This window comes from Sinocyclocheilus grahami, unplaced genomic scaffold, assembly GCF_001515645.1.
Source record: "Sinocyclocheilus grahami isolate Dianchi unplaced genomic scaffold, SAMN03320097.WGS_v1.1 scaffold972.1, whole genome shotgun sequence".
Classification (NCBI taxonomy): domain Eukaryota; kingdom Metazoa; phylum Chordata; class Actinopteri; order Cypriniformes; family Cyprinidae; genus Sinocyclocheilus; species Sinocyclocheilus grahami.
Genome location: NW_015506151.1, coordinates 100,196 through 244,374, shown reverse-complemented (window position 1 = coordinate 244,374; position 144,179 = coordinate 100,196). Strand labels below are relative to the sequence as shown.

The 144,179-nt window shown below is 35.8% G+C and overlaps 8 protein-coding genes and 2 long non-coding RNA genes across 15 annotated transcripts in view; 4 read left to right on the top strand and 6 right to left on the bottom strand.

The window, feature by feature from the left end:
* Positions 1–3,669, bottom strand: part of LOC107564944 (alpha-(1,3)-fucosyltransferase 9-like) — a 10,059-nt gene extending 6,390 nt beyond the window's left edge. For both annotated transcript variants that reach the window (XM_016250119.1, XM_016250120.1), the window contains exon 1: positions 3,292–3,669. The gene's annotated coding sequence lies outside the window, so the exon portion shown is untranslated. The remainder of the gene's footprint in view (positions 1–3,291) is intronic.
* A 718-nt stretch (positions 3,670–4,387) lies between these two features.
* manea (mannosidase, endo-alpha) lies at positions 4,388–8,179 on the bottom strand. The gene is made up of 5 exons (XM_016250118.1): positions 8,077–8,179; positions 6,725–7,343; positions 6,533–6,642; positions 6,375–6,451; positions 4,388–5,497 (listed from the first exon to the last, which is right to left on the bottom strand). The coding sequence occupies exons 2-5, from the start codon at positions 7,224–7,226 to the stop codon at positions 4,861–4,863; spliced, it is 1,326 nt and encodes a 441-aa protein (XP_016105604.1). The 5' UTR covers positions 7,227–7,343; positions 8,077–8,179; the 3' UTR covers positions 4,388–4,860.
* A 2,379-nt stretch (positions 8,180–10,558) lies between these two features.
* On the top strand, positions 10,559–36,675 carry LOC107564942 (transcription regulator protein BACH2-like). 2 transcript variants are annotated; one of them, XM_016250117.1, is made up of 5 exons: positions 10,559–10,747; positions 25,966–26,222; positions 28,921–30,384; positions 34,020–34,226; positions 34,330–36,675. In XM_016250117.1, the coding sequence occupies exons 2-5, from the start codon at positions 25,980–25,982 to the stop codon at positions 34,783–34,785; spliced, it is 2,370 nt and encodes a 789-aa protein (XP_016105603.1). In that variant the 5' UTR covers positions 10,559–10,747; positions 25,966–25,979; the 3' UTR covers positions 34,786–36,675. The 2 variants fall into 2 exon arrangements, with proteins under 2 accessions (XP_016105603.1, XP_016105602.1); XM_016250116.1 differs by lacking the exon at positions 10,559–10,747 and having other exon boundaries at positions 25,889–26,222.
* A 209-nt stretch (positions 36,676–36,884) lies between these two features.
* Positions 36,885–39,480, bottom strand: gja10a (gap junction protein alpha 10 a). Of its 2 annotated transcripts, XM_016250115.1 has the most exons (3): positions 39,304–39,480; positions 37,618–39,036; positions 36,885–37,221 (listed from the first exon to the last, which is right to left on the bottom strand). In XM_016250115.1, exons 2-3 carry the CDS (start codon positions 39,013–39,015, stop codon positions 37,183–37,185), a joined length of 1,437 nt encoding a protein of 478 aa, XP_016105601.1. In that variant the 5' UTR covers positions 39,016–39,036; positions 39,304–39,480; the 3' UTR covers positions 36,885–37,182. The 2 variants fall into 2 exon arrangements, with proteins under 2 accessions (XP_016105601.1, XP_016105600.1); XM_016250114.1 differs by lacking the exon at positions 36,885–37,221 and having other exon boundaries at positions 37,530–39,036.
* A 5,557-nt stretch (positions 39,481–45,037) lies between these two features.
* LOC107564970 (ankyrin repeat domain-containing protein 6-like) lies at positions 45,038–53,287 on the bottom strand (the record flags this gene model as incomplete). The annotated part of the gene is made up of 14 exons (XM_016250159.1): positions 53,260–53,287; positions 53,079–53,203; positions 52,729–52,827; positions 52,411–52,509; positions 51,517–51,615; positions 51,332–51,430; positions 50,866–50,964; positions 50,614–50,691; positions 47,742–47,846; positions 47,407–47,532; positions 46,415–46,576; positions 46,191–46,343; positions 45,396–45,509; positions 45,038–45,301 (listed from the first exon to the last, which is right to left on the bottom strand). Coding segments are annotated over exons 1-14 (1,650 nt in total), but the record flags the coding sequence as incomplete, so codon positions are not given.
* A 2,381-nt stretch (positions 53,288–55,668) lies between these two features.
* LOC107564941 (uncharacterized) lies at positions 55,669–56,490 on the bottom strand. Its single transcript, XR_001606306.1, has 3 exons — positions 56,321–56,490; positions 55,982–56,080; positions 55,669–55,762 (listed from the first exon to the last, which is right to left on the bottom strand). It is a non-coding gene; the product is annotated as an uncharacterized lncRNA (long non-coding RNA).
* A 2,109-nt stretch (positions 56,491–58,599) lies between these two features.
* Positions 58,600–63,228, bottom strand: LOC107564994 (uncharacterized). 2 transcript variants are annotated; one of them, XR_001606311.1, is made up of 4 exons: positions 63,172–63,228; positions 59,252–59,364; positions 58,913–59,011; positions 58,600–58,693 (listed from the first exon to the last, which is right to left on the bottom strand). It is a non-coding gene; the product is annotated as an uncharacterized lncRNA (long non-coding RNA). The 2 variants fall into 2 exon arrangements; XR_001606310.1 differs by lacking the exon at positions 63,172–63,228 and having other exon boundaries at positions 59,252–59,421.
* A 74-nt stretch (positions 63,229–63,302) lies between these two features.
* On the top strand, positions 63,303–75,843 carry LOC107564985 (ras-related GTP-binding protein D). 2 transcript variants are annotated; one of them, XM_016250173.1, is made up of 7 exons: positions 63,303–63,436; positions 67,897–68,192; positions 68,286–68,485; positions 68,575–68,689; positions 70,506–70,648; positions 72,906–73,054; positions 75,272–75,843. In XM_016250173.1, coding segments are annotated over exons 1-7 (1,056 nt in total). In that variant the 5' UTR covers positions 63,303–63,435; the 3' UTR covers positions 75,424–75,843. The 2 variants fall into 2 exon arrangements, with proteins under 2 accessions (XP_016105659.1, XP_016105658.1); XM_016250172.1 differs by lacking the exon at positions 63,303–63,436 and adding an exon at positions 64,451–64,783.
* Positions 75,844–84,275: 8,432 nt separating this feature from the next.
* LOC107564939 (gamma-aminobutyric acid receptor subunit rho-2-like) lies at positions 84,276–100,281 on the top strand. The gene is made up of 8 exons (XM_016250113.1): positions 84,276–84,693; positions 92,148–92,215; positions 95,034–95,257; positions 96,645–96,727; positions 96,824–96,964; positions 97,781–97,933; positions 98,038–98,249; positions 98,466–100,281. Exons 1-8 carry the CDS (start codon positions 84,687–84,689, stop codon positions 98,775–98,777), a joined length of 1,200 nt encoding a protein of 399 aa, XP_016105599.1. The 5' UTR covers positions 84,276–84,686; the 3' UTR covers positions 98,778–100,281.
* Positions 100,282–101,165: 884 nt separating this feature from the next.
* On the top strand, positions 101,166–136,719 carry LOC107564969 (nesprin-3-like). The gene is made up of 16 exons (XM_016250158.1): positions 101,166–101,286; positions 103,730–103,888; positions 105,150–105,322; positions 105,655–105,964; positions 107,791–107,946; positions 116,452–116,489; positions 116,884–117,058; positions 122,790–122,972; positions 125,250–125,393; positions 125,699–125,833; positions 127,470–127,631; positions 129,543–129,715; positions 130,168–130,693; positions 131,638–131,796; positions 134,194–134,367; positions 136,528–136,719. Exons 2-16 carry the CDS (start codon positions 103,745–103,747, stop codon positions 136,717–136,719), a joined length of 2,844 nt encoding a protein of 947 aa, XP_016105644.1. The 5' UTR covers positions 101,166–101,286; positions 103,730–103,744.
* Positions 136,720–144,179: the final 7,460 nt, after the last annotated feature.

Sequence of the window (144,179 nt, the reverse complement as noted above, 5' to 3'; positions counted from 1 at the left end):
TGTTTTATGTCTGATGATCGTGTTAGATTACATGTGGAAGCATCTGTTGTTTCGGTTTCTTCTTCACTTGTGTTTTTTGGAAATTCTGTACAGAAGATGTGTACTAGCGCCCCCTACCGTATAACAATGAAAACACGGATTCTAGGAACACAAGTATAGCTCAAATATATTTAGACTAAGTATAAGTCAAGTATACTTAAATGTAATTTTAAGTATATTTCTGAGCAGTACATAAAGCCCATTTCTGAGAAGTACATAAAAAGTAGACTAAAAGTATACTTTCCTATTTTTAGTTTAAAAGAAGTATACTAATAGCACACTTGAATAAACGTATTTTTCGTAAGGGTAGTTATAGAGGCTAACTATTAGAGGTAAGCTAACTATAGATTTGAGCTCTTATTAATGAAAGTTTGAGCTTTTAATCACATTTTATGTGTAGATGAGCGTTTCTGATAGTTTGTAAATGTTTTGCTGGTACTTTGTCAATAGATAAATGGAAGTAACTATAAGCTAATTAATTTCACCTAAAAGTCTGCACTGTGGGGTCAATCGGTGACGTCACTTACATGAACTAATGGGCTGAAACTATTTCAAACACGTTTTGAGCTTACATTGCAAACAAATTTTGATCAATTGTAATGATTTCAGGAGCGTCAGAAAAAACCCTAAAACAGGGGAAGTTACAAGAAAATTTGTAATGGGGGCTGCTGACAGAGATACAGGAAACAGGTGATCTGAGAAATCTTATTAAATAACTTTATGCATTTTTGACAATATATTTCAACGATATCATCATGCATCTGTAAAACCTAAAAATGTGAATTCTGGTATCTTAAGATTTAAAAAAAAAAATGTTTGGTATGTTTTGTATATTGTTATTTCTCGTTTCTGCATTTCACCTCTGCTGTAGTTTGTTTATTTCTAATAAACCTGACATTGTATAGCCTACTACATATTGTTGGCTCCGTGACAAATTATTCCTATATTCTTCCATGCTGATGGCCATGCTGCAGAGCTGAAGCGGATCTCCTGCCGAAGAACATCTCCGAGGCACTATGAACCATCTGACTAGTAAATAAAACCTCAAACATTCAAAAGTTTATCAAATATTAAAAAAAATATATCAAATAAATATAAAATATTTCCTGTATGTCCTACAAGGCCATCTTGTTTAACTCTGCACTGAGTTACACAACAACCTACAGAGGGGTTCATCATAATTCGAAAAATGACACAGATGATAATAAAAAAAGATCTTTGAAATTAAAATTAATAACGGTAAGACAGAACCAGAGTACTGTGAACGTACCTCACGTCAAACTATAACGGTCTGTATGTGTATTATTTTCTAAACTTTAGTGAAGTGTTTGTTCAAGTACACTTTGTTGCTTGTGGAAACCTCACGCGAGCCTGAAAGGTACTTAAAACTTTAAATCTTATTTGCACTCTTGAAGACTAAATTTCAGTCCGGCAGAATTTTCTGCACACTTCACCACCGAGGCCAAAATGAGCATTGTGAATTTAAGAGCCTCACATTGTTTGTTTGAATTGTATTTCAGGGCAGTTCGTGAAGACAGATAACCTGGACAAAAGTGAGTTCCAGATCCAGCCTCCACACCAGACTTCTCACTCACAAGGATTGCTGTCTAGATATTATGTGTACTCTTCAGACTTAGGTGCATGCAGATATTATTCAGGGACATGAACACTTGAATATTGCAAAAATAGATAAAGTACCTTATTTAAGAATTTTGTGTTAATTGCGGAAACATTTTTACAATATATATTTTTTTGTACCGATGTTTTGTTTTGTTTTCCAAAGCACCTAAATGCCAATTCACACTGCCATACTCCAACAGGGTGAACACACTGCCCAAGCAAAACAAATAAGCATGTTAGGTGTGAGATTCATTCAACTTGGTTTGCTGATTAAACATGATTAAATATTTGTTCAGAATACTGTCGTTGTTGTGACTATTCATCTGGGAGGGGTGTGTATCAAGTGGCTTGGTTATGGTTTTGTTGAGGCTGACATGTGGAACCGATCTGGTCCAGCGTACAGGATCAGAATAGGGCCAGCTATGGTCATACAGGTGGCTGAGATATGGATCTGTCATGGCCCATTTGTGGCCCATATTTTGGCTGCCAGGTTTAGTTCACAGTGTGGATCAGGCTCAGGTGTGGCTCAGTTTTGGGCTTTCTGGTTAAAGATTGGTGTTGATATGGTTTATTTAAGGTTGTGTTTTGGTTCCAATGTTACATATTGATCTGGCCCAATTCAGGGCCAGTTATGGGCAATTAACTTGGCTGAGACTTGGACCAGTTATGACCCATGTGTGGCCCTTGTCTGGAAACCAGACCTGGTCCACACTACCGTAATTCATTGCAACAATTAATTCAAGCAAAAGCTGGTTGTATGGGCCGGAGCTGGGCCAGAGAAAAATTGCTGTGGGATGTTGCAATAGAGACACAAACGGAACTTTCTTTGAAAAAGAAAGGCCTTTTGTTTTAAATGTATTGTGATGTATTTGACACACAGAGTTGCATGCTGGTAGTTGGCTTCTGTATTGATGTCTAATAAATAGAAGATTTATAGAAAAATTGCTATGTGGGATGTTGCAACAGAGAGACACAAATGGAGGCCTTTCTTTGAAAAAGAAAGGCCTTTTGTTTTAAATGTATTGTGATGTATTTGGGACACAGAGTTGCATGCTGGTAGCTGGCTTCTGTATTGACGTCTAATAAATAGAAGATGTGGATGAAGGACGTTAAGATGAAAAGAAGGACCATTAAATATGAAGCAGTTGTGTAGTTTATTTAGTAGGCTTTACGAATTCGTGTCTGTCCCATCAGTGATATGATGGTAATATATTTAATGAACACACATCTAAAATCGTTCCAAAAAACATAAATGAACGTATAATACCGTGCAAGGTGATGTGCTTTCGCCAGTGATGCTGAAGGTCATCTTAAAACACACTGTCACACACATCTGACATATTACTACACGAAATATGGCTATTCCTTAAATATGGCACGCTCCCTCTCTCCAAAATCTCGACTGCTTTGTCTATTTTAAGCAAAACCGCATCGTATCCAAAAAGGACGCATGAAGCATCCCTTGAGAATGATCGTCCCTGCGCTCGTGCCATGTTTAATTATTATAACGCAAAAATCCCCCAAGAGATGAATGAAAAAATTATGGTGCACGCAGTGCGTGATATTTAAAGCCTGAAACAATATATGCAAAGCATACAGGTAATTTTCATATCAGTAAATCGTTTGTCTCACCTGTCCATCAGCAAACATCCTCGAGGCAAAGCCACATCATGCGCTTCCTTTATTTACTTCCCACATACCTCGCATATCGGGATGGTGCTGAAAAATCTCCGATGATGGCAATATTCGGATAGGATGTACCTGGACCCATAGCCTTCGCGTCAGTGCTTCACTGCATGTTGCAATGTGTCTGCAGTGATGAGACTCAAATCAGAGCGTGCAAGTCAATGTACATGTACGATCCTATGGGTCAGAAACGGAGAACGCGAGCAGACGCGTCGCTGGAAAGGACGCCATGTAACGCGGTGTGATGTGATGTATAATAATGTCCCCCTCCCCACATGCGCTCGGACACCTTTCAAGTGTCCGCGCTGTTCATATGCAGGGATGCAATTATATATTTAGAGAGAGTGTGTGTGTGTGTGTGTGTGTGTGTGTGTATGTGTGTGTGCGTGGGCGTGCGTGTGTGTGCAGATAATAGCCTACATGCAAACGCAAGAATGCAAAGAAATGCATGGAAGGGGAAATGAAATTTGTAACAGTGCGTTACACTGGATTATGTATGTACTCGTGGATTATCCCTTTGTTTATCACTGCTGTTTGCATTCAGTGGTTTACAGCCTATGATAGTCAGATGTGTATTATTTATAAATAAATGCATGTTATGTATGGAAATAAAAAACGTGGTTCAAATATTAATTTCATTTAATAATTTGTTTTAAAATCGGTTTAATATAATAATTCACACATTCATAAATGAGTAAATAAGCAATTACACGATCAATAATGTGAGCAAGTGGTGACCACATGGCAATAAGTCTATTTAAAGCGTCCGGTCAAAATATCTCTGAATGCAATTGGATGAGTTTAATGAGTCAGGTTTTCATATAAAGGAGTAAAAAGGCATGTAAATAAAGCAAATGTATACAATACAAAAACAACAACATAAACCGTGGCCAAATTTTGTATTCCTCATTGCTGTTTGAATCCATTGCAATCCACAGAAAAAATGTTAAACATATTGATAAAATATATGGATATGTTGAATGAAAATGCACAACACAATGTTTTTAATTTAAATAATGTATTGTTCATTGAATAACTCCCATTCATATAAGAAATAATCAATTTAATTAATTTTGATGCCAGGGAAACCATGCACTGCCAATTATGTTGGTCACACTTTATATTAGTGGTTTTATTACTATGCACATACATTAAAATTTAAAGCATGTGACAGTGTGTTATTGTGTTGTTCTGAGAAAGTTTATGAATGTCATATGTGAATCTTGAAAGACTTTTCATCGAACTGTAGTTTAAAATGCATATTTCCAAATAAATGTAATCTATTTAAATCTGTGTTTTATTTACAGTTTAAAGGCAGAATATCTCTGATTGCGATTTAGCATTAATATTTGACAAGCTTAATCAGTCAAGTTGTCATATACAGTGGTAAAAGGCATGCAAGTAAAACAAACAGCACACAACTCAAACAGAACAAAATAAAACAAACCATGGCCCTTGTAAGCACTACTTAAGGCAGTATTGCTTTTTCAGGATTAACAATAAATTTACTTTTCTTTACTCCAGCCATTTCTTCTGCTCCTCACTGAACTTTCTAGCCCATTTTTGCGTTATCTCTAAATAAACTGTAGGTTTATAAGGAAGGTAGTCAAGATACACAGTTTTACCCCATGTCTTTGGGATGGCTTTTTCGATTTGCGTTCCTTCATGCCATTCATTGAATGAAGTTATAGAGATGATCTGTGGCCTTGCCTCAACAGCCGCATTAAATGAGGTCTCATAGTACTTGCCATTAATGCGGTTCCTTGTATTCTGGGAGTTCCAGGGTCTAATGCTAGTGTCGATATAACCTGGCCCTACACTTGGAATGAAGACCAAGTCATTATAGTCACAGAAGGTTTTGATGGATCTCCAGTTGTGATATGATGAGCCATAAGTAAAGCCATTGGTCGCAAAATACGTGTAGAGTCCATCAAATCCAGCAGTCGGTATGTCCTTCTTATGCTTTTCTTCCACAAGAAGAGCAATGAAGATGCCATCATACAGTGTGTTCCTGATTGTCGATATACCATTTGGCTTTAGCAGTTGTGCCCAAACATCTGGAGTTTGTAAGTAGGAGTCATATATATAATACAGTGGAAGAAATTTGCCAGTGCTTGTTTTGTATCTATAAAAAGCAGGATGGTTTCCATACCTGTAAAATGCAATATACAATAAGTGTTATTAATCACCTCTGTGGACTGATTTTCTTCATTTATTATTTAGATTAATTTGAGAACAGTTGGAGTGAATGGGTGCAGTCAAAATGAGAGTTCAAAAACATCATATGAATCCACAAGTAATCCACATGACTCCAGTCCACCAATTAATGTCCTGTGAAGCGGAAAGCTGTGTGTCTGTAATAAAAAATTACACACACACAGACAAGCAATTGTGGTTAAAAAATACATACATTTTTATTTTTTAAGAAAATTATTGTTTTGCTAGATAAGACCCTTATTCCTCGGCTGGGATCATGTAGCCCTTTGAAGTTGCATTGAAGCTGCAATTTGGACCTGTCCATGGAGAAAAATCCTGCAATGTTTTCCTCAAAAACTTTAATTTCTTTGCGACTGAAGAAAGAAAGACATGAAGATCTTGGATGACATGGGGGTGAGTAAATTATCAGGAAATTTTTATTTTGGAAGTGAACTAATCCTTTAAAGGATTTGTTTCTCACAAACACACGCTTTTCACTTCACAAGATGTTAACTGATGAACTGGAGTCATGTGGATTATTGTGATGTTTTTATCAGCTGTTTGAAATGAAATGCTAGATCTGTTCTTATGAAGAAACAAATGCATCTACATCATGGATGGCCTGGGGTAAGTACATTTTCAGTACATTTTAATTTTTGGGTGAACTATTCCTTTAATATTAACCTAGATTTATAAATGTTGTAGAAGTATTGTCATTGTTAGCTGACACACAATACTTTTAACTAATGTTAAGAAAATGAAAGTGTTATTTATTTTGTATGTTTTGTAAGTATGAATAGACAATAGAGTTGAATGAAAAGCATCAAACATACCGCTCCACAATGTATTTAATATTTTCACGCATATTTGCATCATCTCGTCCTTTGTATGGTTCAATATGAAAAACTACCTGTCAGGGACAATAAAAAAAATGCATTAGACACAAAAGCAAAGACTATGAATTTCAAACCTCCATGTGTATCTACACCACCTTCAATTGATATTTGTCAGCTGCATCCAGAACCAAAGGCAGCAAATTATCAATTTCTTCACCATTGTCGTCATTCATACTATGTGGATACCACGAAACTGCTAGAACACCTAAAACAAGCAAAACATATTCAGTAGATGGAGCAAATACAGTAAAGAAAAATAATATCCACGTTTCAAAGAGGATTCTCACCAACATCAGCTGTTCGCAGCTGTCGCATGTGTTCCTCTAAAACCGATGGATCTCTGGAGCTGTATGGACCTAGTGCAGGGTAGAAATTGGCCCCAATGTCATCAGGAGGCTGGTGTCGTCCTGTCGGATAACCTGAGGCCACCTTGGGGTCCCAGTGTGGTAAGAGTGGATGATCCCAGTGAACATATTTTCCATCAAACTGCGGGTCCCCATACCACACATAGTAGAAAGCGTGTACATTGTAATTTGGCTCAGGAAAATCTTGCATTTTATTCTCCGTTCTATCAGCTTTCTCTGCTGGTATCATCTGTGCAGGTTTAGCAGACGCAACAATGTTGTTATCTTGTTCCATTTGTCTTGGAGGTGGAATAAGTCTTAATGCAAACTGACTGCCAAAATGATTATCCTCAGGGCTCAGAGACTTTAAGATGACTGTTATAATAAACACAGCCAAGGCTAAAGCGATAAGTGCACAACATGATTTCCGCCTAAACCGTGCCATTACCCTGGAGGTTGGTTAAAGTCCATTCCACCGAAGATGTTCAGTCAATGGTGGAACAAATATGTTAATTGAAACCCTCAAGGTTCATTCTTCATCTTCAAGCTTCTACTAGAATAGCTGTAAAATAAATAAATAACTCACTCAATAAATAGAATTTATATACGTGTATATATTATATATATTTTCATGAATTGCTATTATTTGTTTATATAAATAAATAAAAAATATACACGTTTAAATAAAACTCACAGTCTGTGAAAAGACAGTAGATCATATAAAGGCAGCTTGTACATTTCGTTGCACAACTTACTTTTACTATATGAATCATTAACCTTTAGCCTAAGCTGCATTTTATACTAAGTGCATGTGCAGTAAGATAGAAGGGCAATTTTAATTGTTTTTCTATCAATTTGTAGGTCAATCCTACATCGATTTTAGCCAAAAGCATATTTGTGAAATTCACTTTATTCATTTAAATAGGCAGTATTAGTATGTTGAAAATGCATGGACATTATACTGCTTTTTTTCTCTATTTAAATATTCAACATAGCACTTAAATAAATTACAAGTGCATGGACGTTAAATTGTTACCTATTAAATGGAACGTATTAAAATAATCAAGGCGTGTTCCATTAAAAAAAATCTATAAAATTGTTGTTACAAATAATTAATATTTTTAGAGCTAAAACGGCAACCAGTGAACACAGTTATCACAAAATCTCATAGAAAAGAGGCACATGGTACAGCTATTTAACACGGTATACATGTTATGACATGTATAACTGAGACTGAAATTAAACAATAACATGATTTTATAATTATTGCATTTTACAAATATGCAGCGTCATACCTCTGTTGACAGACATCAAGTGACACATCTTTTTTATGAATACTGAATATATCTGACACTTTAAACTAACGCGGAAATACCAGTGACCAGTATTTGCTTCTGTCTTGTTTATTCGGCAATCGTAGATATGAGCGAGCTTTACTGCATTCTACTGGAAGGGAGGTGAATTTATGAATTCTACTATGGAGAAGGCTGAACTCATGAATAATAATTAGGTAGCGTTTACGTTACTTGGCGAAGGGCCAATGACGATGCCTGATTAATATTCATGAGCCAAGCATTCTTCATAGTAGCGTTCGTAAGCTGTGAAAACTAACTCTCTGTGACAGCTGTCAGACGGTTGTTGATAGTAAGCCATAGCCTCATTCACTCATTGTCTGGTACAGTTTGCATCAGCTAAGTTCACATTTGATTTCACGTTTTCCTTGAGAGCAAGATAAATATGTGCGATATAAGTTCAATTGCAGCTTACATGTATTGTCACATACAGAATAATATGTTACAAAAAATGCCTACAGCAACATATCGTTGTAGTTTTAGTCCTACACACAAGATTTTTCGTGTTTCTTATTTTTATTCATTAAAATTAGCTTTCAATAGTCGCGTTTTCATGCACAGCCATGAGGGGGCACTGTTTGCATTAAAATGAATGGGTTGGGAGGGAAGAGTCTGGAAGACTACAAGGCTACATTAGGCACATAATAGTGATGTGTTTGTGCAGTTTTCTGAATGCATCTTGAACATCGATATGTTCATAATAAGCATATACATCCCATTCTTGTGAATTTCCACCAGACGGCATCAATAAAAGTAAAAAATATAAATTTGGCTAATAAGTAAAAGTAAAAAGAGGAAGTTCTGGGTCTGCACACCTCAAAATAAAAGCAACAATAAGTTTTAGACAATTCCACTTTTAAATCTAGCTTATTGGATGTAGATTTAGACTACATATATACACTCCATTGTCAACACTGAGCTGCTGAATTCAGAAATGACAATCAATCCCTGCTGTTTGAAATGACTTCAGTGACTCAAACAAAGCTTGAAAGCAATCATTTCCAAAGTGCACCATGCACACACACTATGACAGGTCCCACTGATGCTTTATGAGGACGAATGCAGAGCTGAGGCATTTTTCGCAATTTAAGGTCTCCATTTTCTCTGATAAATAAGACTTTGATGTCAGTGCCACTCTGTGCCTTTGAGAATCTGTCACAGTTATTTTTGAACCTAACAGTGAAATTATGGCTCATTTGAATCAGAATCAAAGGAGAAGCAAGAGCCGTCTGCGACAACCTGATAATTCATATAATTGCTTGCCAGCTCCTTTGGGGTACAGTGAGATTAAGTGCTGTTATGCTTACTCTGGCCTTGCTCTAATCTAAATATACATACAACCACTATAAAATTGGATCTGTTTTTTCCTGATTTATCCCGTTTTAATGTGTTCGAATAATCTGAAATGTGGTTGCAATCCAATTTTCACAATTTTTGTTACCATACAGGCTACTGTTATTATTGAACTTAAAAAAAGGGGGAATAAAAGTAAATAAAATAAAAAAGTAATTCATGGTTTTGGAAGTTAAAAATAATAATAATAATAATAATAATAAAGGTTATTAGATAAAACCGATTAGATATTACTTATTGTCCCAGAATGAGTGCATGTGGTCCAACACATAATATTAGTTTATTTAGGTTTTAAAACATGAATAACTTACAATATACTGTAGGTTACTGCTACAGTTTTACTTTCTTGCACAAGGTTTTAATCAAATGAATGCAATAAAATTATTTAAATTAAATTTAAATAGAATTAAATAATTAAAAATTAGAATTAATTTAATAAACAACACAATTAAAATGATTAATAACTTGAATAACTTGCAATAGGTTACTGCCACAGTTTTGCTTTCTTGCAAAAGGCGGAAAAGGGATTAAAATGAATTGACTGATTGATTGATTAATTTATAATTAATTTATAAGGGAAAAAAGTAAATTAAACTTAGTGAATAATTTAATAAACAATAAACTACAAACCATTATTTACATGAAAACCTTGCAATAGGTTGCTGGAGGCTATCTTTCTTGCAAAAGGTGGAAAAGTGATTTAAATGAATGATAATTTTCAATTAATTTTCAATTAATTTATTAAGTTAATATTTAAAAAATAGCCAAAAGAAGTTGAAATTATAGTAATAAAGAAATTATTTTTTAATGTGTTCTAGAGGGTTTAAGTCAATGATGCATGAGGTGTCAAAACCCCATTGGCACGTTATTCTCCGATCCGCTTATACACTTCAAAGAATGATTAATTTACAGGTGTGAAGATGTTAGTTCGCTAGATTCACAAATTTGTGAAAACGCTGAATGGCTCGTGCTATTTTTTCCCCTCTTTTACTATGGGCCATCGCCATGACGTCATCGCCCCAATGTCAACAATGTAGCAGTTTAGAGGAGGCGCGTGCTGGAAATGCCACAATCAGCAAAGAGCAAGAGCAAAAGCACGCGGTCTCGAGTGTAACTCAACGCAGACGGAGATTGAACACACCGTTCCTACGGCTTTATTCAAGAAAAGAATAACCGTCCAGCTGTTGGCGAAACGCGAAGAAAGAGACCATGTGAAAGCGTCTCGCAGAATATCTTCGTGCGGGAACGAGTGAAAGTTTAGGTGAGTGACCAAGCCGCCTGTGGTGCCGTTACGGTTTATGTGTGTTTTGTTGTGAGCGTCTTGTTGTTAAGAGTAAGTTGTTTGTGGTCCATGTATGCCTTGCGCAGAAGAGGCAATGTCTCGGCACAGACAGAAAGCTTACGTCAACGGTTTTGTATGTACAGTCAGTCAGAGGAGCTGCACTGACGTTTTTAGGTCTGCAGGTTCGTGCTGCATATAGTCACTGGTACTAGTCTGTTGATGCCAGGTACAATTATGGGCTGGACCGGATGAACTCTGGCTGAGACAATGGGAAGCAGTGATTCAGCAAGACAATATTTCATGCCTTTGTGTGTGTTCATCCCTCTCAAACATCTATCTATCTATCTATCTATCTATCTATCTATCTATCTTCTAGTTAGTACAGTACAGCCATGCAAAGGCAAAATGAAAAAAGAAAAGTTCATCCCAGGGTTATTATACCGGTAGATGTTAAAAACAAACACAAAAACTCTTTACTTGAAATAAAATTAACATTAACCAAAGTAAAATATAAAAATAAAAATTTATAATATATGCATATGCATATATATATATATGTATGTATATGTATATATACAGTGGTGTGAAAAAGTGTTGGCCCCCTTCCTGATTTCTTATTTTTTTTTCATGTTTGTCACACTTTAATGTTTCAGATCATCAAACTAATTTAAATATTACACAAAGATAATGCAAGTAAATACAAAATGCAGTTTTTAAATGATGATTTAATTTATTAAGGGAAAAAAGCTGTCCAAACCTACGTGGCCGTACGTGAAAAATGAATTGCCCCCTCCTGTTAAATCATGAAAGAACTGTGATTAACCACATTATTTTAGAAAGCTGAGTTAAATTTCACTAGACACACCCAGGCCTGATTACTGCCAGACCTGTTGAATCAAGAAATCACTTAAATAGAACCTGTCTGACAAAGTAAAGCATGCTTAAAGAGCAACACATCATGCCGCGATCTAAAGAAATTCAAGAACAGATGAGAATCAAAACAGTTGACATAAATCAGTCTGGAGAGGATTATAAAGCCATTTCTAAGGGTTTGGGACTCCAGCGAACCATGGTCAGAGCCATTATCCACAAATTGAGAAAACTTGGAACAATGGTGAACCTTCCCAGGAGTTGCCGGCCTACCAAAATTACTCCAAGAGCACAAAGACAACTCATCCAAGAGGTCCTAAAAGAACCCAGAACAACGTCTAAAGAACTGCAGGCCTCAATTAAGTTGCATTATCTTTGTGTAATATAAAAATTTGTTTGAGGATCTGAATCTTTTAAGTGTGACAGATATGCAAAAAATAAAAAAAAAACAGGAAGGGGGCCAACACTTTTTCACACCACTGTATGTATGTATATATATATATATATATATGTATATATGGGTGTGTGTGTGTGTGTATAAACCTAAACTTGTTTTATTTCAGTTAATTACCAAGGACATGCTTCTCATTTTCATGTAGTTTAGCTTGGTGTACTAACATATCTAAACTTAAACTATATAGAATAATAACTTGTATAAAAGTTATGTGCGTGATGACTTTGGGGGAAGTAAAGCTGGTAATGGTCAACAGATAACCAAGCCTTTGGTACAATGAAAACATAAATCAAGAAACAATAGACTTGATTGTTTCTTATATTTGGAATTTGTTTCAAAGTAGGGATGTTGAAACATACTTTTTTTTTTTTTAAAGTAGAGGAATTGCAGCAATATGTTGTAATGAAAGAAGAAGTGGGAGAGGGCATTGGTTGGTGGCATTGTGAATCTTTACTGTCAGCCTGCCAATTTTAACTTGTGTTTGTTGCTTTCTTATTACTATATTTTGAATTGCACCTGTTTAAAAACACTTATGCTTTAGAATATCTTATGAAATATCATCTTTATCCTATCTAGTCCATTACTGTTTATGAAACCAGTTGCATACCACAGACCCAGATTTGATGCGTTTTGGTTAAGCAGGAAGGGTAAAGATATGGTTAATGGGTGGATGAGTTGTTTGTGGTTTACATCCCGTGAGATGAGATGTTCACAGGTCTTTGTGGTGCAGCATATAGAGTAGCTAATTTCCTGTCCTCATCGTAGAAATTCTTATCTGATTCTGGAACTTTTCAGATTGATTATGGATAGAAAATCCACCTTTACCTTTCATCTTAAATTAGCTCTTTCTTTGTCACTTTTGAATGTCTTATCTGCATCTTTATTTAGAGCTGTGACCTTAGTGTGGTAATATCATGAAGACATCTTGGTCTTAATGTGATAATGAGGTTTAACTGCACTGCATTACCAATTACTGATGTTCAGTGCTCTCAGGATCTTTATAACAGTAAAAGATTTGGCTTAGGACTTGGATCTGTTTTATTGTTCATCCTGATTTTATACTCCAAAAAGTGTTTAGATGGATGTAACGATTCACTCCACTCATGATTCGATTCGAATCACGATTTTGATTTCATGATTCGATTCCCAATTTTTTTTTAACAAAATGAGATTTAAGACAAATTATAAATTAAATGTGTCCTTTTGTTCTTGCTTGGACAAAATGCTGCACGTTTCTTTGTGAAATTGAAATATAACACTATAGTAATATAGCACTTGCATATTATTGCTCTTTTGTTGGTTTTGATTGCTTCTATTGTCCTCATTTTATAAGTCGTTTTGGATAAAAGTGTCTGCTAAATGACTACATTTAAATATAATGTAAATAACAAAACTAAATAGAAATTTTAAAACATGCCCCAAATCAAATAAATAACACAAATAAAAGAAATCTCTTCATATAAACAAAATAAGGCTTTGTCTGTGCTCTTTCCATATAAAATTAGAGGCAACCACTGCATTTTAATCATGATCCAAACAAAGATGCTGCATACATGCAACATGAGCAGTTTTTAATCTAAATTAGATTGTATAATTTCGAAATTTGAAGCAAAAACAGAATGGCTTGACTTCAGATTTGTGAAACTATACATCCAAAAATAACTGCATGAAACAGAAACAGCAGATGAGCTGAATGAGATGCAGATGCACTCTCTGCCAGCAGGTGGCGCTTAAAGCATTTCCTTGGTTTCGGCTGTAAACAAAGCAGCGCTGCACTTATGAACTTTAAAATTCATATGCATTATACAGAGGCAAGATAAAAAAAATACCATCTAAACTTTTCTAAAGACAGTAAGTTCCCTTCAGACATACATTCATATAAACTCCTACCTCTAAATGAATCGCGATTTGTTTAGCATCTCAACCGATTTGAATCGTCACATATTTGAATCGATTTTCAACCGGCTTGCGGTTAATCGTTACATCCCTCTATGGCCAGTGACTAATCAATGGTTCGTCTTTATTATTGACTGTGCAGAAACATCTCCTTAGTCGTGTAACAGTAGTTTTTTGTTCAGATGAAAGCACCTGTTTTGTCAGCAGTTATGGGTTTGTCGCTTATCGCGGGTTTAGAAACAGATGTTATTTGTCTTCTGCTTGTGTTTGCAACACAACAGATGTTTCTTCATTGGCTGAAAACTGCTTCTGTGATGAATTAGTTTGATAAAGCAAACTGAATTCCAGTTCTGTGTCATGAAGTGCTTGAGTCACCATATATGTGACCTTAATAGGGTTCAGCAGTAGAAGCTGAAATATTTGTCAGTGTACGGTAGGGGCTTCTCTGTGCACAGATCATCATCAGCATATTTTTTTAGTGTACAGGATGTGGTTGCTAGATTTGGTCACTGCCCCAATTCAAAAACACCCGCTTTCAATGCAAGTCTTTGAGAAGTTTGATTCCAATCACTTTGAAAATAAATTGTGACCCTTTCCTCAATCATGATTTGAGGTGTAATTCATGTCTGTAGCACAAAGTTCACATTAATGCAATAAGTAATCCTAAGTATGAGCATTAATAACAGTGTTGCTTGCTACAAACACTAATAAACCCAAAGACTGCACTGGTGTATGTGCATGTCAATTGTATTCAATCTCTGCAACATCAAATCACTGACTGATATGTTCAGAGTTTTGTTTTTGCTCATTTAGTATCAGTTCGGCTGACTGTGGGTATGATTTTTCACCACAATATTGCTAAGTCATTTTTTTGCCCCCTCTGTACCCAAACATATTATGATTAAAGCTAATAATGAAGTATCAGGTTATGATATAATGCATCTAAAGCCCACAGATGGGCCAAAGGGTGAGAGAAACAGAGCTGGAATGCACTTGGCCACAGCGGTCATTTATTAACTATGTGGACTTGATGAACCCACTGAGCACTGGTTCACTTCCTGTTGGACAGCTAGAGTAGAGTTAGTCAGGGACCTTTGTGGTGAAGGACATTTTTTATTTAAATTACACAGGACAGACTGATAAAGGAAATGTTGTTGTATCCTGAACCATTAAAATGTCACCTGCTCACGTACATAGGCCTACATACATGTATACATATACACACACATCTTGTTCTTTAAAAAAAAAAATATTTATTGCTTAATTAGTTATGTAGAAACAAGTGTCAAACAAATAAAGAAAAAAAAATATTTATTCAATAATTGTGGTTGGTTTTGGGGGGTCTCGGGGTGGGGGTAAGGCATTTTTTTCTGTAGAAAAAAAATTATATTATTTGCTACATTTGTTTTTAAAAATAAAAATAAATTACAAAAAAAAAAAATTTGGATATTTAAATGATATAAAATACAGTGTTGTTAATCTCCAGTATATAAATATATTTTTTACAATGTTTAATACTGAGTGATGTAGTGGAGTGGAGTTTATAAATATTCATATATATTCATTAATGTATTAATATAGTACCAGAGTAACATTTTAGTAGTGCGGGATGAAGTTGCTAGAGTAACATTTCTTTACAAAACATTTTTGCATATTTGGCAAAAAGGAATCCCAAGACGGTTTTATATGTTACCATGCATTTTATTAAATTATGCATATCTCAGCCATTGCAGCTTCAGTCTGCAGATCCAAATGTATAGCCTCAAGATGCATTCACGCTGAAGTAGCTCGCACGAATCTCCAACTACACCCCCATCTCGTCTCAATTATTCCTTTGAATATAAGTGTCACGATGCTTACCGCTGCGGTTTTTGTATTTTACCAGAATCTTCTGCTTTGACGGACAGATGAAAGAGGAGTTGTGACTCTTATCCTCTGTTTGAAGTAGGTCATCAGCTGACTTAGGTAAAAGTAACACAGCTGAATATGAATGCAGGAAACCAGCTGCGTAGTAAGCAGTAAATCTGTAGGAGTTTCAGTATGACATGTGGATTACATTTAACCCTGATAAACTCTTTGGTCACGCTCTCTATAACATGTGCGGTTCATGCCATTATTTATTTTCATAGTAGTTCAGTTAAGGTACACGATTCAGTAGTGTGAATGTAGTCACAGCTAAAGGACATTTTTTTAAGGAGTAGTTCACCCAAAAATGAAAATGTTGAAAATTTACTCACCCTCAGGTAGGGCTGTACAATTAATCGCATGCGATTGCCATGCGCATCTCGTCAGTAAAGCCGGTCCCGTGGTTGGTAGTAAATCGTCATCACCTGCTTTCAGATGGAGCGGCATTTAATACACAGAGCCGTAGTTCACTGACAAGCTAGGCGATATCGTGTTCATAATCGAATGCGATTCATCTGCGATTATGAACGTGATATTGCCTAATTGTCAGTGAACTACGGCTCTGTGTAGTGAATGCCGCTCAATCTGAAAGCAGGTGATGGAGATGTAAATTAGTTTGTTTCTTCATCAGAACAGATTCTGATGAGTAGCATTACATCACTTGCTCACCAGTGGATCCTCTGCATTGAATGGGTGCCGTCAAATCAGAATGAGCTTAAAAAAAAAAAAAAAGAGTAATCTACACGACTCCAGTCCATCAGTTAATGTCTTGTAAAGTAAAATGCTGTGTGTTTGTTAGAAACAAATCCATCAAGATGTTTTATATTTGAAACATTGTTTCTGGTCCATAATCTATCATCTATAACTCTTCCTCTAGTGAAAAAAGTCCATTACTTGTTGTCCACTCACATCAAAATCCAGTGACATATCTGTTTAGATCTGTCTTTGGCTGTTTTTGCTTGTAAGCGCGGTGCTTGATCTGTGCAGATTTCTCTCTTGATTCAGACAAGACAACTTTTTCCACTAGTGAAAGCAATATTATGGATGGAGAGACCTGTGTTTTTGATTATTACATATTTGTTTAATACAAAAAGCTTTTCTCTTCACAAGATGTTAATTGATGGACTGGAGTTGTGTGGATTGTTGTGATGTTTTTATCAGCTGTTTGGACTCTCATTCTGATGGCACCCATTCACTGCAGAGGATTCATTGGTGTGCAAATGATGTAATGCAAAATTTCTCCAATTCTGTTCTGATGAAGGAACAAATCCATGCGTCTACATTTTGGATAGCCTGAAGGTGAGTAAATTTATAGCAAATTTAAATTTTTAGGTGAGCTATTCATAATCATCAACCAGGGCTGGAATTATCCATTTCATAATGTGTAATGTGTAATGTGATCATGAATATCCTAGATTTCACTGAATTTTGTTACCACTTTTGTTGCTGTCAGTATTAATGTCAGTGGTTCAGCTGAAATAAGAGAGGTGTAGACGTCATCCTAGAAAATGGAGTGACAGGAAAGAAAGGTCATTCCCAGTGGATTGAAATACCTGTGCTTATTTTAGGAAAGATCTATTGAAATGACAACAGTGAACTTCAGCTCAACTTCAGGGCGGTGATTCTAAATGTCATTGTAATATTGTTTTCCGTAGTTTAAGGAGCATAATTGAGTCCTGAAAAGCAAGACTGTGTCAGGAATTGTAATTGTAATGGGGAATTTCTCATAAATCAAGGCCTTAATTAACCAGTTTTGCCTAATTAGCCGTCAAAGCAAAAAAGGAAATGCATCAGGAGTCAATAGATTTTTTAGGACACTAACATGGTTATGGTATTATACTTGTGAACATTTCTACCTTGTCAAATGTCATTCATTAGTACAGAAAGAGAACTTACCACAAAAATAAATGTTTCATAGATGTTCTTTAGCATTGACATGCCTTCGTTCATGTCTAGGTTGTCTTACATGGATAAAAAGTAGTAAACTGTCTTCAAATGTGTGTTTATGTTCTTCATCAAATTTGTAGTATGATGAAATTTTAATAAGCGCACAAAACTTTCAGCATTTGCTTTTTTTTGCATTCCTTCTTTCTGATGTTTTGCAATCGGTTTATGAGATCACAGCAGATAGCAGAATGAAATCTTCAAAGCTTTTCAGTGTTTCCAAGTTGATTGTTAATCATATCTTCCAAGCTATTTGAGCCCATGGTTCTTGTGTGATATTCATTTGAAATTCAAGATATTTTACTGTATAGGGAGAAAATCAGGTGCAACCTGCTGCCTGAACCGTCAGTCACCCTCAGATGGTTACTGCCTCCCATGCTGGCCTCAATTACCATCTGTTTAGAAAGGATGTCCAGACCTTGGTCATGCTGACATCTCATCTACACTGTACGTGAGAGACATGACATGACAAAACTTGCATACTCCAGTTTTAATCAAGAAAGCTGTATAGACCACAACAGTGTGAAGCCAAACTGCAAAGCGCACACAGTGTAGGCAGCTTTGTTGATTATATCAGGACTGTTCTAGTTTTTTTGTGTTGTCAGGCATTACTAATAGTGTAGATAAGCTACAAAAGGCAATGAGAAAAAAGTTCAGCTTTTTAATCTCCTCACTTCAGAAGCTGATCTGTGCTGATGGCAAAATAAAAGTAGGCAATATTTCAATGTATTAATGTCTTTTTGTGTATTTTGCTAGTTTCTTAAGGGCCGATTCATTAGAATATTTTTGCAATGTCTCACGATTTGTGATTATGGGAGCATAAGACAAGATATTTAAATAGTGTCTTCAATTTAAACTTCTATAGCAAAACAAGTTAATTTAATTACTTTAAATCTCCTTCAGTAAATTGCTTCAGCATTCATTTTTTATCAGTTGTCTTGTCCAAAAAAAAAAACAATCAAAAGTTTAGGGTCATTAAGATGAAATTTTTTTTTTTTAAACTGCAAAGCGCACACAGTGTAGGCAGCTTTGTTGATTATATCAGGACTGTTCTAGTTTTTTTGTGTTGTCAGGCATTACTAATAGTGTAGATAAGCTACAAAAGGCAATGAGAAAAAAGTTCAGCTTTTTAATCTCCTCACTTCAGAAGCTGATCTGTGCTGATGGCAAAATAAAAGTAGGCAATATTTCAATGTATTAATGTCTTTTTGTGTATTTTGCTAGTTTCTTAAGGGCCGATTCATTAGAATATTTTTGCAATGTCTCACGATTTGTGATTATGGGAGCATAAGACAAGATATTTAAATAGTGTCTTCAATTTAAACTTCTATAGCAAAACAAGTTAATTTAATTACATTAAATCTCCTTCAGTAAATTGCTTCAGCATTCATTTTTTATCAGTTGTCTTGTCCAAAAAAAAAAACAATCAAAAGTTTAGGGTCATTAAGATGAAATTTTTTTTTTTTAAAGAAATTATTACTTTTATTCGTATAAGTATTAATACTTTTTTAAATCATTGAATGGATCAAAAGACAAAATGATGGTATATACATTTATAATGTTACAAAACATTTCTGTGTCAAATAAATGCTGTTCTTTTCTATTAATCAAAGAAAAAAATTATCTTGAGCAACAAATCAGCATAAAATGATTTCTGAAGGATCATGTGACACTGAAGACTGGAGTAATGGCGTTAGAGGAATAAATTACGTTTTAAAATAAAATGTTCAAATAGAAAACCGTTATTTTGTTTATTGTAATAATAAAATTTTATTATATTTCATAATATTTCTGCTTTTACTGTTGATCAAATAAATGCAGCCTTGGTGAGCAAGAAAACACTGTCACAACCATTTAATCTAATAGTTAATCTAATGTACCCCTTATTTGTGGCAAATTAATGCACACAGTCTCTTGTGACTTTAGTCTAAATTATCCATGATCTATGTTTTTAATGACTCGCTCTTGACCATCTGCTGATTGTATTATTTAATGCTTGTACTGAAGTATGTTTATCCAGCTCATTGCGAGCTTCTTTGTATTATTATAGCCTGCTTGCTGTGTTTTTTTTCACGGTTGCCTCTGCCCATATTAAAGACCGTTATGAGTCACTTCTCACTTCAGTCTGGGAAACCATGATTCATTCAAGCTCTGTTTCAGCAACCAATGCCCAAAATACTCTGGCATGGAGTCACCCCCTATCTTTACATTGCAAAGCCAGCTTAGGAATGCCCTGATTGACTTGAGTAGTGGTATTTCAGCTGTTTAGCTAACATCTGATTTCCTTTGAATAAGCAACAGTAATTTATAGAACTAAATAAACTGGCACAAGTGCATTTACTCCTGAAGGACATTGGCATTCTGTTTCCATATTGCATAGGGAACTGAAGCAGGCTAGATGTGAATGCATTGTGGGACATTTCCCACGGAGTGCCAAAAATAACTTGCATTTTTCAAAGAAATACATTCTTTCAAACACCATTTGTTCAAATCCTTTATACTGGCATGTGAATATGACAGTGACCCTCTGAAAGGGAGACAGCTAAACTTATTTTGAGCACAATAGTTCATTGTTGAAACTAATGATGTCATAGTTGAATTTCCTGCTGGAAAATCCCCCCAAGATGAGTTCTTATCTGAGGTGTGTTGTGTCATTCTGTTTAGCTGTGTGTGGTTTTCTCTCCTGACCTGCAGGCTTAAAGCATCAGGCAGCAGGCATCACTGGATCACAGCTCCAGCAGCCTGCCACGTCCCGCAACACAAAGTGTGAGCTCATGGAATCTGTAGATAGCGGTTAGCTTATATATTTTACGAGGATATGCGCAATGATTCATCAAATGTTCTCACAACCAGAGAGCAACAGACAGGCATAGAGTTCATGTATAGGTCAATGACAGTTACAGTGGTGTGGTGTCGTGGTTAACAAATCGGGCTGGTAACTGAAAAGTGGCAGGTACTCTGAAAACTTGTTCTATGTTATTATATACTTAATTATAATACATTTTATATCTACGTTATTATATAATATTAATAGAGAGAGAGAGAGAGCGTGCAAGAGAGAGTGTAACAATTAAAATCTCTGAATTTATATCTAATGTAGCGTTAGTTCTGGCAGGTCACTTTAGTCAAGCTCGCATCAGCTGACTCTCAGCTGATCCCCATCACAAATCGGGCTGGTAACTGAAAAGTGGCAGGTACTCTGAAAACTTGTTCTATGTTATAATATACTTAATTATAATACATTTTATATCTACGTTATTATATAATATTAATAGAGAGAGAGAGAGCGTGCAAGAGAGAGTGTAACAATTAAAATCTCTGAATTTATATCTAATGTAGTGTTAGTTCTGGCAGGTCACTTTAGTCAAGCTCGCATCAGCTGACTTTCAGCTGATCCCCATCAACCTATGGGAATACGACACCCATCCAAGCATTCATATATAAGGTCCCGCAGTAGTATCAGCAGTTTTCGCATTGCTCAATAGCTAATTACCCTCCTCCATCCCCAACTCCTCCTCTGTCAGTCAGAATTCAGCCTTCTGATTCTCCTTTAAATCTGACTAATTCTAAAATGTGTGCATAACATTATTGAGCTTTAACGCTGCTCTCCCTGTTCTCATCCATGCTAGGCTGCATGGATGCGCAGGGAGTTCTTGCCCAGAACAGAACCATACCATCAATCCAAACTGTATGCTAATTGTCAATCATCTTTGACGATAGTGGTCCTGAGAGAACCTTTTATTGGAGACATTTGTGCATGCATATATTCATTTATACATACATATATTTGTATATATTCTGAAATTTGAATGTTCATTCTACACAAACACTCTTATGGAGAACTAAACAAGCAGAAATTAATGCATAAATAAATAAATATAACATTTAATGCATAAGTAAATAAATGAATAAATATACAAAATATAAAATAAATTAAAGAATAAATTTAAAATTAATACAGAAAATAATTAATAAAGGCAAATATAATAAAAAATCAGTTAAGGACTAAATAAAAAAATAATAATTTAATTAGTGATGAAAAATGAAAATGAAAAATGAATTGTATTTGTTTTATCAAGTCATATATTTCTGCATTTATTTTCTATTCTTTCTTTCTTTCTTGCATGGATGCGCAGGGAGTTCTTGCCCAGAACAGAACCATACCATCAATCCAAACTGTATGCTAATTGTCAATCATCTTTGACGATAGTGGTCCTGAGAGAACCTTTTATTGGAGACATTTGTGCATGCATATATTCATTTATACATACATATATTTGTATATATTCTGAAATTTGAATGTTCATTCTACACAAACACTCTTATGGAGAACTAAACAAGCAGAAATTAATGCATAAATAAATAAATATAACATTTAATGCATAAGTAAATAAATGAATAAATATACAAAATATAAAATAAATTAAAGAATAAATTTAAAATTAATACAGAAAATAATTAATAAAGGCAAATATAATAAAAAATCAGTTAAGGACTAAATAAAAAAAATAATAATTTAATTAGTGATGAAAAATGAAAATGAAAAATGAATTGTATTTGTTTTATCAAGTCATATATTTCTGCATTTATTTTCTATTCTTTCTTTCTTTCTTTCTTTCTTTCTTTGTTCATTGGTTAAGTTGTATAGTAAGTTGCTTTGGATAAAAGTTTCTAAAAAAAAAACTAAAAACATTTTATCATATTATTTTAGTTATTGTCTAATAGTTTCTCCTTTTTAGCATGTTAAACCATCTCACTTCAGCTTCTTTTAAAATACAGCATACTGTGATTCTCAGAAAGCTCTTCAGTGGTTGGAACTGAAAGAAGAGCTGCTGTAATCAGGTCAGTATGAAATTAGGCCAGGCTTCTCTTGGTGGTCATAACGGCCATATTACCCCCTGAAGTAGGAGGCCTTGAATTATATGCACTTTTTAATTAATGTCTTGGTGATTGTGTGGAAAATGGGGTCACCACATTTGTGCTGTGTAATCAGTTATTTAATGTTTGTCCATGTGGGATCTAATGGACTTATTTTCTTAATTTTTTTACTTAATTTTTGTTGAGTTTAAATGGAAACACTAAAGCAAAAATCACTATTACAACTGCTCTCTGAACAAACCTTAAAGGGATACTTCACTCAAAAATTCTGTCATCATTTACTCACCCTCAACTAAGTCTTTCCTGTATGAGTTTTTTGCTTCTGTTGAACATTAAAAAAGAATGCAAGTAACCAAACTGTTTCTGGTCCCCACTGACTTCCATAGCATTTTTTCCATACGATCGAAATTCGTCGGGACCAGCAACTCCAACATTCTTCAAAATATCTGCTTTAATGTTCAACAGAAGAAAGAAATTCATACAGGTTTGAAACAACTTGAGGGTGAGTAGCCTAAATGATAACAGGATTTTCATTTTTGGGTGAATGATCCCTTTTAGCATGTTACATTTGTGTTTTGTGCTACTCGCATTTTCTTCAGAAAATGTAAAATTGTGCCCAAAAAATTGTGCTAAAATCAAGCCTAATTATCCAGAATTATACATTTTATATATATATATATATATATATGCAGTTTATCTGATTACAGTTTGTTCCTAGAGTGTGTACATGCTCATTATTACAGTGTCTTTTCCATCAAAGGAATTATTACTCCTGCATATAAAGCCATATTACTGTTGGCAGTGGATCTAGGTCGGGGAATTAGGGGCTTCATAAATTAGGGAGACTGCAGGGTTGGTCAACATTGTGGGCATTTTAACAAATGCTTTCTAATTATATTTCCATTCAGTCCTGGAGGAGCAGAAGCAGAATAGGCTAGTTCTGTAGCATGTTTGTTTCCACAGCGACCGGTTAAGCCTAGTTTTTCACTTGAATTAGTTTTTAGTGGATCACTTTTCTCAAGAGTAATTTGTCTTTTGAAACCCTTTTCATTGTACTGCTTGTGCAACACTCACAATACACAATACTTCGAGCACCATTGTAACGATGCTCATCTGCATTATGGTCATGGTTGTCTGACATAGTCATGCATCAGTGTTGATGATGAAACATGCTGTAATTCCCTCTGTTTATTTGCATGGTACTTTTCCTTTTCAGAGCGACATCTCTGAATGAATTGACATACTGGAGATATCTCATTAGTGTGGGTAGAGCAAGCATGTGACAGCTGCTATCAGACATTTCTCTGTTAGTGTGAGGGGCTCTGAATGTGCTTTATTAGGAGATGTGTTAATGATTCACAAGCTGATACTAAGATAACCAAAGCCAAGATGCTGAAATGCCGTTTGTTAGAGTGAGCAATTGCTATTCAACCGCTAATCTTCACTAGACTGGTTCAAAATAATTGGAATATCCCCCTTACTAGTTCCTCCTTTCAGTTTTTCACTGCCTCTAGGAATGAACATAATAAAGTGTGATAATAGAGTAGAAACGACATGTTTTGTTGTAGAAGTATATGTGAGGGATAATGCACAATCTACCAATCATTACTGCAAAATAAATCTGGATCAGGTTTTCTGTCATCCTCAAGAAATGTATTATGAAGTAATGACTGACAGACTATAAATAGTACCACTTATCAAATAAATATGGTTATTTGTGTTATTGTATTATCTTACTTGTTGATTTCTGCTTAGAAAAATATTCTTGTTTATTATATGGATTACAAATGTATTAATATAGTTTGCTAACATATTTAGCTAAAATCAAAGGGTTTATGCTCACCATATAATCTTCACTAATATAAAAAATTATATTCAGTGTGTGTGTGTATATATACACACACACTGCAGTTTTTATATTGTCTTATTTGTAGATTAATTTCTGCTTATAAAAATAGAAAACAATCAATGTCCTAATATCACAATATTAATCTAGATAATTGTATTATCTAGATGCATTAAATTGATCAAAAATGACGGTTAAGGCGTTTAAGTTATTTAATTTGTGCACTTCAAAATATCCCATAAATCAAATTCCCTGTGTGATATTTGGATCTGATTATTTGGGAGACCACAGAAGATGTTTGACTTCACGTTGGTGTGTACGAAACTTATTTTTATCGTCTTGAAAATGGGAACAGCAGGAATAGTGCAACAGAGGCTACCACTATTGCAACCTAGTCTTGCAAAATAGGCTCATATTCTATTGCCATTATTATGGTCATGCAGAGCCATCGTTAGACTCCCTTGAGATCTCAACCCCATACTATTAAACACTCACATTTTTTATGGCTGGCAACACATTTTTGGCTTTCTATATGTAGCAACTGCCCTGAATGTGAGCTTCAGTGGGCTTGTTTGACATATTCTTTATTTTTGAGACCATTACCCTTGACATGCTAAAACATTTGCTGTTTTTGTGCAACTACAGCCTCTTTGAAATTCCACTAGTGTAATTTTGGAAATTCAAATATCAAAGTCCTAATTATTAGTCCACTTTTGAAGCTGACGATATTTGGATCTGATTATTTGGGAGACCACAGAAGATGTTTGACTTCACGTTGGTGTGTACGAAACTTATTTTTATCGTCTTGAAAATGGGAACAGCAGGAATAGTGCAACAGAGGCTACCACTATTGCAACCTAGTCTTGCAAAATAGGCTCATATTCTATTGCCATTATTATGGTCATGCAGAGCCATCGTTAGACTCCCTTGAGATCTCAACCCCATACTATTAAACACTCACATTTTTTATGGCTGGCAACACATTTTTGGCTTTCTATATGTAGCAACTGCCCTGAATGTGAGCTTCAGTGGGCTTGTTTGACATATTCTTTATTTTTGAGACCATTACCCTTGACATGCTAAAACATTTGCTGTTTTTGTGCAACTACAGTGTCAGCTTCAAAAGTGGACTAATAATTAGGACTTTGATATTTGAATTTCCAAAATTACACTAGTGGAATTTCAAAGACATGCTGCTAATTGGCCATCAGCTCAAATTGAGACATCTATGCGATTGCATCAGCAATTGTGCAGTTGTCCATTATTGGTTTCGAAGAACTGCCATTGAGATGGATAACATGTATGTTTTTTTTCTAGCTTTCACATGTGCAAAAAATTTTATAAATATTTTTTTTGAAACTTTAATAATGTGGAGCAGTCATGTCATGTTACTTTTATCCACAGGCTCTGAGCAAGGAATGTCTACAGAGGAGAAACCTGAAGCTCCCATGTATGTCTATGAGTCGACAGTGCATTGTGCCAACATCCTCCTGTGCCTGAATGAACAGCGGGAGCACGACGTCCTGTGTGATGTGACCGTGCTGGTGGAGGGGAGGGAGATCCGTGCCCACAGGGCAGTGCTGGCAGCTTGTAGCCAGTATTTCTCCCTACTGCTCAGGGGCCAGACGGAACATGAGCCGGTCATCAACCTGCCACAGAAGGTGAGTGTCCTCATTTGGCAGAGGTACCGATTCAGCATACATTAACAGCCTGCAAGGATACACCTGAATGACCTGCACTGAAAACCTCACAAAAAGCCCAACTGGTTATAAGGTTAACTATGAAATCCTTGCATTTTTGAAGATTACTGCATATAAACATCTTTATTTTCAGTTCTTTGTTCATTCATTTTATTTGTCAGTTTCAGGACTACTTTTTTTTTTTTTTTTTTGATAAAGGCAATTAATCAGATGATTTGTTGCAGAGATAACTATGCCTGCCTTGAAAATTTAAATGTAATTTCAACAGACAACGCATTTTATGTTTTGGAGTATTTATGATTGCATTTAGAGTGGATGTTGTGTAAATTTACACAAAAAATATTGTGTAAATTTAAAAATGTCCAAATGTCTGAAATAGCCTTGGAAATGAATAACATTTGGTATTATAAATTATTATAAATAAAATTTCTGTAGTGAATATACACTACCATTCAAAAGTTGGGTGTTAATACTTTTATTCAGCAAGGAAACAATGACTTGTTCAAAAAAGACATTTGTAAAGAAAATTGTAATGTTTCAAAAGATTTCTGCTTTAAATGCTATTCTTTTGATCTTTCTATTCATCAAAGAATCCGGTATATTTTCACTAAAATATTAAGCAGCACTGCATTGATAATAAAAATGTTTCTTAAGCACCAAATCAGCATATTAGAATGATTTCTGAAGGATCATGTGACACTGAAGACTTTAGTAATGGCTGCTGAAAATTCAGCTTTGTCATTACAGGAATAAGTTACATTTTAAAATAAATTCAAATATTATATAGTTTATTTTGTAATTGATATTGCTATATATATATATATATATATATATATAGCTGTTTTACTGTATCAATTAATTTTCCTTTTAGGAATATTGTGTTCTAACAACAAGAAATGTGTTCCTTTGTGTACTGATAGATAGAGCAGTCCGACAGGAATGTGTCAGTGAAGAAAACATGTTCATTGTCTGCAGCTTTGAGTTGGCATAATTGCTTATGTTCTTTACCAGGAGTGTTAGCAGAGTTCCCTCTCAGAACTTCATTGTGCTTGAGGAAGTATGATTTATTCATGGCTGATCCTCTGTGTTGTAATACTTTAGTGCTTTGCGATCTCAAAGCTCAAACTTATTTACAATATCCCAGATATGTTAGAAGGCCCCCATTTGCCTCTGCTTATATATTAATTATCGTTCATCTTCAAAACACTTAATGTCAAATTGTATTCTGTAATGTCCGGGAAGTTGGCTTCATATCTCATTCTCTCCTCAGAGCCATGCTGAGCTGCTTCCCTCTTGCTTTATAGTGTGGAGTCTTTGCTTTCTGCTTTGTGTGTGTGTGTGTGTGTGTGCACATGTGTCCCTGCCTGCTGCCCTCATTAGGATTGCATTAGGATTGCTGGTTATAACATTAAAGGAGTCTCATATGGTGCTTGGCTTCCATAAAGACATGCTTCTGCAGGCAGCAGCTGCTGATGCCAGCTGAAAATAGATCCACAGAATGCTCAGCACCAACCCCCCCCCCCCCCCCCCCCCCCCATGATTTTCTATTTATTAGCAGCTCTGGGAGGACTGACTGAATGTCTGGGGGAGCTGTATTTTCAGCAGAATGACGTTCTATTTTAAAGATGATGTTCTTGATGTGGTTGCGCTGCCCCGAGCATTCATGGATACCTGTGAGAGCGATAGAGTGATTGAAAGTGATGAGAGGGGTGGTTTATTTTTGTTCCTAACACTATGCAGTTCACTTAATTTTATTTCTTGACATAAAGCCTTGTAAGACCTTGATAGGCAGCTCAGATACTTTTTGTAGCATAGACACAGTTATGATTTTTAAATGTGATTTGAGGATGATCTGATTATTCTCAGTCATTTGTGGTCACAGTTTCCACAAAAATATTAAGCAGCATAAATGTTCTCAACATTAAAAATTATGAGAAATGCTTCTTGAGCACCAAATCATAATATTAGAATGATTTCTGAAGGATCATGTGATACTGAAGACTGGAGTAAAATTGGCTGAAAATTAAGCTTTGCCATCACTGGAATGAATTGCATTTTAAAATATATTAAATTAGAAAACAATTATTTTAAATGGTGAGCATAAAAGACTTCTTTCAAAAACTATTTAACTTCTTACTAACCCCAAACGTTTGAACGGTTGTGTGTGTCTATATATCAGTCGATATAGATTTAATTTCTGTATGCTCCCTTCTCCCCTTTTTACATTTGTGACCTTTGTCATCATCTAACACTCACTTAATCTTTAAAAATGTGAATAATTTAATAACACTGTTAAATGTCATCATTAGCAAATATCTAACTGTACATTAATGTTATAATAACTACGTTCATTTGTTTCAATTATTTTATTTTTATTTTTTGTTATTTTTTTATGCATTTAGACAAAGTAGTATCAAATTTTAATGTCTAGCATTAATTAGAAATATCAGTGCATCACTATTACTTAAATCTTAAAGGTACAGTAGTAAACAGCCTTTTGGAATTATCATAAAGGAGGTTGAAAATGAATGGAAACCTTTAGTAACAATATAAGTGGTATTTGGGGAAACAAATAAAACATCACAAAAGTGTGACTTTAATTTGATTAAAATACCACTGGTGACCCTGAAATGTCAGATTGATTTGTTTTCTTTTTTAGATCACGGGGAAAGGCTTTGCCCCACTGTTGCAGTTTGCTTACACAGCCAAGCTGCTACTCAACAGGGACAACATCCAGGATGTTATATGTTGTGCAGAATTCCTGGGAATGCACAACCTCGAAGACTCCTGCTTCTGCTTCCTACAGGCCCAGATGAAAAGTGAGGCTGCTGGCATGCACACCAGCCAGAATCCCCCTTCACCTCAGACCCTGGTTCAGAAGCATCACGATAATGGGTCAGAGGATGCAAATGTGCAGTTGAGTGATTCCAAACCACCACTGTTCAGATCAAGCCTGCACCCTGAAAATGAGCAATTAAAAGTCACCAACAACCTGCATCAATCAGACCAACCTCCAGCTTTTGACATCCCTCATTATCCCAAATATAGAAAGTACCATCAGGTTCTTGCTAAGCACAATGCAACCAACTCCTCACACAGCAGTACCTTAAGCTTACACGGCTCCCTGCAGGATACTGTCACCAGCAGCGATGCCCAGGGCCTTAATTTTTCGCAGGTTAAAGCAGAACCAGCAAGTGGGGAAGACTGTGTGCCACTGGACTTGTCAGAGTTGGAGCAGGACGGTCTGGTCCAGGATAAAGGGAATGAGATGGAGATGGAAATGGAGTTTGAAGGAAGACAACTTAATTCAACACCCATTGAATTGCCTGTGAGCAAACGTTCACCAGTGTGCCTGCGCTCCCTTGATAAAAAGGAAGTCACGTCTTCGGATCATTGTCTTAGCGCTGATCTGCAGTTCACCAGCAGAACCTCTCCCCTTCAAGAACGACAAGTTGCTCCAAATGACTTCCAAAAAGACTATCAGGCCTTCGTTGGGGGACTTGGAGTGACATCCTCAAAGAAGGATGAGAAATTAACTGATGGCGTGTCCCTCAAGTCACTTTCCTTTGAGATGATCTGTTCCCAAGAATCTGAACAGGAGAGCGACAGAAGAAGTGTCATCTTCTCCTCTCGAGCCCCCTACCATCTGGCGGCACCCGCACACTCTTATCCGGGTGAGAGCTGTTTGGGGCAGGAGACCCCAGATGACTTATGGGCAGGTTCTAGCCAGTCATTCCCCTGCTCCAAAGCACTGTCCCCAAATTCTGTCTCTCAAGAGCACGCATGCCGCCAGCCAAAGAGCAGCTGTCCGGTGCCTATTAAAATGTGTCCCCGTTCGTCTCGTGCCGAGAGCCACATCAGAACCTCTAGCTCTTGCTCTTCCTACTCCTACGCTGAGGATGGCAGTGGAGGATCTCCTTCCAGCCTGCCCCAGTTTGAGCTCTCTACCTCTCCTTGTTCCACCATGGCTCGATGCCTGGCCCTTGAACACCAGGAGCATAGCATGTCGGGGCCACCAAAGATTAAGTGCGAGAAGTCCTACGACACTAATTCCAGTGACGAATCTGGATCTTTTTCTGATGGAGATAGCGAATCCTTTCCCACCAAAGAGCACAGTCAAGAGGTTGGTATATGTTTGGAAATAATATTAGTTTTGGTCTGTATTTGGAAATAATTGTTGCACTAATATTTAGGAATATTTGGAATACATATTGCACAGTCTGTGTTCCAAATAAATAACAAAGTGGAAATTAAAACTTAAAGTGTAAAGCTGAAATCGAGATATGGCTTAGTGCGATTATCAAATCACGAAGGCTGTGATTTAATCACATAATATAAGAGCTGCATGTTCCAATAGGTAGCATGGCACTGTGTTCATTTACACGTGAGAAGTTCATAATCCAGTGTTTTGTACAGCAGCTTAATTTGGTCGCTTAAATGTGCATTTGGCAACCTACCATCCGCCAACCACCTTCCCAAACTTGTAATGAGAAGAACTTAACAAAGCAGTTGCTTTTAGGGCTTTTAGCTTTTATAGGGCTCCCTGTGTTTTTCCCACCAAAAATCAAATCTCGATGTTTTGAACATTTGAAAATTAAGAAATTGAGACAGCAAAAAATATTATTAGTAATGTTATTTTACAGTTGTAATGTAAAAAAAAATTCTTATATTTTTCTTTAATAATACTGATTTTTTTTATTTCCAGTGCAATATTGCAAAAGTAATTTTTCTTATTTTGTTGAATATTTATTATTGTTATATTGGTTTATTTATTTATCAATTTCTTTATTTATTTTTGCCAAATTGTGCATCCCTACAGACAAGTACAACAAACCTGGAACTTAAAAAAAAAATCAGACTTTATATCGTGATCACAATTTTTATTCATTTTTAGTTAAAAGTTAATTTTTATTTCGCCTAAATAGTGCAGACCTATTGCAGTGGTTAGCACACATGCTGTTCAAATCAAGTTCTTGATCCTATTAAAATGCAAAATCCCCATAAATAATTATGCAATTTCTTTATTTATTTTTGCCAAATTGTGCATCCCTACAGACAAGTACAACAAACCTGGAACTTAAAAAAAAAAATCAGACTTTATATCGTGATCACAATTTTTATTCATTTTTAGTTAAAAGTTAATTTTTATTTCGCCTAAATAGTGCAGACCTATTGCAGTGGTTAGCACACATGCTGTTCAAATCAAGTTCTTGATCCTATTAAAATGCAAAATCCCCATAAATAATTATGAAAAAATATAATAATTACAAAACATTCCCACATTCGATTCCTTAGCTTCTGAGATTGAGAATCAGGCTGCAGCAACTTGGCAAACGCTGGTGGGTTGCCATGGCAATAAGCTCTGAGCCGTTCTTGTTCCTAAGGTCCCAATGACATAATTGTTCCTTCTCCTGACAACACTGACACATTGCCAGTTCAAGAATCTGTGTATGATAATTTGCTGTCTCGTTTAGTCGTTTGATTTTTGATGACTCAGTTGTTGTCAGTATTCAAGTGACTACAAAGATGAAGCTTTTTTGTTTTGTGGGATTCTTCGAGTTTTGCATAAAAACCCAGATATTTCACTTTTTTCGCTATTTTGCATTATGAAACTGATAGCTTCTAGAATATGATTGAATGAGCTTCCTTCTAAACTACTGTAAAATAGGTGATATACGCACACCTATGACCAAACTTCAGTTCTGTGTTGATGTGTCAAGTTGCTGCATTGCCTGGTAAACATAAACATTACATGTAGGCTAATTCACTGCAAACATGACTTTTTAATTGTTTTTTAGTTAGTCTTTATTTGTTTTCCAAATATATATATATATATATATATATATATATATAACAAGATAAACTGACTTGAAGCAACAAGCATAAGATGATAAGACATGTTTTCATAGATTGTATCTTGAATATAAATATATTCTCTCTTGCTGCAGTGGCATATTTTTAAACTTGTTTGTACTTTAAAAATGAAAAAAATCTGCAAGTAGGTTAAAATGTACTCTTATTAAAGATACATTCTCTGAAAATAAGTCTTAATATCTTATGGAGTTTTGCTTCTTAAACTGATAGCTCACCCAAAAATGAAAATTGTCACTCTCGATTTGTTCCAAGCCTGTATGAATTTCTTTCTTCCAAACAGTTTCTAGTCCCCATTGTAGAACACGAAAGAAGATATTCTGAAGAATGTGGTACACAAAACAGTTTCTGATCCTCATTGACTTCCATAGTATGGGATGTTCCATAGTAAAACAAAATATAAAATACTGTAGTATTTTTAGGGAACTTCCCATACTATTGAAACTCATACAGGTTTGGAACGACATGAGGGTGAGTAAATATTGACAGAATTTTTGGGTGAACTATCCCTTTAAGTACATTTATCTAGTTTCAGGTGTTTTTAGATATTGATTTAGATAACTGGAAAACTAGGCAAACTGTTTATGATGATTGTCAGTAATAATAAATGTTAACTAGTTAATAAACATGTGATGACAAAAAATGGCATTTAGATGGTACTTCTAAGTAAACAATAGTATATCTCCAAAGCACCATGGTAATACCATGCTATTTTTTTATTAGTCACAAATGAAAGAAAAAAATAGGTTAAGATAAAATGCAAAATTTGAGCCCTATATAGTGTAGAAATCTCTGCAGAAACAATCTTTCTATAGCCGTCTTTATTGTGCCCTTCACTCTGCCTGAATTTAAAGCTCCCAGCTGCAGGTCCCCAGACAGAAGTGGGGCAGCGGCCCCCAGGCTCCCATCTGATGATGGGCCGCTTCACCTCACTGGCTAACAGATGAGCCCTACTTCACTGTATGAGTGCCTTCTCCCAGAAACGACCTGACTTCAGAGAGAAGGAGAGGAGAAAACGTGCCTGTGCTGCTGGAAGCCTAATCTGTCATTCTAGCCTTATTACAGAGCTCTCTGTAGTAGAGCGGTTAAATATAGACCTCCATTTTACACAGACTGAGCAGTGGCACAAGGTCACAGCAGAGAGAGGGAGTATTCGTCATGGTGATCACTATGACCAACTCGCTCGGCAAAGTTTTAAGTCAGGTTTCATCTTTGTCATTGCATAGAAATGAGAATTCAGTCGTTCTATGTGCACAATTTGTAATTGAACCATAATGTGTAGCTTATCACAAGCACATATTACCAACCCACCAAAATCCTTCAGCACATGTTAAAGAACAGAATGTAGACCTTGTCTGAAAGGAAATTTATATATGAATTAAACATTGCATTTCATGGAATAAATACAGTAAAAAAATAAAAATACAGTAAAAGCAGTAATTTTATGAAACATAACTATTTTAAATAACTTATCTATTTTAATATCTTTTAAGATATTATTTAATCCATTCCTGTGATGGCAAAGCTGAATTTTCAGCAGCCGTTACTCTAGTCTTCTATGTCACATGATCCTTCAGAAATTATTATTATTATTATCAATGTTGAAAACAGTTTAACTGCTTAATATTTTATCTGGATTCTTTGTTGAATATAAAGTTCAAAAGAACAGCATTTATTTGGAATGCAAATAAATAAAACATTTCATACAAGTTAGACGGCAGTGTCATCTAGTGGTAAAGCACCATATTTTCTATGAAGGAAGTGTCAAATTTGCCAAATATATATATAACATTTATTTTGTAATTTTTTTATTTTATGTTTTGCCAGTATACGATGTTGCACACTGTAATAAATACATCTTAACTATAATGTGCTGTACACTTGCAGGTGAAACTGCCTTTCTCAATAGACCATATCACAGAGCTTCCACGCAATGACTTTCAGCTGATGATTAAGATGCATACGCTGACCTCAGATCAGCTAGACTTCATCCACAGCATGAGACGCCGCAATAAAAACCGCATCGCAGCTCAGCGCTGCAGGAAAAGAAAGCTGGACTGCATCCAGAACCTGGAGCGCGAGATTCACAAACTGGTAGGCTGTGACCAACAACCTTAGAGTGTTTGCTTGCACTCTCCACAAGAATCTAGATTTTTCTATACCACCTTCATTATTGCATCTGTTTCTCCTCCGTTAGGTCTGCGAGAGACAGAAGCTCCTAACTGAACGCAGCCAGTTGAAGACCTGCATGGGGGAGCTGTGGGAAAACTTCTCCTTTTTGTCTCAGGAGGTCTGCAGGGAAGAACAATGGAGTCCAGGACAGTCTCGGTCTTTGTATAATCTACACCCAGACCCAGTTTCATCCAGTCCAACCGGTACAGACCTTAGAATCTCTCCCAATCCCACCAGTATAGACGTCACTCTCACCTCACACAACAGCGTGGTGTTGTCCCCAGGCTTAACTGGCTGCCAGGCCGTAGCCGAACCAGCACATTCACACCTAAGAGTGGACAGAGAGACTGTGTCGCCCCAAGACACTGTCACCTCTGAGAGGTCAGAACCTTCCCACGTGGGCAGCTCAAGTGTGACGACTGATTTCTGCCAGGAAATGACAGAGAAGTGTACGACAGAAGAGCTGCCTGAGAGAAACTGAGTCCGGTAAACTGCATTTTTATCTGTTATCATGAGAATTTGTTTTGTGTTCAAATGTTACTTTTTTTTGCCAGTGTTAAGTTTAGTTTGTCGCTACTTTAGGGGACTGTTCTGTTGTTATGTTCATGGTGCATCACCTGATGTGTTTTTGTTCGTGTGTGCATATGGATTTGTTCTCATACTTGCTGTATAGGATGCTAAAATCATTTAGTTTTGAACGATACCTTCTTTTTTTATATTCATTTTATGCTATCTGGTTCTCAGATTTATCTCAGGAATTTCTGATTTTTTTGGGCAACTTTAAATCAAGCAGCATATGCAAATGTGATATTGAGTGTTTGAAAGTGTTTTGTATCTATTGTGCATTAAAGCATTCCTAACAAAATTGAATAATGGAGAAAACTAAACAGCTGCTCACCTGAATTTGCTAAAAGCCGAGCAATCTCTTTCTAAACTAGCAAAATGGAGAGCTCTTCTACTAAATAAATGATGAAGCAATGACGATTAGCTGCCTGCATGTTCACTCAAACATTTTGTGATGAAGCATCATTTGATATGGAAGCAATTTTCTACAGATTTTTTTTTCTTCTTCAGTTTTCTAGACTGTTAAAAAGATTGATCAGGGATGTCTGTTGTATAAAACTCTCCAAGCAAACTTTAGAAAATATAGTTATTCTGACTTTGTTCATTTTGGCAGCTCACACTTAGATCTCTCAGATCTGATTTGATTCCTTCAGGGCCTTATGCACATGATAATTTTACTGGAGTCAGAAATCAAAGCAAATCAATATTATTTCCCCCTCTTATGTTTGTTTGTTTTTTGTGGGGGGGGGGGGTTGCTTGGACAAACTGTAGTGTTTGTACACTTGTCCACAGTCCACTTTCAGTGTTTAATTATTTCCATGGTCCTAATATTTTCACTTTTACAAGTTCTCAATTCCCTCCTTCAATTCGGTGTAATTTTCACTAGTCTTATAACACTTTTACATGTTTGATTTAATATCGAGGTGAAACTTCAAGCCTTAAGGTAATAAGAGTTGGAAAAGCTTAATACTGCATTTCTATTTTTGTTTCTAATGTTGTTGCTATAAGCTACCATGTGTAAGAGCCACTCACATCTGCATCATCACAATACTAAAGTTCAATGGTGAGATGGGGTATTTGTTTTGATGTTTTAATTAATTTAGTCTGTTTACTTTAAATTATTGTGAACTGCATGATTTTAATAAGATGTAAGGCATGATTAAGCTTCATGTTTAATATTTGGTTTACCAAAACTTTTGGGAATCTGGTTGAACATGTTAGCTTGTATTGAGCAAAATCAATTAAAAAAGCTTTGGCTTTAAAAAAAAAATCTCATAGAGTTGTCTTGGTTAATTTGTGCACCATAAAAGATAATTCTCAAAGAATTTGCTGTCAGGACTTCAAATATGTCCTCAATGTTTATAAATTCTTCAGAATTCTGCATATTCTGAATTTTTATTCTCATGAGTATGGATTTTGATAAATCAGTTTATCATGCTTTTGTTATATAATGCACCACAGTTGTGATATGAATATTGTGATAAGGGCAAATATGAATATTGGTTATTAGTTTACATGCAGTAGGGAGAGTTTTGACATTCATAGAGCTACCTGTAAAATCAATATACCTCTCGTCTCAGACAAGGTCTGTTACAGAACTTGTTTACAACCTTTTTAAAAGATGTTTTACAATCGTTTCTTTTATGTAGATTTTGTATGTATTGTACATATTCTGTTTATAGGTATTTGTGGGATTCTTTGAAAATGATTGTTTTGATTTCTTTTGTCAATCAAATCTCGAAAAGTTGTGACCTCAATGTTCATAATCTGTATTTGTTACGTTCTTGAATGTTTCCACATTGAATTTGTCTACTAGGGTATTAAATAAATTGCCAAGCATGTTTTATGCAGATTGAGTGTGTTTTGCATCATTTGCTCTGAGGAGTTAAAAATTTGCACGATCTGTGTTCACCCTGAATTCAAACACAAACACTTTTGGAAATGAGAAACCTTTTATTTTCTTCTGAATTTGACGTTAGAGTCCATCAGCTTGCATCACAATTTATGGATGTAAGCTAAATTATTTAAAAATGTTCTTATTTGCCAGCTGTCGGAAGGTCTGAAGCTTTTAAAAATATGCACAGATGTCTTTTGGCTTCCATAATTAGACATGGAAAAATGTATACCATGCTTTACTGGTAAATTAAGGTGCTTACAATAAAAAATGAACAGTGCAAAACAGCACAACTTATACCACGTTGAAGCTGTGTTAAACCAGTGCTTTCCAAGCAGAGCCTTTGTCGCTGATATCTCCATTCATTTCTGCTCATGAACGGCCTGTTACATTCCTGTTGTCCCTCTGTCCTTCTTAATTTCACTTTTTCATGATGGAAGAGATATCCAAGAATACACTCTGTAAAAAAAAAAAGACATTTTTCATATCAATAAACCAATTAGGCACACATTTGAGAAATAACATTCATCAGTATTTTAGTATTTTATTTATTTTAAGTCATTTGAATACTATTATAATATTAATATATATAATATAAAACATTAATATAAACACACATACAGTATATACATACATTTGATTATTTTTCATTATTATTTATGCATTATTGGGGGTTTTGCAATTAATATTTATTATAATTATGTATACTGTATATGTAACTGGCGGAATCTGATCTAGAAATACATTTATTTTTCTGTTCCAAAATAAAGTCCCAAAAGTAATTTTGGACAAGGAAGCTTTTAAATTCCTCTATATGACCAGCTTAGTAGCTGTGTGTTGTTTGTGTCTACTTGCCATAGACATCCGTCTTCCTCCCCCTGGTGGTGGGTTCATTGGCAGGTCGTTGAGGGAGCCCAGCTCGGACTCTGAACTCCTTGTGGAGGGACAGGACGGACTGCCAGAAATGCTGTCTGAGGGCATACGGACCATAAAACTGGCTTTCCTGTTGGGTGGACAGAAGTCGCTCTCGGAGGACTCCACAGCATCGTCCCCCAGGTCTTGCACACGGCTGGGCCTGTGCAGAGTGTTGTGAAGGCAGGCTGGTATTTCCGTATGACCCTCAGGACCCAGACGACCCAAGTTAAAAGGCCTAACATCCCTCTCTGAGCCGTTACTGCTCTCTAGATGCTGGTTGCGGTTTTCCCTGTTCTCTAGTATCTCCATGGACCCTTGGGAGTGCAGTTCATGGATCATTCCCTGGCTAGGCTGCCGCATTTGCCGGGGCTGCTGGGTTATGCAGGACACTGGGAGGGTGGCTGCGGTGAAACTGTTGTGCTGCAGCATGTCGTTGCTCGAGCCAACGCAAGCGCTTGTTAGGAACAGTGGAGGGTCCATTTGCCCCTGTTGGATAAAAGTTTTCAACTGTGGGTTTTTGTGGGGGGATATATTCGTCATTACACACAGTTGCTGAATGGTCGAGTGCTTGGGTTTGCAAAGACTGTTGTCCTCCACAAGCTGGAGTCCGCTTAGAGTCTGTTTAATTTTTTTCACCCCCAAGTGGGATATTTCCAAGAGGTTCAGGAACAGCGAAACCCCTGCGATGACAATCATGAAAACCATGAAGATGGTCTTCTCCGTCGGCCTGGAGACGTAACAGTCCACGCTGTTCGGGCAAGGCACCCTCTCACACTTGTACAAAGGATCCAGTCCAATCCCATATAAGATATACTGCCCCACAATGAATGCCACTTCTACCACTGATCTGGTAAGGATATGAATTATATATGTGCGCAGCAAGGAGCCCCTCAGAGGAGCCTTCCTAATTTTCCTTTGCTCTTCTAGCTTCCTCAGTTCCTTCTCCAACTTCTTGTGCCCCTCCAAGAGGGCTTCCATCTCTTCCAGCTCGGCTCTCAGCTGGATTTTCCTCTTGTGCCGTTCTTTCTCCAAAGCCCTCAGCCGGTACAGAGCATGTCCCATGTACACCAGTGAAGGTGAGGAAACGATAATGATTTGCAGTACCCAAAAGCGAATTAGCGATATTGGAAACGCCTGGTCGTAGCAGACGTTCTTGCATCCCGGCTGGTCTGTGTTGCAGATGAACTCACTCTGTTCGTCCACCCAAACGTCCTCAGCCGCCACGCCGAGAACCAGCATCCGGAATATGAACAGGATGGTCAGCCATATTTTACCCACGATTGTGGAGTGAATATGGACCTCCTCTAAAATGCTCCCCAACAAGTTCCAGTCCCCCATCTTCACCGCCACATGTCCGTGCTTAGTTTAAGACAAAAAAATAGGAGTTTAGGCTACTGTTCAAGTTGTTGTTTTTTCGCATTTATGCATTGGCCATCATGCATAAGGCTTTTTGCATGTATTCGACAAACAAAAAAGCATAAATTCCAAGTCTAGAAAGTCATGCACATGGAGCAACAAACTGCTTGTATGTAATTTTGCCCAAATTATAGTCCGTAAACACGAACAAAATGATATAACTAAGTCAATCAAAGCTTTTTCCACAAAACAAAACTAAAATGAACTTACGTTTCAGTGGGATTTGCGGTCTTGTTTCCTTGGTGTATAAACAAGCATGTTTTCCCAAACAAGGAAAATCATTCCTTCATTTTACAGCCATGGAGTTTGCACATTAAAACGCAGCAAGTCTCTCCGCATAATGTCGGCTACAGTGAATGCTCCCCACAGTTGTTGCATGCAGCGAGTTCACAGGATGTAGAAATTGATCAGAAACTGACAGGACAATGCCCCATGGCAGATCTTATCAAGCAATTGCAGAAAACAGCACCCACACACACATAAAAAGTTGCCCGTGATGCCAACCAACCAAATGTCCCTCATGCAGTCAATACAATATATTCTGCCACACAAAATGTCATGATATTGCTCTCCAGCAAGCCATTTGCAAACCCAACTACCATGTTGGCTCGAACAAGAAAATGGGTTTCAAACTTTTGTGAGCATGTATATCCATCCTATTTAACCATTAATCTTTTGAGTAATCTATAATGTCAGTCAATTAAAGACCAGTTTCATAGCTCATAACCGCATTGTGCACATCTGTTAGATTTCAAAAAGGTGATCTTTTTATCTAAGCCTGCACCTAGAACGAAACAACGCATGTCAATTTGATCAACTCTATTTCACCGTTTTCCTTTGTGTTCCCTTTGAGTTTTTGCCGAAGCTGTCCATGTTGTTTACGTTTGTGAGCACTCAATGTCAAATGAAAGACCTTGCAGTCGATTGCATCAGCCCCCCCTCCCTCCCCCTCCTAAACTCAATTCATCAATACTGCAGTGATTTGTTTAGCAAGTTCTTTTTACTAGTTTTATGTGGCACAATTCTCATTAAAAGCATATTTGCACAGTATTGTGCATTTACGCTATAAATCCAATAGCAATTGATTTAAAAAACATGGTTTTATATTGAAATGATGGGGGGAACAAGGCAAGCCGTGATCCACCAATCAGCACATGCATGTGATTTTGTTATCCTGATTTGTCCCTACCCGAACCTTTCAGGCACTGCACAACTGGATCATCTCGCCGATCATACATGCTTCATAAAATGACCAGCCATCCCTCAGGGCATTTAATTAGCTTTCCATCACATGCTGACAGAGTCAATGGGAGATTGATTTGATTTTCCCTTGCAGAAGCTTGAACTGCAAATGCCAGAAGTCACATCAGGGACGTTGCATTATATAATGAGTTCATACGGTACCAAACAAAAGGCAGAAATCCATCTATTGGTCTTTATTCTGCAGTGGTTTGTTGTCTAATTGCCTTGATCAGGGCCAATATGTGCACTGAATTTTTGAGGAACAGGTTGTTGGGTTTTGCAACTAGGGGAAATTGTACTTACAGTGCAAAAGTGCAAGAACAGGCATAGGCTATGTGCTGAAACCTACTACATGGTCATTATCCCAAAATAAACAATGACTTTATATTATCCCACTTATTATGTGGCTGCTCACCAAGTAAATAAATTTACATTAAATATTGATTTGAATTTAACTTACATGAGAAAAAAGAGGAGTCATAGTTATACAAGAGACATAAAGCTATCACAGCGAGAAAGACCTGGTTGCCAGGCACAATGCTCTGATATGAGCTATGTTCACACTTGTCAGTGTTTTACTTACAAATATGAGTATCGAAATTTCCTGTTCACACAGTGGCGGAGTAGCTGTCTCGCACTGTTACCCCTTTTCCACCAGCATGTTCAGAGCTAGTGCTATTGCTGGTTTGGAGTTGGTTTGACTGGCGAGCCTTATAAGAACTGGTTTGCCTTTCCACAGTCTAGAGAGCCACCACAGAGCCAGGTCTTACATCTCATCTTTTGTCGAAATGTGGATTTCGATGTGGCCGGCCATTGCTGCTTCGACCGAGGTCCGTTTTTGGTCACTGTACTCTTTCTTCAGTTTTTTTTAAGTTTGTTGCTAATCTGTTCGATGTTCCTGTCGAACCCCGCTGCAGCCATCTTACAATGCTCTGATATGAGCTATGTTCACACTTGTCAGTGTTTTACTTACAAATATGAGTATCGAAATTTCCTGTTCACACAGTGGCGGAGTAGCTGTCTCGCACTGTTACCCCTTTTCCACCAGCATGTTCAGAGCTAGTGCTATTGCTGGTTTGGAGTTGGTTTGACTGGCGAGCCTTATAAGAACTGGTTTGCCTTTCCACAGTCTAGAGAGCCACCACAGAGCCAGGTCTTACATCTCATCTTTTGTCGAAATGTGGATTTCGATGTGGCGGCCATTGCTGCTTCGACCGAGGTCCGTTTTTGGTCACTGTACTCTTTCTTCAGTTTTTTTTAAGTTTGTTGCTAATCTGTTCGATGTTCCTGTCGAACCCCGCTGCAGCCATCTCGCGCTGAATTTGCAGCAACATCGGTTTCGTCCGTGAAGCTCCCTCTAATTTACCCTGGACTTTTGCAGAGGACCAGAGTGCAAGAAAGCAGCTTGTTTCCTCCTCGGACCACTGTTGTTTTTGCTTAATCCTGTCCAACATATTTAGCTGCTATTTCAAAAATGGCGGTCAAAAGTTTTGGTTCGTCTTGTTGGTCACAATAACCCTGCCCCCGGCTCCTGATGCAAGCGGTTCTTACTTCTAGACCAGCTTTATTTTGGTGCTACTTACAAGCCACTTTTCCTGGTTCAGAGCTGGTGCTTTGGGTATCGAAAGACAAAGAACCGATTTGAAACTTGGCTCTGGCTCTGAACCAGCACTCAGACTGCCTTGGTGGAAAAGGTGTATGTGTGAAGAGACAGCTAAGAAGTTGTCCAGAATGGTTCTGTTCACACAGCACCAAAAATACATTTGTGAGTAGGCTACTTAAAATGTATGAGTGTTTTTTGAGAGTGCTTAAACTCGCACTAGACTGAAGTGATAATGTTCTCTGATAATCTATGCTCGCTGTTCGCTGTTTGAATAACCGTGGGAATGAAAGTGTTAGTAACTTAAAATGTTTTCATTAAGTTGTGATCACGTTAAATACAAATTCAGTCCTATTAAAAAATATTTTATGACATCCCCTCCTGGTACTGGTAAAAGACAGGTTTATGATGTGCATATTTAATAGATTGCAGGCTACTCTTTAGGCTACCCTTCCACCTATGGAGTCAATCATTTCGTTTTTTTATGTCAATATGTTTTTATATTTTTCTTTGTTCATTTTTTTTCTTATAGCCAATTTAAATACTATTTAAAAATCACTGCAAAAATCTAAATATTTAAATTTATAATAATGTATAACACAAAAAACTGTAGCCATAGCCACTGCAACAGCCTTTTGTTTTTGTTGTAGTGTTTGTTAGAAAACACTCTCTGTCTTTCTGTTGAGTCCAGACATGTCTTACCCCTCCTTTCTCCCTCTCTCTCAGTCTTATATATACAACGCATTCTTTCTGAATCCCTCCTTCTATATCCATCTCTCTCTCTTGATATTATGTTTTAAATATGTCTTACTTATATGCGAAGTATGCATGCTTAAATGTATACATTAGCTTCTCTTGGTTTTTCTGTCCCCAATAAAGACATGAATGTTATGACTACAAGGGTAAAGGAGTTCGTGATGAAACCATGAAGACAGTTCAGCATTCTTCGCAAAAGTCTATTCCTAATATGTCCATGTTTTTCTGTACATGTGGCTATTTTATATAAACACATGTTCTTGGCCAAAGATCCTACGTGTATGTTATTCATATCCTCATTGGTTAAGAGGATGAAACTCCCCTCGACATATGCCTATATAATATCTGTATTTCTATGAATAAATTGAAGTATTGAGGATACATTTGACTGTGTGTTTTCTTACTTCCCGGCCATTTATTTACACTTTGGGAGACTGAGAAAACTTCAAGGTGGCAAAGAGAATTTACAAAGGGACCAAATTGTTATTCTTTATTAACAGTGTTCTAGAAACATTTTGTTGTTTGTGGCAGGAGTTGGGTGGAGGCAGTGGGATGGACGTCCACCATGCTGATAGATTATTTCACTCTGATCCATTTCAATCAATACAGACTCGTGCAGCCCTGATCTGACTGTTTGGAGATAATGAGATTCCAGCACGCCTGCGGATATTTACTGAGAAGCAGTTTAGGGTGTGAACGGGGTAAAGAACAGAGCGTGAATAGCATTTCCTTGAAAACATCTAAAAAATTATGTTAGACTTTGACGATCATATTTTTGAGTTTAATTATTTTAGCCTTTTACTTGAGTTTCAAAGTATTAGATAGTTTTCAACCTTGTGGTGAAAATGATCATGAATCATTTAGTGGGAAAGATATGAAAGAACAGAAATGCTGTGCTGCAGAGATCATAAGTGTTAAACAACATTTGACTCATCAAACTTTTAATAGCTTTCACATGTATGGCATGGATTCTCATCTATCATCAATCAAAACAAAACATATTGCATTCTTACATGCATTTCAAACAGTTCTCTTTATACTCTACTAAACTACTATAGATGCAATTTAATTAAAACATTTTGTATGTACAGGTACAGAGACTGAGGAATCAAACAATATAGCTACATTTTACAATAACAAGTACTATGTAACTTAATGTAATTCTATCTAGGATTATAAAAAGTTTACTATTAATCTTGACTGACTGAAAAACATTTCTATACAACATAGTCACGTGTTGCCTAATTCATAATATTTCAGTCCTCACGAGTAATAACTCAGTATTGTTGGAGTGAAGATAATTGAATCACATTTAAAATAATATTTTATACAAATATAAAAATGGTCAATTCTGTCAATTTTTACTCACCGTGATGCCATCCCAAACTGTATAATATGATTTTCTTTTCTTTTTTTAAGTTTAGACTCTTATATACTCATCCAAGCTGCATTAATTTGCTCATGTATTATGATTTAAAATATTTTCTATTTTAATATATTTTAAAAATTACATTGATTCCGTTGATGTCAGCTGAAATGTATTATTTGTATTTTATTTTTATTATTATTTTGTTACATTAACTTTCACTGTACTACAGAAAACAAAGTATTCACTTTATATATTTCACATGGATGGAACAACATTTAAATTTCTTTGAATCTCTATTCAGCAAGTTCCTCTTCCTGTCTTTCCAATTCAAATTCCAATAGAACTTCCTGTGGGGTGTGGCCAATTCAATTCACATTCCAGCTCAGTGAAAGGAAGGCACTTCTTTGATTCTGAATCTTTCTCAACCCTGTTTGAAAGACAAGATGGCGAGTAAATGATAACAGTTTTAATTTCTGGATGACTTGACATTGAGCAAAGAAGTACTGTACTCAGTTGGCTAATAGAGCACTGTTGTACTATTAGCATAACCACAACCTACATATAATAATTCCTGCCAGTGTCAAAATGAAACTTTGATTTGGAGTCTTATACATTTTTAAATAGTTTTGCATCACTGTGTTTTACTACAGTACAATAAAATTACTGTAAGTTTACTCAGTGTTTACAAAGCTCCAATCTCATTTGTATTGCCACATGTATATAACAAAGTATTGAGATGAAATTTTGTTATTGACCAAATACTTGTTTTCCACCATAATTTGCAAATAAATTCTTTAAAAATCCTACAATGTGATTTTCTGGATTTTTTTTCTCATTTTGTCTCTCATAGTTGAGGTATACCTATGATGAAAATTACAGGCCTCTCTCATCTTTTTAAGTGGGAGAACTTGCACAATTGGTGGCTGACTAAATACTTTTTTTCCCCACTGTATATATATATATATATAAAATTGTGCATCCCCACATTCAAGACTTTTCACATCATTGTTTGGACCTGCTCCTGGGCTGGGTAACACATTGACATAGGTGGCCAGGGAGCTGGAGCTCTCCTCAGAGATAAGTGACAGCAGTGGGAGACCCTCAGGGTCTAAGTCCACCAGAGAGTGATCCACTGATGGAGAGCGCAGAAGTTTGTAGTATTGTGTCTCTGCAGGCATTCGCACGTCAAGATCCTGAATCTTAGACATGCACCAGCTTTTCACAGCATTGGTAGCAGCTACCTGCATGAAAGATAAAAACAGAGCAACATAAGTTTGATCAATCATGTCTAGGCTGATGCAACTGCAGTGCATCTCTTCTCTTAAGGTATGGTACCTGTTTTCTATCATCCGCCAAGCGTTCCAGGGTGGCTCTCTGATTGATTCGATAATGACACTCCATTGTCTCAGCTGACACATGCTCCTGCATGAGTTTCTCAAGAACTTTAATCTGAACATAAAGAGATATTTGTCTCTAATACCCACTTTTTCAGTGATTTGGAATCGTTTTTCCAACAATGTTCATATTGGATTACCAAGAAATCTACAATAAAGAGCCATGCATCAAAACCAACCATGATCAAGTCTTTCTCTTTCTAAGTTAACTTATATTCATAAGTTATTTATACTTATATTCATAAGTTATTTATACTTATATTCATAAGTTATTTATACTTATTTTCATACATTTTTGAAAGACATTTTTCATTCAAATTCAAAGAATGCCAAATTGAAAAAAATGTATATCTCATATTTTATTTATATTACACATTGGTAGTAAAGACATTATGTTTTATATTTCAAATAAACTACTTATGAATTAAACGTTTCAAATAATTTATGGTTGCTGAAAATTCAGCTTTGCCATCACAGGAATAAATTATATTTTAAAATATATTAAAATAGAATACAGTTATTTTAAATTGTGATAACATTTTACAGTATTACTATTTTTACTGTATTTTTGATCAAATAAATGCAGCTTTTGTAAGCATAAGAGACATTTTATAAAAATATTTGTAAAAATACACCAAACTTTAAAAAGTAATGTATATGTTTCATCTCCAAATATAGAGGGTTATTAAGGAAATTGTAAATAAAAAAAGTTACAATATCACAGCAAACAACAAACCTGATGCTTGTTTTTTTGCTCTATTCTGCCCAGCCTGCAGTTCATCTCCTCTTGGACTGTGTGAATTTCTGACCTCATCTCCATCTTTGCGGCTTTCAGCTTATTCTCCAGCATTTTAATGAGGGGCTTACAATGACAGTCATTCGCAGGAGCCTGTTTGCAGACACTGGTTAAGAGGTTTAAAACAAACAAATGCATTGCATTAACTCTAATGTAGAGTTTACCTGCTTTATCTGTCCATCTTTATCCCTGTAAAGTGTATAAAGCTGATAGGCTTTTCCAGGAGTTTCCTCTTCCTCCTGAGAGCTGGTGCTGCTGTGTTTTACTCTCTGGGATGGAGATCCTCTCTCATGTAGCTGATACTCTCTCCGGAACACATGGTCCAACTTTTTTAATAGCAAAAACATATTTAGAATTACTAGATTTTTATTAGGAAATAAAAATTGTCAGGTAAAATGAATCCCCTGAAAATGTGATAACATCTAAATGAACTTGTTTTATTTAAGACAAAAAACAATTATGAATCTACCTGATTATATTCGGTTATACCAATAAAAGCAATTCAGATTATTAAAAAAAGTTTTTTTTCTATTTATAATGGATATAGTTTAATACATGTAATGATCGCTAAATTGTTTTGATAGTAAAATTAAGATTCATTAAGATTTTTTATTACAATTTTTTAAATATTAAAATAATAACTTCAATCAAATAGCTCATGAGTCATGTTTGTTTGTTTTTTTTGTTATTAAGCCACCTAATAAGCAGAATAATGCACAGTCAGCATTTTATTATTGCAAAATAAACCCTCTAGGATAATTTCAAAAATTGTCACCTAAAAATGTGATAACATCTAAATAAATTTGTTTTAATGAAAAAATTATATGAGTCTACCTGATTATATTGGGTTAAAAATTGATCAAAGAAATGTTTCTTAACTATTTACTGTGGATATAAGTCAATATATTGCACTCTGAAATTGATGTAACAATCGGTAAATTGTTTTAATATCAATGTTATTAAGATTAATTTGATTAATATTAAAATAATAAATAAATCAATAGTTCATGTTTATTTGTTTATTAAGTCATCTAATAAGCAGAATAATGTACAGTTAGCATGTCATTATTGCAAAATAAACCATCTAAAATCATCTAAAAGTATAAATTATTATAATAAATGTTAATTAATATTGATATAAATGTAATATCGCTACCTTTATTCTTGGGCTCCGGATCTTTCTCCTTGTGCCGGGGCTCAAAGTTGCTGTGTTCTGTTCAGGTTGTATCCTGTGATGTACTTGATCACAGTTGTTAGTGTCTTCTGCCACTTCAGTGCAGTCCTGCACAATGATGGGAGTGCTTAGCATGAGAGAGATATTTAGGCAAAAACAATCACATGACCTCTGATCTTTTTTAGGGTTATGGAAGCTTAGTAGTCATGTGACATTTTCTTCTCACTGGCCCCTAGACCCCAATCATATTACAAACGATGAATCTGCAACAGTGCAGATGTCGTTCTAGATGGGTGAATCTTATCTGAATTTTCCACCTTCTGTCGGGAGGAAGGAACTCTGGGGAGGGACTGAGTTCTCCTATGGGCCCCCAAGACATCTCTTCTTTTTCTCACTGTCTTTCCACGAGCAAACCTCTGCAACTGAGCAGGGACATACAACTTGAGTTAGAGAAGCTACTGATAAAATAAAGATTGAAGTTTGGATGGTTAGGATATTTCATTTAGCTCCTGCTGGTAGATACTGTAACTATACCTGTCACGAATCCGGTCCATGAACTTCCGTCTGCTAGCCATCAGAGGTCACCCTTTCCATTTTCATTGACTCTCGCACTACACACGGTTGCATATCATCCCGGACTACATATCCCATCATTCATTGCACTGATTGCACACAGCTGTTTCACTGATTGCACACAGCACTGATTGCACACAGCTTTTTCATATTACTCACTCCCTATTTAACACTCACTCTTATCCCTTCCCCGGGCCGAGTATTGTTTAGCACTTATCAGTTGATAGTTACACTACAGAGCCTTCGTTAGCCTAGCCTAGCCTAGCCTAGCCTAGCCTAGTCTTGCCTAGCCTAGTCTTGCCTAGTCTTGCCTTGCCTTGCCTTGCCTTGCCTTGCCTTGCCTTGCCTTGCCTTGCCTTGCCTTGCCTTGCCTTGCCTTGCCTGTTTTCTCGGTTTCTGATCTTCGCCTGTTTTCCTGGATTTACCCCTTTAGTCTTGCCCCTTTTGACTCTGTTCACCGTTCGTTGACCTTCGCTAGCCCTAGGATTATTCTTGTGTCTTGCCCGCCATATTCCTGTTTGCCCTTGTTCGACCCTGCCTGTGTTTCTGACCTCTCTGCTTAATAAAGCCTGCACATGGATCCGCATGTCTCGCGTCTTGTCAGCCCCATTACAATACCAGGGTACATGAAAATAACTTAAAAGAAAACCAAAAAAAAAAGAAAAAATCTTACTTGAAATAAAAAACTGAAATAAAATCAAATCTAAAAAACCTCAAACTTATTTTATTTGAGCTAGACTCCAAAGCAACATTTCTCATTTTTATTTATTTTCATTTTCATTTTAAAACTGAAATAAAAAGAAACAAATCTATACAGACATTAAATAATAATGACTAATAAAAATGTCAAGAACACAATACAGTTTTATTAATAACTGCGCTTATTAATAATAGTTAAAACTAACTAAAATTAAAATGTAAACAAAAAAAACAAACAAAAAAAAGAACCACCATCTGAGAGCACGTGTCTTTTTCCATTGACGGCCATTCAAAAGTAAACATGTATTTTGGCAAAATAAAAATATTCACAAGAAAAATATTTCCCGCTGATATTTTAGAAGTTTGTTCTGGTCCTTGAAACCAGTTATGTTCCGTTCGCACAGAACAACATATTTTTTCATATTATGTAGACGAAATACTTCCAAGGCACTCACATGGTAAGATAAAAAGCCTTTAATAAACTGGGCTTAAATCATTACAGCTAGGCTGTTTTGCCAAAATGCGTAGCTCTACTTTTAACTAGTTGTAATGATTTAAGCCCAGTTCATTAAAGCCTTTTTATCTTACCACGTGAGTGCCTTGGAAGTTTATTCAGTCTGCATAATTTGATGTGCCAATGAGCACCAGTTGCTATATAAAGACCCCCGTGTAGCACTCTCTGCTTCTGGTTCTTGTAAGAACATATTTTTTCATTTGGAAACGTTCGACTGTTTAGCTCACGTCTTGCATCTTCTGCAGTGCCTCGCACACGATACTGTGTTCTTATAAAGCAGCGCTCAGGCTAAAAGAAGATCACCTTTTTAAAAATATCTCTCCAGAGCTTACATTTTGTTCATTACACTGAGCTTTGCTTTTTTTAATGCAAAAACCATGTTCTGTGTGAATGGCCCCTACAGAGAATTTTCATTGACTCTGTGCTCAAGTTACGTTGTTGTACTAGTAGGTGATGACACATGACTGTGTTTATGAGTGAGTCATTTGAATAATTTGTCAACCAATTAATTCCAAAACACTGAATCATTTAGAAATGGATCAAGGGACTGCCTTTATGAGCCATTAAAGCATTAAAACCGATTCGCTGAGTCATTCATCAAACCGGTTCGTTCAGTAGAGCTGATTGAGTCAGAAGTGAGTCAAGTAATCATGTAATGCTTTGCTATAAAGAGCATGTCTAACAGGACAATGAACTGGTTCTAAATTGAAAATCTTTGAATGTAATAACATTACTTACCTGATTGGATCTTGCTAGAAGAATAGCCAAATCTCGGTTGTTGTTGTCCCGGGCTTTATCAAGAGCAGTGTGGCCTGTCTGTTGATAGATTTAGCATGTTTGCCATTGCCATAACATATTTTTTCATTTGGAAACGTTCGACTGTTTAGCTCACGTCTTGCATCTTCTGCAGTGCCTCGCACACGATACTGTGTTCTTATAAAGCAGCGCTCAGGCTAAAAGAAGATCACCTTTTTAAAAATATCTCTCCAGAGCTTACATTTTGTTCATTACACTGAGCTTTGCTTTTTTTAATGCAAAAACCATGTTCTGTGTGAATGGCCCCTACAGAGAATTTTCATTGACTCTGTGCTCAAGTTACGTTGTTGTACTAGTAGGTGATGACACGTGACTGTGTTTATGAGTGAGTCATTTGAATAATTTGTCAACCAATTAATTCCAAAACACTGAATCATTTAGAAATGGATCAAGGGACTGCCTTTATGAGCCATTAAAGCATTAAAACCGATTCGTTGAGTCATTCATCAAACCGGTTCGTTCAGTAGAGCTGATTGAGTCAGAAGTGAGTCAAGTAATCATGTAATGCTTTGCTATAAAGAGCATGTCTAACAGGACAATGAACTGGTTCTAAATTGAAAATCTTTGAATGTATTAACATTACTCACCTGATTGGATCTTGCTAGAAGAATAGCCAAATCTCGGTTGTTGTTGTCCCGGGCTTTATCAAGAGCAGTGTGGCCTGTCTGTTGATAGATTTAGCAAATTGTCATTTAGCAGATGCTGTCATCCAAAGCAATTTACAGCTCAATTTGAGCGGCCCTGTTATAACCCCATCCCCACCCCCATTATAACGTACTTTCATAATAACAACACAATCATAAAGAGATTGAAGCATTTCATGAGATTACATGACTTACGTTGTTTCTGATGTTTGCGTCAGCTCCAGCTTCCAGTAACAGATTGACAGTTTTCTTGTGATTTAGGGCAGCAGCGACATGGAGCGCAGTGTCTCCTACCTGTAAAATATGTTGATTTTCCCCAAGACTATGACCAAAAAAGCTGCAGTTGTACATGCAATTAACAGGAGAAGATGCTGTAATGTAAACTACAATCTAGTGGTTAAAAGCAGACCATTTAATTGTTTGTTCATTTGCCTCTGAATTTTTCATTGTGTGCCAGTTTCTTATGGTTTGTTGAAGTATAAAATAATACACTATCAAGCCATAAATTATTTTATAGTTTTGTTTTCATTTGACAGTTTATAGCATAATTGCCTATTAACTTAGTCTTAGACTAAATCATTTAGAAACTAGGACACAGCAGTGACACAAAAAATAAACCACATTGGTGCTGGATTCAAAACAATCAGAATGAGGATCTGACCTGGTTTTTCTCAGTCACAGAGCAGAAAGAACCCAAGAGGATCTTAATCATGGCCAAGTGATTGTAGCGTGCAGCAATGTGTAAACAAGTGTCACCTGCCTGGAAGGAAAGAAATTGTTCTTTTTCAGTATTTAATATATAATCATTTAAAATAGATTGTAATGATTTTAGAAGAGTGCACTTGCATTGTTTTTGCTGTCAGGCATCACTCCACCTTGTAATAAAACTCGAGCGGTATGGGAATGTCCATTCTGACATGCTAGATGCAGAGGTGTGTTTCCTGCCTTTAAAAATAAAATATGAATACAATTTAAATAATAGAATAGAAACTGATTGCATAATAATCATTCATCAAAATTCACCACAAGAGATTTTCTAAATGTAACAGAACATCTCCCGTTTTCAAAATGGTGTGATTTAGCAGGTTTTAATCCATATCTGTTAGCTGTTTTGACTACAGTAAACTGACATAATTTTAGCAGATATATGCATTAAAAAAAAGAAAGAAAAAGAAAATGCATTAAAAAGATGCAGACTTACAGTGAACAAATAAATAAATAAAAAATCAAATAAAAATGTACGTACCCATGTCCACTTTCCAGAATTTTTCTTTTTTTCTTTTTACTTCGTTTTGGAAAATGAACATGGACGTATAAATTTTTTTTTCTTTGTACACAGAAATATTCTGTAGAATGAGATTTTCCCTCCCATATACTATCAGCTGACTATCAAATAGCAGTTCATGCTGTAACCAAACAAACCATAACCTAAAAGCTAATCGCTGTCCTTTGCTAGGAAGCCCTTTTTTTCTATGCATGTACACAGTGTTTATATATATACAGTATATATATATAGTGATACAGAAGTTCCTTTTGTTGTCTAAATGAAAAAAATAATAATAACATTAAAATTGTATGGCATTTGGGCTTCCTGTTTCAAAATGAAATGCATAAATATAGGAAGGAAATTTTTGCTTTTCAAAATATTTGTTGGGGTCTCTAAAGAAACGAAAGAAAATTGACATTTTTTAAATAGATAATCTGGTTTAATCCTAAAGTAAATGGAAAATATTGACTTACTTTGTTCTTCACTTGGACATTGCCTCCAGCTTTGACCAGTAGCTTTACACATGAACTGAAGCCATGCCATGATACCTCATGCAAAGCAGTGTTTCCTTCCTGATGAAAGAAAATCAGATTCTATAGCATTGATTTTAACACAAACAAACAAATAAACAAACAAAATTCCCATGTACGATAGTCAGGATTTTTTCATCTGACATGTTTATTTACAGCTAACAAGATCCTTGAATCTTGATTCGTTTAAATTACAACAGTTCTGTTATTAATATTCATGATGAAACAAAAAGATGATATATTGATTGCAAATGAACAGACCTTGTCTTGTAGATCAAGTGCACAGCCTCCATGGATGAGGGCAGAGATTGCATCACGGTTTCCCACAACAGCTGCCCGGTGCAGGGCTGTCTGATGACCCTGGAAAAAACAAAAACACATCCAGTTTGATTTAACATTTAGCACTGTTGTGTGGCCATATAGTCTATCTAAGCGCAAAGGCCACCAGAGGTCATACATCAGCCACATTAAAACTCTCTAGAAGATCGCAAATTGTGGCCTTGGCAAAAATCACAAAAATATTGGCTTAAGCCTTCTTATCATTCTCTCAAGGGAATAATGGTCAACACAGACACAAAAAAGGAAGTAAAAGAGATAGACCATGAGTTTACATCTTCCAGGCCACCTTTGTAGCTGCCGTCTGCCCCCTGTGGAGTGAGTGCTGCCTCCGTATGACTGTTATGTGAGACCAGGGGAACTGGATAGCAGCCGTCCTGTGGAAAACAAGACACGCATGCTCACATAAAAGAAATCACACGCAGATGCGCCACAATCCCGCACACAGGGACTTACAGACCGAGAGCGTATGACCAGCTGGCATTACTGACATTAAAAGAGTCGCATGGGTAATCCCTCGCACAGGAATGAGATTCATTGTTGTCTTTTCTTTAGGTCTATGGGCAAGAGAGAATATTTCTGGATAAGAATGAAACTCATCAGATCTCTGTGATTTAAGCTCTTGTTCTGATTTCAGGGCTGTCTCTGTAAATTTTGTGTGTAGCAATATGCTTCTCTTTTATAAAGCCAAATGAATGGTTAAATTAGGACAAAACAAGTGGTAGAATTGAAAAAATAAACAAGCTTTATTATGTTTATTTCCATTATTCCACTAAATGTGCTTTTACTTTCTGAAATTTAGTGCATCAACACAGGACAATAATGTGTATGGTAATGTAAAATATGTATAATAAATAATTGCAAATCTAGCATTCATTTACAATTAAAAAATTAATTGAGACTACAGGATGGTAATAGATTTTAGCTCCATTGAATTGTGTTTAGCTCCATTGAATTGTATTGAACACCGCAGTCCAAATGAAAATCTTTGACAAACCAATCATCAAAAGGCTGATTCTGATATGACTAGATTTGTATAAATATAAGTTCACATAAATATTATAGTAATATTTTTATAAATATCTGAGAGTGATGATGACTTGATATTTCTTATGTTTATTCAATATATTTTAATCTGCATAAGGTTATGGTCTGAGTTTTTATTTTAAATATTTGATCAAATAAACATTAAATAAGATGAAATAAATATGTGTTGTTATTGTAAAATCAAAAAAGGTACTAATTTACTCAAATTAAAACTATTTGAAAAATGTTGTTAACTGAAAAGCTGAAATAAAATAAAATAATAAAAATGAATACATACAGTATGTGAAAAATTTGAACTGAAATAAAAACTAATTGAAGCTAAATAAAAAACTAAATGACAAAAGCAAATAACAAAATTACTAAAACGAAAACGAAATAAAATTGAAAACTGAAAATATAAAAACTAAAAGCTAATTCAAAATATGAATAAACTTTATAATTGTGTATAATAACACTTTCTCTAAGTAATGTCAAAATGAAAATGGTTTTTGTACCACGTCTCAAGAATCAGCGTTTTGTTGAACTGGCTTGAGTATTTCTCAGAGAAGAGCACGTGATGATCTCATTCTCTCACTGAAGAGTGATTTTGATTGCATACAGCAACATTGAAGCATTAGAGAGATTGCTGAAAACAGCGTAAAAATATGCATTAAACAATGGACACATTAAAAGCCTGGACCAAATGTGCTAAAGAGCCAGATTGAAGAGTTGCAGAGTTTGATCTCATGGGTTTAGCAAGATATCCCAGATGAGAGTCCTAAAAGCTATACAGTTGGGTCATGGTAGGACAGATGGAGAAGAGCTCTGGTGTCTCTTTTACTAGTTAAATAGAAAAAATAATAATAATGTTGCTTGCTGCTCAACAGTTGGTGCTTATAACCTCTTTTAGTCTAGCTCATGAAATATTAATATTTTGCTGCACTCAAGCAACCTCTGTACTTTTGTAGTTTTTGTTCTACATCCAACACTGTAAATAAAAATCTGTGACATTTACGGTAAAATACCGGCAGCTGTGGTTGCCAGAACTTCACCGTAAAAAAAATATGGTAGCAACATTTTAGGTTTTACAAACTTGACTTAAAAACCAACACATTGAAGTACTAATATCTGTTTTGAACCATTGTAATGCACCGATAACCACCAAAAGCTGGTGGTGATGAGAAAGTCACATGATGAACCAAAGCTCATCATAAACAGCTTTTCTACGAGCTAAGGAGGGCAATACTTATATATAGAAGGTGCACAATGTCATTCACACTAACACTAAACCCCATCATGGTGGCACACATGATACTCAAATATAGAAACGTTATTTCAACAAAAAAACATCAACCAGAATTTTTCTTTTTTTCTTTTTACTTCGTTTTGGAAAATGAACATGGACGTATAAATTTTTTTTTCTTTGTACACAGAAATATTCTGTAGAATGAGATTTTCCCTCCCATATACTATCAGCTGACTATCAAATAGCAGTTCATGCTGTAACCAAACAAACCATAACCTAAAAGCTAATCGCTGTCCTTTGCTAGGAAGCCCTTTTTTTCTATGCATGTACACAGTGTTTATATATATACAGTATATATATATAGTGATACAGAAGTTCCTTTTGTTGTCTAAATGAAAAAAATAATAATAACATTAAAATTGTATGGCATTTGGGCTTCCTGTTTCAAAATGAAATGCATAAATATAGGAAGGAAATTTTTGCTTTTCAAAATATTTGTTGGGGTCTCTAAAGAAACGAAAGAAAATTGACATTTTTTAAATAGATAATCTGGTTTAATCCTAAAGTAAATGGAAAATATTGACTTACTTTGTTCTTCACTTGGACATTGCCTCCAGCTTTGACCAGTAGCTTTACACATGAACTGAAGCCATGCCATGATACCTCATGCAAAGCAGTGTTTCCTTCCTGATGAAAGAAAATCAGATTCTATAGCATTGATTTTAACACAAACAAACAAATAAACAAACAAAATTCCCATGTACGATAGTCAGGATTTTTTCATCTGACATGTTTATTTACAGCTAACAAGATCCTTGAATCTTGATTCGTTTAAATTACAACAGTTCTGTTATTAATATTCATGATGAAACAAAAAGATGATATATTGATTGCAAATGAACAGACCTTGTCTTGTAGATCAAGTGCACAGCCTCCATGGATGAGGGCAGAGATTGCATCACGGTTTCCCACAACAGCTGCCCGGTGCAGGGCTGTCTGATGACCCTGGAAAAAACAAAAACACATCCAGTTTGATTTAACATTTAGCACTGTTGTGTGGCCATATAGTCTATCTAAGCGCAAAGGCCACCAGAGGTCATACATCAGCCACATTAAAACTCTCTAGAAGATCGCAAATTGTGGCCTTGGCAAAAATCACAAAAATATTGGCTTAAGCCTTCTTATCATTCTCTCAAGGGAATAATGGTCAACACAGACACAAAAAAGGAAGTAAAAGAGATAGACCATGAGTTTACATCTTCCAGGCCACCTTTGTAGCTGCCGTCTGCCCCCTGTGGAGTGAGTGCTGCCTCCGTATGACTGTTATGTGAGACCAGGGGAACTGGATAGCAGCCGTCCTGTGGAAAACAAGACACGCATGCTCACATAAAAGAAATCACACGCAGATGCGCCACAATCCCGCACACAGGGACTTACAGACCGAGAGCGTATGACCAGCTGGCATTACTGACATTAAAAGAGTCGCATGGGTAATCCCTCGCACAGGAATGAGATTCATTGTTGTCTTTTCTTTAGGTCTATGGGCAAGAGAGAATATTTCTGGATAAGAATGAAACTCATCAGATCTCTGTGATTTAAGCTCTTGTTCTGATTTCAGGGCTGTCTCTGTAAATTTTGTGTGTAGCAATATGCTTCTCTTTTATAAAGCCAAATGAATGGTTAAATTAGGACAAAACAAGTGGTAGAATTGAAAAAATAAACAAGCTTTATTATGTTTATTTCCATTATTCCACTAAATGTGCTTTTACTTTCTGAAATTTAGTGCATCAACACAGGACAATAATGTGTATGGTAATGTAAAATATGTATAATAAATAATTGCAAATCTAGCATTCATTTACAATTAAAAAATTAATTGAGACTACAGGATGGTAATAGATTTTAGCTCCATTGAATTGTGTTTAGCTCCATTGAATTGTATTGAACACCGCAGTCCAAATGAAAATCTTTGACAAACCAATCATCAAAAGGCTGATTCTGATATGACTAGATTTGTATAAATATAAGTTAACATAAATATTATAGTAATATTTTTATAAATATCTGAGAGTGATGATGACTTGATATTTCTTATGTTTATTCAATATATTTTAATCTGCATAAGGTTATGGTCTGAGTTTTTATTTTAAATATTTGATCAAATAAACATTAAATAAGATGAAATAAATATGTGTTGTTATTGTAAAATCAAAAAAGGTACTAATTTACTCAAATTAAAACTATTTGAAAAATGTTGTTAACTGAAAAGCTGAAATAAAATAAAATAATAAAAATGAATACATACAGTATGTGAAAAATTTGAACTGAAATAAAAACTAATTGAAGCTAAATAAAAAACTAAATGACAAAAGCAAATAACAAAATTACTAAAACGAAAACGAAATAAAATTGAAAACTGAAAATATAAAAACTAAAAGCTAATTCAAAATATGAATAAACTTTATAATTGTGTATAATAACACTTTCTCTAAGTAATGTCAAAATGAAAATGGTTTTTGTACCACGTCTCAAGAATCAGCGTTTTGTTGAACTGGCTTGAGTATTTCTCAGAGAAGAGCACGTGATGATCTCATTCTCTCACTGAAGAGTGATTTTGATTGCATACAGCAACATTGAAGCATTAGAGAGATTGCTGAAAACAGCGTAAAAATATGCATTAAACAATGGACACATTAAAAGCCTGGACCAAATGTGCTAAAGAGCCAGATTGAAGAGTTGCAGAGTTTGATCTCATGGGTTTAGCAAGATATCCCAGATGAGAGTCCTAAAAGCTATACAGTTGGGTCATGGTAGGACAGATGGAGAAGAGCTCTGGTGTCTCTTTTACTAGTTAAATAGAAAAAATAATAATAATGTTGCTTGCTGCTCAACAGTTGGTGCTTATAACCTCTTTTAGTCTAGCTCATGAAATATTAATATTTTGCTGCACTCAAGCAACCTCTGTACTTTTGTAGTTTTTGTTCTACATCCAACACTGTAAATAAAAATCTGTGACATTTACGGTAAAATACCGGCAGCTGTGGTTGCCAGAACTTCACCGTAAAAAAAATATGGTAGCAACATTTTAGGTTTTACAAACTTGACTTAAAAACCAACACATTGAAGTACTAATATCTGTTTTGAACCATTGTAATGCACCGATAACCACCAAAAGCTGGTGGTGATGAGAAAGTCACATGATGAACCAAAGCTCATCATAAACAGCTTTTCTACGAGCTAAGGAGGGCAATACTTATATATAGAAGGTGCACAATGTCATTCACACTAACACTAAACCCCATCATGGTGGCACACATGATACTCAAATATAGAAACGTTATTTCAACAAAAAAACATCAACTATGAAGTGTCATGCAGGGAATTCTGGGAGTGTCAATTTACGTTTTTTCCCTGTAAATTATACAATGATTTTTTATTTTTCACTTCCAAAAACCGTATTTTTAAACAGTATTTTACTGTAAAATTATGTTAAATGTAATTACGTACATATTGACTTACTTTGTTCTTCACTTGGACATTGCCTCCAGCTTTGACCAGTAGCTTTACACATGAACTGAAGCCATGCCATGATACCTCATGCAAAGCAGTGTTTCCTTCCTGATGAAAGAAAATCAGATTCTATAGCATTGATTTTAACACAAACAAACAAATAAACAAACAAAATTCCCATGTACGATAGTCAGGATTTTTTCATCTGACATGTTTATTTACAGCTAACAAGATCCTTGAATCTTGATTCGTTTAAATTACAACAGTTCTGTTATTAATATTCATGATGAAACAAAAAGATGATATATTGATTGCAAATGAACAGACCTTGTCTTGTAGATCAAGTGCACAGCCTCCATGGATGAGGGCAGAGATTGCATCACGGTTTCCCACAACAGCTGCCCGGTGCAGGGCTGTCTGATGACCCTGGAAAAAACAAAAACACATCCAGTTTGATTTAACATTTAGCACTGTTGTGTGGCCATATAGTCTATCTAAGCGCAAAGGCCACCAGAGGTCATACATCAGCCACATTAAAACTCTCTAGAAGATCGCAAATTGTGGCCTTGGCAAAAATCACAAAAATATTGGCTTAAGCCTTCTTATCATTCTCTCAAGGGAATAATGGTCAACACAGACACAAAAAAGGAAGTAAAAGAGATAGACCATGAGTTTACATCTTCCAGGCCACCTTTGTAGCTGCCGTCTGCCCCCTGTGGAGTGAGTGCTGCCTCCGTATGACTGTTATGTGAGACCAGGGGAACTGGATAGCAGCCGTCCTGTGGAAAACAAGACACGCATGCTCACATAAAAGAAATCACACGCAGATGCGCCACAATCCCGCACACAGGGACTTACAGACCGAGAGCGTATGACCAGCTGGCATTACTGACATTAAAAGAGTCGCATGGGTAATCCCTCGCACAGGAATGAGATTCATTGTTGTCTTTTCTTTAGGTCTATGGGCAAGAGAGAATATTTCTGGATAAGAATGAAACTCATCAGATCTCTGTGATTTAAGCTCTTGTTCTGATTTCAGGGCTGTCTCTGTAAATTTTGTGTGTAGCAATATGCTTCTCTTTTATAAAGCCAAATGAATGGTTAAATTAGGACAAAACAAGTGGTAGAATTGAAAAAATAAACAAGCTTTATTATGTTTATTTCCATTATTCCACTAAATGTGCTTTTACTTTCTGAAATTTAGTGCATCAACACAGGACAATAATGTGTATGGTAATGTAAAATATGTATAATAAATAATTGCAAATCTAGCATTCATTTACAATTAAAAAATTAATTGAGACTACAGGATGGTAATAGATTTTAGCTCCATTGAATTGTGTTTAGCTCCATTGAATTGTATTGAACACCGCAGTCCAAATGAAAATCTTTGACAAACCAATCATCAAAAGGCTGATTCTGATATGACTAGATTTGTATAAATATAAGTTAACATAAATATTATAGTAATATTTTTATAAATATCTGAGAGTGATGATGACTTGATATTTCTTATGTTTATTCAATATATTTTAATCTGCATAAGGTTATGGTCTGAGTTTTTATTTTAAATATTTGATCAAATAAACATTAAATAAGATGAAATAAATATGTGTTGTTATTGTAAAATCAAAAAAGGTACTAATTTACTCAAATTAAAACTATTTGAAAAATGTTGTTAACTGAAAAGCTGAAATAAAATAAAATAATAAAAATGAATACATACAGTATGTGAAAAATTTGAACTGAAATAAAAACTAATTGAAGCTAAATAAAAAACTAAATGACAAAAGCAAATAACAAAATTACTAAAACGAAAACGAAATAAAATTGAAAACTGAAAATATAAAAACTAAAAGCTAATTCAAAATATGAATAAACTTTATAATTGTGTATAATAACACTTTCTCTAAGTAATGTCAAAATGAAAATGGTTTTTGTACCACGTCTCAAGAATCAGCGTTTTGTTGAACTGGCTTGAGTATTTCTCAGAGAAGAGCACGTGATGATCTCATTCTCTCACTGAAGAGTGATTTTGATTGCATACAGCAACATTGAAGCATTAGAGAGATTGCTGAAAACAGCGTAAAAATATGCATTAAACAATGGACACATTAAAAGCCTGGACCAAATGTGCTAAAGAGCCAGATTGAAGAGTTGCAGAGTTTGATCTCATGGGTTTAGCAAGATATCCCAGATGAGAGTCCTAAAAGCTATACAGTTGGGTCATGGTAGGACAGATGGAGAAGAGCTCTGGTGTCTCTTTTACTAGTTAAATAGAAAAAATAATAATAATGTTGCTTGCTGCTCAACAGTTGGTGCTTATAACCTCTTTTAGTCTAGCTCATGAAATATTAATATTTTGCTGCACTCAAGCAACCTCTGTACTTTTGTAGTTTTTGTTCTACATCCAACACTGTAAATAAAAATCTGTGACATTTACGGTAAAATACCGGCAGCTGTGGTTGCCAGAACTTCACCGTAAAAAAAATATGGTAGCAACATTTTAGGTTTTACAAACTTGACTTAAAAACCAACACATTGAAGTACTAATATCTGTTTTGAACCATTGTAATGCACCGATAACCACCAAAAGCTGGTGGTGATGAGAAAGTCACATGATGAACCAAAGCTCATCATAAACAGCTTTTCTACGAGCTAAGGAGGGCAATACTTATATATAGAAGGTGCACAATGTCATTCACACTAACACTAAACCCCATCATGGTGGCACACATGATACTCAAATATAGAAACGTTATTTCAACAAAAAAACATCAACTATGAAGTGTCATGCAGGGAATTCTGGGAGTGTCAATTTACGTTTTTTCCCTGTAAATTATACAATGATTTTTTATTTTTCACTTCCAAAAACCGTATTTTTAAACAGTATTTTACTGTAAAATTATGTTAAATGTAATTACCGTACATTTATTCACCGAATATATTATGGAAACTTACTGTTAACCAATTAACAGGTTTTTACTATAGCATTTTTACAGTCTTTTACTGTTAAAATCACAATCATTTTTTACAGTTTCACTTCCAAAAACCGTATTTTTAAACAGTATTTTACTGTAAAATTATGTTAAATGTAATTACCGTACATTTATTCACCGAATATATTATGGAAACTTACTGTTAACCAATTAACAGGTTTTTACTATAGCATTTTTACAGTCTTTTACTGTTAAAATCACAATCATTTTTTACAGTGCACAATCATACTGACAGAAGTCTCTGCTTGATCATATACTGAACAGAACTGCCAACATTTTGTGCACATTCATTTTCATTAGAGTTTTTCACTTACAGTACATTCACTGCAGAGTATCCATTGGTGAGCAAGTGATGTAACGCTAAATTTCTCTAAATCTGTTCCTCTAAGCAAAATAAAGCAGGTGTTTGAGGGAAGCATGATATTGCATTCACATGTTGAAAAGAACACAAAACTTGGAGGTAAATAAATTGCAAATACAAATCTTATACGATAAAACAAACCGATTAAGTCTGGATGAAAAGGAGACAGAGATGTCAATGTCTTCAACCTCTCACAGATCCTAGAATAAAGCAATCAACTCTCAACATGGCACTTCTGCATGTTCTTCTACTATCAATCTATCTCCTTTGAAGTCATCATGAAGTATGTAAAAGCAACATCTGGGAGTTTAAAGTGGGTGGAAATGTTGCATGCAATCACAAGAATACAGCATTTCTGGGTGAGTGTGTTTTGCTCATGCAGTTTGTTATCAAGGCCGTATTAATCATTAATCAATTACTCCGTCCACAGGGAAATTAAGGTTCATTTTAAGATAACACGAAAATGAAAAGTGTTTGAAGGCCAGATGGGTGGATCCATGTTAGGTATCATAAAATAATTAACAAGAAGTTAGTCTCTGCTCATCTAAGGAACACAACCAGGGAAATCCAGACACTATAATACCAATGATAAAAATAATAATAATAAATATTCAACTTAACATTTCGTGTCATTTTAATACTGTACTATTCTGATTATTATTTTAATTCCACTTCCATTTGAAATATTTAATATTAATATTTGCAAATCATGTATTGTTTCAGCATATATTGTAGTCCTTTTACAGTATATAGTCTATTTTATATGAAAATTAGAATCAGTACAGATGTAAATCTCCTGTTATTGCAGTCTTTCTGCTTATAGCTCGAGCCTCATGGATCATTTCTAAGCTGATCTTTATTTTATATGATCAGCTGACCTCAAAGCTTAAACTGAAGCAGCGTCTGCTAAGAACAAAACCAAATCTAGCACATTCAAAGCAGGCTGTTGAAATCATTCAATACCTGGCAACAACAGTGTATTGTCTAAATTAAATATCTCGGTGTTTAGTAAATTATTTCTATATGTTCCATGTATAATATACTGTACCAGTGCAATATAGTTTATGATATAGTGTATGTTTATGTGGTTTACTTAATGTGTACATATATCGTGGGCATTACAAAAATGTTTGGAAAAAATTCATGTAATATAATAATTTTTACATTTTTAATTTTCAACTAATAAGGTAATCAAAGATGATCATAATAATAAAATTCATAAATACCTTTTTAGAGTTTCTGTTGGGTCCGATGGGTTTCACAGCATCAGTGGCTGGAATGAGAGAGTAAAAGGGCAGAGTTCACAGTGCACACACTAAACATCTGTACTACACAACCTAACCACACTCAACACCTGCTGTCCCAGAGGAAAGAGCTGGCTTTGTGTCTGTACGGAAGCAGAGGTATCGCAGTAGGTCAAATCCTGTGAGACCACAGTATGATGGCTATCAAGAGAAGATGGACTGGAGTTCAAACTGGAGTCACTGTATAGTATGTTACGATGTTATATACCTTTATACCTGTTCTTTATTGTATCTAGCCTAACTGTACTGTAAGTGATTTTCAAACTTAAAACCTACAAGCTGTCTGACAAGAGGAACTTAAGCATTTGTCAAAATATTAGCTGTAAAAAAAGAGGCAATTAATCCTTTGAAGTTCAACAGACTAGTTATGACCCTGAGGAATCAGAAGAGTGTGCAGCTCTCTAAAGCATTTGTCTTTATTTCCATATTAGGTAACGGATCGAATGTTCCCTTATTTGGTTGTAAGGCCTATTGGAACATCAGGACAAAGTGTACAATAATAAAGTTTGAGACTGTAGGTTTGCACCCAACAGAACGAGAGCTAAACTATAGAGAATTAATCTTAATATCAAAAAATATACCATTTTTGCAGCGGTGAACATTAAGAGAAAATGACACTTGTCTCTCATAAACGTGCTTTAATACTCTTTATAAATAGTTATTGAGTGATACATCACAGCACTTACAGCGCCATCTGTCCTTGGCTATGAAATCAACATTTGAAATAAATAAAATATTTAGTTTAGCGTCATATAAGGTCATAGAACATTTATAAAAATAATTAAATAACAATTAAATAAATTTGTATATAGTAATAATAAAAGCAAAATGTTATGATTATTGTTGTCAATTATTAATATTGAATTATTAATATTTTGAGTGTTGGATATCTATTCTATTTGCATTACAGTATTATTATGGTGTTAGTAAAATATTGTGTTACTATTATAGCCTACTTATTCTTTTACTTATTATAAATTATTTACATTTCACATAGGCTATAAGAATATATATATATATAATAGAACAAGAAGTTATTATAAGCTCACTAAATAAATAAATACATTATAAATTCTCTAAGTGTGTCGCTTATGTGAAGAAAAGACTACATCTCCCGAGATCCACAGCCATCGTTGGAGTCCATGCATATTCTGTTTGTTTGGGGAAGGGGAAGGGAGGCGTCTTCTCTCACAAAGTTCTTCTGCAGTGCAGCTCTTCATTCTGTGATGATAGTGATGAATAGTCACAGTGTGCTGTGATTCCTCACGCAGGAGGGCTGCTGTGTGTGTGTCAGAGAGCTAGAGAGCGAGGGGGAGGGGGAGGTGAAAGTTCACCATGGCTTGGCCATATCAGGTGACAATGTGCAAAAGTTTGGCTGCCTCTTCAGATGAAATTTCTCAAACTCGGAGAATGACAAGCGAACGGAAATATAATGAAGTGGACGGAGAAAACGAAGCGCTGTCGTTCGATTGTTATGACGACGATGATGATTTCGACACATTCCCTGACGGAGACTGCGGCTCTGATGAAGGAGGTTAGATGGTAGTGTTCATTTATCACCCATAAATAAGGGCTCGTGTATATTTTACGTGTTTCTGAACGAGCGCTAAATATAAAGCCATTACAAAACAATTAACGTACCATGGTAACAGTGGTTCCCTCTTACAAAGTTCATTTGTTACTACAACACAACTGTGGTAACTTAATAGCCAGCAAAGTCATAAATAAAGAAATATTCCATCAAATTATATAAGTTTCCACTGTGTGAGATCCGATATAAATTTATGGTTTTGAAAGTATCGCCAATAATTTAAGTAACTTAAGTTTTTTGGTGGAAACTGGTTGGTAAATATTTATGAGGGATTTATTAATAAACTATTGTAATTAGATGTCCGCCAATGTCATTAATAAATAAATGGAAGTAAATATTCGATTCTATAAGCTTTATAAACCATTGAGAACCCATAAAAAAATGTGTTTTGGTTTTATAAGTAACGCTAAGGTGTTTGTGGAAAATATGGTCGCCATGATATTAATCATGGTACATTAAAACTTTGCTAACTTGGCATTAGCCACCAATATCATAAAATATAGCTACTTGAAAACGATTACGGTTTTTAAAGTACCAACAAAGCATAGTAACTATGGTACTTTGGAAATTGGTAGTTGGAAATAACAAGGGATTTATTAATAAGGGTGCACACATTTGGTTTATTTAAAAAAAAACGTCTAAATGATATATGTCTGTATGGATTTGTGGCTTTTAAATATATATATATATATTTTTTTTAATCAATTTGGCTATTTGACTTTCATAATACCTTTAAGCTTCACCTTATGGCAAGATTTCCTAGAAAGCAGGTAGATTTATAGGTTTATAAGGCATTGCTTACAGCTCATTGTTTCTACACAACTTTAGATGCACACTGTTTTCGTCAGCTGAAGATTTTCTTGACTCGATCTTACATTTGTTTACCAACTCAACAAACACTACGTGGTGCACGGTTGGGCACTTCGATAAACACTGCAGGATTCCTGAGGCTGTATTTTGAGACTAGAAGTGTCCCTCAGTTTCACCAAATGCAGTTGACATTCCTCAGCTGAGAGCTAGCAAGGTCACAGTCATCAAATCAGCTGCAGCATGTGATATGAAGGAGTGGAATGCCAGTGTAGGCTTTGCCCACAACTCCACACTCATGCTCTCCAGCAGTCATTCTGGTAATATGATTCAAACTGATGGGATGAGTATGCCATTTCTCTTTTCACTTTGCTACACGTCTAATTGGGAGTGTATGAACATATATATATATATATATATATATATATATATATATACAGTGGCGCCACATCCAACAATTTAAGCATACAACCCAGTATGATTTATCACAGTATAAGAAAGGGAAAAATATTTTATATATATATAATAAATATAATAAATGTTTGTAAAATGGCACAGTTTTTTAAATATCTGAAAGTACACTCTTAACATCAGTCAGTCAAGCATTATAATATGATAATCAATATTATTTAATGATAGAACTTTAGTAATTAGAATTAAAACTTGCTAACCATATTTATGTATTTATTATGTCTATGGACATATAGGACGGTCTATGAGACCGGAAGCCAGACCCATCGAATTTACAAATGGCCACAGCCATTTTTACGAGAAGAAATAGGTGAATATCAGTCGCCTTAGCCTGACTGTATATACACGGATCCAGTCAGAATTATTAAACATTTAAAACAATAATTTTAAACAATTATTAAACAAAAAAGACATCAAATTACCACTTTAACCAGTAGATGGCATCAGAGGAGCACTTATTGGCTTATTAGTCATTTCATTTCCACTTTTTTTGCTTTATATTTTGAGATGATAAAATCACTATTATAAAATATCAAATCATCAAGAAATCTAATTTTGTCAGAGTTTTGCTTTTTTTTGTGTATGAGGAAATAAAAGCCACAAAGTGCCTTGAATCACACATAAAGCAAGCAAAAAAACGTGTAGCGACTCAGCTCACAACAGGAAATATGAATAAAATTCATAGATACTAAACACGGTATATGTAAGGTTATATGAATGAGTGGTTTATCGTAAGCATGAATAAAATAGTCTATAATACAACAGATTAATACAAAACAGCAATAATATACACAATGGCCTGAAGAATATGTGTGTTCATTCAAAGAAAGGTTTTCCTATGAATTAATTAGAGCACAGTCCATTTCTATTCTGCCTTTGTGCCTCTTGCTTCTGGGAAATGCAGCTGAGAGTCTCTGCTCGCATTCCACAAGGTTGTAAATGTATCGGGTGTCATAAAACCAGTGATATCATGATTAGTTGTCATGGGGACCAGGGGGCCTGGTGTTTGCAGAAATCCTGGCATCCAGTTTATTGAGTGAGGGGACTGTGACGATTTGTTAATCTAATGAATAATTGATTTGTTAAATCAAATAAAAATTAGTGTGTCAGATTGGTCGAGACGCTACAAACGCTTCTTTTATAATCCTTTTATTGAAGAATAATGGTACATTTAATAAGAGTAGAATACATCAATTTTCCATTAAAAAAAACAGATTTTGCACTTTACTTTGTTAATAAAAGTAAATGCTGTATGCTTCCCAACTCAAGCTCAGTGCTTTACTGTCAAATGTGTATTACCGAGAAATAAATGTTTTATTATATATAATGTTATTAGTTAGTAACCACACTTATTATTGCAAAACGATATTAATTTTATGATTAAATTATCTTTATTTTTACTACCCCCACACCCCCAGCGCTACCAAATCTGCTTCTGTAGAACTTAGTGGCGCTGGTGCCACTGCTCTCAGATGTTAGTCTGGAGCCTGACTATGTATAAAAATGGTCATGTATTCTATTGATAAATAGAATGTTCTAAAAAAAAAACTGCTTTTATTTAGTTATAATGTTTGGTCTTTACTGTCACTTTTGGTCAATTTAAAGTAATTTCTGCCTTGCTGTGTAAAAGTATTAAAATAAATGTCACTAGCAGGTCATGGGCTTGGTTTAGTTTGGTTTGAATCCTGGGTTTGGTTTACCATTAACCAAATGTGGCTTATGCATTTACGATGATTTATGATTCACAAGCAGTGTTTCTGTGTTTGGCTGTTGTACAGTGCTGGGCTTCAGTGATCCATTCAGCAGTGAGGTGAAACCTCGGATCCTGCTCATGGGCCTGAGGCGAAGTGGCAAGTCTTCCATTCAGAAAGTAGTATTCCACAAGATGTCACCCAACGAGACTCTCTTTCTGGAGAGCACTAATAAGATTTGTCGAGAGGATGTTTCCAACAGTTCCTTTGTCAGCTTCCAAATCTGGGACTTTCCTGGTCAGATTGATTTCTTCGACCCCACATTCGACTATGAGATGATATTTCGTGGCACAGGGGCTCTCATCTTTGTCATAGACTCTCAGGTGAAATATCTATCTATCTATCTATCTATCTATCTGTCTGTCTGTCTGTCTGTCTGTTTTCTAAAAATACACTACAAATGTGTTACTGTGCAGGACGATTACGTGGAGGCATTGAGTAGACTTCACCTCACCGTGACAAGAGCCTACAAGGTCAATCCTGACATCAACTTCGAGGTCTTCATCCACAAGGTGGACGGCCTTTCAGATGACCACAAGATTGAGAAACAGAGGGACATACACAAACGAGCCAGTGATGATCTAGCCGATGCTGGTTTAGAAAGAATACACTTAAGGTTGGTATCATAACAGCTCAGATATTATGTAGCATTGTTTAAATCATCAGATGTTGGATTTGTGATGTAAAATGTATTATTTCTTTCAGCTTCTACTTGACAAGCATCTATGATCATTCGATCTTTGAGGCCTTCAGTAAAGTTGTGCAAAAACTCATCCCTCAACTTCCCACCCTTGAGAATCTGCTCAACATTTTCATATCTGTGAGTAGATCTTTTAGTTCACCGTGTGGCCCATGCACCTCTTTATATCTTAGTTTCTCTTATTTTCAGCATGGATAACCAAAGTGAATCTCTGATCAGTGCTTAGTGTTGAATAAATTATGTTCTTGCTCAATGACTGATCATTTAGAACTTAGCAATTTCTAGTAATTCATACATTTTTGAGCTGAGGTAGTGAAACTTATGATTAATTAAGACGTCAATGGTAGCAATCAATGATGCATGGAAAGTTATCTTCAGAATTAAAAGAGTGGTACCCTAATCATGAATACAAGGACATGTTAAAAGGAACGTTATATTTGATGTTTTTTGCTATTTATTTTCGTGTAAACACGCATAACCAGAAAGCATGATTTTCTGTCTGTTAAGACTTATATCTGGTCACATTCAGCCATTAGCATTGGTACATTAGCACTGGCCTGAGATGTGCCGCTTGCAGTGAGGTGTAATGGAAATAATACTCCTACAAACATGATGATCACAAAACCCATTATTATTTATTATGATATCTCTCAGACATAATATCATTTTGTGGTGCTCATGTTTTATTTTAATGTTGTTCAGAAAAGCAATTACATTTAGCAGAATCATAAATACTCCAGCAGTTTTTTAAAGTAGCCAGCTGGTGACAGCAGAGGGTAAATGATAAAAATACTGCTACATTAGTACAATAACTGAGCAGTTTATAGATTTGATGTTCTGAAGAGTGAAATCTCTTAACCATCTGCCATTCAATGCATTGTGATTTTAATCTGTTTTTATGCATTGTCTGATTTCATAGATTGATTCAGATTGACCCTTGATCTGTATCCCTTTACTGTAACTATATTTAGATAAATTTTTAAAAGAATAAAAGAAACACTTTTATTCAGTAAGGACACATAAAATTAATCAAAAGTGACGGTAAATACATTTATAATGCTACAAAATATTTCTATTTCAAATAAATGCTGTTCTTTTGAGCTTTCTATTCATCAACGAATCCTTTTCAGTTTTCACTGTTCTCACTGTTTTCAACATTAAGAATAATAAGAAATGATTCTTCAGCACCAAATCAGGATATTCAAATGATTTCTGAAGGATCATGTGACACTGAAGACTGGAGTAATGATTTTACCCCAAACATTTGAATGGTAGTGTATATTATTACAAAATTTCATTTTTAAATAAATGCTGTTCTCTTGTATTTTTTTATTCATCAAAGAATCCTGTAAAAAGTATTAATTGATAAATTGATAATGAATCAGCATATTAGAATGATTTCTAAAGGATCATGTGACACTGAAGACTGGAGTAATGATTCAGCTTTGCCATCACAGGAAAAAAATATATTTTTATATATATACAGTATATATATATATATATATATATATATATATATTAAAATAGAAACAGTTATTTCAAGTAGTAATACTATTTTACAATATTGCTGTCTTACTGTATTTTTTATCAAATAAATGTAAATCAGTTAATGTAAAATTAATGTAAATGTAAAATATAAATTAAAAGAAAGTACAAATATAATTGCAATATAAAAACATTTTTTACTTTTATGTTTAAAAAAAAAAACTGTCAAAAAAGTCACATGGGTAGAGTCACATAACTTGGGAAGAGGCTTTCAACAGCTTTTATAGAATTAAATGCCCTTTCTAACTACAGTACTTGCAATGCAGTTGATTACTTGGTTGCATAATTCATTTCCACTTTAAAGTGTTCTTAGATATGATGTCCTGTTCCGCTGCATTTCTTCTTAAGAATAACAGCTGACCCCTAACCCCGTCCTGTGCTCTCATTGCAGAATTCAGGGATTGAAAAGGCTTTTCTCTTTGATGTGGTCAGTAAGATTTACATAGCAACCGATAGCTGCCCGGTGGACATGCAGACCTATGAATTGTGTTGTGACATGATAGATGTGGTTATCGACATCTCGTGCATCTATGGGTGAGTGACACCGGATCCCTCCACAGTCACATTACGCTATGAGACACGTTCTTATTCTATAGACATGAAGCAGCACGGCAATTCTTGCATCTTCCCCCACTATAATTATTTTGTGCCATACATCTAAAAATACACAATAAAATACTCCACATGTAACAACCTTGTTTCCCTATAGCCGTTGTTGGCTGGAATTGAATCTTTTGTGAATTAGTTGCATATAACTTGGGGATATGTAAACACTGGCTGTAAACATTGGAAGGGCAGAGCGTGGCACCTCCAGCACCATTGACCCAGTTTGTCCTGGAATTTGACAGGACACAGCGGTCTGGGTAGGTACAGGAACACAGGCCTGACCCGGGGCCCCACATATGTCGGTTCGCAGTGGCCTGCAAGAGCAGATGGGCCACCTCATCACTATCTGATGAATAGGAGAGCAGGCAGGACAGTTAACCCTGCCAATTGTAGCCGTATTAGTCTGTAACTGAGAGGCATGGAGTTTAAAGGAATAGTTCACCCAAAAATGAAAAAGTTTCTTATTATTTACTCACCCACAGGTCATTCAAGATGTTTATCTTTCAGCCAAAAAGAAATTAAGGTTTTGGAGTGAATGCCACACTCCAACAGTGCCCAGCATAGACCATTTTTGATAACAGCTTTTATTTAGGCAGCAAGTAATCCACATGACAAATAAGGCTCTTCTCTAGTGAAACGATCAGTCATTTTCAGGAATAATTAAAAATGACATACTTTTTAACTACAAATGGCCTGGACTTGGCTCAGCTTGCTTTAAGAGGAACGTGCAAAGACTACATGTCAATCGTCCTTCACACTGCAAAACAGTTCAAAACAACTATGTCGGATGATGATGATGATGATGTTTTTCACTCAACCCTACCTCTTTGATACTGAGTACATGGATGAAGAACTTAGATAGAGTAGGCTGACTTGGCTATGATACTATAATACACACACGCATGGACCATTTTTAACAACAAACTAACACAATCATACAGCAGCAACCATTCAACTTTTGGACAGTGCTTGTTCTCCACACCTGTACTGGCCGGTTCTTGCCAACTAAGAGGATGGCAACTAAACAAGAGGTTGTGAACTAAAACGTCTCATGAACGTGCTTCGCAGAGCTGGACCAAGGTGAACATTTATTTTTTGCTATGGAAGGCCTTTATGTGTCAGCTGGGATTGTGTGAATTACTTTGAAGTTGCCTGAATATGGATTTTGGACCATCAACAATGGTCTCCAACTTGACATGTAGCCTTTGTGCATTCCACTTAAACTGAGCTAGACCAAGACGAGCAGTTGTAGTTAAAAAGTATGTAATTTTTCTTCTTTTTTTTTTTAAATGACTGATCATTTCACTAGAGAAGACCCTTAACTGTCATGTGGATTATTTAAACGGCCTAAATATGGATTTTGGACAGTCAAAATTGGTCTACGTAAAGCTCGTTCACTTGGATTCGATGGGAGAAAAAATCCTGGAATGTTTTTCTACAAAATCTGAAGAAAGAAAGTCATATACATCTTGAATGACTTGGGGGTAAATAATCAGAAAATTTTCATTTTGGGGTGAACTATTCCTTTAAGGCACGAGCTGTTCATGTCAATTCGGCATGACAGCTTGTGCATTAATTTGTAGTATATGGCTTTTATATAGATTTGGCGAGCTGCTGTGGAATAAATTTCCGCAAGCCTTGTTTGTAACTCATTGAAATTAATAAGTCACTTATTTGTTCCCTATTCATCATATTGACTTTGATTCGTGTTCTCAGTTTCAGGAAGCTCCAAATTACATTCTTTATTATGTCGACTCAATTTGTTCATCATCTTTTCCATACTTTCTTTTTTTGTGTGAAAATATTTGTATATTTGTAACATCCATGTATAATAGCATAAATTTGTTTGGTTATAAAAGGGGGATTATGACAGGGCATCTGTTCATTTTGATATGAATCAACATCTGTTCCACAATGCACAGTTTTTCAGCTGAATCTAGTCTGTTCTTTAACTGAATTGGGAAAGTGTCTTCCTGATGGAGCAGTAATTTACGTTGCTCTTCATCCTCATAGGAAGCTGCCCATCAGGGACACGTTCATTATGTGCATTTATCATACAAATTGAAGGACAAGTGCAAAAAAATAGCATGAGATGTCTCTGGAACTGCTCAGAACAGGGAAGACATGATGAGAGAGTTGTGTGTTTGGTTGTGATTTGTTTTTATTGTAGTTATTTTTTATATAGGTTGACTGGAGATGAGGTGGGAACTCCTTATGATAAAGAATCCATGGCCATAATCCACTTGAACAACACTACGGTCATGTACTTAAAAGAGGTCACCAAATTCCTTGCCCTGGTGTGTTTCCTCAGAGAAGAGAGTTTCGAGAGGATAGGTGAGCTTTCTGGACATCAGGCAAATGAGTTTGGTGTAATATTATTGTTTAAATCTGCTTTTTTCCAGGGCTAGTTGTCATATGGAGAAGTAGTCTCAAGGGCTATTTAGAGTCTCAGTAACATTTGAGTCAATTATTAAAGTCCAATTATAAAAATAGCTGTTTTCTCTCGCAGCACTTTTGTATGTTGGTTTCCATCATCTAGTTTTAAAATGATTTTGTTTAATATTTTATATACTACTGTTCAAAAGTTTGGGGCTGAAAAGTTTTTTTTTTATTATTATTATTAAAATTTTATTAAGCAAGGATGCATTAAATTAATCAAAACTGGCAGTAAAGACATTGTTACAAAAATTACAATTTCAAATAAATTCTCTTCTTTTGAACTTTCTATTCATCAAAAAATCCTGAAAAAAATGTATCACTGTTGCTGTTTTCAACATTAAATAAATATTTCTCGAGCATTAAATCAGCATATTAGAATGATTTCTGAAGGTCACGTGACACTGAAGACTGGAGTAATGATGCTGAAAATTCAGCTTTGTCATTCCAGTAATAAAATGCATTTTAAAATATAATAAAATTACAACTATTTTACAATACCAGTAATATTGTTTCTTTATTTTTGATCAAATAAATGAAGCTTTGGTAAACATAAGAGACTTCAAAAACCTGAAGAAGCTTATTGACCCCAAACTTTTAAACAGTAGTGTATATATGCACATGTGTTTAATGGAGTTAAAAAAATCACTTGGCAATTGCTTTTTGTAGCCAACACTTTAAGGTTTGTTCCTATACAGAAATTGACAAAAAAAAATGAAATATAAATATTTACAAGTGTAAAAAAATGTGTGACAACTATAAGATTTGCGATGCTTTTTACTGCTCTGCCAGTATTCACTCTTTAAGTGTGATAATGTGTACTGGTGACAATTTCATAAGATAAAAGAAAGTTAAAAGAAAAAAAAACAGCATGCAGCAAAATGTTTGTTAACTATTAACAATTCCCCTAGTAATCCTCATGCAGCAGCACATATGGATTCAATAGGGACTACAATAAAGACCTAAATATCAGCTTTTGCCTACAAGCTGTTTTTAGCAATTACAGCTACACTACATTTGTCTTAAATAAGTCAGAAAAGAACCTGCTGGTGTAAAGCGGCACTCACATGAGAGAATGGGATAATTAGTGGAATCCTTGAGAGGCTAATGAAGATTGAAATATTCATGCTAGGAATTACTAAGGGGGTTAGGGAGAGTATCATGAGCAATCATGTTAGTCAGTAGGGAAAACAAGGCATTTTACAAAGGTGTAGATTTGCACTGGCTTCTTGGATGACATAACTTACATGTTCTGCATCATAAAGTAATATATATACAGAGTTCTGGCATGAAACTCTAGATGGTGCAGTCCGATAGGTCTAACTCAATCTGACCTAATGACATCATCACATGGCACAGCTGATTGGTTCTCTCCTGTATCAGTAGCCAATGAGCTCGCTGCTCAACATTCAAATATATGATTAGTGCTTGCAGTAGCAGTTGCAGCTTGCTTCAGAAACCCTCCACCTTCCCCAGCTCCACCTGTATAGATCTGCTATGAGGTGATTCATGTCCGCTATATGGGGGTTATTTCATGTATGTTATATTTGCAGCAGCAGTATTTCTTACATGCTCACAGCAGCATGTTGTGGATGTATTGGCAGTAGCTAGTCTCGGTACTTGCTCTGCCGCAGCAGCATCAGCAGCAGCGTAGCAGATCTATTCCGCCAAGACCAAATACATGAACATTGTCATGTACATTACCATCCCAATCCCTCCGAGAGTTGTCATGACAGAAATATATATGTTATTCTTTTTCACACTATATTTAACTGAACTCATTAATACTTTAACTCAATTATTAAAAAGGTAAATTGCTATGGAAGCTGGTTCTTTTTTTCTGTTCAAAATTAATATTTAATAATATGTGGGTTCATAAAGCTTAGTTGGCACCCGTCAAGTGGAACTGTCTGTTTTACACTAGCTTTCAAAGTATTATCTTTTTGTAGGTGTTACTAAATGTTTTCTGTTGATTTTCTTCTTTCTCCGGATGACATCTCTTGTTATGTGTGTCACAATCTTAATTCAAAGTGCATTTATGCAGTGATCCAATTTGGGAATGGGTCAAAGGACTTTCCTACTGCAGGCTAATTACACTTGTCTTTGTTCACGCAGGACTTATCGATTACAATTTCCACTGTTTCAAGAAAGCCATAGAGGAGGTGTTTGACATGCGATTGAAAGTGCAGAGGAGTCGGAAGCTTCTGAGCCAGAGGAGGTGGAGCAGGCAGACCGTGCCAAACGGGACTCAGGTGCATCCTCATTGAAGAGCACTGAAAGCCCTCCATATTGTTACAGTGACTCAAGTGTGAAGACTTCACACAGACTTCGCTTGTGCTTTGAATCTCCTTCAGGGCCACTTACTGCTTATCAGCAATCCAAAATGGCAATATAGATTCCGTTGTGCATTAAATATCTTGCACGGTTAACTTAGCTGTTCATGCAAAGTTTGTAAAGTAAGCAACTTTTGTGTTGTTGTTTTCAATATTTTTTACTCAAAATCAGCTGTGCTACAGATTCTCACAAAATACATGGTAAAAGTCATTTACAAGTCACAATTGCAAGATCATACAGTACTTTTGTCACATTTGTACAGTAGGGCACAAACATCTCATTTTACTTCAAAATGCATTGTAAAACAAGAAAGTTTTTTTTTTAATTAATATTTAAAATGTTTAAAAATGAATGCCCCCTTTTAGTCCATATTTATTTATTTTATTACCCCTGCTGATGATTGTTTTACTTTGTTATTTGTGACCCTGGACCACAAAACCAGTCTTAAGTCGCTGGGCTATATTTGTAGCAATAACATTGTATGGGTCAAAATTATTGATTTTTCTTTTATGCCAAAAATCATTAAGATATTAAGTAAAGATCATGTTCCATGAAAATATTTTGTAAATTTCCTACTGTAAATATATTAAAACGTAATTTTTTATTATTAATATGCATGGTTAAGAACTTCATTTGGACAACTTTAAAGGCAGTTTTCTCAATATTTAGATTTTTTTGCACCCTCAGACAATACATAAATGGAAAGCTTATTTATTCAGCTTATTTATTCAGCTTTTTTGCACCCTCAGACAATACATAAATGGAAAGCTTATTTATTCAGCTTTCATATGATATATAAATCTCAATTTAGAAAAATTGACCTTTAACAATTAAGTTTTGTGGTCCAGGGTCACATTTATGGTTAAATAGCTATTCAGTTTCTCATATTTTTTATTTTATTTACTTAAAATTGTGATTTAAGTTTGTCAGCAGCTTTTTCAGGGCCATTTACTGTTCTTCACCAATCTAAATAGACAATACAGACTGCTGTGTACATTAAATATATTGCACAACTAACTTAGCTGTCCATATTTTAAATGTTTGCAAAGAATGCAACTTTATTTTTTTCAATAATATTTTTTTACCTTAAAAAAATCTGTGCTAAAAGTCACAAGTGCAAGATCATACTTTTGTCACATGTTTACGGCACGAACAACTCAGTTATCTTCTATATACTTTGTAAAACCAATTTTTTAAAATAATTTTTAATTGCTTAAAATTTAAAATGAATTTCCCCTTTGAATTCATTATTATTTTTTTTATTGCCTCTGCAGATGATTTTTGATCTTATGAATTTTTGTGTCTGTTTATTTCCTTAAAAATTTAATTTAAGCAGGTCAGCAACTTTAAATTAACAAACAAGCATATGATTGGTTGTTTTGCATATACCAATGGTTCTCAATCAAGGAGCTGGGACCCATTAGAGGGCCTCAGCAAACTTCCAAGGGGGGCACAGGATGACTTAAAAATAATTCAAATGAATTATTATTATAATACAAATAATATTAATATTATTTGTAATTAAACAACTAATGCTATTTCTTTATTTCCCCCATCAATAACTATTGGTACAGTAGTTTCTGTTTGCAAAAAAAGATTAAAAACAAGCATCTTTGTCATAATTATAGCAAAAATACAGGAGAAAATATTGTATATGAAAATGTGTTGGACAATGAAAGGCCTTCGAGTCAAAAAGGTTGAGAACCACTGGCAGGTACACTTGCCATATTGTATACATTTTAAGCATTAAAAAATGTATGCTTTTTGCAGCATATTTATTTATTTATTTTTATTTTTTTAAATGCTTTTGTTTTTAAAAAAAATAAATAAAAAAAGGCTCTTTCTTTGTCACTCACAACTACAGGAAAATAATATTTTTATTTCGCTACCACGTATCTAAATTTATGTTAGACCCATTTCTTAATTCAAAATGTCTTGTTACTAAAATGATTCTTATTTTCACATTTAACCAAATGCAAGAAGTGTTGATTGACTCTGAGACTTTTCCCTTTCCAGGCCATCCGGACTTAGCTTTTGCTTGCAAGGCACAATTAACTTCTTTGGTGTCACAGGAAGTACAAGGTCCCGCCTCCGCCCCGGCGCTAATATCATGTAACTGATTTCAGTGGTTGGTGTGTGTTGTCAGGGTTAATGCGTGTGCAGTGGAAGTGTCTCGCTGCGGGGTTAGAGAACCAGCGCTAATCCCAGGGGATACCTTTGCTTCGGCAATGAAGGCTGATGGGTAAATCTCATGAGGTCAGAGCCGCTTACGCAAGAGCTGCTCCGCTCTGGATGGACACTAAATCATCTGTAGTGAAACTACAATGTGTTATGTAAGACAATTTCATGTTTAGTATTATAATCTCTATCAGAGGGCCAAATGCTATTTACTCGGCGAGAGTAGGGACGCATCTGTGACAGGGCTTTTCCTTTTGCGCTTATGTATTGTTAAGGCACATGGGTGAAGTGAAGAACTTGAACTTGAAACTCTCTTAGTGTGAATATATTAGAATCTAAGAAGGACTCTTTCCTAGCAGCATTTTAAACAGTGTTGCTGTTGCCATGTCAAACCAAATGTAATTTAAATCTATCAGCCGTAGTTCTCAGTCACAACTAGTCAGCAGCTATAGTGAATGTACCAATCAGAGGCTGTCATAGAGGATTAGATTGCTTCAAGACTTAAACTGTCGCTCCACATTAAGAAAAGGCTTTATGGGCTCTTCACAAGGTCTTCATTGATTGGGTGAAAAGAGAGCAGTTTTCATGTAACTCATGCTGTCAGACATGAAGCACACATCAAACACATGTCAAGTTATCCAGATACTTCCACTCTTGTGTGCTACACGTACACACTGTTGATGGATTTTCAATGTATATGTAAGCTTCTTAGTTTAGTTTGCGTATTGCTTGTTATTGTGCAACATTATGATTGAAGCACAAATAATTGATCTTTTGTTCCTTTGGTAAAATGTTACAATAAGCTTTAATTTGTTAAAGGAATAGTTCACCCAAAAACTAAAATATGCTGAAAATGTATCCACCCTCAGGCCATCCAAGATGTAGATGAGTTTTGTTTATCAGAACAGATTTCTCTCTCAGAACAGGATCTTCTGCAGTGAATGGGTGCCGTCAGAATGAGAGTCCAAGCAGCTGATAAAAACATCACAATAATCCACAAATAAACCACACGACTCCTGTCCATCAATTAATGTCTTGTGAAGTGAAAAGCTACTTGTTCATAATAAACAAATCCATCATTAGATGTTTTTTTTTTTTACTTTAAACGGTCACTTCCGGCTTCTGGAATCCTCTATCCATAATTTTGTGTTCATCAGTGAAAAAGTAATCTCGTCTGAATCAGAAGAGAAATATGCACAGATCAAGCACTGTTTATAAGTGAAAATATGTCAGTGGATTTTAATGTGAGAGTACAACAGGTGATGGACTTCTTCACCGGAGGAAGCATTGAAATTGGATTATGAACTATGAATTTGAAGTATGAATTGCGTATTCGTATTTTAGCCAGAAGCGACAATTAAAATGTAAAAACATCGAAATGATGAATTTATTACAAACATGCAACTTTTCGCTTCACAAGACAATAATTGATCGACGGGAGTTGTGTGGATCATTGCGATGTTTTTATCAACTGTTCACTCCATTGGTGAGCAAGTAATGTAATGCTAAATTTCTCCAAATCTGTTCTGATGAAGAAACAAACTCATCTACATCTTGGAAGGCCCGAGGGTGAGTACATTTTCAGCAATTTTTTTATTGATCTATTCTTTTAATGGACTGTGAACTAACATGAACAAACAATGAACAATTCTTTTTTTTTATTAACATTAATAAAGGGTATAAATACTGTAAAAATATATTGTTCATAACTAATGCATTAACTAATGTTAACAAATTAGACCTTATTGTAAAGTGTTACCATTTTTAAAAAGGGAATCATGAGGTTTTATTGTAATGAACAATAATATGTCATTAAAACACTTCAAATGTACACTGTCTATATCTAGATACATAATTGTAATTAAAAAGATAGTAAACCCAATCATTTTTCTAAAAACCACTTGTCTTGCACAATTAACTAACTAGATCTAAGTGTTGATTTTCAGTTTCAGATTTGAAGTGAAAGTCAGCAAGAGCAGATACAGCTCAAGAGATGATTTGAAGTCTCTTCAGTTTCAACCTCTCTTAAAAGTAATCTTTGTTGTTGCATAACTATTGGCCCTGATCAACAGCCCCAGATTCTGTGATGAGTGAGGACAACCCAGCTTCCAGCCTGCGTTTCTCTGACCTCGCTATTTCCCCAACGAAATGAAAAGTTGGAGGAAAAACAGCAGATCTGACTTGTGAATTTACCTCCCGCTGACACATGAATATGCAGCCCGAATATTATTAACAATTCAGAAGTGCCTCGTTAAAGATAACTTATAATTTAGGCTCTCAGCATCCAGCAAATCTAAGAACCATTTCAATTTTTCAGGAACCGAGGCAAACATTCAATTTAATGATAAATTAACAATACAACAATTTAATCTTATTTTTTGTGACCTATTTTCACGTTTCAAATGCCACAATTTGTTTGCAACCCCGCAAAAGCGAAATGAAGGTCGTGTCTGTGTCTACAGTGTCTGTGTTAAAGGCTCACATAAAAAGCATATGTCCAGCTTTTTGCACATAAAAAGTTTAGGGCCAACAGGGCTACCAAATGTGTCCTTGGCTCTCCGAGTTGCAGCAGCAGCCTTACTAAAACAGTATGCAGAGTTTTACACTTTGGATTATTTCAGATGTTTTATTAATACTGGGAATTTCAAATTTGAATATGTTTGAATACACTATTCACTGTGAAAATATCTACATTACATTTATTGATGCAACTTAATGCTTATAATTAAAATATGCTTGCTGGTTTCATTACACTCCTGTGAATTTAATAAGTTTTAATATGAAAAAAAACTGCAAAATGATCAAGTCAGCTCAAGTCAATATTTCATGTCACTTATTTATTTAGTGTATCTCAAGTATGAGAAATCATAACAAAATGACTATTAGAATCATTTACACAGCTCTCCGGAATACTTGTTTCTGACTGGCAATAATTGTGGCATTCAAATATTCAGATAGTTTTCCTAGGCAAGTGATTTTCTGCATAGCTCTTTCATCACCATACGGTCTTTTTTCACATAATAAAATAATTTCAACTCAGATCAATATATCATGTCACTTTTTTAATTTATATGCTAAGTAGCCATTTAATAAATGGCATAATGCCTGGCTGTACATTATCTCTATGTTATGATTTAAAGAGTAACACTTGTAATTTCATTACTGAACATATATTTTGTTCGTTTTATTATCTCTAGTAAAACGTATGTCTCAGTATGACATTGTTTACGTGAGTCTTGCAGTTCGCCAAAAAATCAACGGATCAGTGCTGAACAAAATACAGTGAAAAAGACACAACGTGGTTGCCACTCTACATTTTATTATCTAAATCTGTAAAAGAGATGCATGCAACATTAGGCCACAGTTTGAGGTTTCCAGCAGTTTGAACGGCGAGAATGATTTCAGCACCCGTCATCTAGGGAGGAGATGAGAACATTTTACGCAAAAGAGCCCTACAGTGCTTTGCTCCGCACTTCAAAAAAATCTTGCCTGTCTGCATGAGCAGTAACCTTGGAGAGCCTCCTACGTGCCATCAGTCCATCTTTACAAAAAAGGTCCAAGGATAGCTTTGTATATTTCCAATTTAATTTCTCCATTTTGATTTGCAAACACTGCAACACAAAAGCCCTGGCTGTGCAGGGGACAGATTTATCCCTTTAATATGAGAGGCCTGACAAACTTTTATGTAACAGATCCTTTAGTGACACACTGGCATTGCTCCAGCTCAGTGGCAGGCATCAAGTGGATTCGGAGCTGGGGCGTGGCAGCACAGAATTGCTGTGAAATCCCAGATAAGCTGAGTTTCAGTGGCAGTAGAGCCGGAGCGGAGTGAGTGAGAGGACAAATGCATGAAAAAAAAAGAGTCTTACCATCTGCTGCTGTGACAGTGACACGAAGGCAGACCTTAAGGCAAGCCCCTGGATGGAGATCGCCCCCCAAATAAGCCAGGGGTTTGTGAAATCTTCATTAGATTGAAAAGATTTCAGTTGCATTAGATAACAAAATAGTCTTCAATTTTATATGCCGTCTTCGCAAGGACTTTTAAGCAACTGGTGTCATTTTTAGGAAACGTATGACATCAGTTTCCATCACAAGAACTTTTTGTGAAATATGCTATGTTTCAATGCCATTTGGTTTGATATTTGATGTAGATAACACTTTACAATGAGATTCCATTTGTTATTAACATGAACTAACCAAGAAAAATACTTCTTAAGCATTAATTAAAGCAACAGTTCACCCCAAAAAAAGAAAATTTGCTGAAAATGTACTCACCCGGCCTCAGGCCATTCAAAATGTACAGCAGATGAGTTTGTTTCTTCATCAAAACAGATTTGGAGAAATTTAGCATTACATCACTTGCACATCAATGGATCCTTTGCAGCGAATGGGTACCGTCAGAATGAGAGTCCAAACAGCTGATAAAAACCTCACAATAATCCACAAATAAACCACACGACTCCTGTCCATCAATTATGTCTTGTGAAGTGAAAAGCTGCATCTAATGTAAGTACTGTATAGCAAATGCATTGCTCATTACTCAATGCATTAACATTAAGTAATAAGACCTTATTGCAGTGTTACTGATATCTGTAGTTGCACCAGATATTCATTGGTGTATTGACATTATGCATGTTTTATCATTTATCATTCCTAAACTGCATCATTACCATTCAAAGAGAAACATTTGGAATTGCGGTCATTACTCCGAGGACGCAGTTTGTCTTGTTGCGGATGCAAAAAGCATGCTAATTAACAAAAGAAAATCCAGCAGTATTACTGCAGGGTGCCAGTCATGGCAAACTGCCTTCTGTCTGATGTTCTCTCAACAGGAAATAAATTACAAATGGAAAGAAACGCTGACTACCATTGTTTGATTCTTTTTCATTCTCTGGGTTGTTCCTGTCAGAGCTTATTATATCATTAAATAAATAGTTCATTATGATCTTTGTATGACTGGAAGGAGCACAATTCATAGAATGGTTTATATAATGTTTATGATATTCAAAAACCATTTTTAAGCATTTGAAACCAAGGAACTGAATAGCATATCAGTAGATTTTCAGTGGAAGTTGTGCCGTCATTCTGCACGCTATAAAAAAACTTTTCATCATTTTGTTGCATCCATTTAACTTGGCACAGTAATTTCTACCCAATAGAGCAGTTATGTTGTATTCCTAAAATCCGGAACAGACTAAGCGTTTTCAAGCCAAGGGTTCCCTTGGGACTGTTTTAGGTATTTTTAGAATGGTGGTTTTGGATTTGTGAGTAAAAAAGTATGTGGTCTGTGGTTAACTTTACTTGATAAAAAATTTTTTTTAAGTAAGTTGCTAACGAGGTTGTTAAATAAGGGCTACATCTACCAAAGGGAATTGTAAATCCCTATCCACCTTATTTGTCAACGCGGAAATAAGATATTTTCAGTGAATGTCAGACTTCCGATTCAGCCGCTATACAAATCAAGCGTAGCGTTAGTTCTGGCAGGTCACGTTAGTCAAGCTTGCATCCGCTGACTTTCAGCTGATCCCCATCAACCTATGGGAATACGACACCTATCTAAGCATTCATATATAAGGTCCCGCAGTAGTATCAGCAGTTTTTGCATTGCTCAATAGCTAATTACCCTCCTCCATCCCCAACTCCTCCTCTGTCAGTCAGAATTCAGCCTTCTGATTCTCCTTTGAATCAGACTCATTTTAAAATGTGTACATAACATTATTGAACTTTAACAATATCTGCAATGCATTTATGTTGGTTCTGTTCTCGCTGCTCTCCCTGCTCTCATCCATGCTAGGCTGCATGGATGCGCAGGGAGTTCTTGCCCAGAACGGAACCATACCGCCAATCCAAACTGTATGCTAATTGTCAATCATCTTTGACGATAGTGGTCCTGACAGAAGTAACGTTACATAAATGGAATAATAACAGTGCAATTAACGATAAAAAAACTATTTGCGCTACAAACAAGTGTGTTTAGAATTAGGAAAATAAATGTAAATAATATGATAGGAAATACCAGTTTGCAATATCAAGTAGCATAATAATAATAAGCTAAAAAAAACTGGAACGGACGACACCGGAAGCCTCGCATATTCATGTTACAAATGTCCGCGCCCGAAATTAAGCCTACGATTTTAAATTCATACTTGAGGTAAACTTCGTGTAATTTGTGTGTAACCACACATTTGATTTTAATCATACATTAAAACCTGCTATATTAAGAATCTTTTGAGCCGTTTTGGGTCTACAAATGACTTTATGACTCAATGGTAGAAAGTAGCGTTACAGAATCGCTGCAGGTTAGAATTTACTTCTTAGTTTCAATTCGGTTGATTGTCTTGCAGTGTAGTAAAGGCTAGTAAATGCCACGGTTATGTAATACACAGTATTGTAAACAAAAATAAACGGAAGTGAATCAAACTTGTCATTTTACAACTGCAATGCATTGATCCCACGAGAATTATGTGGAATTGCGTCGATCACGAGGAAGTTTGGGCTTTTAGCGGATGCATTTCACTCGTGCATTAGATTTGAAAGCATGCATAGTTTGCGATGCAGAGCTTTTTGAGGTCATATGTGTCTTTCTAATCCGTCTTTTCCTCCAGCCATATACAGACAGCTGTGGGAAAGGCGTGTATGCCCACCGCTGATGCCATGTGGTCAAAGCAGCTGTGCAGCTGATAACCAATGACAGGCAGAAGACGCCGCGCGGAGCTGCGGCATGCGTCGCGTCGCGCCGCGCTGATATTTAAACCATCCACACATCGCGCATGCCAGAGATGCGAGCTGCAGCGATTTCTGCGCCGAGAGCGGAAAGATGCTGCCTTTCCCGAGTCACCGAGTTCATGGATTAAGCTGGATTTCTGGACACACCTGTAGATTTCTCACCTGCTCTGCATAATGCCTTATCTGAGACAGTTCCTGATTTCAGTGCTCTTCCTGGGCTCGTTTGGGGAATGCTGGAATAAACACACCACGAGAGAGAGGAGGTGGACAGGAGCTGTGGAAACTCAGAAGCATGGGACGTAAGTGGCATTTCAGTCTTTGACAACTGAACTTGGATTGATATTTCCCTTGCACATTGCTGGGTTCACAAATGATGATGATGATGATGAATATAGCAATAATCACAATGAAGATGACTGAAGATGCCTGTCAACAAGTACACACAACGGTTTTGTTTCTATCTATTTGACTAGTCACGATTTTCTTTATTTTTTTAGTTTCAACTGGATTTTCTTCATCAGTGAACTTATTACTAAATGTTAAGACAGAGTTTTACTTAAGGCGGCAATTCAGCTTAAGGTTTAGTGGGTTTTACAGTCAGCTAATACCGATATTTGCAGAACAGAGTGGCTGTCTGACCGATATTATACAATTTAATTATAACAGCTAAGATTTATAAAATTATAGAAATTAACCATAAATGCATGTGTCTGGTTGTCAGTTTTTGCTTTACTTGTGGTCTTTTCATCTGAAAATCTAGGAATGCCTCAATTAAGTTTGAATTTTAATTAAACTTAATTTAAAAATACTATATGTTATATACAGCCTATGCATCTAATTCTATGCATACATTGCATTTTAGGGTTACATTGAAAATTATAATTAAAAACAGAAAATGTATGACACTTCTGTTAATCGATCAAGTGGCCAGTTATCAGCCGATTCTGGTAATCTCCATATGGTCAAATCTCATGTGCACGGTAAAAAATTATTTTTCAAAGTTGTAAATAAAACAAAGATTATTGGAGTACGTTTTATAAGACAATACTATTTCATTCTTTTTACTTCAAAATTTCATGTTTAATGCAACTGCATTTCTTAGTAATTATTTGTGAAATTTACTAGCAATTTCTGAGTGAAAATTGTTTAAACTAAAGTTTCAGTGTATCGGATCTATATGGGTTTATTACTAATTACAAGCATTTTTTGATAATGTGTCTAATTTATGTGTTACGAGATGACAGTGCTGCACGTAAGAACTGAGGTGATGGTGTGAACTCATTCATCGATGTCTTTCACAGATAATTTTTCCACCACCTTTATTAGCCTGATTTCTGTATGACAGCAGAGTGCCATAAATAAGGCCAGGGGCAAGTGCGCAATTAACATGACCCAGACAGATGATACCGCCACTGAACCGAATACATATCGCTGTTTTACTCGAACTGGTGCTTCTTACTCAGACAAACAGCTACGTGTCACATGCACATTTCACCCATCTGCCAAGGACAGTATGTTGGCACAGAGCTGTCCTGACAAACAGCTCACATGGGTACAGCTTCATGGGTCTACAAAATTAAAACAAACAAAAATCTGCAGAATTAACATTAACATGTTAATTATCATGTTGTTAGAGTGCAAATTTACACGAGAAAATCCAGCAGTATCGCTGCAGGCAGGGTGCCAGTCATGGCAAGCTGCCTTCTGTCTCATATTCGCAACTGGAAATAAATTACAAATGGCAAGAAGCTGAGAGGAACGAGGCAGTCGACTTCTCACTGTCAGTGATTGTTATATCGTCACATAAAGAGTTAATTATGTGCATTGTTTGACTGGAACAATCACAGTTCATGAATCCAGTGTTCAGGACTCATGAATGTCTGTCAATAACATCTCCTGTAATTTGTAACAGATCCAGCTGCTGCAGTTAGTTCATCAAATAAAAATTAGTGTGTCAGATTGGTCGAGACGCTACAGATATTTTCAGTGGATTTCAGTGATAGACATAATCATTTTGTCATAGTCATACAAAAACACGTCCAGATTCAAAAATGGCATGTCAACAGCAAAGTTTTTGTGTGTGTATAAACATAACCTGCCATTACCACATAAATAATAATGTAAGATTATTAAGGACTAATGACTTCTTATGGCTTCAGAAGACTCTTATGGTGCTTTTTATTTTTAGTGGGTTTATTTTCTTGCCTTTTTTGGAGTTTGACAGTCATGGTCACTATGAACTGTCACTGCAATGGTGTAAAGATTCAAAAACTCTTCCTTTTGTGATCCATGGACAAAAATAACAGCATAACTGTTTGCAATGACAGGAAGGTGAGTAAATCATGTCAGAATTTTCTTCTTTTTTTTGTATGATCTATTCCTTTAAAGGGGTCATATGTTGTTGCAAAAAAGAACATTATTTTGTGTATTTGGTGTAATGAAATGTGTTATGCGGGGAAGCCCCGGCTTAGCGTGAGCTGAGGCCGGGCTAGAGTGAGCAGAGGCGGCGGGATTGAGAACGGCGCGGCTGGCGGATTCGACGAAGGAGGCTTGCGGCAACCACATGTTGACGACCCCGGGCTGGACTCCGCTTCGTGCACGGTGAAAGCTGATCCGGCGATCCACAGCTCAAAGTTGTTGTATTTCCTCAGCGACCAGCACGGATCAGCTCCAGGCATGACGAAGCAGATATCGTCCTCTTTTGGAAGGCCAAGCAAAGTAGTTTCGCTATCACAACGAAACACACAGCGCCTTCACGACATGGCGGCAACAACAATACTACAGCGAGAATAAAAGTTACGCCTTCTTTCTTTGCGTGAACATTTGGGCGGCGTTATGCAAATCTTCCCACATAGTGACGTAGATATGTGGGGGCGTGTTAGAACGAGCCGTTTTAGGTAGGTGTGGCTGACTCTTAACTTTTATAAAGAATATCTCTTTGGATTTGAGACTTTAGTCTTTGCAACTTTACAGATCTTCTTTATGCACCAAGAGCTTATAACACTCCAAAGAGAAAGGAAAAATTTAAATAGCATCATATGACCCCTTTAATGCCTTCTATTCCTTCTCTACCATGGCTATGGTATTAAAGGATGATATAAGGGGGAGCTCAAGGCTTCTCTTTAAACATATGACACTTAAAAGTTTGCTTAGTAAAGGCTAAGAACTAATGAAAGTTCTCCTGCCAGTCCATACAGTCCCCCTGTTCTTTTTTTAATGATGTGTTCCTATATAGGGCAAAGAAAAAGAAACACTCCCGTGTTTGATGCTGTTCCTCCTATGAATAGAGTATCTAAAACGAGTCACTCGTTTGGATGCTCTGACTCGGCGTACGTTTGGGAATTGCTCTTTGTTCAGCAGGGGGTCAGAGCAAAGGGAGTGAAAACAGCCCAAACATATTCACCCCCTCTGACGCATACACAGATCTGTCAGCTCTGTCAGTGAAGCATTGTTGCATCTGCTTGATGGTGAAAACCTGACTGCTAGTTCAAAACATGATGTAATGAGTTCACAACTGTCAACCAATGTCATAGATTCATAGTATTGTAGATTTTCACCAAGGGGTTAAAGGGCATTTTAATTTGCTTTTCTTTCAAAACACTAGATAGATAGATAGATAGATAGATAGATAGATAGATAGATAGATAGATAGATAGATAGATAGATAGATAGATAGATAGATAGATAACGGTAACATACTTTGGTTAAAATTCCTCAATGGTCATGTAAAACAGCACCCTTTTTACCTTGTCAAAAACAACCCTGTTCACAGCGACTTGTTTCGGTGCATGTCTCTTTAAATGATAATGAGCTACTGCTGTGGGTGTTGACACAAGACACATGAATTTGCTGCCTTGGACTCAGTATATAGCTCAGAGGTGGTCAAATAGCTAGCTATCTACGTAGAAACCGGCTGCAAATTAAAAATGCTTGATGGATGACATGGTTTCACACTCAGACAGCGCATAACAAACTGACTGCTTGCTTTCTCTCTTTTTTTAGCTTTTCTGAGCTGGCAGATATGCGAGAAACCTAACTAAATGCAAAAAATAAATAAAATAATATTTTATTTAAATATTTTAAATAAAAATATATTGCTGTATCAAAGGTATTTCTATGATCTTGTTGAACCATTACTTTTCACAGAAATTGTTACTGTCAATATTTAGTTTTTTAATTAAAAAAAAAATTATTTTAAAATGTAGAATTATGCAATGAGCTATTATAATATGTACTTTATTATAATAATAATAATTGGCTTTATCGTAATTGCGTCTTTTTTCAGTAAATGTCAAATAAGTCAAAGGATACTGAGCTTAAAAATTGACAGTGCATTTGTGAAATATGCATATACTGACATTGTTGCTCAAAAATATGTATGATACCAGATGAACCAGACTGTATTAAAACCAAAATAATAGAGAAGCTCTTCTTAAAATAAAGAGGTTGCGAATTGCCCAGTGACAACAGGCCAATTCAGAACAAGGGGTTATTTTGCATGTAGATGTTACTCAAAAATATCTTGCTCTATTCCAAATATTTACATGGTTTTGTTGAACCATTTTTTTTCACAGCTCTGTCAATATGCTGCAATGATAATTATATATAAAATTATGAATTTTGGACCAGGAAAATGACATTGGCTTTCATCCCTGTTGTGTCCTATCATATTAAACAATGCTTTTTAGCATGCTTTTCATCGACCTATTGCATAGGATACTGCAATTGGTCAATGAAAAGCATGCTAAAAAGTGATTAGTAAATGGTAGCTCAGGTATAATGTGCCGTGTGTACTGCATAAATGAGATTTACTTCAGAAGCAAAAGAGAATTGCTAATGCATGACTGCAGTCTGGTTTAAACCCAGAGACGGCTAACTGATGGTGCATAAAGCTTATGTCTAATCCTCCACAAGGGGAGTATCAGTTGACGTACGCAGAACATATAGCACTCACTGCGTGTTTATGGGTCATTACAGGGCTGTATGTGTTTCTTGATGTGAAGGATTACATATATTAAAGATTGGTATCATGTTGTAGATGACACACATGCCTGTTTACTTCTGTCTGCAGATTTGCATATGCGGAATGCAGCTTTCAATACTAATGTTCGGGCCAGCTGGGCCAACAGCGTCTGAAAATCAGATAGGAAATTAAAAGAAAGATCAACAGATATCAAGTAGCATCTCTGTACCAGGATGCCACATGTCTCAAAGCCAGCGGCCTTTTTCGTGTTATTCGTACAGCCAAAATTGGCTGAATTCTGACTGGCATTCCGCGAAAGGATCACTTAGTTATACGAGCTGCATTTCGAAACTGAGGACGATTGTAATCACATTACATTTTGTTGGCACTCTCTCTCTCTTTTCTCCCTTTTTTCTATTTGTCCGTTGAAGACTTAAGCGTTCCCCTTTGATGGGTTGGTCCATCTGGAGGATCACTCGATCTGCTATGGACTGAGGCACTATGGTGCTGGAGGCGAGATTAATCTGGCAGTGGTTTGTACTGACCGATCATGTGGATTAGCACATGCAACAATCCCAGCCTGCCCTGCCCCACAGACAGCTGGTTTAAAGACCGCCCACTAGCCAAACATCAACCAGCGATTACCAGCTCAATGTCATAGCCTCGGGAACTTTGATAGAAAAGCACTATTAATAAAATCAACACTGGAAAGGGGTGATTTATTCATTTTTTTAAAAGGAGTAGTTCACTTTAAAAATAAACATGTTGTTGCACTATGACTATGACTTTCTTCTGTGAATACAGATGGAGATATTTTTATGATTTTTTTTGAAGGATTAAAAGTCATATGGGTTTGGAACAACATGAGTGTGTAAATAATAACAAAAACATTATTAATTTATTCATTTTTTTAATCAACTGTACATTTAAAGAACATTTTGTTATAATCATTGTTCCAACCCTTTTTTCTGTGGAACATGAAATGATATATTTCTCTGAATTTTTAGAGGATAAAAAGTCGTATGGGTTCGAAACAACGTGAGGATGTGAAAATAAAAACGATAAAAAAGAAAATTATTTGTTTATTTATTATGAACATTTTGTCCTCATTATTTATGTTGTTTCAAACCTTTAAGACTTTCATCTATGGAACACAAAAAGAGATATTTTTATGAATTTTAAGAGGATAAATTTGTGTAAATAATAAGAGAAAATTCTTAATTTTGTATTTATTTATTTTTTGATGAACTATCTCTTTAATGAACGTTTGTTGTAATCATTATGTCCTTCTAAACCACTATGACTTACTTTCTTCTGTGGAACATAAAAAGAAAATACTTTTAACAGTTTTTAGATAAAAAAATCATATTGGTTTGAAACGACATGAGAGAGTATAAATAATAATTTTTTATTTGTTTTTTGTATTTTAAGAAAATGAATTTTAAGAGAATAAAAAGTCATATTGGTTTGGAACAACATGAGAGTGTGTAAATAATAAGAGAATTTTCATTCATTCATTCAACTATGCCTTTACGAATATTTTGTCATAATCATTACATTGTTCCTAACCTTTATTACTTTCTTTCTTCTGTGGAACCCAAAAGGAGATATTTTTATTGAAAATTTTATTAAAATTATAATAATTAAAAAATTATTATATTATTTATTTAACAATATTTATTTATTGATTGATGAACTATCCCTTTAATGATATCCAGTTGATACAGAGATCTTTGCATTTGTTTTTAATGGGAAAAGCACAAATATCCAAGTGGTAACTACAACTGAGAAATAGGACAGCTGAACTCAAGGTCATTCTAATGGTTTCAGACTCAAACTGACAGCAGGGGGTTGATTAGTTTGGACAAATTGATTTTACCTAGGAGCTGTGTCCTTATTTAGACTTATTTGTGTGATATGAAAAGCCTTGATGGTACATGACAGGGAAATTGACAGGATGGTCCAGTGAGTGTTGCATGGCAATAGTTTACTTATGAGGATTTGGATTACATAAGCGAATTCGTAAAAGTCATCTCTGGTTATTTATCAATAGGACTCAAATGCGTTTTCTGCAGCATATAAAGTAATGCTTGTGCTTTTCCTGAAGGGCTTTTATGAGTGATACATTAAGTGATATGTAATGGCAAGTTTCAGTCAGTGTCGGTATCATTTTGAGCATCAAAGATTAATCTACCATTTTCAGTAATCTCTTCGGATTACTAGGACTAGGAGTGACGATGGGACACACTGGAAATCTCGTTTTGAATCTGTCTGGTGTTCCTACATCATCCCCGTCCATATGTACAGGCCTGCCTCCTGCCCATTTACCTAAATGTCTTACCTTCTGAGTGACAGATAGCCCTATTACACTAATCCTGGCAAAGAGCAAGGGTTTAGATTTGCTACAAAAGACCTTACAAGCGCAGCTCCATGTAGGATATCAAAGCTGCAGTTCCGGTTGAAGGCCCTTCCTTTGAGAGCTAGCATTCCTTACAATCCGTCAGATGTCAAAGCAGCTGCTAAGCCTTTTGTGAACCGATCTGGTGGAAAGCAAACAGATCCAGATCTGGCCGTGAGGACGTATTTAATGATGCTCACAGAAGTCTTAGCGAACACCCTGCTAATTGCGACTGGTATGAAGCTGCCAGAATCCAGTAAACAATGAGTAATATGAAAAATTAATGCATGGCATATGCAGAAGAGGTCATATAGCAGTGGGATGGAGAAGATGGTGTAATTCAATTGACAAACACAGTTGTATATGTTGTAGACATGTTTTGTCTTTTGCAGGTCCTGCTATTCCAGTGGGAGTTGATGTACAAGTGGAAAGCTTGGACAGTATTTCAGAAGTTGACATGGTAGGTAATCCCAAACAGTTGCTTTTCACATAACATCCTCAGCTATTTGATTCTAAATTATTGAACATATGAGCACACATTAAACAGTTAAATATGAAATTAACAAAACAAGAAATTATATTTTGCATGACTTGAATTTTTTGCTTACATTTAAATATTAAAAAAATATATTTTTTTATGCTATTTAAATAAAATAAAAACAAAGCCAGTAAAACAGTACCATGATGTAAAATGTTTTGCAATTGAAATAACTTTTTTAAATTCATTTATCTATTCGTTCATTCATTTATTAATAATAATTAGAATTTTGGGATTAGTAGTCATGAAAATCTACTATGCAAAAATAAAAAAGTCCTAAAAATAGGTTTCATTTTCTATGCAAAGTTGAATTTAAATATAGTAAAATAATACAGAAAAATATATATATATATATATAATTTCTTTCTTTCAATTTTGATGAAGAATTACCTGTACATGATCTTCACAAGTTTTGTAAGAATCAATTTCATAAAGGCCCGTTCACACCAAGGACGATAACTATAAAGATAACGATAAAGATATAGTTCTAAAAATCGTTCTCAATATTAAAGAATAGCAGAGTCCACACCACAACTATAACGATAAAGTCAAAGAGAAACTATATCGTTGGAATCACTTTCAAAGCGATTTTTTCCTAGCTGATGAACGATAAAAAATTGATAGCCAATCAGAATCCTTCCTACTGTAACGAGCTCGAGAATTTAAAGCGACAGACGAGCGTGCGCTTAGAATAAACAGACGATATCATTCGCTGCACGCTAATATCTCTATCTTTATAGTTATCGTTCTTGGTGTGAACAGGGCTTAATTCTCTTGCTTTTTGCCCATTTATTACTGGCTGTTTTGCAGTTACTAAATCCCACAAGGGTATTCCTAAAAAGAGCTGCTGCATCTCTGATGGTAGAAACTTTGATCATGCATCTTCTTTTTACTTCTGTTTTAACAGAATATGACACCCATTCTGGCATTCCATTCTCATGTTTTGGATTTCCCTCTTGGTAGAAGCCTTTGTGCGATGCAACAAAGAAACTGTGTGGTTCTTTTATTGACCATATATAATTACTGGCCACATGAGATTTTATGGTAATATAACCAAAAGAAAGAATAGAGAAAGGATGATCTGCTTGAGCGGTTTAGAGAGGCATTTGGAGGATCAAGAGTTACATCAGCGTTCTATTTAAACAAACTGCAAAGAAAAGACTTAAGGAATCGTTGTAAGGAAAAGATGTGAAGTTGGTTTTGTACTTGCTGCAGCGAAAAACAGTTGTCACTCCCAGAACTTTACAGTGTGTACATTGCCTGTATTTATAAAGTAAATAAGTGAATCTCACAAAACCTTTGAAGAACATGGTCTTATTTCACCCCAAAATAAAAAGAAAGAAACCACATTTTGCTTAGAAAATAAAGCCAGCATAATGTTTTTATCACTGGGCATTACATTTATGACAATCATATCCCCTTCTCTCAATTCTCATTACTGTAAAGCAAAGAAAATCCCAATCCTATCACTATGATGAAAAAAACTATGTTATGTATTATTCATATCATCATTTACTCACCCTCATGTTGTTGCGAACATAAAGACTTCCTTCCTTGGATCACAAAAGAAGAATTTCTGAAGAATGTGGTTACTCTTTTGATTGCAATGACAAAGAATATAGCTTTCAAGCTTCAAAAGGAAAAAGTGGTTCCTATGACTTGTGCGCTATGTTCTTCTGCCTTCAGAGGCCTGAACTCTGAAGATTTGGGATATTCCACACAAGTCGTATGAACCACTTTTATGGTACTTCAAAAAGGACACAGAAGCTCTAGTCTCATTTTTGTGACATAAACAGTCTCCAAATGTCTGCTTTTGTGTCCCAAGGAAAAAGAAAGTCATACAGGTTTGGAATAACTTGAGGGTGAGCATGAACAAAACATGAGCAAACAACATGAGTAAATGATGACAGAATTTTTATTTTTGGTAGAACTATTCCTTTTTTCTTTCACATCACATACATGAGAATCAAATATTCTTTACCTCACAGTAAGAGGCTTGTTTATTTGGCATGAGAATAATGTCCCAATACTAAAAATCCTAATGGTCCTTTATTTTATTAATGCCAAATATTATTTCTTTTTTTCTTCTTCTGATTTTGGGGTTAAATGTGACAGGTTTTCATGAGATTAACCCGAATATACACTACTGTTCTCAAGTTTGGGGTCAGTAAGATTTTTGAAAAGAAGTTTTTTTCACCAAGGCTGCAATTATTTGATAGAAATACAGTAAAAAAAAATTACATTTTAAATGCCTGTTTTCTATTTGAACTTATTTTCAGATGTAATTAATTTCTGTGATGGTAAAGCTGAATTTTCAGCAGCCAGTACTTCAGTCTTCAGTGTCACGTGATCCTTCAGAAATCTTTCTAATGTGCTGATTTGGAGCTCAGGAAACATTTCTTATTATTATCACTGTTGAAAACGGTAGTGCTTTTTAATATTTTTGTGGAAACTGTGATAGAGTTTTTTCAGGATTCTTTGAAGAAAAGGATGTTTAAAAGAACATAATTTATTTGAAATAGAAATGTTTGTAACATTATAAATTACTGTCACATTTGATCAATTGAATGCATCCTTGCTGAATAAAAGTATTACTTTCTTTAAAAAAAAAAAACATACCCAAACTTTTGAACAGTTCAGAAAACAAGAATGGTAGAGCCTCCTTTAAAAATCAGTGAGCTTTAACTAAATATTGTAAAAACCCTTCTTGAAAATATTTTTTTCTCCTCCATCTGTGTAGGATTTTACTATAACATTATACCTGAGACACTACTGGAAGGATGAGCGCTTGTCTTTCGCCAGCACCACAAATAAAAGCATGACTTTCGACGGGCGCTTGGTGAAGAAGATCTGGGTTCCTGATGTCTTCTTCGTCCACTCTAAAAGATCTTTTATTCATGACACCACCACAGAAAATATCATGCTGAGAGTGTTCCCTGATGGTCACGTTCTTTACAGCCTGAGGTAAAAAAGCAGATTATCTACACCGGCCTTTCTGACTTTTAAGTGAGCCATTATAATTCCAATTAAATGTAAGTTATGTATATATGTACAGAGTTTAAATGTATTTATGTAAATGTATTTATAATTATAATTCCTGTTTAGTTTGTACAATGTAAGAAAAAGTTAATATTTTTTCAGTTGTTCAGCAGTTACTACATTTCACCTCCAAGCAACTCAACTACTGAATGTGGTTTCGTTTAAATGGGGTTCGAAAACAAAAGCACATCGCTTAAGCATTTGCATATTGCTGCGGTGTTAAAATTAGAATGACGCTTCTGGCCTGTGATGTTTTTGCTGTGTCTTTTGTGCTGCAAGTTAAAAATTAGGCCAAGCTACCTGCGTGCAGGCTATAATCGAGGGCTAGTGCGGCGTTCAAAGTCAAATTTCATACACTGTTCTGGCTCCAGGGAAACTGTCATTATTGATGGGACTAGCCCAGATTATTTCCATTGTACGACAAATGATGGACAGCACTACAGAGAACAGAGGAGAAAAATACAGCGAGAAAAATGAAACGGCCTTAGTGTCGGTTCAGTAAATGGCGCTAGTATGCCTTCTTGACTAGCATTACTAAGCACATTTACATTACATTTACATTTTTATTCTTAGCAGGAGCTTTCTTACCAAAGCTACTGTCATTCCAAGCCCATATGACTTTCTCTTTTCTGTGGAACTCCAAAGGAGATGCTTAGCAGAATGTCCAAGCTGCTCTTTTACATCCATTGTGACAATCTTCCCCCCAAAAAAGTTAGCTTTAACTCAAAGAAAATTATGACAGAAGTATATTACTATTGTGTGCTAAAATGTACTTTTCAAAGTAATAATATTATTTTTAATGAATATTGGACAACCAATATATTTTTTCATCCATGTTTTAATTTATGCAGTTCTGTTGTGCTGCATCTTATTTGATAAAAAATGCAATGTTTTGTTGTACATGTTATGTTTTCATTTGATTACATTTTAAAATATTGATTACATTGTTAGTTAGTTTCATTAGACACCATTTTTGATGATACGTTTGTATTAAATCATAAAACACAGAATCCAGAGAAAATAAAATGTGATATCGATATTTATTTCTGATAAATATCGATATCATATGATATGGAAAAGTATTGTGATAATATTTTTGGCCATATTGCCCAGCCCCACAAGTCATACAGGTTTGGACATGAAGGTGAGTAAATAGAAGAAATTCATTTGAAACCGCATATGCAAATTCCATGGATTTTGGGTTCGAAAAGTGAATAAAGCAGGCGCCTGTGAGGAATATGATGAAATATAAAGATCTAAGACGGTGGGTTTTTGTATTTTAATCCGTGTTATACATGGTTCTTGTGCCCAGGGTCACGGTTACAGCAGCCTGCAACATGGACTTCAGCCGTTTCCCGCTGGATTCACAGACCTGCACTTTGGAGTTGGAGAGCTGTGAGTGAATCATTAATTTGTGTTATTTTTAGTGTGACACATGCTCAATCCACTCTGCCAAGTTAGTTTTTCCTGAAATGGATCCTTTTTTTCTAGACGCCTACACGGATGAGGATCTGATGCTGTACTGGAAAAGTGGAGATGAGTCTTTGAGTATAGATGACAAAATCTCTCTCTCTCAGTTCCTCATTCAGAAGTTTCACACTACCTCTCGGCTGGCTTTCTACAGCAGCACAGGTATTGGGGGATTATTTGTCAAGTTGATTTATTTCAAGTAGTGTGGCCCCAAGACGGATTTGGACACTTAAGTCACACTTAAATTTGTATGAATGTTATTGCATTAAATATCAAAGCAAGTGGCATCTGCAAGCATATGATGCTTTCCTCAGAACTAACTTGGCTTCTCTGAGCTGGTTTTGCAGTGACATTTAACCAACTGGTGCCACTGGTTCATCAGATTGTGTTTAACAACCACAATGTGTTCTAATTTTGGACAATGTGTAAATATTTGAATAATTTACAGTCTAACAAATATATTTTTGTGAAATATTTAGCTTGAAAAGTGTGCTTGTGCTGTCTTGCTTTAAAATATACTACCGTTCAAAAGTTTAGGGTGAGTACGATTTTTGATAGATATTAATAAATTAAAGATATTTATAATGTCACAAAAGATTTCTAGTTCACAATAATTAATCAAAGAATTCTAAAAAGAAGTATGCAGAGTAGCACAACTGTTTTTAACATTGATGATAGTAATAAGAAATGTTTCTTGAGAACCAAATCAGCATATTAAAATGATTTCTGAAGGATTATGAGACACTGGAGACTGGAGTAATGGTAATTAAAACAGAAAACAGTTATTATAAATTGTAATTTGGTCAAATAAACGCAGCCTTGAGAGACTTCTTTCAAAAACATTTTAAAAAATCTTATCAACCCCAAACTTTTGAATGGTAGTGTAAATGTCATTTGTTTACATTTTTAAGTGTGGCTAAATTGTTCACTAGGTTTATATTTGACTCCATCTGCATTTTTATCTCTTTCTCACTTTAGGATGGTACAACCGCCTGTATATAAACTTTACGCTTCACCGCCACATCTTCTTCTTCCTGCTGCAGACTTATTTCCCAGCCACACTTATGGTTATGTTGTCATGGGTGTCGTTCTGGATTGATCGCAGGGCTGTTCCAGCCAGAGTTTCATTAGGTAAGATTATCACAAATTTTCATTTTTGCCTCAGGTGTCATTGTTACTTCCTATGTCAAGTCACGCACCTGCAGATCTTAACAGGATGTGCTGATTTTATCAAGGTATCACCACGGTGCTGACCATGTCCACCATCATCACTGGGGTGAACGCCTCCATGCCCAGAGTCTCCTACATCAAAGCTGTGGACATTTACCTGTGGGTCAGTTTTGTGTTTGTGTTCCTGTCCGTCTTGGAGTATGCAGCAGTCAACTATCTGACCACGGTCCAGGAGAGGAGAGAGCGTAAGCTCAGAGATCGAGCAGTTAGAGAGCAGGTAAAAAAAATAGAAGTGGTTAAATAAACAATACACACCAAAATAATTTTTTTTTCCAATTATGCAGTTTTCTCTCATCACTCTATTAAGGGTTGAGTAATGTTGATAAGATAGTCAGCCATCAGCTAAATAACGCCAGCTGATAATTTGCCCTTGCTAATGATCTCTTCTCTTTGTACTCTGTTCTCCCTGGGTGCCAAACTCAACCTGTTCCAGTCATTGCCCTGCACCTGCGGTATGTCCCACACCAGGACCATGATGTTAGATGGGACCTACAGCGAGGCTGACACCAACAGCTTGGCTGGCTACACAGAAGCTCCCATGGTTCCTGAGGATGTGGTGCCAGAGAAACAGGAGCACATGGTGGTTCACCTGTCAATGAGCAGCGAGTCCACCATCACCAAGAAAAAGGGCATCCGCGCCTTACGCATTATGCAGAACACGCATGCCATTGATAAGTACTCCCGCATGATCTTCCCGGGAGCCTATATAATTTTTAATATTATTTACTGGTCGGTGTATTGCTGATCGTTCTCCAGCTACATCCATCTTTTACTCTTTTTTTGGACTTATGGCGGTTTTATACAACCATCCTTGACTTTTTGATGCACATCAAACATTGGCTCATGTGAGACCAGATTGCAGTTACCTTTGTCCCTTTTCATGCGCAAAAAGACTGAGAGAAAGAGGGTTGTCTGTGCCAGTTGAGTGCTTCTTATAGGCCTTTTCAGGTTTATGACAAATTAACTGTAAAACACTTATCAGACTTTGTACGGGCTTATGTGTTTTCTCTTCATGTTTGCGTCATTGGACTATTAAGTATGTAAAGAGCAAGAAAGTCTGGTGTTAGCTTCTCTTTTAAAAGTGTACTAATACATTTTTTCCACTGTTTTATAGCTAAAAAAATTATTAGTTTTAACAAATATGTTTTACACTCACATGAGATCCAGTCATATCATTTGCCTATAAAATACAGATGTAAATGCATAATGTGGGTTTCACCCTCATAGGGTCCGCTATGTTGAGATCACAGGATTAGCTGTGTTGTGCAATTTAACAATAAGTTTAGATATTTATTTATTTATATAGCATATATTTATACAGTTTTGCAGTGCTCAAGGTGCTCTTCAAAATTAAACAAAACGGACATAAAACAAACCAAATACAATATAAATATTAAAGACACAACTTAACAAAGTTCCTAAAGTTAACATACAAAAATAATCTATGAAAAAGAACAGAAATAAGAAATTAAACAGCTCTGATGTAAAGTGGCAGTGGTTAATAAAATGTAATGCATTCACAAATTATTTAGTGCACCTTTAAGTCTGTCTGCTTATCTGCACAATGTCCAGTTTTATTTCATTTAGGCAAGACAGTTTGTTTACTCATACTCATTACTCACTCATGTTAATATATTGTAATTACCAGTAACAAGAAAGAATATTCCTTCAGTTAGAGGTTTATTTGGATGTGTGTGTGTGTGTGTGTGTGTGTGTTTGAGAGTGTATTTGAAAGTGTATTTGATACCATTATATCTCTTATGCAAAATAAATCTGTATGTCTTTACTGTGGCTCATCTTCATGCATGTTAGTTTTATTGATTACACAATATTATATCAGTTATACTACAACCTGAATTTGCCATTATACCTTATAAGATTTGAGTAAAAAGCTTGTTCATGTGGGCAGTCAGTGCAGGCAAAAGTTTAGTTTGTGATTCAATGGTCTTGAATACAATTTGAAGCTGCTTTGCGTGCAACATCAAACACTGAAGGCGATGGTTCATTTTGGTGGGATGATTTTAGTGCACATGCAGGCATCACATGCAAAATGTTCAAATACCTCTTACTGTAAATGAAAAAACTGTGAGCTCTATGATGTGCTTGAAGTTCATGTTTACACCGTATTTGAAAGATCATCATGGAAACAGTACCACTTCATAAGATGTTTCTGTAATTGTTGAAATGTTAAGAATGTAATGTTGACCAGAATAAGGTGCACTAATTAAACATTTGTAAAATATATTATGTATATAGACCTACGCATATTTTGTATTTTTAAAATGCAGTGCAGATGCATACAGGTGAAGGTTATTGTTGTTTCATTACATTATCACTGTTGAAGTGACCTGTCCTAGATTATAGCTTAATAGATTATATTAAAATATTAAAGTGAAGAAAATAAGGAATACACCTTTTAAAAATCATTACTGTGTCCTGAGTCCTTACAGAAGGCAGAATTTAATTTTAAAATATATAGTATCTCTTTTAGGTTTCACAGCTGAGTCCCTACTTTTTGTCAACACGATGGAATATTTATGAAAGCATTTAAAAATCAGGCAATAATACAGTTAGCCTTCATCTTGAATGTCATTTTTTATGAGTTCAACCAGAGCCGTTGAGAGAGATCTCTTCTGCTGCGTCTCTACAGCGCTGAAAACAAAGAAGCTACTTCATTATTCGTGTGATATTTATATTATGTTTTTTTAATGAACACTAAGATTTTCTGTTTGATTGTGGTGAGTTCAGTAGATTCAATAGATTCAGTGAGGTGATGCTAGATATGCATATTTATGTTGTATCTGAGTGATGCTGGGAAAAACATACATTAGGTGTGTTAAACTCTTAACGTTACTTTTAAACGGCTAATCAAAAATTCCTCAATTTTTGCGATTTTACCTCCCGAGGGAGGTTTATCGGTGAGAGATATTTATGAGTTCATTTATTAATTATTTTTTTATTACATTTATTTTTTTTAATTTCTAACTATTTCATAACACAATTTAAAAAAAAAAAGTATTCGCCCGCCCTAACGGTCAGTAAAGCCCGCTCTATTTTTGAATTATTCTGGCGCGCGCGGTCACGTGCTCTCATCGGTGACTCGGCGGATGCGTTGCTTCTGCCTGATCTCGACCAGCCCAAGCAACTGACAGGCCTGCATTGACTTCCTGACGGATCACTGTAACTTTGTAGCCCGAGGAGCAACTTAAGGTCATTTATTATCATAAATACTCACATCAGATGCACATATATCCGTAAGTACGACCACTTTATCGATTGTTTAAGGTCTGTGTACACCGTCATTTCTGTGTAACGTTAGCTGCATTGCTGGGCTGTTACTTTTTGAACACAAAGTTTAACGTTACAGCTTATAAAGTGTAACACGGTGGGATTTCATGTACTTAACTGTGTCTACATGCTTCATTCGAGGCAGTAATCCTCCATATTTTGTTGTTTCGCTAAATATGTTTCTTTAAGGTTGCATTTATATGATATACAGAGTCAGGCAGAGAATATATGTATGCAAATCAGCGTATAATCGTGTAAAGGAGGACGTGGGGTTGTTTTGGTTGGGACTTGTCGTGATTGTGTTTCTAACAGTGTTAAACTGGACAGATAAGAGATGTAAGTAGATGTAATATAACATTTAATTTAAGCCATAACGTTATATTTTCCTTTGGACCTGGATGTTCAGTGTAAGTTACTTCCCTTTATTTAATCACTATATGGTGTGTGTGTGTGTGTATATATATATATATATATATATATATATATATATATATATATAATATATATATATACACCATATACGGTTACTGCATAACCGTCAAGGCCAAACCAATGGCAGTAGGGGATTACAGTGTTCTCCAGATGTATTGTTTGTGTATTTTCATATGAAAAGGGTTATGGGAATGTCAGTGAAGGGAATGCTGTTGGAGATATGACTCATGCAGGAAAGTGGCTTGTAATCCTTTTTAGGGCGCCCTCTCTGTAAAGAATAAAAAAGGACATATTTGGCTCTGCTTTTCATTCAATCTCTTGTTTTGAAAGAACATATGTAGCCATAAGGAATTGTGTTTCATGCCTCTTAGAAAGTTATGCAGCATTGCCATTGCCAGTGTGCAGGGTTTGGTGGGAACATTGTGCTGTAAGGTGGAGTGGTTTGGTGGTTACTAATATTGGCTGGTAACCAAAAGGTGTTTGGTTCAAACCAGCTGCCAGGGGTGATTCATGAACTGTCACAGTTTGTGAGCACAGCAAGCCTGCCAAATTCACGTAATTACTACAGTTTGTTGTTACTACTATAAAAGCGTCTTAATATGGGATCTCCTTCCAACAGGGTAAGATACTGTCTAGGGATGCACCGGAAAAAAAATTCTTGGCCAAAACCTAAAAGGCTTAGATTCATTGTGTAAGACTTTTTCCATTCATTCCAACTTAATAATTTGAATGATACTGAATTTAAAAAACACAAGGCAATAAAATAACCACACTTTTATTGAAAGTAACACAATGTAGTTGGACAGAAAATATATTAATATTAAATAGCAATATATTATTTTCATTCAGTTTTATGCAACTGAATAAGATATAACTCTTTTTTTCTCTCTCTCTCTTTTGACTAATTATCCAATTAATGCATAGTCCTACAAAGCTATGATTATCAGAGCATGTGAGCAGAGCATAGTGGGGAGCAGATCAGTGAACGAGAGGGTAGCGTCATTTTACCAGCGTTGCCCACCATGTTACAGCACAGTAGCTCTATTGCAAACAGTAAACGTCCTGTCGGCATGTTATCTGAGCGGACTTTGCTTAACAGTATATTTAAAATAACTATTTTTATATAAATGAAAGTGTCATTTATTCCTGTGATGGTAAAGCTGAATTTTCAGCAGCCAGTCTTCAGTTATCAATTAATCCTTCAGAAATCAATATGCTCATTTAGTGCGCTAGTGCTTTTTAAATGATCATCTATGTTGAAAACAGTTGTGCTGCTTAATATTTTTATGAAAACCGTGGTAATTTTTTCCATGAATATTTGATAGGAAGTTAAAAAAAAACATAATTCATTTGAAACAGAAAACTTTTGTAAGATTATAAATGTCTTTGCTGTCAATTTAAAACAATTTAATAAAAGTAAATCTTACCAACCCCAAACCTTTGAATGGTAGTATATATAAATAGGAGAAATCATAATGCTAGTCATCACTTTTTTGTTGGGTTCATCACAGTGCTCAAAATAGCAGCTGTAGGAATGGAAAGTCCCACCTTTTAGTTAAAAGAGGCAATCCCCGGTTTGTTTACTCCAGAACATACATGTGCATTAGCTGGCCAACCTGGCTGAAAATTACTTATGTTTGGCAGATTTAGAGCTAAAGAAACACAATTTATTATACCATTGTTATTCAAGCTATATTCCAGATTTGAAATGTTATTGATGCTTTGCTAATGCTATGTTTTCACCATTGAAGTAGACAGAGCTGCACTTGCATGACTGTAAATAGTTGCCCAAGGGTGATACCAGTGAACAGACTTGCCTTAAAGGTACTTTGGATTTGCCAGTTGAGCTCCAGAGACACTTTGGATAAAAGAATCTGCTTTAAGTGTATAAGAGGAATGTGTGGTAAAGGCTTGTCTTTTCTAAATTCACAGCTGTTTTGGAATTTAGCAAATGTGGTCCCTATGTTTTTGCATTAGGTCAGCCTTAACCTAATGACCCAGCAAGAGCAGCATGAGTTCAGGGAAAGTTTGGCGGAAGCCCTGTCCTGGATGCAGGCCGTCCAGGAGAAACTTAAACAAAACGACAACACCCAAGGACCCAGATCAGCGCTGGAGGTCAGGCTCCGAGAGACAGAGGTGAGACCTTCCCTGACCTTTGACCTATTGAGGGCATAGTGGCACTGAAATAGAACCATCTTAGTTTCTCAAATGTATCTCATATTTACTAAAAAAAATCATAAGAGTTTCATAAGAGACACTGTAAAAAAATTCTGTAGTTTTTACAAAATAATTTTGGCAGCTGTGGTTGCCAGAATAATTTTGTAAAAAAAAATATATATAGAAAAACTGTAAACACATTTACAGAACAAACTGTAAATTCTACTGTATAAAACTAATTTACAAACAAGAAAATTGGAATGTAAACCAGTAAAATCAACAAATCACACTGCCACTAAAATCTGTTTTGTACCTTTAACATATACTGACAAGTGACAACCACCATAATAATTCAGGTGGTAAAAGAGAAAGCCACATAAAGAATCAAATTTCATCACAAGTAGCTTTTTCACAAGCTGAGGTATACTAATATACAGAAGGTGCACAGAGTCATTCATGCAAATACAAAACACCATCATGGTAACACACGACTCCTAAATAATGCAATAAACATTCATTAAACAACAGAAAATGTAACAAAACCCTAATGTACTGATAACTAAAACTATTAAGAAATGTGATTATTTAAACAAAATACTTTCAAATGTGGAATGTCACGCAGGGAATTCTGGGAATATCAGTTTACGGTTAAGACTGTAAATTATACATTGATTTGTTCTTTTTTACTTCTAAAAACTGTACAATTTTAAAATAGCATTTTACAGTTTTTCTTTGTATATAGTACTGGAACTTACTGTTATTAACAGGGTTTTTTTCTGTAGCATTTTTACAATATTTTACAGTTAAATATACACTTGTTTTTTTTACAGTGGATATCTCATCAATTTAAAGTAGGGCTGTGCAAAAAATCTATGCGATTTTCATGCTCATCTCGTCAGTAAAGCCGGTTCTGTGATTAGTAGTAAATCTCCAGCAAGTGCTTTCAGGTGGAGTGGCATTTACTACACAGAGCTGTAGTTCACTGACAAGCCACGCAAAATCGTAGGCGATTCATTGCCGATTATGAACGCGATTTTGTGTAGCTTATCAGTGATCTACGGCTCTATGTAGTAAATGGCGCTCCATCTGAAAGCACGTGCTGGAGATTTACTACTAATCACAGAACCGGCTTTACTGACGAGATGCGCATGAAAATCGCATTCGATTATTTGCACAGCCTTAATTTAAAGTCTAATTAATTTAAATTTTCCATTAAGCAAGATTTTTCTATGTTGTAAAGAAAATTCATAGCTCAGAGCCCGAAGGCCATGTGAAGATGGACAGGGTGTTGGTGGCTTCTGAAGCTCTGCTTCGAAATGGAGATGAAGAGATGAAGAATCAGACTCTTTCGAAACTCAAAGATATAAAAGCACTCTGGGAGGAGACGTTAACCTACATCATTCATTGTCACAGGTACAGGATTTGTCCATACATATAAGGGTGTATTACTATATTAAAAGCATTTGCGTATATTGACATTTGCGTTATCACTGTAGCGCTATATTACTACAACCATTGCGGGGAATTGACAATAATTTTGGATAGTTTACCTTTATCTGTCTGTCTGTCTATCTATGAAAATCTTTGCCTAGGACAGTTATATTTTATTTATATTAATTGATTAAGCCATCATTATACAAAAATATTTGACCAATCAGAATCAGACCGAACCATGGAAATGCTTTGAATTCTTATATCTGAATATGTATTTATTTATTTGATTATTTTTCGTGCCCCTCTGACAGTCGTATCGAGTGGGTGTGGCTGCACTGGAGTGAATACTTGAAGGCCCATGAGGAGTTTGGGATGTGGATAGAGAAGATGCACAGGGCTCTGGAGCCCCTGCTTGAGATGCAGCTGGGTCTCAAAGAGAAGCTGTGGCAGGTGGATCATCTGCGGGTCCTTCACAGTGATATTCAATCCCAGGCTCAGTTTCTGAAGAGGCTCCTGGATGAGGCTACAGCCCTGTTCAACCGCACTGAAGATCCTAGTGTAGATGAGAAGGCTCAGCAGGGTCTTAAAGATGCTTACAACCACATTCAAGAACAAGCACAGGTAAAACTTGAGTTTTCTTTTCTTATCATTGACAACCACACAGCGAGAATAAATGTGTGTGTTTAGTCATTTCAGAATGCTTTAGTTTTGAGGGTATTAAGGTAATGCCTTTGTTCTACACTAAAATGCTGAATTTAAAGAATTTGAAAACCTTTCAAGCTGTATTGTATTGTTAATGTTTTATAAGGTTGTTCAGCATGTTAAATAAGTCAAAACAGTCTTTTGATCTTCTATCTTCAAATTTTTTTGCACTTACTCATGAAAGTCATTCAAAAAAATCTAGTCTCAATAAGTTACCGTTGTTCTTCAGTTCTCCGCTGCTGTCACTGACAGGTTGTAGCTTGTGTTACTCTTTCATAGTTATTATGAAAGAATGAACTATTAGGGGCCTCTAGATATTAGTGAAAATTGCACTACCTTTCAAAAGTTTTGGGTAAGCAAAATTTTTCTATTGTTTTTTGAATGTCTCTTATGCATTTATTTGATCAAAAATACAGTAAAAACAGTTATATAGTGAAAGATTATTGCCATTTAAAATAACCGTTTGCTATTTTAATACTAAACGGCATTTATTTGAAATAGAAAAGTTGTAACATTGTTTTACTGTCACTTTTGTCCAATTTAATGCATCCTTGCTGAATGGTAGTGTATAATTAGTTATTTAACCTATATTACTATTCTTAATGCATAATTAATTTATTGCTGTTATCTGCAGAATTAATTAAAGGGGTCATATGATGCTTTTTTAAAGAGCATTATTTTGTGTATTTGGTGTAACAGAATATGTTGAAATGCTTTAATGTTCAAAAAACACATTATTTTTCAAATACTGTACATTATTGTAGGTCCTCTATGCCCCGCCTCTCTCAAACGCTTTGTTTTCTACAAAGTCCCTCCTTCCGACAAGCGCAGTCTGCTCTGATTGGCCAGGTGACCCAGTGCATTGTGATTGGTCGAACACCGCAAGCACTCGTCGGAAATGTAACGCCCCTTACCATAATCGCGAGCTTCATCTTTCAAAATAAATGTAAAGACAGAGTCCGAAAGGGGAACAGAGTCACGTGACAGACACAGTAATGAAGCTGGTATGTGTTTGCAGTACACAAGCCACGGTTAAGACAGCTGACTCCACTGTGATGTGACCCCGTCTCTCTCTCTCTTCTCTGTCTCTTTCTCTCTCACACACACACACACACACACACACACACACGCTCACACACACACTCACACACATGATGCGCAAAACTCGGCATTTGAACAGTCAATAGCAAATACTTAAACTAATAACAAAACAGTAGCTGATTCAGAAGCGCCAGATTGTCATAGCAAAGTCAGAATTACCTCCTCTCCTAGGTTCACGAAACGGTCGTTCATAAAATGCATTGCTGTTCTGTTGTAAGTAATCTTAAAGATTCCTAAATGCATCTACTTTCGGAAGGCCAAATAAAGTGCTTTTGCTTTCGTCTAGAAACACACAGCGTTTCCCTGACTTGGCGGCTTCAACACTAACAACACTTTGCGTGCACATTTGGGCGGCATTATGCTAATATTTCCACATAGTGAGGTAGATATGTGGGGGCGTGTTAGAACGAGCCGTTTTAGGGGGATGTGGCAGAGTCTTAACTTTGATAAAGAATATCTCTTTGATTTTAAGACTTTAGTCTTTGCAACTTCAAGGATCTTATCTATTCACAATCAGCTTGTAACACTCCAAAGAGAAAGGAAAACTTGAAATCGCATCATATGACCCCTTTAAGATAATCTAATTGAAAATAGTACTATGTCAGAGATATGACCTTTTTTTTTTTTTATATAAATGCATGCAGGAAAGATTAACATTGGCACAAAAAATAGCAGAGGAGCACCAGCAGTACCAAAGTTGCATTGATAAGTTTCAAAGCTGGCTGATGTCTAAAACAGAAGATGTCAGCCGTTTCAGCGACATGGAGGATACGACACAAAATAGGCTGAAAGCCCTGCAGGTACAATTACCTACTTATTTGGGGGAGGGAAGGTCAGAATGGTTAACTGGGAACATTTTTGGAAGTCAAACTGTGGAGAAGTCATTCCAGCAAGTTTAGCACTTGCTAATTTGCGGCCTCATTTTCACTTCACTAGTATATTAAAGGGTTCATAAGAAAAATCTGATTACTATGTCTAGTATTACGTAAACGTGATGTAACTGGCAGAACCTCAGTTAATTAAAACATGTATTGCAACTTCAGATGTCTAAAATGTTTTGTGATGTCATGATTGTTAGTAAATATTAATAATGATGAGTAAACACCAATTCGGTGTTAAGTACCTGGCAAGGTAATAAAGTAGGATAAATACCTTATATTAATACTTATATATTAACATAATACTATATATATATATATATATATTGTACTGCAATATACTCCAGTTTGTTAATAAAACCGCACACCCTCTACAATGCGAGTAAATCACTCGCATATGCGACAAAATTTCCATGCTAGGCGACAAAGTAATGTCTATCGTTAGCCATTGGCTAATAAATTGTTCGATTTCATTCACCAGTTTTTGAAGTAGAGGCTACTTATAAGTTTAACACTTGCCTTCACTCATTTTGAGCACTGCACTCTTGAGAGTTTCACTCTCTATCTTTAAAGCTCAATATTTAAATTCTTCTCAATGGATGCGCAGTGTGTTTGACGCATCATAAACTCTAGTGTGAAGGCACCCGACTAGCTGTAGCTTAGCTGAGAGCGCTCAGTGTTTCTCTCATACATGCAAAGAGAGGGACAGCAAAACAGTCTTACCACATAGAATTGATGCGCTACAGGTGAATTATATTCTTTGTTGTATTTTCTGTCAAAACAGAACAGTTCATTTGGAATGGACTACTTGCACAACTACTTTCACGTTCTACTTAGTGCAGCTCGGGAGTTTCCGGTCAGCGTTTAGCACACTTACATACAGACAGTTTCTCATGAGAAAGCAGATTATTACTAAGTTTTAGGACTGGTAATTTTTTTAAAACAATTAATATATTCTCTGCGTTAACATGAATTATCTTCAACCTGCTGAAATGTTCCTATAAATATAGTTCCCTTCCAAATGTGCATTTTGAATAATAAATACATTTCCCCACTAACCTGCCTAGTCCAGCGCTTGTCTTCTCATTAACAATATTTTTCTCTTACTGATCATATTTCATACCTGTTGAATTTACAGTATTAAATGAATTTGACTGATAAACACACTTACGAAACCATGGTTTTACTATAGTAAAAGTGTAGTAACTATGGTAAAAAGTAAGTTTTTTTTTTTTTTTTTGTAGATTACCATTTGTATAACCACAATTTTACTACAAATACCATGGTTAAACTATGGTTAGTGTGGTAAAACCCTGGTTAATTTGTGGTTACTATAGTTTAATTACAATTGCAAATTTTATTTGTAGTAAAACAATGACAAATTTTCATAAGCGCAGTATTGCTTTTGTGCGTTGGTGTTCTTATTCCAATGGCTGAATGAATGTGCGGTAACATTTAATTAATTTTAAACAGTAACGCATTGACAGTGCGACTACTTTGACTATTCATATTTTGGCATTACATATAGTGAAATGATTGTGAATTAAAAATGACACAGAATAGTGACTAACATATTTCAAACAGATAAATAAAGGTTCGTTCTGATTGTATTCATCCGATCTCACACACACTGCAGCGTAGCTATTAGTAGGGCTGGGCGATATGGGCAAAAATTAATATCTCTGTATTTTTTTAGCCGATTTGCGATATACGGTATATATCTCTGTATTTTCGATTAGTATTTTTTTATTTTTAAAAAATCTGTATTTTATTTATATATATATATATTTCACTTACCGTGCAATGTTGTCCAACAAAACAATACATATTAAAGGCTATGAAAACAAGTAAAGTGAATGCAACCATGTAAGCCTTTATATTATGTGCAAAAAAGGGTTAAAATCACATTTCATTCTAACATTGTTACATTGCAATCTAAAAACTAAAATAAGGCTTTTAAAGCGGAAGTTAAATTCACTAAACTAAAAATGAAAATAAATGAGAACAAAAACACAGAGTTGTGTTAGGCTATTTTGACATTTATAGTCAGTGCTATCATAAAAATAGACTTACTTGTAGGTTTAAAAATCTACATGTAACATTTATTGTCCAACTACAAATATTTCAGCAAAATGTATATTTTAGTCAGAATTATTCTGCCCTTATTTAATTGAGCTCTGTCTGTTTGGCACGCATGTGTGCGGCGGCACTTGTTCACTGAAGTCTGTGAAGTTTAGCAGAGAATCCCAAAGCAGAAGGCTCATGCACTTCTGTTCTGACAAAAAAATATATATATATATTTCTATGGCTTTCTAACATTTACAGATGGAGAATATACCTGTGAAATGTAAGTTATGCATTCAGGAAGACAGCACATCTCAAAAACATTAAACAGCGCGAGTAGCCTATGTCTCTGTCAGCGGCACACACAGCCTTTCTGTCAGAGCATATGACAGGCCGAGCCGCTCAAACTAATATGCGAAACAAAGTTATAAACTATGTCTTACCAGTTTTTAAAGGCCTCCCTCCGAAACACCAGGGGGCCCCCTTGCTCTCAAAGATTATTTAATTTTAGTTTCGTTTTTGAATTTGGCCAGTGGTTATGAAAACCACTTATGTCATTTCTTTTAATGCGTGCGCTGTCGCCCTTTCTACGTAAAAATCAGTCAAATCATGTAACGGGAATGTCATACAGTGTCTTACTCGAGACAAAAAAAAAACAAGTTGAAAGCGAACCGAGCCGCAGAAGGGACAACAATTCTAAGGCGTTTCATTCATTCATAACTCGTCATTCCCCCCCCCCCCCCCCCTCTATATATATAATATATATATATATATATACTGTATATATATATAATTTACTAGCCAATGGTGATTCCATTGCCATGGTGTATGTAGAGGGTTGAATGGTCTCACCAGAATTAATAAAACTATGATCTGACAACTCCACTCTGAGATGTTCACATCCTTGGACTCATTTTTGTTTCCATAGCAATGCTTAACACGCTAAAAAGGTTCCATGACTTTGTTGTTGACAGGAAGGTACTGTATCACTTTTTTTTCATCTATTAATTAATCTATTATTCCATATTAAAGAAGAATAAAATCAGCTGTAATAAAATTTGTCAAGCTATCCTCTCTGATTGTCTCTATCCTATGCATTTTTTTTTACCACAGTCGTGTTTAACTTGAACACTGGGGGATTAAGAAATTTATTTTTCTGTAAAACTGCTTTGAAACAATGTGTAATTTGAAAATTGCTATACCGATAAACTTGACGTGACTTTCACTGTTGATTATGTGGCCATTTTGCATGTATTTTTATATGACAATGGTCAGAGTTTGACAAAGACGTGAACAGTTGCAATTGATAGCGCCGCATATGGCTGCCTCGGTGTGGAGCTCTTCCATTTTTTTGCTGTTTTTGTTTGTTTGTTTGTTCTGTGTTTGGTCATTCTTTTACTATCAGTTTTACCAGACACGAAGTACTGGACATAAGGCAACACACACCAGACCAAATTTTTCTGGTTTTTGATTATTCAGACACTTTGTTGGATGTTCTACTCTGAGGGGCAGTGGTCCTATTCAAATGCGCACTCAGACGGAATCGAGGGAAGCATGTCGGCGTGCTGGTTAAGCTCCGTGAACGCGACTTCTGAACAGCGCTTCCTAGTATCCATCTAGCGAATCTCCAATCCCTTCCTAACAAAACGGATGAACTACTACTCCTCAAACAAGGACTTTTCAAAATCTACTGCATTGTGCTTCACTGAAACCTGGCTAAGTGAAGCTATTCCAGATAAAACATTACATCTGCCGGGCTTCCAGCTGTTCAGCAACGGTACTCAGACTCTTTTAATCATTCTTGGGGATTTTAATAATGCAAATCTCTCCTGTGAACTGCCAAATCACAGATCTAGTTCATCTTATACCGACCTACAAGCAGAAACTGAAATCAGCTAAACCTGTAATAAGGACTGTAAAAAGATGGACTAATGATCTAACTAACGTCATACATCAATTTCTGTGAGGACATTCTTATCATTCAATAATGATAAACCATGGTTTACTGGGAAACTTTGTCACGCCAAAGAGGATGCTTTCAGCCAACGACCCGGCAACAGTCTGAACAGGCCTGAGGAACATCACCAAGTACAAGACACCACCCTTTAGTCTGTGGAGAATCAAGAACTGGCTGACGATCTGAATGTCTTTTACTGCCAATTGCGAAAAGCCCAGTCTCACACCCCACACCCGCTCTGATCTGCACTTCACACATCCACCTACCCCCCCTGCAACCCATCTCCCTCCCTCTCCTACCATTCAACCTGCGCTTAAGGTATGTGTAGAGGATGTGAACCGGGTCTTCAGAAAACAGAAGACTAGAAAAGCTTCAGGCCCAGACGGTGTTTTACCTGCCTGTCTAAAAGTCTGTGCTGACCAACTGGCCCCCATTTTCACACAGATCTTCAACAGATCTCTGGAGCAGTGTGAAGTTCCCTGCTGCTTTAAATGCCCCACTATCATTCCGGTCCCCCAAAAAAACAAAATCACTGGACTTAATGATTACAGACCTGTTGCTCTCACGTCTGTGGTCATGAAGTTTGAGAGACTGGTCTTGGCCTACCTGAAGAACATCACTGGACACTTGCTGGATCCTCTTCAGTTTGCGTACAGAGCAAACAGGTCTGGGACATGTCAACATGGGACTGCATTACATCCTGCAACACCTCGACAGACCTGGGAATTATGCAAGGATCTTATTTGTTCAGCCTTCAATACGATCATGCCTGATCCTCTCTCAGCTAAAACTGACCCAGCTCTCCATGCCCACCTCCATCTGTCAGTGGATCACCAGCTTCCTGACAGACAGGCAGCAACTAAAAGACGTGAACAGTTGCAATTGATAGCGCCGCATATGGCTGCCTCGGTGTGGAGCTCTTCCATTTTTTTGCTGTTTTTGTTTGTTTGTTTGTTTGTTCTGTGTTTGGTCATTCTTTTACTATCAGTTTTACCAGACACGAAGTACTGGACATAAGGCAACACACACCAGACCAAATTTTTCTGGTTTTTGATTATTCAGACACTTTGTTGGATGTTCTACTCTGAGGGGCAGTGGTCCTATTCAAATGCGCACTCAGACGGAATCGAGGGAAGCATGTCGGCGTGCTGGTTAAGCTCCGTGAACGCGACTTCTGAACAGCGCTTCCTAGTATCCATCTAGCGAATCTCCAATCCCTTCCTAACAAAACGGATGAACTACTACTCCTCAAACAAGGACTTTTCAAAATCTACTGCATTGTGCTTCACTGAAACCTGGCTAAGTGAAGCTATTCCAGATAAAACATTACATCTGCCGGGCTTCCAGCTGTTCAGCAACGGTACTCAGACTCTTTTAATCATTCTTGGGGATTTTAATAATGCAAATCTCTCCTGTGAACTGCCAAATCACAGATCTAGTTCATCTTATACCGACCTACAAGCAGAAACTGAAATCAGCTAAACCTGTAATAAGGACTGTAAAAAGATGGACTAATGATCTAACTAACGTCATACATCAATTTCTGTGAGGACATTCTTATCATTCAATAATGATAAACCATGGTTTACTGGGAAACTTTGTCACACCAAAGAGGATGCTTTCAGCCAACGACCCGGCAACAGTCTGAACAGGCCTGAGGAACATCACCAAGTACAAGACACCACCCTTTAGTCTGTGGAGAATCAAGAACTGGCTGACGATCTGAATGTCTTTTACTGCCAATTGCGAAAAGCCCAGTCTCACACCCCACACCCGCTCTGATCTGCACTTCACACATCCACCTACCCCCCCTGCAACCCATCTCCCTCCCTCTCCTACCATTCAACCTGCGCTTAAGGTATGTGTAGAGGATGTGAACCGGGTCTTCAGAAAACAGAAGACTAGAAAAGCTTCAGGCCCAGACGGTGTTTTACCTGCCTGTCTAAAAGTCTGTGCTGACCAACTGGCCCCCATTTTCACACAGATCTTCAACAGATCTCTGGAGCAGTGTGAAGTTCCCTGCTGCTTTAAATGCCCCACTATCATTCCGGTCCCCCAAAAAAACAAAATCACTGGACTTAATGATTACAGACCTGTTGCTCTCACGTCTGTGGTCATGAAGTTTGAGAGACTGGTCTTGGCCTACCTGAAGAACATCACTGGACACTTGCTGGATCCTCTTCAGTTTGCGTACAGAGCAAACAGGTCTGGGACATGTCAACATGGGACTGCATTACATCCTGCAACACCTCGACAGACCTGGGAATTATGCAAGGATCTTATTTGTTCAGCCTTCAATACGATCATGCCTGATCCTCTCTCAGCTAAAACTGACCCAGCTCTCCATGCCCACCTCCATCTGTCAGTGGATCACCAGCTTCCTGACAGACAGGCAGCAACTAGTGAGGTTGGGGAAACTCATATCCAGGACCCTCACTATCAGCACTGGTGCCCCTCAGGGATGTGTGCTCTCCCCACTGCTATTCTCCCTGTATACAAATGACTGCACCTCTAAAAACCCCTCTATCAAGCTCAGTCATCGGCCTCATCCAGGGCGGTGAGAAGTCTGCTTACAGACAAGGCTGTCTGGTGCAGCCTTAAAGGTTTAGTTCACCCAAAAATGAAAATTCTGTCATTAATTACTCACCCTCGTGTTGTTCCAAATAGGCCTGTCGCGATAATTAAATAACCGTCTAATCGCGATTATTTGATCTGAAACAACCGCGATTATTGTGCTTTACGACACAAGGGGGAGTCATACACCAAAAGAAACAGAAGAGCACCAGTTTGCTTTTCATGCACTGTATAGCCTATACAGGGCTCCAGACTCATTCTTCCCACTGGTCGCTCTTTTGCAAATAACTTTCTCAGCTGGTCGCACGAGCACATGATTTGGTCGCAATATTCTTTTTATTTTTTTTTTGCGCTACAACATGGGATTATTCAATGCATGCTGATGAACTTTTATCATAGTTTTTAGATATGGAAACAAAAGTGGTTAACATTCAACCCGTTCTTTATCATCAGTAGTATTATTTGTGATTTGAATTTTGTGAATGGGAGTTTCTCTTTTGCTGTGTTAAGCCACGGGCTTCGGATGCTTTCACTTTCGAATTCGCGATCTTGTTGTCACTGTTTTGCTTACATACATCTATACACCTTTTAATTTTTTTAAGACTAAAACAAAAGATGGATTCATTGTTATTCTTAATTAAAAAGCACAACAACAATAAATCAGTAAGATACAATGACAAATTAGCTTACAAAACGTTTATTAACAAAAACGAATAAGATGAGGACACACCACATGCTGTATTATATAGCCTACCGACTAATAAATTACAGAATGTTTAGCAAACACTGAGGAATCAAATAAATAAATAAATAAAAGAGAGCCTCCATAGCGTAATGTGAGGTAAACAGCAAAGATAAGTTGTTCAAAAATGAAAAACAAAGAGAAAAGTAAAACTAACGGTGAGGGTGCTTGCATGTTTTCCCCCCCACAAGAATACCAGCATGTTCACCTTCTCTGGTTTAAGAAGCGGTCTTTTACTTGACTTTAACTTGAAAACCATTCATTGTTTCCTCAATATGCCCGTCATTTTTGCTGCGCGCACCTTTGCGCTCGTGCTGACACGGCGAGTATTCTCTCTAAGCGCTGTTTCGTTATGCTTTCAGTTTCATTTGATGTTTCTCATATGCAACAGAAATTGCAGCGCTTATGAGTTGACCAACGCAGTGGTCGCGCCAGTGCAACCGCACACAAAATTTAGTCGCACAGGCAGAAAAAATGGTCGCAGACTGGAGCCCTGCTATATCTTCTAAAGCCATTCCATATCTTAATGTGAGGGACAGAATTCAGGTTTACAGAAACTCGTGTTCCTTCTGCTGCAACTGTCAGTCATTCTCCGCTCAGCATTCAAACAGCACGTCACGTTCAGTGATGACAGTCAGTACAGCAAAACTCTCTCTCCAAGATGATATATTTCCATTATAATACTTTAAGTTAAGGAAGGAAGGAATTATCACAAACAGAAAAATTATTAGAAGCCTTTCTTTTTCTCATGATTTCTATCTTATATTCATGAATGTATTTTGTAAGAATACAAATAGTTAACAGAATAAACATGTTTAAATTGTATAATGGGATAAATTATACAGTCAGCTAGTTTAATTTCATAGCTTATATATTTTTATTCAGATGTAGTTTTTCTCTGTAATGAGGACGTGAGTATTTATTGGATTGCGTTTAACAAAGGGTTTAAAAGAGTGACCATTAGTTCCACAAACACAGTATTGATATTCTGTAGTGGTGTAGAAAAAATAGCGCTGGTGTTGGATCGGTATTGGCCAATTCTTAGAATTTGGAGTACTCTATGTAATCTTACACTGCACAATAATAACTCGAAAAGATTATGCTAGCAGTGGTGAAAGAGTACCAGAGGTGAGCAGCAACCACACACATGCAAAGAGCCTCTGGCAAAGGAGGAATGAGGCGAGGAGAAATACTTTGATGGATATTTTATTAATCATTAGCTATTGATAATGTCGTTGGTAAACATTCTGTCATGCAGACACAATTGGAGGCTCGTCATGTAGGTTTCCGTCCTCATTGTGTTACTGTCAGCGTGATGTCACTTACACAAGTCTAGTCAGCTGTAAACAACGTGTATCCTAAAAGAGTGCCAATGTAAGCACTTCAAACAATTAGTGCATTGCACACAGGATTTACTGCATTTCTTTATTCATTAGTTTTGTGGCAGCCATCTGTTGAAAGCTCTGTAAGCTCATACTGTATAGGACTACTAAGTAGAGTTGTTTTGTGTTTCCTGTTGCAGTGTGAAAGGCAGATCTTTCAGGCTGTCCTCTGAGAGCGAGATGGCTCTTCGGCAGATACTGCAGGATCCTCTGTATGGCTTCAGCCAGTGGAGTCAGGTGGTTTCTCAGGTCCTGGAGGCCTCCGCTGAGGTGACAGATTTCTCCCAAATCGCTCTGCTCGTGCAGCATATTGAGGTAAATTATATACACCTTCAAGTAGCTTTCAACAAAAGGTTTTATTCTTGTGCAAAGAGGTGGAGTAAAAAAATTGTCCCTCTAGATACACTACAATTCAAAAGTGTGGGTTAGTAAGATTTTTTATGGCTCATATGGTAATCATTTTATTTGTGCTGGTCTTAAATTTTATTTAAAAAAGTCTGCAGATACCCTGAATTAAATGCTAATCATTTGAACTTTGTTTCATCAAAGAATCCTGGAGAAAAAAAAACATGTCATGGTTTTCACAAAAATATTGAGCAGCACAATGGTTTTCAACTTTAATAATAACTAAATCAGCAACTTCGAATGATTTCTGAAGGAACACGTGATACTGAAGACTGACGTAATGACTGCTGAAAATTCAGCTTTGCCATCACAAGAATAAATTGCATTTTAAAATAGAAAACTCATGGTAAATTGTAATAATATTTCACAAGATTACTGCTTTTACTGTATTTTGATCAAATAAATTCAGCTTTGATGAGCATAACAGACTTCTTTCAAAAACATAAAAAATCACAAAACTTTGAACAGTAGTGTGTAAATAATGTGATGCATGATGCATATTTACACTCTTATTTAGTAAAGAACTGTATGTGAATCAAATATTTAACAGGACTTTTTTCCTGCTAGTATGGCCCCTTCCAAAATGGTCAAATAAACAAATTAATTAAAAATAAATTAAGATTTTTTTTTTTATAAGATTATTTGCAATAATAGCTGGAAGCTGTATATAGTTATGTAACTCGATAGATTTAAATTCATAAACATACTTGCTGTTAAATGAGGGCATACAGCGCAAAACGATTTCTAATTTATTTCAAATTTTTTAGCCCATTCTAAGTAGGGGTGGAACGGTTCAACTTTCTCACGGTTCGGCTTGTATCACGGTTTTAGAGTCACGGTTTCGGTACGGTTCTGTATGTGCTATGTTTAGGGAAAAACTATACTGTCAAATAAAAATAAAGAAAATAAGAATAATCGATCTAACTACAAGCAACAGCACAAATACATACAAAAGAGTTGAGGCGAGGAGAAATACTTTGATGGATATTTTATTAATCATTAGCTATTGATAATGTCGTTGGTAAACATTCTGTCATGCAGACACAATTGGAGGCTCGTCATGTAGGTTTCCGTCCTCATTGTGTTACTGTCAGCGTGATGTCACTTACACAAGTCTAGTCAGCTGTAAACAACGTGTATCCTAAAAGAGTGCCAATGTAAGCACTTCAAACAATTAGTGCATTGCACACAGGATTTACTGCATTTCTTTATTCATTAGTTTTGTGGCAGCCATCTGTTGAAAGCTCTGTAAGCTCATACTGTATAGGACTACTAAGTAGAGTTGTTTTGTGTTTCCTGTTGCAGTGTGAAAGGCAGATCTTTCAGGCTGTCCTCTGAGAGCGAGATGGCTCTTCGGCAGATACTGCAGGATCCTCTGTATGGCTTCAGCCAGTGGAGTCAGGTGGTTTCTCAGGTCCTGGAGGCCTCCGCTGAGGTGACAGATTTCTCCCAAATCGCTCTGCTCGTGCAGCATATTGAGGTAAATTATATACACCTTCAAGTAGCTTTCAACAAAAGGTTTTATTCTTGTGCAAAGAGGTGGAGTAAAAAAATTGTCCCTCTAGATACACTACAATTCAAAAGTGTGGGTTAGTAAGATTTTTTATGGCTCATATGGTAATCATTTTATTTGTGCTGGTCTTAAATTTTATTTAAAAAAGTCTGCAGATACCCTGAATTAAATGCTAATCATTTGAACTTTGTTTCATCAAAGAATCCTGGAGAAAAAAAAACATGTCATGGTTTTCACAAAAATATTGAGCAGCACAATGGTTTTCAACTTTAATAATAACTAAATCAGCAACTTCGAATGATTTCTGAAGGAACACGTGATACTGAAGACTGACGTAATGACTGCTGAAAATTCAGCTTTGCCATCACAAGAATAAATTGCATTTTAAAATAGAAAACTCATGGTAAATTGTAATAATATTTCACAAGATTACTGCTTTTACTGTATTTTGATCAAATAAATTCAGCTTTGATGAGCATAACAGACTTCTTTCAAAAACATAAAAAATCACAAAACTTTGAACAGTAGTGTGTAAATAATGTGATGCATGATGCATATTTACACTCTTATTTAGTAAAGAACTGTATGTGAATCAAATATTTAACAGGACTTTTTTCCTGCTAGTATGGCCCCTTCCAAAATGGTCAAATAAACAAATTAATTAAAAATAAATTAAGATTTTTTTTTTTATAAGATTATTTGCAATAATAGCTGGAAGCTGTATATAGTTATGTAACTCGATAGATTTAAATTCATAAACATACTTGCTGTTAAATGAGGGCATACAGCGCAAAACGATTTCTAATTTATTTCAAATTTTTTAGCCCATTCTAAGTAGGGGTGGAACGGTTCAACTTTCTCACGGTTCGGCTTGTATCACGGTTTTAGAGTCACGGTTTCGGTACGGTTCTGTATGTGCTATGTTTAGGGAAAAACTATACTGTCAAATAAAAATAAAGAAAATAAGAATAATCGATCTAACTACAAGCAACAGCACAAATACATACAAAAGAGTAAAGATATAAATAAAATAAACAGTGATTTCAGTTTTTTTTTTTTTTGATAGGTCTAACATTATTTTTTAGGTACAGGAATTGAATAAAGTAATGAAATGTAAAACAGCATTGCATATTTGACTGTATAAATTAAAGATTAATCTTTATTAAAGTTACAAAATCTATTCAATCAAGAGCAGTGAGTGATTTCTTTGTTGTTGCCGTTTTAAGAAATTGCTGTCACTTTAAGACACTGTAAGTACGTTCAGCCGGCTATGTCTGCTATAGGATACTTAACAAGATGGGCATTTTGACATAATTTTTGTGTGAATTTGTCCATTTAAATACAATACTTCAGAGAGAGCTTAATATTGGCACAGGTTTGCGCGCTTCGGATGAGCGCACGCACAAATATTCTCACTACGCGCGCGAGCTCGTGTCCTCTGGCTCTTAAAAGTTTAAACTGGCAAAGCTTACATGAGTTACACTCTGAATTAGGGATGTCAACGATTAATCGATGATCGATTAATTGTCGATAAGAGATGCAATCGATTAAAGCTATCATGGTCGATTAAGTCATTTAATTTTGGACTGCGTGCGGCTCATGCGCAAAACACGTGCGAGCGGCTGTGAGTAACAGTGACGGTATATAAATGCATCATCATTCACTCATAATTACAAATTAAGCTTTTAATGTGATTTAAACTTTAAAAGTAAATTAAAATAGAAACAACACAAAGTTCTTCAACATGGAATGGAATACAATAGAAATGTAGTAACAGTCATTTCCCCAGATAATTGTTTCATATTTGAAATGTAGGCTATATGGGCTCAAACGGCATCCAAAAGCATGGTTGCGATGTAAGGTTTTCCAGCTAACCAAATATTCCTCCAATAAACAAAACTTTTATACCACACTTGTCATAATCAGAGCTTATGGCAAAGCTTACATGAGTTACACTCTGAATTAGGGATGTCAACGATTAATCGATGATCGATTAATTGTCGATAAGAGATGCAATCGATTAAAGCTATCATGGTCGATTAAGTCATTTAATTTTGGACTGCGTGCGGCTCATGCGCAAAACACGTGCGAGCGGCTGTGAGTAACAGTGACGGTATATAAATGCATCATCATTCACTCATAATTACAAATTAAGCTTTTAATGTGATTTAAACTTTAAAAGTAAATTAAAATAGAAACAACACAAAGTTCTTCAACATGGAATGGAATACAATAGAAATGTAGTAACAGTCATTTCCCCAGATAATTGTTTCATATTTGAAATGTAGGCTATATGGGCTCAAACGGCATCCAAAAGCATGGTTGCGATGTAAGGTTTTCCAGCTAACCAAATATTCCTCCAATAAACAAAACTTTTATACCACACTTGTCATAATCAGAGCTTATAATTTGTAAATAAATAATTGCTGGATTCAAAACAGCAATTAAAAGTCGCTGTGACCGACACTGACAACACATTTTCCTGGAGCATTCAATGATGTCACTAAACGGTGATGCCACAACTTCAAGCATCGTTCACGAGTTTCTGCATAGACCTAACTAGCCTAGAGCACAGGTTTTCAAGCCCTGGGACAAAATGGGATGCTTTAAGGAAAATGTATAGCATATGTAAGTAATAGGCCTAAAATAAAAATAACAGTTTTCATTTAAAAAAAAAGCAGATTTAAAACAGAAGTGTGACACGGTGCTCCATAAACAAGTTCACGGAATGGAAAGGATGACAACGCGCGTTCTGTTTGTTTGCTTTATTTAGCAAAAGCACAAATCTGTTTTTTATTGTGTGAGTGTGCAAAAATAAAAGTAAACACTTTTGCGGATTATATCTTAGGCCTACTCCAAAAATGGAGTGTGTGCACCTCACGCGCACACACCCCACATATTCTAGCAATTCAAACTTACATCGCAGTCTGTTCATTATCAAAATAAATGCAGTCAACCAAACATATAAAAGGTTACACTGGTCAGTTTAAATAGACCGTAGTATACCGGTCCACTCTGCTCTTATGCCAAGGACTTTTTTACTCGTGAAGAGGATGATGTTTTCCGTCTATATGCGAATGAGTGTAAAGTACAAGCCTAGTTTACATTATAAATAATAGTTTAACATTCAAATACATTGCAAATATGGAAACATTTGGATTTGTGCCGAATGAGACGTGAGTAATAAGCTCCAAATACATCTAGCCAAACCCACGCTCGAGCCGTCTCGTACACGCACGCATGCACTGTCACGATCTAATGCACTGTAAATGCCGGATTTTTAAAAACCTGCCGCAACGCAAAAATTCAAAATCGGACATTTTCCGGAACAGGATCCAGCAGGATCAAATTAAGTACTGGTCATAATACTCGCATTATAATGTTTGATGTGAGCAACAGTGTGTTTTGCTGCAGAAGCGCCGATGGAAGCGGTTCACTGACTGCGCAGCACTGCCACACGCGCCACAGTTACGTTTGGGATCATTTTATTTTAAATGCCATAATGTCAGTTGAAAACATTGCAATAGTGTTTTAAAATACAATAACGGGCACCACGAAACCATTTAAAGAGGCGTGTTCAGCGGTCTCCGTGTCGGGATAGGAAACAGTCAACAAAGTAAAATGATCTTAAACGTACGGCGCGCTCTCTTCGTTTGATCAAATGATCATATTAATCACACTTATTCATTTTACAATCCTGCTACTAGCATTTTATTCAGACTAAAACCCCTTTAATTCGGGTGAGAAAGCTGGGGTTTTTTTGAGTGGCTTTTGCACATACTGTCATGCCGGTGACTGCGTGCTGCTGCAATAGACGCATTTTGCTGCATTAAAGTTAACGATTAATTGATCGTTAACTTAAACGACGATCGATCATGGAAATGATCGAAAATTGACATCCCTACTCTGAATGTTGTGATATTTTCCCGTTCAGCATTTTTGACACCTGATTTACACTGTTTTGAGAAAATAAAGATTATAGATCCAGTTTATGCTACAATCTGTTGTGGATATGATCATATTGTTTTTAAGCATTTGCAGTTCTTTTTGCCTTAATTCTGTGTTAATGCTTTGTTCTCTTTGTAGTTATTGAGTGTGCTCTTTCTTCTTTTGTTTTCTTCTTTGTAGAAGTTACTTAAAAACAGTGTGCAGCTCCAGGAGCGCTTGAGTTTGCTCCAGGTGAAGAGTGATCTGCTCAGCTCAGTTTTTGGCCAAGAAAAAGCTGATGATCTGTTGCAAGAGCTCAGAGGGGATGTGAGGAAGAGAGAGTTACTCCACAGCAATCTCCTAGAGTGCAAGAACCACCTGCAGGTACCCCGCCAGCAACAGCTTAAAATTTTACTGCTGTATGTACAGACTGTAAATGCCTGAGCTACATCAATTCTCTTTACCCCGCCATTAGCCATAACATGCATAGTCTCGCATAACAGAAAATGTGGGCAACGTTAAAGGTGTCATATGATTTTTCCTTTCTCTTTGGAGTGTTACAAGCTCTTTGTGCATAAAGAAGATCTGTAAAGTTGCAAAAACTAAAGTCTCAAATTCTCAAAGTTAAGAGTCAACCACACCTACCTAAAACAGCTCGTTCTAACACGCCCCCACATGTCTACGTCACGATGTGGGAAGATTTGCATAACGCCGCCCAAATGTTCACGCAAAGAAAGAAGGCGTAACTTTTATTCTCGCTGTAGTATTGTTGTTGCCGCCGCCGCCGCCATGTCGTGAAGGCGCTGTGTGTTTCATTGTGAAAGTGAAACTACTTTGTTTGGCCTTCCAAAAGAGGACGATATCTGCTTCGTCATGCCTGGAGCTGATCCGTGCTGGTCGCTGAGGAAATACATCAACTTCACGCTGTCGATCGCCGGTTCGGCTTTCACCGTGCACGAAGCGGAGTCCAGCCCGGGGTCGTCACATGTGGTTGCCGCAAGCCAGCCGGCCGCTCCTTCGTCAAATACCCGCTGTGTGTGACGCTGTGTGTTTCGTTGTGAAAGCGAAACTACTTTGTTTGGTCTTCCAAAAGAGGACACGACTAGAAATCAGTGGTTAAGTTGTATTTACTTACAACACTGTTCCAGAACAGTTCAACCCAAATATTCAGATGTGTGCAGCGCATTTTATGGAGGACTGTTTCCTGATCCTAGTAGAGTAGACTACAGTGCCAGCTGTTCTGACTCACAGACTGTAAGTAAGTTTTTTATATTGAAAGAATTTGCCACTGACGATGCAAACGCGAGTTTTGAGCAGTGTAGAGTAGTGCTTTTTGTTTGTCATTTCTCTGATCACAAATGCAGTCATGGTTTTATGTTTACGCGGCGCGATGCAATGCAACGCGTAAAAAGACAGTATAAATCAATATAATCCGTAATTATGTCCCCACTGGATGCAACAAATGCCTCGTTTATAATGGGTTTTAATGTTTTTGTCTCGTCGCTCCGGCCGGGACACGGCATCACAGTATGGTATGGGCGTAACATTTCTGTCACACGCTTGAGGTATTCGACCAATCACAATGCACTGGATAGCTGGCCAATCAGAGCACACCTCACTTTTCAGACCGATGAGCTTTGTAAAAATCGACGCGTTTCAGAAAGGCGGGGCATAGAGGAGAAACAATAATGTACAGTATGTGGAAAATAATGTGTTTTTTGAACCTTCAACCGCATAAACCCATTTCATTACACCAAATACACAAAATAATGTTCTTTTTAGCAACGTCATATGACCCCTTTAATACATATCATGTCCGGCAGAAAAAAAAGACGCCCTGTTTATTTGTCTAAATGTATGCAGGGAAATTTTTTTAAATTTTTTTTATTTTTTAAAGTTACTTTATTCTTCATTAAATACCAATCCTTTAGGTGTTGTTTTAAATCAATAAGACTTGTTTTTCTTCATTAAATTATTATTCAGTAGCTTCTATATCACTTTCTCATAAATAGTTTGTTAAATGTTTTATTGTTTTTATTTTATTTTCAGATTATCTTGATATAAATGTATTCTTGTATCACCCACTGATATCTTATTTTATTTTATTTTCAGATCATCATGATATAAATGTTTTCTTATATCACCCACCTGATAAATTATTTTGTTTAAGTTATTTAATTTTCAGATTCCGATTATTATGTTATAAATGTATTGTTATATCACCCATTGATAGATTTGTTTATTTTATTTTCAGATTATCATGATATATATATATTCTTATATTGTCCACTGATAGATTAGTTTATTTTATTTTTGTTTTATATTTTATTCTCAGATTCTCATGATATAATGAATACTTATATCACCCACTGATAGATTAGTTTATTTTATTTTTGTTTTATATTTTATTTTCAGATTCTCATGATATAATGAATACTTATATCACCCACTGATAGATTATTTTATTTTATTTTCAGATTACCATGATATAAATATGTTCTTATATTGCCCACTAATAGAAATCTGTTCTGTCTGGCATTAGTAATAAAAATTAAAAATAGCGTTTTACAGTATTTCAAAAGGGATGCTGATCCCTGTCTTAAACTTTATACATATTGTCTAAACATCCCAAACCATGTGGTATCCTATGAATGCCCTTAGGGTTTGATATCAAAGACAAAGGACTTTTCTGACGCCTATGACTCCATACACAAAAAACTGACCTCCATAAAGGAGAGGTTCATCATGACGGATGGACTTCAACCTGATATTCTTACCAAGAAGACCCAGGCTGACCAACTCAGGGTGAGCAGCAGAGGATATAGCTGTTTCCGACTTCAAAAATGTTTTGCTTTTTGAGCTTCTTTTTAAACAGCTGTTTTGGTTTTAATCTCTGCATGTGGTATGCTGTAGATGTACAGTGACTTTTGATTAGATCGTCTTGCGGCACACACTAAAAGAGTCATGTGAATAATTTAAGGAGCTAGGTGTTATGTCACGCTGAGCTCAATGTGTTTGCGCTGGTTGATCAGAGTGGCTTGTCCGGGTGTGAGCGGGAAAGACTCGCTAGTGGCATACTGAATGTAAAATGAGTGTGCATCTTTCTGCAGGTCATTAGAAAGGACTTGGAAGATTGTGAAGCCCATATCATAGCTCTCGAGACGCTGGTGTCATCCAGCCCTGCAAACAGGACAAAGTTTGAGCGTCTGTATGCGGACTGGAAATTGTTTTATAAGGCAGTTCGGGTGAGATTTGTTCTGCTCAAGATTCTTCGAATTCCTTGTCTATGGTTGTAAATTTATTTCAAATTGTAGTTCATCCAAAAATGAAAAATCTGTCATCAATTAGTAACCCTCATATTGTTCCAAAGTCTCTTTTGCTCACTCACTAAGACTGTATTTTAGTGCTGTCAAACGATTAATCGCGATTAATCATCCAAAATAAAAGTTTTTGTTTACATAATATATGTGTGTATACTGTGTATATTTATTATGTATATATAAATACACACATATACATAGTATATATATATTTTAAATATATCCATGTATTTCCATGTATATATTTATATTCATATAATTTATATTGTATATAAATATTTTAAATGTATAAACAACATATTTTTCTAAAATATATACATGCATGTGTGTGTATTTATATATACATAATAAATATACACATTACACACACATACATTATGTAAGCAAAAACTTTTATTTTGAAAGCAATTAATCGCGATTAATCGTTTGACAGCACTACTGCATTTATTTTATCAAAAGTACAATAAAAACAGTGATATTGTAAGATATTATTACAGTTTAAAATGACTATGAATGTTATCTGTTTTAATTCTTTTAAAATGTAATTTATACCTGTGATGGTAAAGCTGAATTTTCAGAAACCATTACTCCAGTATTCAGTGTCACATGATCCTTCAGAAATCATTCTAATATATTCTAATATGGGGTTCAAGAGACATTTCTTATTATTATTAGCATTGAAAACTGTTTTTACTGTTCGATGTTTTTGTGGAAACCATGATACATTTTTTTCATGATTTGTAGATGTATAGAATGTTCAAAAGAGCAGCATTTAATCGAATTAGAATTATTTTTAAATGGATTTGTTTTCATGGAAATGATTCTATGGGACAATCAATCAAAAAGATTTGTTACGGAATTTACAAAAGGGTGTCTAGGAATAAACATGAGAAAGCTTTTCTCAGAAGTGTAGTCTAGTCTAAATTTTAACCAATCATGTTATCATGCTCATGCATCACCCTTGCAACTGTATACATATTTTGTGAACCTGATTTATTACATCCTGTGCGCAGGCATCCATGATACAAAAGAAAAACAGTTGAAAAAAATTTGTTGAAAGAATTCAACAGTAACTGGGGCTAATTTATCTATGGAGTTAGGAATTTGAGAGCTGTAGCAGAGGAAAGATTTTCAGAGAGTAAATGATTTTTCCTTTTTGAAAGACCTATTCCTCATATTTTTATAATTAATTGATGGAAATACAAAATTCAGAATAATGAGGCTACATATCTTTCTACTAGCCACTTCAAAAATTCCCAACTTCACAAGTGATTTTGATTTAACCCTGAAGATCTGTGGAAACTGCTGTGATCACACCCCGGTTTCCATATCTCCCGCTGTGTGTTAATGATGATGATGATGATGAAGACGATGACTATGAAGGCCTTGGTCAAACCTCCTTATTTCAGTTTTAATGCACACTTGTGTCCCGAAGAGATTTTTTCTTTTTTCTTTTCGGAAAAGATACCAGAATTTATTGCGTTAAAATTTTTCTCACGTCTGTTTCGGGTTCATAATGTATGTGTGTATTTATGTGTATGTGTGTTGTTGTTCCTACCAGATGAAGGTGAATGAAAGTGAGGAGAACATTGCAGAACACGAGAGTTTCCATGACAATATTCTGAATATGGAGAAGTGGTTAATGATCATGAGACAGAAGCTAGAGTCGTTTCGCAGATCAAATGGGGAATGGAGCATCGATAACCGCCAGCATGAGGCTGAGGTACACCTATGAGCAACAATTTTGGCTTAGTTACTACAGTAAATATTAGTCTTATCAAGACTAGTACATGATATAAACATAACAAAGCTTCTGAAAGCTTTTTGCAATGTTTGATGGATCCAATTTTAATCTGTGATTTTAATATAATTATTATTATGATTATATTTTATTTATATAATTAATCTGTTGATTTATTTGTTCAATAATCCAAATGAAGAAGCAAAACATTTCTGTAAAATCATTTTGTTATAAAGCAAAACAACATTCAAACAATGTGCAAACTAGGCTTTAAACACTTTAAAAAACTTAAACAGCAAAAAAAGTTAAAATGTTTTTAACATTGTGTGCTAAAAAAGCATGTTATGATTTATATAAAGAGTTCATACACAGTTATGGAAAACCTGGAAATATCAGGCAATTAGAAATAAATTTCAGTCATGGAAATTAAGAAAAGCCTGTTGTAATTGGATAAAAAAAAATTGTAATCCTTGAATATAAGAATACAGACCAAACTAAATGATAATTAAACATTTGTTGTCAGCTATTTTTAGTGCTGGGCGGTATACCGGTTCATACCGAATTCCCGGTGTTTATTTTTGTTATGATATGAATTTTTTAAATGCCACAATTTATAATACAACTGCTTAAACAACGTTCGGAACACGACACTGTTTGAAGGGGGTCCCTTTTCACTGTTGCACTGTGGTGAGGGAACAGCTGTATGTGTTACTAAGCGTGACCGTTCCGAAACTGAAGCTGTAGAGCTAATAGAACGTGATGACACAGAAGAACTCATCCACATTGACCGCCACAAATATCCACCACCCCCTGCCATCAGCTCCCGCGTCTCTCACACACACGAGCGCGACTTAAGCACTAGATTGAGCAACTTTCAGACCCTTTTAGCGGCTTTTTTCCATAAAATATTCATATTGACAAACCTAGCGACTTTTTTGGATAAACCTTAACTATGGTTCAGTTGGAAGATTTTGCCAGTGCTGTCCCGCAAATGCGAGGTCCGACTTTCCCGGAGAATTGTCAGCTCTCTCGCCGTCTGTTTTGTGCAGTGAGTGGCAGAGAAGCAGTGCATTCAGTTGGTCGCACCGCAGCCGACTCATCAATAAATGAGTACAAAACAGCGTTTCCAAGCACCTGTCGCTTACTGATTATTTGGAATTATAAATATGAGCGTAGTTCGTCTGTTAATATCACATGCACTTTTTTGTTTGTTGTGTTTTTTTTAGTTTGTTACTCAGACCCAGGCAGCGCGCTGCATGAGACAAAAAAGAAATATAGCCAAAATAGCCGCTATTTAGTGTAGATGCATGTTGATTTTATCAGACAATGCCGTGATTATAAATGAGAGCGACTCCTGGTTAACATGTATGAAAAGGGGTCGTGTTTAGTCACTATTTAGTGTGGTATTTTTTGACAATATTCACTCATCATGACAGTAAAATAGGGAATTCTAAGTCATTATACTGCAGTATTTCCTCTCTCAATCAGTAGAAAATATGGTTAACACCCGGTCATGCATGAAAAAAAAATACCTTCATGTACCGTGAAACCGGTATAATTTAGAAAAATACCGTGATATAAATTTTTGGTCATACCGCCCAGCACTAGCTATTTTCATTATCACTTTTTTTTATCAGTTAATTGATGTAGCATTTGTATTTTGACAGAAATCATGAATGCCATGTTACATTTTTGTGAGATAAAAATTCTACACTTTAACCCATTTTATAAAGATATTTAACTATAGTCAAATATTGATGTTTTTCTATTAATCACTATTAGTTTCTTTGATTCTCTTGAGTCATGTCATAAAAGCAAATGAATGTTTGCCTGAGTATGCATGTCTTTGTAGTATTTTAGACTCAAACTTGATTCACTGTTGTTGTCCTCTAGAGGGCACTAGGAGAGTTTCCAGAGAAGGAGCTTCAACTTCATCAGACAGAGGCTCAGGGTCAGACCGTGCTGGCCAGAACCTCTGATGAAGGCAAAGTTCACATCCAGCAAGACCTTAAACGCCTCAGAGAGACCTGGATGTCCCTTCACACGCTTAGTCTCAATCCTTACAGGTTAGAAGAAGTAAGGCTTGCAGTTATATAGTGGGTGTTGATGGTATTAAATGAAGAAAAACTATGACTCAAGGAGCATAATTATGATATTTTGTCAGACCTGTTGAACAAGCCTCATATAAATTGCAGCAGACATATTTCACATTCTAATTGTACTGCACCCAGTTCACCTAGTCATCTTGATTTTAATTATTGTTGATTGCTTTGTGAATCAGTGCTGTGATCACACTATGTTTACTAGTCAGACGTTGAGGAAAAAGATCCAGAAATTTGCATTTACTCTTGAACAAAGTATTTTAAAGGTGATATGTGTAATATTTACATTTAAAATACTTCAAAATAGACATAATACCTGCTGATTAATTACTGACCTGGCCAGTGTATCTCACTTTTTTTTAAATAAAAATTAAATTTTTGACAACCTATTTATTTCTTTAACCATAACTTACTAGGCTTCTGAATGGACATGCTGCCACAGGCGACCAAGATCCCCTATTACAGAGAACCGAGTTTCTGGACAGATGGGCAGAAGGGCATCACCAGGGAATGGATTCAGACTTTGAAGTGGGACTTGCCAAAGGAGATGAAGGAACAGGCCAGCATCAGAGATCCTACCACGGGCCAGAATCAACAGGTCACCTACAGCTGGAGAGAAACATGGAAGCAAAACCAGATCGAAGACCAGGAGGTTCAGAGGTCTGGAGAAGAGAGTGGAGTTACCAAGACCAGTCCATGGATGATGAAGTGGATGCAGTCATATCTGGAGGTGACCGAAATGTGAACAGGAAGAGGATTGGGATGGACGAAGGTGACTTGCTCAGGAGCGGTGGTCAGACTGGGGAATGGGTTGAACAACACATACCTGGTTCTGGGATTGAAGACCTTGATATAAAAGGTAGATACAGCTTTTTAAGTGGGACTGACTCTGATGCACAGAAAAGGATGCGGCAGTCACAGATCCCCCCTGATGACACTCAGGTTAGGATGATTAAAATATGATTCTTGTTATTTTGTTATATCTTGTTATAAGGCTGAGACTTATATCAGAATAAAATACTTATTTTCCACCATAATTTGCAATAAATTCTTTAAAAATCCTACAATTTGATTTTCTGGATTTTTTTTCTCATTTTGTCTCTCATAGTTGAGGTATACGTATGATGAAAATTACAGGCCTCTCTCATCTTTTTACGTGGGAGAACTTGCACAATTGGTGGCTGACTAAATACTTTTTTTCCCCACTGTATGTGCAGTGATTTAATATCAGTGATTGCAATATAATTAAAATTCATAGTAAATATTCCAGTGCTTTTATTTGATGCCGTTTTTGGCCATGCTTTATAATATTTTGCCGTCTCTCCTTGTCTTGACTTGGTAGGCTATAATAAAGTCTTTGATTTAAACATAAGTAGCAAAATGGCCTTATAAATAGTAGGAACTGTCAAAGTTTCAAACCTTTTACAGGAATTACAGGAATAAATTGCATTTTAAAATGTATCAAAATAGTGAAAAAATTATTGAATTGCAATAATATTTCGCAATATTACTGTTTTTACTGTTTGAATAAATGTAGCCTTGGTGAACTTAAGAAACTTAGAAACTTCTTTTTTTTTTTTTAAACTCATTAACAAAATCATTTTGTTAATTTAGTGAAAAACGCAAGAAAAATGTGCCTTTATTATTTTAAACTAGATTTATACTTTAATTTACATTATTAAACATGTTGAGTCATACTCTTGAGTCTGGTGCTATTTCAGAGCAAATACGTAAAAAGAGATGTGCAATATCATCAAAAGACTTAGAAATAGAGATATTTTTTATTTTTTTTAGCTAGGTCATCCAGCCCTAAAACCACTATTATGCAAGCAGTGCCTAGGCTATAATCATAAATATAATCATGTCTCTTTTCATTTCTGCTGCAGATGGGCTCTCAGGGGCCCCACCATCTTGTTGATATGGAGTCCCAGAGGAGGGAGTTTGAAGCGTGGCTTCACAAGGAAAATGACAAACTCACAGGAATTCTGAACAACCAAAGATCCTTGAGCGATAAAGAACTGAGGATAAGACAGAATACACTCAAGGTTGGTGGGGTTTGAGTTTTTTTGCTTTCTTTTTTATGTTTTTGATTAAAGTTTCATGTGGAGTCCAAAATATCAAAAAGTGTTAGAGTAAAAAACAATCTTTTTTATAGCTTTGATGTCTTATTCAACAAAGCGCAGTGTAATGTTTTACTTTGATCACAAAGAACACACTGGATAATTTTCAGTATGTGAAGCTACATGTCTGTGGAAATCTTATGTGTTGTGTGACGTACATGCGTTTACATCAGTGCCATTGTGGTTGCAGATCTGTGAAGCTTTGAAAGACTTGTGCTCAGGTTTTACCCCAGGCTTGGAAAAATTCAAACTTCACAACTACCTGGAAGCTGTCATATCTGATGACAGTTGAACTGACAGCCACTGTGTCACATTGACTTTTTTTGTTCACAGCTCTGATTTGGGAAAGCTCTTGAATGGCAATTTATAGGTGGTCTTCCTGTTGAATATACCCTGAAACTACTTCAATCTTTTGCATATTGTACTCTGGGGGGAAAAAAAACACATTGAGATTATCTTCATTTAAAGGGTTCGTTCACCCAAAAATTTAAATTAGTCCATAAATTACTCACCCTCAAGGCATCCTAGGTGTATATGACTTTCTTTTTTCAGACATATCCAGTCGGAGTTATTTTAAAAATGGTCTTTGATCTTTCAAGCTGTTTAATGGCACTCAACGGGTGTTGCATGCATCAGTCCAAAAGAAGTTAAATAAAAAGCGCCCATCCATAAAAATGTCTCACACAGCTCCAGGGGGTGAACAAAGTCCTCCTGTAGCGAAGCGATGCGTTTTTGTAAGAAAAATATCCATATTCAAAACGTAATAATCACTTTAATCTAGCTTGTGCCAACAGTTGTACACGGAAGCAGCTCCGGGCGGATGACGTATGAGTTCAGCGTTGCGCATGCGTCGGTGAGTCTCGTGAAAACCAACGTTTGTTAACAGGAGCAAAGGAAGCAAAGTTTCCTTACTTTAGCAAAGGAAAACCAGTCTCCTCTTGGCTTATATCGAAATCCTCCGACATTCTTCTTTACAAATCCTCGTTTTGTTCTTCTAATAAGTGACCATTTTTTTTATTTGATCTCTCCCCTGCACTTCCGCGTTCGTCACTTCTGCATGCTCAAAGCCGACCTCATACATCATCCTCCCAGAACTGCTTCTGTGTACAACAGTGAGCGCAAGTTAGATTAAATTGATTATTACGTTTTAAATATAGTTATTTTTCTTACAAAAACGCATCGATTTGCTACAGGAGGACTTTGTTCACCCCCCCCCGGAGCTGTGTGAGACACTTTTTATTAAGGATGGGCGCTTTTTATTTAACTTCTTTTGGACTGATGCATGCAACACCTTGCTGAGTGCCATTAAACAGCTTGAAAGATCAAAGATCGGAAGACAATTTTTAATATACCTCCGACTGGATTCGTCTGAAAGAAGAAAGTCATATACACCTAGGATGACTTGAGGGTGAGTAACGTATGGGCTAATTTTCATTTTTTGGTGAACTAACCCTTTAATTAAATTTCCCCTACAGCTGACAAAGTGCCCAGATGCTTCAATGCTAAGACCTGACTTTATGTTTGCAGGAACTGCTTCCTTCTCCATTAATAACGGTTGCTAATTCAGACACACTTTTACTTATAGGCATAACTTAGAGATTGCCAGTATAATGTGCTCATAAAGTGTTAAAAAAATCTGTTGGATATTATTTCTATGTGGACATTAAATTACATTGTAAAGCATTTTTATCTGCCATTTTTTTTCTGTAAAGAAATTGTTAAATTACTCAGTAATGTCATTAAAAACTGATGACTGTGAAACAGATTTGCTTATCAGTCAACTGGAAAGATGAAAATATAAAGCAGCACATTTGGTTTCAGCATTAATAATGATAAGAAATGTTTCTTAAACGCCAAATTAGCATATTAGAATAATTTCAGAATTCTGTTGTAATGGTTGCTGAAAGTTCAGCTTTGCCATCAGAGGAATAAATTACATTTTTAAATATATTCAAATAGAAACAGTTATTTTAAATTATATTCATATTTCACAATACTTCAGTATTTACTGTATTTTTATTAAATAAAAGCAGCCCTGATGAGCATAAGAGTCTTCTTTCAAAAACGTAAAAAAAAAAGATAATCCAAACCCCAACCTTTTGAACAGTACTGTATTTGCATCACAAAAATTGCAAAAGCTTGTTTGATAATATTGTGAACATCAAATTTCTAAGGCAGGATTGGTCTGTAATGTTTTTTAAGCAAAGGGTTAATTTTGGATTCGAAATAACTGGATTATGATCCACAAATCTTTAACTACTACACCTACACAAACCCCTCATAGTAAATTTGTTGTGAAAATTATTATTATTATTTTTATAGGGTTTACATGCCGGTGTAGCCTGGGGTCAGAGTCAGTTCCAGAAGTTGATGGTCGGTCGGCAGAGTACGTCAGCAGAGGAGGACGTGGAACTAGAAGAGCTGCATTACCGCTGGATGTTATACAAGTCCAAACTTAAAGAGGCTGGTGACCTCAGAGGTCTGCTGAAACACAAGGTACAAAGAGAAAATCTGTGACCATTATTTTTCTTTTATTTATTTTAAAGTTTAATTTATTAATTTAATTAATTAATATTTTTTATTTATATTATATTGTATGAGATTAGATTGTATTTATAATAAAAATATTATTCAACTTTTATTAACTTTTATTTTATTATTATTATTCAACTTTCCCTCAGGAAGGTATGGGTACCTATTTTTCTTTACATTATATTTACATAGCTTTTTTCCCTTGTGCCATAAAAATGTATTTTTAATGTGAAGCCATAATTTTGACTCCCTTCAGTTTTTAAAAATAGTGAACAAAATTATTATATGATGAACACCAGGAAAGAGCTTTCTCGTACTTCTGCACTGTCTCTCAAACACCCAGAGAGAAAGAGTTCCCATGTTCCTCAGCTTTGATACAGTTAAATAGAAAGGGTTGTATAAAGTTCAGTTATCTCACAAACCGGTGCTCAGAGCGATGGCGGTTGTTGAGCAGTTGTGGGTGGACATTCACTCCCACAGTTCTACAGGAGCTTGAAAAACATCCTTATTTTTTCAGGTATTCATTTGTCTGTGTGAATTTGTTTTTCTGCATCCAGTGAGGATCTATATTCTTGTCAAAGAGTTTTTTGCAATGTCATGATTTGGAGGAATTATATGAGATTTATATGGAATTTTTCTCTATGTTATTGTTGGCAATTTAAAATTACTTTAAAAACTCAGAGAAGCACCTCTATAGCTTATTGTGTGTACATATTATTTTTGTAAAAAGTCTAGTGAGTCATCTACCGTGGCAACAAAGACTTTAGAAATACTAAGACAGTTCACCCATATAACCATGAGTGGGATAAATAGCAGCGCTTAATATTGTGGAATAAATCCCGTCTTCTAAATAAAAGAGCCATTCAACAATTGGAAAAGTCATTGCGTTACTGCAGGTCCAGTCGTGTCCTGAGATGAGTGCTTAGGACTACACATGCACATTGGCTGGGCCAACCTGAAATTTACGCATTTTAGTGCTTTTTGAGGACAAGAAACAATATTAATGGACAGTTCCTGTCAGATTTTATTGCTGATTTTAAATGTTATTTAAACATGTATGAGTTTAGCCAGCAGTTTTTGAGATTTCCCCACTCAAGTAGATAGGAGTTGGCCTTGCATGCCCAAAATAGCTGCTTGGAGGCACTGCAAATATGTCCAAGTGAACTGACTTTCCTTAAAGAGACTTTGACAACACTAAGTACAAAAACTTTTTAAAATAACATTTCAAAAATCCTTTTAGAATAAGATAAACCCAGAATGCATTGCAACAAGTTCACTCTGGGTTTTTATCCAAGAAAGGAAAAAAGTAGATTTTAGTGAGTTATTTTATTCATAACTGAAAAGCATCTGTAGAAAATTCTTCCATGTAATAAACATGGGCCAAAATACCAGCAACAGTGTGTGACAACCTTGTGAAGACTTACAGAAAACGTTTGACCTCTGTCATTGCCACCAAAGGGTATATAACAAAGTATTGAGATTAAATTTTGTTATTGACCCAATACTTATTTTCCACCATAATTTGCAAATAAATTCTTTAAAAATCCTACAATGTGATTTTCTGGATTTTTTTTTCTCATTTTGTCTCTCATAGTTGAGGTATACCTATGATGAAAATTACAGGCCTCTCTCATCTTTTTAAGTGGGAGAACTTGCACAATTGGTGGCTGACTAAATACTTTTTTTCCCCACTGTATGTGTGTGTGTGTGTAAAATATTTACCTTTTGTAGTGTTTAGTGTTGATTTTGTTTGTTTAAAATTATTGATTTTAATATAAGCTTTTCATCAATCACTTGTTTCAGATCTATAACTTGCGTGATTTTATTATATTTTTGGATTTTGCATGAAGAATAATGCATACTGACAGTGATGAGCAATGACCAAAGTAATTTAGTTTCAGTTGGATTTAGTGATTTGCTGCAGCAAAGTTGAGCAGTGACTGCAGTGAAACTAGCGTGATTTAAACTGTTGGACACTTGTAGTTGAGTAGAAACACCTACAGTGTTAGCATGCAACAGCACAGCTATTTGGTGACCTCCACAGTGAACGATCCTGTAGAAACTCAAGGTTTTGTAGTAGAGCCAATCAACATATGACGGCATCTGTGGTTGTGTGTGTTGCAGGCGAACAGTGGTCTCGGCTTCCTGTACCGTGTATGTCGCGTGGCTCTTCCTCTCCAGCTCCTGTTGTTGGCCCTGCTGCTGCTGGCCTTCCTGCTGCCCATGATGGACGAGGGCACCAGCTGTTCACTATCCAACAACTTCGCCCGCTCCTTCAACATCATGCTCCGCTACGACGGACCTCCTCCCACTTAAGCGTCAACAGCAGCTTTTTAAAAAAAACAGCAATCTGTGCTTGTGTTTATATAACAAATACTTATATTTTTTTATAATTGTTCCGTTAATGTTTGAAGTCATTTTATTCTTGGTTCTCAGCTGGTCTCGCTCCACCGTACACCCACCGGTGGACCCAGCAGATCAGAAAGCGTGTGTGTGTGTGTGAGAGAGAGAGTGAAAGTGAGTGGGTGGATGGATGGCATAGACACTCACAACCTGCTCGACATGATTCAAGCTGTTCATTTCTCGACAGGCGTTTGGAGAAGCCAGTGCAGCTTTTACAAAGAGCAAAACTCCCTTAAAGACATCTACTCAGGATCCATCGCAAGTCCCTCATATTTTTATGTTCGTTCTGTTGTTGCTAGTTACTAAAGTGATAGTTCACCAAAAAGAGATGTTCTGCCATCATTTACACAACCTCATGTTGTTCCAAACATGTTTGATTCACTTTCTTATGTGTAACACATTTTTTTTGTTTACAATGAAAGTCAATGGGGTCCAGTGTTGTTTTGGACCCCACTGGCATTCATCGTATGAATAAAAACAATAAAAAATATCTTGGTTGCAGACATGAGGGTGAGTAAATGATGACAGAATTTTAATTTCTGGCTGAGCTATTCCTATAAATAATTTTAATACTATGGTATGTCTTATGTTTAAACGGAATTGTGCATGTTTTTATTCATACCACTTTAAAATCTTTTATTTGTTGTTTTACTCAGGCCTCTCAAGAACTAAACTGTTTGATGATAGGATATAACTTGTCACTGTGTTGCGGGTATTTATTCTGATGTCATAGATAAGACTATCATCTAAAAGTTTTGAAACTATAAGCTCCGTTTGAAATGTTCTTCATATATTGGAGAGTTTTAGAAGTGGAAAAGGTCAAAATCAACACAGACATTCCTGTATCACTCCATAGCAAAGGTGCTGTGCACATGCGATCATAGAATAGAGAGCTTTCTTTCAACGTTTTTTGGAAGTCGTGATTGCAGAATGACATTGTTGAGCTTTAAGACTGAGTTTTGGCATTGGTTTGCCTCTGATTGTTGTTATAGGTTATTGTAAGTGTTTTGCAGGCATAGATTATGAAGTAAAAATATCCCTGTTTGGGGAGAATGTCCTTTTTTTGAACAGAATGTTGGAACTCGGTGACATTATTGGTCTGTTTTTGTTTTCTTTCCTTTTTTTGAGAGCAGTGTCTCAGCTGGGATTTCTAAGGGCCCAAAACCATCAGAGGTTGAGTTCAGTTATTCTTTCAGGACTGCTTCTTTAAGGTCATGGTTTGATGGAAGGAATGGCTTGATTTATTTTTTTTCCAGAACAATGGCTTCTCTCACAAACACTCTGTCTTTCAGAGCTGGCAAAAAGTCAAATCCCTCTTTGAACGTATCCTTGAGCTTTATGTTTGCAGTGTTAGACATTTTATTTAGAGGCTAATTGCATGGCTTTACAGGTTTGAGTAGTATTACACACACACAATGCACTGAACTGCTTTTATCCTGTAGCAAAATGCCCTTTTCAAATTGTATTCAGACCTCTCTACATATCTCTCCTATGTTAAAACTGCAATTTCTGTTGACATGTGATCTAATGTTAAATGCATTAATAATAGTGCATGGTCAGAAAGAGACTTGACAGAAAATATGCTGCATTTTCTAAAAGAAACTGTAATGTCGAAGCTCGTGATATCAGTTTATTGCACTGCTTTATTGTTTGTATTTAAAGGAAAAATGTACCCAAAAATGAAAATTAGCTAAAAATGTACATGAGTTTGTTTCTTCATCGAAACGGATGTGGAGAGATTTAGCATTACATCACTTGCTCACCAATTAATCCCCTGCAGTGAATGGGTGCCGTCAGAATGAGAGTCCAAACAGCTGATTAAAAACATCACAGTAATCCACAAGTAATGCTCACGACTCCAGTCCATCAAGCACGTGATGTAATGCTACATTTCTCTAATTCTGTTCTGATCTAGAAACCTATCTACATCTTATAAGGCCTGAGGGTAAGTACATTTTCAGCAAATATATATTTTTGGGTGAACTATTTCTTTAAACTCTTTTTATGTCAATGCAAACCCTTTAATGATCTGTATTGGTTTCATCAATGATACTGTATGTTCCATTAGGCTGCAAATGCTAGACTGTACAAAATTCTGTTAAATGGTTCAGCTGTTATAAGATCACCGTATATAGCTAGTTTACAGCACTGTGTGCATGGGAGAGTTTTCTCATTAGATATCTTTGATTTGGGAAGAAAATTCTGGAAATTATTTTCAAAGACAGCAAAAAAAATTTGAATGAAAGCATGTAGGAATTATAGTGAGACTTCAAATGCATGAAGGGTTGTAAGACAATGTATTAACAAAAAAGGTTAAAGATTTATTTTATCATATTTTGGATGAAACTCATAATGTATCTGTAAACCGATAAATGTGTGTGTGTATATATATATATATATATATATATATACAGTATGAAGCTTATAACCAGTATTTTTGTATTTTACTCCAGGTAATAAACATGCAGTGCGTTTTCAGTACTGTTTGTGTTTCTTTTGTTGCTATGGACTTGAGATTGAATAGATAACTCTGTGACTCAATATCAAGATTTCCATTCTGAAAGCCAGTGATCCTCTTTTAGCAGGAAACGTATCTGTTTATCTTCATTAAGCATTAAACCAAAGCTGAACTGGTCTGACAAGATGTGCAATGATAATGAAACACAAAACCAGTGTGCAGGAGTGAATAAACATGCAATAGAGCACAGCTAGGTCTTCCCTATCAATAGGGGCCATGGAAGGTCAAAAGGTCGGCCTGAGGTTACTATACAAATGATTTGATTTGCTTCAGATTGTTGGAAAGGAGATGCCATAGGAAGGTTTTTACATTTGATCAGTTCACATTTTAGGACCAGACTAACTCTGGTTAAGGAAATAAGCTTTTGGGTGTTTATTTGCATAGATTTGTCATTTCTTGGTTGCCTTCGCAACAAAGCATGTGGTATTCTTGTCACTTCAGATTTGTTTTTTCGTTTCATTTAGGACACCAGCTAAAGGAAAACCAGACCTAATCGAAGGAAACTGTCAGAACAGCTATTTGAGTCACTATCAGACTGCACAGATATGTTTTGGTTAAATATTGGTCATAGCGGAGTGCTTTTATTGACATAGTGGCTATGTAGTCACGGGGTTGTTTGTCTTCGAGGTGTGCATGTGAACTCTTGCCTATTTGGCACAAAGATATGATAGTATATGACTTTAAAAGTAAAGCACACTTGCATGACCTAATTTATTCAAATGCGATTCCTGCGAGTGGGAAAGAGTTGGATTTTTCCTACACGCTCACCCACATGCTCAGCAGCAGATTTCACACTGCCGTTTCCTTCCTGCTTAGCAATGGGCAGATATTTCTCTGGGGTGGAAATGCCATGTGTCATATCAATGCAATGCAAATCATGTTTGTTTGCTGATGCCTAGAAATTCTGGAGGAGGGACCCAGGTTGTGGTATGATGTACATTAGCCATTCAGGTGAAAGTAATGGGGTTTGAATAATACAGTGATCATTAGCATTCACGTCCTTGTAGAACCCGTAATTACAACATGTGAGCTGGGAGTTTTCTGAAAGCTACAACTTTGAGTGCCTGACCACTTCTGATTCATTATCCGCTATGTTTAGGCATTGATAGTGCGATAGTTCTGAGTCCAAGGGTGTGAGCAGCTCCAAGTAGAACGTCACGTGTTGTCATCTCGAAATCACAGTAATTACGTCATGGCGTGAATGCAGCATTTTACCCAAGTTAAGCTTCACCTTTACACACTAACACATTAACCAAAAACCAATAAAAAAATACCATTTATCTGCAAAACAAGACTTTGCATGTATGAAACTTTTTTAAAGGAATTTACACCAGTGTTACTACTTTTAACTAAAACCGGTTTTATTTTAGTATCATTAAGATTACGTTTTTATTCATATTTTGAATTTTTTGAAATTTTTTTGCTTACATTTCAATTTTAGTTAAAGTTTTTGAAAGTTTTATTAGTTATATATACTATAGTTATAGTATATATTGTTATAATATATATAGGTTTTATTTGTTTTATTTCATTTTGAGTTATTTCAGTACAAGGCAGCAAGTTCAGTACAAGAAATGTTGCTGAAATATAATACATTTCTTTTTTCAGTTTAATTTCATTTTATTTAAAGTACTGAAAATGCTTTTAATGGTTTTAGGTTTAGTTTTAGTTCTGGTCAACTGTAATAATCCAGACTAAAATGATAACCAAAATTACGTTTAAAAAGTTTTTGTTAAATAAAGTTGAAATAAAATAAATGAGAGGAAAATTGTATAAATAAAAAAAACATTCTAAACTTTCTAAAACAAATACAATTATGGAAATATTTCAAAATGACAGTGCATAACAAAATTACTAAATATTTAAACTAAATGAAAACTAAAAAATCTAAGCAAAATATTACTAAATACTGTAATAGTGTATAAATAATACTAAAATACCACTGCTTTACATAACACTGTAAATAACACTGATCCTGTATTTGTTCAGTCTGTTTTTAATAAGTAATTCATAATCTGGACCCACAAATATTGACTGTGCTCACTGAATAAAGAAAGATGAACTAAATTAATCTTGTGTCATGTGAACGGAAATCGGCACTTTTGGTAATAGAATTATCTTGGCAGAAGAGATTTCTGAGATGAAGCTGTAGTCTCACTACTAGCCGGATGTGCTCTAGCGTGTGGCATAATCACATCTAGCCACTTAACTTTTGACTTGAGTACAAGTTACACATTTGCTGGTTTAAGTGGGATAGGAAAAACACACCAAGAGCTCCTGGTCACATGATAAACTGCTGTTGTTAATGTGCCGGACATGACTCGCATTGCTAAAGACTGCAGTTTTCTCGTTGGCTTAATAATGTGTGAAAGTCTGGACAATTTTTAACCTTGTGTGAAGGAAAGTTTGTGACTATAAATGTCAAGCAGCAATATCACTTGAGCAAACTGGATGACTTTTTGTAGCCCTGTCATTGTTAATTAATCAGTAAGCATAACAAATGGGTTCATGTCATTGTGCACCTCGTCTGTTAAAACAGCAGCTGAAGAAATCGATTTTATTACACTGGCTGGCCAGTACCACTGCAGTAAATATTTAATTTTGTGGCATGTTGCCACAGCAACCAAGGTTCCCATGTCAGGGGTGCTTTCCACTGGGAAAGTCTTGTAAATACAAATTGACCACAAAAAAAAAACTTTAAAAAAGATGACTTCATTTCAATATCTATCTATCTATCTTACACTGTTTTTGGAGTCTATATTTTTTATGTTTTTGAAAGAAGTCTTTTATGCTCACCAAGGCTGCATTTATTTGATCTAAAATACTGTAAAAACATTAATATTTTAAAATATTATTACAACATTACAATTTAAAATACCTCATTTCTGTTTTAATATATTTTTAAAAATAATTTATTCCTGTGATGGCCAAAGCTAAATTTTCAGCCGCCACTATTCTAGTCTTCTGTCTCACATGATCCTTCTGAAATATATTATTTTAACATTATTATCGGTGCTGAAAACCGTTGTGCTGCTTAGTATTTTTATGGAAACTAATATATTTTTTTTCCAGGATTCTTTGATGAAGGAAAAGAACAGCATTTTTTTAATAGAAATATTTTGTTGTTTTTGAACAATTTCATGCATCCTTGCTGAAAAAAGCAATAATTTTCTTTATTGAAAAACTATACAGTATATATATTTTTTTTAAAAAGCTATTTTTCAAAAAAAAAATTAAAGAGTATTTTAATATTATAACACAAGACTTGTTAGCATTATATGTGAAAAACATTTAACATATGCCTGTATATAAAATATTTCAGCTCCTGTCACAGCCATTTAAACCCAGTAAACATTACTAGAAGGTCATCCACCATAGTCTCAAGTCTTAAATGGTGCTGTAGACAAATTAATTACTACACATATTTTTGTAATTAAGTTTTAATATAGAGCTGTAATAAAAATATAACTTTAATGAATGTGTTTTTAAACACTCCAGAATGCCTTCCAGTGTAAGTGCTTTATGGTAAACATGATTTTTATTGGCTTTTACAAAATGAGAGACGAGTCTAAATTATTTTCTGTCATTACATTTAGGTTAATATCTACTAGCTAAGCACCCAGTCATGATATAAAATACCAGTTTTGCATATGTTATTATAACAGCTGTAAAACTGAATATTGAGTTCACTGTAGTAATTAGATATGGCCAAGTGTGCATTATTTAGACATTATTCACCAAGGGTTGAGCATGTAATAACATCTCCTATCATAAGCTGTTTATTGCAGCTACTGCAGTTGAATATTCTGTATGCCAGCAATGGCATGTCATGAGAAGCTGTGTTCTTCAGAGCAGCGCAGGCTGGGTTCATCGGCGGTGACTGCAAACGGTTCGGCTGACTGACCTGATAATGGAATGATCCTTTTAATTAAAGCCTGCTAAACCCAGAGCTTCAAGATGCCACTAAGGTAAGGTTTGCATCACAAAACCTGGTTAAATGTTCCCACTGACCTTCAGTTTTGGATCAAACGCCAGATACGGTGATGTGATGTCACAGGATCATATGCACAGAGATGATATAATGCCATCAGAATGTCATGATGAATGGATCGAGTATTGTGTTTCATTAGTGTTCATTTGCCCACCGCTCTTCAACTGTGACATCGCTGTAGCCTCCTCCTCCATGTTTCTCCGAGGACAGATGGTTGGCACCAGTGTGTTGGCAGCATTAGCAGGGCACTTGTTCTGTAAAGCAGATGAAAAAAAAATAATCCAATCAGTGCCACTGCTGCAACTAGTGGCATCACATCAGTGCCTCGGGTCAATGCACAAGATACACAAAACAGCTGTGGCCCACATCAAAATAAGGTGAGTGTCAAGTCTAGAGGCAGAATTTCTGCCTAAATTAAATATAGATTCAGTTGGTGTCATTATTAATCAAATTCCAAAGCTCAATGACTCCCTTGAGGTTTTAGAATGATTGTTTCCAATATTTATCAATAATGCATATTTTAATTTTGCAATATTGACTAGAAAAACCAAAGGCTGAAACAACACTCTCTCATGGCAGTTCATAACTATTTTATGTTTTGGCAAATTAGTGGCTAATTCGTATAATCCTATTTGTGTGTTTTTGTACAATTTACCCATCCTTTTGTACAGTTTACCCATCCTTCTCTTTAAATTGCTGCTTCATCATGACAATCGTTAACTTAAAGGGGTCATATGATGCGATTTCAAGTTTTCCTTTCTCTTTGGAGTGTTACAAGCTGATTGTGCATAGATAAGATCCCTGAAGTTGCAAAGAATAAAGTCTCAAAACCAAAGAGATATTCTTTATCAAAGTTAAGACTCT

Excerpts from the sequence above, each read along its gene's own strand:
- manea (XM_016250118.1), bottom strand. The coding sequence starts at position 7,226 with ATGGCACGGTTTAGGCGGAAATCATGTTGTGCACTTATCGCTTTAGCC. Across the intron at positions 6,452-6,532 it reads CTGACAAATATCAATTGAAG|GTAGTTTTTCATATTGAACC; the intron begins GTGGTGTAGATA and ends TGTCCCTGACAG. Across the intron at positions 5,498-6,374 it reads ATTAAATACATTGTGGAGCG|GTATGGAAACCATCCTGCTT; the intron begins GTATGTTTGATG and ends TGCATTTTACAG.
- LOC107564939 (XM_016250113.1), top strand. Across the intron at positions 96,965-97,780 it reads GGCTTTCTACAGCAGCACAG|GATGGTACAACCGCCTGTAT; the intron begins GTATTGGGGGAT and ends TTCTCACTTTAG. Across the intron at positions 97,934-98,037 it reads TCCAGCCAGAGTTTCATTAG|GTATCACCACGGTGCTGACC; the intron begins GTAAGATTATCA and ends GATTTTATCAAG.
- gja10a (XM_016250114.1), bottom strand. The coding sequence starts at position 39,015 with ATGGGGGACTGGAACTTGTTGGGGAGCATTTTAGAGGAGGTCCATATT.
- LOC107564985 (XM_016250172.1), top strand. The coding sequence starts at position 64,585 with ATGGCTTGGCCATATCAGGTGACAATGTGCAAAAGTTTGGCTGCCTCT. Across the intron at positions 64,784-67,896 it reads CTGCGGCTCTGATGAAGGAG|TGCTGGGCTTCAGTGATCCA; the intron begins GTTAGATGGTAG and ends GCTGTTGTACAG. Across the intron at positions 68,690-70,505 it reads TGCTCAACATTTTCATATCT|AATTCAGGGATTGAAAAGGC; the intron begins GTGAGTAGATCT and ends CTCTCATTGCAG.
- LOC107564969 (XM_016250158.1), top strand. The coding sequence starts at position 103,745 with ATGACCCAGCAAGAGCAGCATGAGTTCAGGGAAAGTTTGGCGGAAGCC. Across the intron at positions 103,889-105,149 it reads TCAGGCTCCGAGAGACAGAG|AAAATTCATAGCTCAGAGCC; the intron begins GTGAGACCTTCC and ends TATGTTGTAAAG. Across the intron at positions 116,490-116,883 it reads GTGGTGAAAGAGTACCAGAG|TGTGAAAGGCAGATCTTTCA; the intron begins GTGAGCAGCAAC and ends TTCCTGTTGCAG.
- LOC107564942 (XM_016250116.1), top strand. The coding sequence starts at position 25,929 with ATGTGGAGCAGTCATGTCATGTTACTTTTATCCACAGGCTCTGAGCAA. Across the intron at positions 26,223-28,920 it reads TCATCAACCTGCCACAGAAG|ATCACGGGGAAAGGCTTTGC; the intron begins GTGAGTGTCCTC and ends TTTCTTTTTTAG. Across the intron at positions 30,385-34,019 it reads CCAAAGAGCACAGTCAAGAG|GTGAAACTGCCTTTCTCAAT; the intron begins GTTGGTATATGT and ends GTACACTTGCAG.